We start from the raw sequence: 144,179 nt of genomic DNA, 5'->3' as shown, positions 1-144,179 counted from the left end.
TTACAAAATATTTATTGCAAAACTTGAGCTGCTCTTTTGAGCACTTTTCCGACTTACTGGGAAATATCATTAAGGCGTTGGCGAAAGTAACAAAATGTCAGGAGAAAAATTAGAATTTGACGTCACCAATGTGAGGGTTTTGTTTATGCTTTTCCCTCTTCCTTGTATCCAGCCCTGTTCTCGAAGAATAATGACATATGGGAAATGTGGTCATCTGAAGACAGAATTAACAGGACCTGCAAGGATCCGAACTGCATCTGTGCCGCCTGGAATAATACTCCGGATCTGTCATAGGATGTCACAGAGTGATAGAAGGGACAGTGATTATTACTGGGTGGGCGCCTAGATGGGACATTATTACAGAGTGGATTCTGTGAGGAGCATTATTGCTGAGTGATGGTCTGTTAGGGAGAATATTATTGATTGGGAGCCTATTTTGGGTGTTATTAATGAGTCTGGGCCTATGAGGGGCTTTATTACTAAGTGGTGGCTATATGGAACATTATTACAAAGTGAAGCCTGTAAGGGGCATTATTAGTGAGTGGAGGCCTATATGGGAGATTATTACAGAGTTGAGCCTGTATGGGGCATTATTGCTGAATGGAAGCCTATATGGGGCATTATTAGTGAGTAGAGTTCTTTTAGAGGGATTCTTACTGATTGGGCGCTTATTAAGGGCTCTTCTACTGAGTGAGGGCATGAGGATAGCATTACTATTGAATTTGGGTACTTTAAATATGTTTGGATGGAAAGATTATGTAGAAGTTTGGAAAACAAATCCAAGTCCCTGGAACATAATGGAGTTAAAGATATCTGAGTGTCAAATTCTGCAGAGAAAAGTTGTGACAAGGAGAAGTCGCCATGACGGTCTGGGCCAGAAAAAAAAAAGAGAAAGTGAAATACTCCAGACAGAGTGAATGTCACCTGTGATCACTGGATATAACAGTATTGTAGTCACTTATTTAGTCTGCAGAGTGCCTGCATAGATCTAACCATACTGCTATATGGTCACTGTATAGAGGGGCAATAACGGTCTTTGTAGTATTTGTTTCAGCAACACTCAGGTGATATGTGTTAATGGTCTGGGGGTATAATTTGGCCCTAATATAGTGTTTTTATTAGAGTAATATTGATCTTTATAGTGGTCTTTATTCAGTGACAGTATGTTGGTAATCACTATGTGGCGGTATTATTTGCACCTCGTATACTGTCATTATTAGTAATGATGGTCTCGGTATAGTGGAATTTGTTCAGTGACAGTATGGGGGTAATTATATGGGCCATGATGATTACAGTGATGCTGTGTGTGTGAATTTGTCCCTTCTACAAAATATATATTTCTTTTAACTCTCTAAATTTTTTAAATAAACTTTATTAACATTTGCTCTGCTGTTTATTAGACACACTATAGACGTCACAATGTGATCTTTGGCATACTCGGTATAGCAAAGAATGATATCCTTCGCGTCTAAAGCTGCAAAGCAATCTAAGCTGTGCTGAAAGCTCACCCTAATAGGCATCCAGCTGTAGCATGCCCCTAGGGCCTTTCCAAGGCCTCTGGCTGTCGTGGTTTCCCATTTCATTATTAACATCCCAAGATTGCATTTGTGGGGAGCCAGTGGAGACACTGGGAGCTCCCTCCCTCTGCCTAACCACCTAGATGCCATGGTCTCTATTGACAGCAGCATCCAGGAAGTTAAGTAAGAGGAATCAGTCTTTCCTGCAACAAAAGCTCGGCTGTTAATCAACACAGGAATAATGCGGGTGCATGGCACATGACATGAATATCTGTCATACCAACTAAAGACAAGCAATTCTATGATGTTCATTTAAGTCATGCAGGCTTAACAGGTTAGAAATAGGCGGCCTTAATATATGCCTTCAGTTCTAACATCTTCTATGCTTCATAGTAAATTTGCTGCATAGGCTTCTCCCCTCCTACCACCTTTATGGCTGCGGATTGCAATTTCCTGATCCATGCCTACTTTTATTAGCCCAACTTGTTGCTGGTCTGCGCCCACCCATAACATGGGCCTCTGTATACTTTTTTTCCAGGGCCACTTTGATTTCCCAATCCACCCCTGCTTGTATGTACTCTAAAATGGTACCAATTAAAACCACAGGGGGTGTGGTCAGGGGGCATAGCTTATCACAACATATGATTTTATCTCCATTATTGCAGTGGCCTCTATATTAATAGCTTGCCCTCTCAGTGGGGCCAGTAGTAACAGTGTCCCCTCTCATTTTCCCCAGCAGTAATAGTGCCCCTCTGAGTGGACCCATAGTGTACCCCTTAGTGGCCCATGTAGTAATAGCATGTCACAGATGCCACTGAAGGACCCAAGTTTCAAGGCCTCTGATACCCCATAGTGTCTGCCAAAGACACCCACATCTTCATAGTGCCTAGCTGCATTAGAAGTCCATAAAGGGCCCCAACCACAGATTCTTCCACAGTGCCAGTCTCAGATGCCCCCATAATGGTGCAATGTCACTGCCCCTCCCCTAAAACAGCAATGCGTGGTGCACTGCCCCTCCTAACAATGTGCGGTCTCATTGCCCTCCCCCCTCTATAAACAACAGTGTGTAGCCTCACTATGCCCCTTTCCCTACTCTCCAAACAGGAGATAATTGATTCATTTTAACACAAGGTAGAATAATTCACAGAATAAATCCCTAAAATATAACTTAATATTCATAAAAAGAGAGGGATATAGTTAAACAGTTAGTCAGAAATTACCTATAAAAGGTAACTATAAGAGATGAGCGAGTATACTCACTAAGGCACTTTACTCGAGCGAGTAGTGCCTTAGCCGAGTATCTCCCCGCTCGCCTCTAAACATTCGGGGGCCACCGCGGGTGACAGGTGAGTTGCGTCAGGGAGCAGGGGAGAGCGGGGGGGGGGGAGAGAGAGATCTCCCCTCCGTTCCTCCCCGCTATCCCCCGCCACTCCCTGCCCCCCGCCAGCCCCCGAATCTTTAGAGGCGAGCGGGGAGATACTCGGCTAAGGCACTACTCGCTCGAGTAATGTGCCTTAGCGAGTATACTCGCTCATCTTTAGTAACTATCCAACAAAGCCAAAACAGTAACCACTCTACCATGTTGCTACCTAATAACCATGTAGCTACCTTATAGAGAGGGTTGTTTTCTTTGATGGTAATGAAAAATGGACCGCCAGTATCACATTGTAGTTGCGTTACATCGATGATGTCCTGATTCTCCTAACAGGTTCACAGGAGTCATTTGTTTAATTCATTGCATCTTTAAATTCTAACACTCTGGAATCAGTCCTGACCTTCTTGGATCTGTCCATAAGTAAGGAACTTGGTGGTAATTTAGTTACTTCTGTCCACCATAAACCAACAGCCACGAATAGCTTGCTGGAGTGGAAGAGCTACCACCTGGTCTCTCTTTGCAGAGGTATCCCGAAGGGACAGTTTCTGAGATTGGACAGAAACTGTTCCCAGGACTCTGACTTTGAATCCGAAGTGAGACAGATGTGTGATAGATTTGAACAAAGGAATTATCCTGCTGATATCAATAAGGTGTATCATTTTTTGAGCTCACAAAAGAGAGAAGGACTATTGGCCCCATGAGTTTGCTCTAATGATGAGGGACTAATTAGGATGATTGGAACATATGACATGGGTGCTTTTAAAGTACGTAAGATCCTTAAATGTTATTAGGATATTTTACGTGAGGATCAGGACCTTCATGAAGTAATTACACCTAGACCATCCATTATGTATAGGAGAGGAAGAAATTTGAAGGATCATTTGGTACATAGTCATCTTGCACCAAGTGTAGCACCAAGAATGTGGTAACGCCTAAGCGAGATCAAGGGTTAGTTTCAATGTGGTGATTGTAATGTAATGGCCCCAAACACCTATTTCTGGCCACTCCATAATTGTCATACATGTCATGTCTTCAGTGTGGATGTACTGTGCAAAGTGTCTTGTCTGCTGTTATGTGTATTGCACAGCTGCAGCATGTGAGAGGTTGATTTCTGAAAGTGGCTGGGATATGTCTGGAAAAGTATCAATATCTGTCTAGTCACGTGATGTCTGTGCCCTATAAATGTGAGTGATTGGAGTGTGGTAGAGAGTTCTGTCATCTTCTATGGTTGAGAGTGGAGTGGAGTGCTGGCCACATGGGGGTACCTTCAACCCTCATGTGGTGAAGTGATGGAAGAAGAGAAGAGGTATGCTGAAGTTCCCTATGATAGGAACCACCTCTGAAGAGAGAGTGAAGTGAGGAGTCAGTCGTGCAGAGCTGTCTTCAAGTGCTGAGTGAGTGTCTGTGGAGTGTTCCTACCCCCATCCTCCTTCAGAGTGTTCCCCTTTTCAAGAGTGGTACCTTACAGATAACTTTGCCTGTAGGACCGGTTTCATCCTGTGTCTCCTCCCTGACCTCACATTCTCTGTCTTTCCTGAACTGGTGTGTAAAGCTGTACTCTGCAAAGCTTCAAGTAAAGTTCACCGGTCAGTGCCTGTTCCCAGTGACCGAGTTATCAAGTTTCAACTGTATGTGGACTCTCTTCATTTAACTGCTTGGTACACGCCACGGTGTGAAAGGAACGGTGGTGACACACGTGACAAATTTAAAGTCTACAACACTTATACAGGTAACCGCTGTCCCAGCATTGCCTGGAAGAGGATTAGCAGTACTTGGGCCGAAGTTGCGTGCGTCCCTCCGGGGAGGAGTCTGGTAAGAGCCACCAAAACAAGTAACACCTCTACCCTGCCAGCTCCTCAGCGTGGGCCTTGTGTCTAGGTGGCCGTTGGGACACTGCAGTAAAGCTTATAAATTTATAATAAAGAAGTCTCAGTTTATCAGTGCAGCCACTGCCAAGATATGAGAATATGGACTTTACCAGCTGCAAGTCCTGGAATGTCATTTGTATGGCTACTTGCCAAGGTCCCCTGAATTATATTGTCAAAATGGTACAACAGATCAGGCGTCATATCTTGACCCACATTGGCAACATGTTATGTGAGGAAACACAGCTGGCGGCACATATGGAGGAATACCATAATCAGGATGTACATCCCCTTCAGTTCCAAGGGATAGAACAAGTAAGATCTAATGGCCAGGGTAGGAATATAGACAGAAAGTTATTACAGAAGGAGGAAGCATGGATTTTTAGGTTGGAGAGTGTCCAATCTAGTGGTCTTAATGATACACTGTCCTTCGCTGCCTTTATCTAACTATAATTTTCTTGGAGCTTCTATACTATTATATTTATATGTGTCCTGTATATCCTCTGAGTATCTTGAGAATGATGTTGCAGTGTAGTGGTTGGTGCTTCTGTCTTGGGATATTGAGGTGCTGAGTTAAAGACCTGTTGGATAAAAACTTTTCCTTGAACTATTACATTTGTCTCTGTCCTGCCTGGATTTAATTTTTTTTGTCAGTAATTTCAGTATTATTTACTGCTTATCTTGGCAATGTCGGCCCTGGTCTTGCTCTCCTAATTGAATGTGCTAATGTCATTATATCAGGTATTCATTATTAATGCTCTTGTCTGGTCTGGTCATTGTAGGGAGAGAGACTGTCTCCCCTCCCACACACTGGTGCTCTGCTGGTCAGCACTGCCTAGTCGCCAGCGGCCATACTTCTGTCACTGCAACTATGGTGAGCCCCACCCACTTCTCTTCATTTCTGGCCACTTTATCTTCACCTGCGGCAGCAGCCACTGCAACAGGCCTCTAATTCTGGCCCTTCATTACTGGACTTCTCACCAGCATTGTTGAGTGTCGGTGGTCATCTTTGGCCTGGCTTATGGCTCTCACTGGGCCTCTACTGTCTATTGACCTCGTTACTTGGACCTCAACCTAGGCCTGCTCCTCTCTACATCTAGCCCAACTGGCCTCTTGGTTCAAAGGGACCCTCTGCCAGGGATGCTACCTGTCACAGGACTTATGCCACTCATCTCTCTCTAAAATGGCACTAGCAGGGACTTTTTATCAAGGCCCATCTAATTAAATGTATCACTGAAGATGTGCTATCCACCACACCAGGCCAGCACTTTCCTCAATTGGTCTGCATTCTTTTAGGGCTGGATGCACTATCTGCATCATGGCCTGCATCACTATAGGCAGAAGGGTTTCTGCTGCCCCTTGGAGCTGCTTAGCTGCTCATTTGTCATTCAAAGGAGCAAATGAGCTCCTCGACTCCCTTAGGCCACCTGCCCACGGACGTTGTGTTTTTCCGTCCACAGGCAAGCGGATTTCTGCCACGGGAGGACACTAAAGTCACCGCGATTTTCCGCAATGAACCTATCATTATAATAGCTTAATCGTGAGATGCCGCGAATTTTATACGCGAGCAGATTTCTGCTCATGTACATGGGGCTGCTCTTTCCATAGTTATCCTATGGAAAGCATTTCATGCTTTACCTGCGTGCGGATTATCGCTGCGGAGAACACAATGAAGAGTAGCCCATGGAGGCCTTAGGCTAGGTGCACACTAGCTGTGGGTACGAGTTGTACCCTAGAGGCTTGGGCTCAACTTGCAATGGAAGCACATGGATACAAGTCAGTGTACTGTCCAATTTATATGGAGGCAGTACATTGACATGCTCTATTTCTCATCCATTAAATGGACAAGAATAAGACATATGATGAATTTTTTTCTCACGGACTATCAGTCTGTATAAAAAAAGCACCCATGTGCACGTTCTCATAGGCCTCATATGAGGCCTCGTGCTGTCCGTAGGTTAACAATATGCTAGTCTACGGGTAGCCTCACAGGCACACAAGTTGGGTGTGAACGTGAGGACTTAAAAAAAGACCTTCCTTTTCTCCAGACATGGATTTTCCATAAAACAGCAATTCTGCAACATCGTTCTTTAGTACTCCACATTGCATTGTGCTGCTTTCTTAGTCCTTCCGGAAATTTATGCATAAACTGCACTGGGCGTTACCATTCCCCACTGTTTGAGTGTCCAATCATTGCTGACAGAACCAGACTAAATAGGGACCCAACTTTAAGGGGTTTTCTAGGCAGCACCCACTTTCACCGCCAAGCTACACCAGGATTGGAGCATAAATCGCTGCTCCAACCCCTGTATAATGGCCGGTGATCGTAATTGCAGGTGCAGCTCTTATTGAAATCAATGGGACCCCATCTGCAATTACAAGCACCAGCCAGTACACAGGAGTTGGAGCAGCAGCTTCTGCTCCGTCTATGGTGAAACCCGGGTGCTGCCTGGAAAATCCCTTTAATGATAAAATATTCATATATTTCAAGGAAGACTAACAGAGGAACGGCACAATGCTGAATACCCAGAAACATTACTCCATAATTGTTAATAATGGGAAATCCATGTCAGGAAAGCAGACAGGTCATCTTTAAGGCCTCCTACTCATGACTGAGCTGTGTACATACAGCCCTATGGCATGCATGGAGTATACACTGATTGACCACTTTATTAGAGGTCCCCATCTATATGGTGTTGGACCTCCTTTGCCCTTAAGAACTGCAGCAATTGTTTGTGGTGTAGATTCCAGTAGGTGTTGAAATCATTCTATAGGAAAATTGGCCCCTGCGGACGGGAATTTTCCTGTAGTTGCCATAAATTAAATGGCAGTACTGAGATGTTCTGAACAGCTGAAAGGAAGGGCTCTTCGATTCATGCTGCTTGCGCCAAATTCTGACCTCCAATCAGCACGGAGGAACAGAAATCTTGATGCATTTGACTAGGCAATGTTTTTATACTGCTGAATGATACAATTTTGTACTAATTTGCCATCCTTCTGATTTTCTTAGACACAAAAGGAGATGGAACTGGTCGTCTGCTGATATTGCCCATCTGTACTAAAGAGCAACAAGTTGTATGTTCAGTTATGTTAGAGCATTGTATTTGGCTGCAATTTGGTTGACTGTTCACAGTCTGTTCAACACAACGATGCTTGACATTCTCCTCTGACCCCTTTCGTTGACAAATTGTATCCGTTCACAGGATCCCCTTTTGAAAGATGTTTTCCTCAATCACAGCATTCTCAGTATATTGTCCATACCGCTGCACAAGAAAACCCCAGGAAGTTGGCAGTGAAATCCGGCTAGTCTGGCACAGATAATCACACCTTGTTAGAAGTCGCTCAGATCGATGGATTTTCCCATGTTATGTTGATTCATACTGAAACTGATGCACAGAAAACTTTATTTTATTTTGCACTCCGGGTTCACTGGTCTAATTTCTAACAGGAAGCTGCCAATCGTAAAAGGCCAGGGCCTCTAAGACAGTCGTCAGTCTACGTCCTTTTAAAAGGGGTAAATATAGTAGATCAATTTTTTGCTTATAGACTTTGGGTGCTTTAACCCTTTCCAATCCACTGTCTGACGTCTGAAGACATTATGATTTAAGGCTGAACATCTCTGATGTTGGAAGATGTCCGTCGGGGTTCTCTTACTGTATATTGCCAGCCACTCTACTCTCGGAGCCTATCCAACATGTCACCTCATGCAGTACTGGCTTTAGCCAGCAGTTATTGCCATTGTATAATGGCAGAAAAAGGGTAAGCTCCCTAGGAAAACCAGGTTACAAATTGGATTGGAAAGAGTTAAAAAATCGTTAAGATTCCCACATCCAGCAATGCTCGTTCCTGTGCAGAAGTACAGGAGTGATTATTGCTGGGATAACCTGCAGATAGTCCCATGAAAAAGGGCTCTAAGAATAGAACATTTCTATGTTTCAGGCTGTGTAGAGGATTGCTTCTGCTTTAAATTGACTGAAAGTAGATAAAAAGAAAAAAAAAAGCCTGAAATAAGTGTAATCAAATATAAAAAAATTTTAAAAACTACTGGATTTTCCCCCAGTATTTTGCATGCATCTTCTGATGTCTTCTGAGTCCTGAGATAAGATCACAAGTAGTCAAGGATCGGGGTCGGTTATTATATTTATAGTGCCGGTTTATTTGATCACTTTGATGGGGGCATAGTCTTCAAACCTAAGAATTGTGTCAGGATGCTGCTGGATTTTCTTGGCCTGTTCTAGTGCAGCGTTTGTTTAATTGCTCTGGCCGAGTTCCTTGATCACCGATTACCTCCTTCGGAGGACCTACACTGAAGTTGGCTTCTAGCCTGGGGACTGAATGTGATTCCCCGTACAATGTTATTTACCAAGCCATCACGTGAAGATTTATAAGGCTTCAAGTAAGGAGTTACTTACACGACCCGTTTCCAGTACGGTACATCGAGATTGCTGAGTGGTGAGGGACTGATGTTTATGTGACATTGAGGGAAAAGTTCCAAGTGACTATTTTAATACAGTTTTTTATGGCAAGTGATAAAACATAATTGTCTACTTAGGCCAGAAACGTTGTGTTTTAAAGATGACTCCATTTAGAAAAGATTCTACTTGATAACGGTAAAATAACGTTACAACTAAGCTAATTTGGGTTATATAAAGAAATTCTGTTGCCTAATTTTAGTGATATGAGCAGATTACACAGTTACATGTGCACGGTTATGATAAATCCATAGATACCTTTATCAGTTTCCACTGGGTTACCATTCCTGAGATATCCCTCCTCAATAGTGTTGCATGCCATATGCAAATTAACCTCAGACTATCCAATGGGTGGTCTAGCTCCATCTGCGGTCCTGGCTCGGTCCCTTCACAGCGCCTGAAAAACCTCCCCTTTCTGTCCTTAGTGAAGTTTCCAGCTCCACCCACTAGGGAAATCATGCGCTCCACCGCAATGTCTATGTGCCGTTCTGAGCAATCAACACACTGCTCTCTGATTGGCCAGTGCTGATCCCGTAAGCAACTCTAGCCAATCAGAGAGCAGGTCTAACACTACCAATGCACTGTAGGAAATTAGGTAATCTGAAGATTGTGTTGGCCATCTTGGAGGGCCCAAAACAAATGGATTTGAGGGTCGGCAGAGAAGAACAACCACAGATACTATAACCCCTCCCTTTCCAGACCTGGGACAAAATTTTATCCTGAGACCAGAGGGTTACTTTAATTATTTAGAGGCATGGTAGTTTTTATTTAGAAGATTGAATGAGTATGTAACCCTTTCAAGAACAAAGATTTCACTTTTTATTTTCGTTTTTTATTCCCCGCCTTCCTTGAGCCATACATTTTTAATTTTTCCATTCACATAGCTGTATGAGGACTTGTATTCTGTGTGACAATCATTTTTTTAATGATTTATTTCCATATAATATACTGGAAAACTTTTAAAAAAATGTAAGAGAGAAAAAAAAAAGAAGGGGGAATTGCACCAATTGTTGGGGTTTCGTTTTTACGGCATTTATGAAGCATTTAAAAGGACGTGTGAACTTTTTTTTGTTTTATGTTTTAGTACTTTGAAAAAGCAAATAAACTTTTTTTTAAAACAAAAATTGCTTTCTGTTACTGTATTTTGAGACTTTATCTTTTTGTCGATTTGGCTGTGTGAGGGCTCAGTTTTTGCAGTGCGAGCTATAACTGTATTAGTACCATTTTGGGGTACATACATCTTTTTGATAACTTTTTATTCAATGTTTTTGGAACCAGAGTATCACACATAAAACATCATTCTGTACTTTGTTAAGTGGAGTTCACTGTGTGGGATAGATAGTTTGGTAATTTAATAGTTCAGACGTTTTTGAACATGGTGATACGAGATATGCAAATATTTTTGTTGTTTTGATTTTTTTAACTACGGTAAGAAAAATTGTTGGTGTTTATTTTACTTTTTTTTAAAGATTCTTCTAAAAATTCTATTAAGCCGTTTTCTACATTTCTATTTAGCCCCATAGGGGATTTGAACTTGCAATCACTTTATTACTTGTACTATATACTGCAATACTTCAGTATTGCAGTGTACAGTAATTTTCAATGTTGCACATTAAGACATGCCACAGGCAGTGCTTATTAGGCATCCATGCATAGTACCCCCGAGAGCCCACACTAGGTTCCAGAGTGGCATACTAGACTATCGGGACCCTGCAATTGCATTATGAGAGGGCCAATGGGACACCAGAGGGGAAGGGGGCTCCCCTCCAACTGATTGTTGAGATGCATTGTCAGCTTTGACTGCAGGTAGCTCTGATCATGGCAGTTTTCAGTGGCGTTCAGAAAACAAACAGCTGTTAGCTGCTGGGTATGGAGCAGACTTGATTCCCGAACCCACTCCATACACCTTTTGTAAGCAAATGATGCACAGTATATTTATGTGATGTGTTTGGGAAGAGGTTAATCAAAAACACTCAAAATTCTTTATAGGTTCACAACCTTGTACTTATTAAACAGTGCTTCTCAAGTCATAAATTCATGATAAATTTTGACTGCCTGAAGACATCACCAGGGGGAGTTCAATACTTGGAGATTTATACAGCTTCTGTTGAACTCCACAATTAAAAAAAAAATTTAAAAAAATGCAGTGAGCTTCCACTAGTGGCAGCAGAAAGAATGTTATCATTTAACCCTTGGTGACTAAGTCTGTTTGTGCCTTAAAGGGGTTGTCCCGCGAAAGCAAGTGGGGTTATACACTTCTGTATGGCCATATTAATGCACTTTGTAATGTACATCGTGCATTAATTATGAGCCATACAGAAGTTATTCACTTACCTGTTCCGTTGCTAGCGTCCTCGTCTCCATGGAGCCGTCTAATTTCAGCGTCTCATCGCCCGATTAGACGCGCTTGTGCAGTCCGGTCTTCTCCCTGGTGAATGGGGCCGCTCGTGCCGGAGAGCTGGTCCTCGTAGCTCCGCCCCGTCACGTGTGCCGATTCCAGCCAATCAGGAGGCTGGAATCGGCAATGGACCGCACAGAGCCTACGGTGCACCATGGGAGAAGACCCGCGTTGCATCGTGGGTGAAGATCCCGGCGGCCATCTTGCTAAGGTAAGGAAGAAGTCGCCGCAGCGCGGGGATTCGGGTAAGTACTAAACGTTTTGTTTTTTTAACCCATGCATTGGGTTTGTCTCGCGCTGAACGGGGGGCCTATTGGAAAAGAAAACAACGTTTCGGCGCGGGACAACCCCTTTAATGACCACGTCAAATTTTTTAAATCTGACATGTCACTTTAACAGAGAATAACTCCGTAAAGATTCTGCATATACAAGTGATTCTGAGATTGTTGTTTCGCCACATATTATACTTCATTTAGGTGGTAAAAATAGACCAATAGAATTTGAGCCACAATTGGGAAGGTTTTGGAGAAAAAAATTCATTTTTTTTCAACTGCAATATTCCAAATATGTGCAAACATACTGTACAAATATGATTATATATATTTCCATCTATTTACTCTATTCTGAATGCACACTGGAAAAAAATCAGTTTTTTTAACCATTTAGAAGATTCAACACTGAGGAACATTTTGTTTTCCTACACCAAATCAAGATTGCAAAGGCTCACAGGTGTGAGAATGATAGATACCCCAACCAATGACCCCATTTAAAAAAAAATACGCATTTGAATGTATTCACTGAGGAGAGTCAGGAGTATTTTAACCCCACAGTTTCTTTTCAGGAGTTAATACAAAATAGAGGAGAAAAAATAAAATTTCATATTTTTGCAAATATGTCATTAAAAAGACAGGATTTTTTTCTATAGTGCACATGATAATGGAGATTGGCACCCAAAAGGGATACCCCTGTTCGTCCTATGTTTAGAAACATACCCATTGTGGCAATAATCTTGTGTCTCTATGCACAATGGGGCTCAAACCAAAAGGAGCAGCGGTGGCTTTCAATACAGATATTTGGCTTGAAGATGATTTAGGCCCCATAGCACAATTGTAGAGCCCTTGAGCAGCCAAAACAATGGGAAACCCCCACAAATGACCCCTATTTTGAAAACTAGACCCCTTAACTAGGGCTGTACTGCATATTTTGACCCAATAGTTTTTGAATGAATCTGAGCAAAGCAGAAGCAAAACATTATGATTTGCATTTTTTTTTTGGCATTTGTGTCATTTTAAAAACAGGTTTTTTTGTACAGTACACATATAAATGAAGACTTGCACCCCAAATTGGATACACCTGTTTGTCCTGTGTTTAAAAACATACCAATTTTGGCCTTAATATCATGTCCGTATGCACAAAGGGGCTCAAACCGAAAGAAGCATTAAACTTCAACTGTGTTTTAACTTTTACATAATCGCCATTATCCATTGGAAAACGGTGATCACGTGATCACCGCGGCCCTCGTTCAGTGCTCCAGGCTGTCGGCTACCTTTAGTAGCCAGGAGCAATGAGACGTTAAATCTCCCGAGCCCTCCCTAGCTTCTGCATTTGCGTCTGCCATTTTGCCGATGCGTGCATGCGTCGAAGTTGGGGAAAGGTCCACGGATAAAGATCCTGTCACGGGATATTGCCAGAGGCCTTAGGTAAGTAATTTCACCTCTCCTCATGGATTGGATCCATGATAGGAGGTGATAACTTTTTTCTTACTTTTACGTGATCAACGTTTTCTATTGGAAAACAGTGATCACATGACCAGGGACCACGGACCCCCGTGAGATCTCCAGGCAGGGAGATTTTAAATTACCCTGGCAATCCGTGGCTTTTGCACATGCGTCTGCCATTTGGGCGGCGGGCGCGTGCACAGAAGCCGTGGTGAAGTCTGCGGATAAATCTGGGGGCCTTAGTTACATAATTTAATTTCTACTCACGGATATGATCTGATGATCTGTGAGGGGAGATGAAACAAACGTGTTTTTTTTTAAACTTTACATGATCGTTGTTATTCATTGGATAGCAGCAATCATGTGACTGGGAACCACATACAGCGGCTCCTGGTGATATCTCTCTGCTCTCGGTTACAAATGGGAACCGGGAGCCAGAGTTTTTTAAAATTTCCCGGGCTGCACGCCCTTCTGTGCATGCGCCCGACGTATGACGTCTGGCGAGCATGTGCAGAATGCGCCGTCGGGATCGGGAGGCCAGAACACCGCAGGATATCGCGGAGGAGGGGGATGAGTACTTTCAGCTGTCTTGATGGATCTGATCCATCAGGACAGCTGAATCTTTAACTTTTATTTACTTTTTATTGAGTTTCATATGATCGCTGGCATTCAGTAAATGCTGGCGATCATGAGACCGGGGGGAGGGAGGAGAGGGTGCCGCGGCCCGGGATAAGAGCTTCAGGTTGTTAGCTACCTCCGGCAGCATAAAGCTGTCATGTCCACAGCTTGCAGGGTTTTAATCCCCGTAGGGAGCATGTTTTTACATCCCTGGGGGTTAAAGCCCAGCAAAGCAATGACGTGGTCGCTAAGGGGTTAACTGCACTCCTCTAAGTGCTTCTTGACCTCTCTCAACATCTTTGCCTATGACTCCCCATCGGTAAGGCTTTACTTTAATGGTTGCCCAAGGCTTGCGTTATTGCAACCACGTGTATGTGGCACAGAAGGATTTTATCCTGTTCGTGACGCCAAAGTGGAGAGTATGCAGTATCCAAGCGAGATGCGCCAAAGTGGGGGAGACCACGGGGACTGTAAGATGCATGTCACGGGTGGATCTGCAATCTCTCCCGACAATAGTGGTAAATGTGTCTTACTTGCTCACAGCACAGTGGCACAAAATACACATAAGTTTCCAAGATGAATGGTGGTTTGTCACGTGATGCCAGCACTGCATCCGGGACTACAGTAGTCAATGGCGGAAATAATTTGACACAAGTCCTAGTATCGGTTTTGGTAGCAAACCCCAAAGTGCACAGTTTACTTCAGCTTTTAACGTAGTTGAAACACGGTACAATTAACAGTGGCAGTCTTGCAGAATGATAGCAGAGCAAACGGTTATGCAGCACTGTTGATTTCCAAATAAATACAATTTCCTCTTCAACCCTCTCTCTCTATTTGAACTTGGAAGGTTGCTCAGTATGAATTCCCACAGGCCTAGTTATCGGTGAGGCTAACTGGAAGTGAATCATGCAGGTGTTGCAATTGGAACTAAGATGGCCACTTTACTACGCCTGGCTTTGAATTCCCCGGGTTTTGTATAACTCACTGTTTTAGTTGAACGGCTTCAATCTTACTCCTCCACACCGCCGGTAAGTTTAGGGAGCGGGTGAATCCTGGCTTTCCTGAGGAGAACCACTTGTTTCAGCTGCTCGCACTTAAGACCGCCTCCTTGCACGTCCTCCTCTGATGACCTTATGCGCAGACTGACTACTGAAGACTGCTCTGACTCCTCCTTCACTTCCCGCCTTGCTCCAGCACTTTTTCTTCTCTCCTCCCCCTCAGCATACTGGCTCACTGTGTAGTTCCCTGCTCTGAGCTCTAACCAAATTCCCTGTCCACTCAGTGGGGACATGACATACAGCCAATTAGCAGCCAGCTGTTGCCAAGCTTTTAGCTTAGGAAGGGGAGAAACAGGGTTTGTGATGACGTAAGGCACCTCCTATGCCTCCTTGAAGCACATAGGCAGGTGTGACAGGACAATGATTGTGTGCCTATTCTGGAGGACCCTCTGGGCCACTACACCTGCACAAACATCTTTTTAAGGCAGTGGCTTAGTTTACTACTGACAGCCAGGATCCTGCTATATCTACCAGATGCGGAGAATCCTCAGAGCCTGGCAGTTTAACCCCTTACATCCCATAATAAATAGCAACTGCAGCATTGAAGCAGATGATAGGTGGAGGGGAACCTTTACTCATCAGCACCCAGCAGTGTGAATCGAAAGTACCAATGGGCCTGCATGTTTGTCATGCAATTCAGCCTATTAGACTCCGCTTCCATCAGAGTCTAACAGGCTGTTGGTATAGATTCATAGAAACTTCAAAAATGTTCAAGAGAGTTAAATTTAAAGAAAAAAAATCCAGTTAAAAAAATATGCATTTTTTCCCACAAAAACACTTTTTAAATGATAAAGAAAAGTTTTAAAAACCAGCAAATAAAATAGGCGTTACCGCGATTATAACGTCCCAGACAACAAAATATTTAGTTATTTATCGCATATAGTGAATGCCATAAAAATTAATGCTAGAATTCCCATTTGTCCTTTGTTCACCCCCCAAAAAACAGAATAGAAAGCAATCTAAAAGTCACACGTTCCTGTAAATGGTAGCAATAAAAACTGCAACTCTTCCTGCAACAAAGTAAAGAATAAATCTATATAAACTTGGTATTGCAGTAATTGTGCTGATCCAGTTTAGGCCACATGCACACGGGCGGATTTTTGCTGTGGAATCCGACACGAGCGTCCACCTCCGGATTCCACAGCAGTAACCCCCCATAGCATGCTATGGTAAAATGGTTCTTCATGCACACGTGCGGAAACCAATAGTGGTTTCCGATCACAGATGAAAAATCGTAGTATACTCCATTTTACTGCGGTTTCAGCACAGACGGCTTCCATTGAAGTCAATGGAATCCGTCCGCAGGAAAAGCAGTTTTGTTTTTTTTATTTTCAATCTGTAGTGTTTATGTCCAACAGTGAGCCGTGCGGATCATCCACAATACAGAGAAGCCGGAAGAAGAGAAGTATGTGCGGACGCCAGTGAAAAAGAGATGACAGGAACGCAGGGTCACCCGCCGCTGTCTGGGCCAGATTCCGTGTGGGATTCTGCAGGTGGAATCCGGACCTGCCGCGTGCACAAGGCCTAAGAAAGTGATCTTGTTATTTTTACTGAATGGTGATCGCTGTAAAAACAAAATAGCAACACAATGGTGGAATATTGGGGGGGGGGGGTTCCACCCCCCCACAAAAAGAAGTAATAAAAGTTCTACAATACCATTATATGTACGCCAGAGTGGGGCTATTAAAATATATAACTTGTCCCCCAAAAAACAAGCCCTCATATGTCTATGTCAACGAGTTATGGCTCTTGCAATGCAATGATGACAATCACATGGTCCTCAAAGCAAAAAATAGGCTGATCACTAAAGTGGTAAAATAACGGATTGTGTCCGACCATGGGTTGAAAAGTTGCGGTAGCCGACCTGCCAAACATTTGATCCATCTGCTTGGGAAATTAAACCGATGAGCCACCTTTATTATCTCAGAATTTCCTAAAAAGATTTGAATGTCTGTTTTTTATACAATCTCTTTAAAGGCCCTTTTACACACAATGTATTATTGCTAGAGATGAGCGAACGTACTCGTCCGAGCTTGATATTCGTGCGAATATTAGGGTGTTCGGGATGCTCGTTACTCGTAACGAGTACCACGCGGTGTTCCGGTTACTTTCAGTTTCCTCTCTGACACGTTAGCGTGCTTTTCTGGCCAATTGAAAGACAGGGAAGGCATTACAACTTCCCCCTGTGACGTTCAAGCCCTATACCACCCCCCTGCTGTGAGTGGCTGGGGTGATCAGATGTCACCCGAGTATAAAAGTCGGCCCCTCCCGCGGCTCGGCTCAGATGCCGTGTGAGTTAGTGAGGGAAAGTGCTGTTCTATTGGAGTTGCTGTAGGGAGAGTGTTTGTAGTGAGTGTAGGCTTCAAGAACCCCAACGGTCCTTCTTAGGGCTACATCTACGTGTGTGCAGGCTGCTGTTATCAGTGGAAATTTTTTTTTTTTTCCTCAAAATCGGCAGTGCAGAGCATTGCACCCGATATTAGGGACAGAAGTGGTGCTTAGGCAGGGAGAGTGTTAGGAGTGAGTGTAGCCTTCAAGAACCTCAACGGTCCTTTGTAGGGCCAAATTTAACCGTGTGCAGTACTGTGCTGGCTGCTGTTAGCACTGTTGCATATTTTTTTTTCTTCTAAAAATCGTCTGTGCAGAGCATTGCACCCTCCATTGATACTACAGGGACAGAATTGTGTAGGCAGGGCCACAACACAGTTATTAGTCATTGAATATACGCAGTGGGGCCTTCCCTTTGCAAAAAAGCGAAAAAATTATATTTGGCCTGCCTGTGTCAGTCCTAAGGTCTCCGTGTACGTGTGTGCTGCGTGGAGAACGTACAAAAATCAGACGCAACCAGCTACGGTTTACTGCAGGCTTGCGCCATTGTCTTTCCTGACTGGCAAATACCTGCTCTGCCAGAGTTAATAACTCTGCTACACTAAAGTTGTGTGACACTTTTTCAGGGCCACACCACAGTTATTAAACGTATTGTTCATTGAATATACGCAGTGGGACCTTCCCTTTGCAAAAAAGCGAAAAAATTATATTTGACCTGCAGGCTTGCGCCAATTTATTTCCTGCCTGGGAAATCAAATCACTGGTAATACAGCATGCTGAGGGGTAGGGGTAGGCCTAGAGGACGTGGACGCGGCCGAGGACGCGGAGGGCCAAGTGAGGGTGTGGGCACAGGCCGAGCTCCTGATCCAGGTGTGTCGCAGCCGACTGCTGCGCGATTAGGAGAGAGGCACGTTTCTGGCGTCCCCACATTCATCGCCCAATTAATGGGTCCACGCGGGAGACCTTTATTAGAAAATGAGCAGTGTGAGCAGGTCCTGTCCTGGATGGCAGAAAGTGCTTCGAGGAACCTATCGTCCAGCCACAGTTCTGCGCCGTCCACTGCTGCAAATCCGAATCCTCTGTCTGCTGCTCCTCCTTCCTCCCAGCCTCCTCACTCCACTACAATGACACATGCTCAGGAGCGGGAACACTCCCAGGAACTTTTCTCGGGCCCCTGCTCAGATTGGGCAGCAGTGGTTCCTCTACCACCAGAGGAGTTTATCGTCACTGATGCCCAACCATTGGAAAGTTCCCGGGGTCCGGGGGATGAGGCTGGGGACTTCCGGCAACTGTCTCAAGACCTTTCAGTGGGTGAGGAGGACGATGACGATGAGACACAGTTGTCTTGCAGTGAGGTAGTAGTAAGGGCAGTAAGTCCGAGGGAGCAGCGCACAGAGGATTCGGAGGAAGAGCAGCAGGACGATGAGGTGACTGACCCCACCTGGTGTGCAACGCCTACACAGGACAGGTCTTCAGAGGGGGAGGCACGGGCAGCAGCAGGGCAGATTGCAAGAGGCAGTGCGGTGGCCAGGGGTAGAGGCAGGGCCAGACCGAATAATCCACCAAGTGTTTCCCAAAGCGCCCCCTCGCGCCATGCCACCCTGCAGAGGCCGAGGTGCTCTAAGGTCTGGCAGTTTTTCACCGAGACGCCTGACGACCGACGAACAGTGGTGTGCAACCTTTGTCGCGCCAAGATCAGCCGGGGAGCCACCACCAACAGCCTGACCACCACCAGCATGCGCAGACATATGATGGCCAAGCACCCCACAAGGTGGGACGAAGGCCGTTCACCGCCTCCGGTTTGCACCGCTGCCTCTCCCCCTGTGCCCCAACCTGCCACTGAGATCCAACCCCCCTCTCAGGACACAGGCACGACCGTCTCCTGGCCTGCACCCACACCCTCACCTCCGCTGTCCTCGGCCCCATCCAGCAATGTCTCGCACCGCACAGTCCAGCCGTCGCTAGCGCAACTGTTGGAGCGCAAGCGCAAGTACGCCGCCACGCACCCGCACGCTCAATCGTTAACCGTCCACATAGCCAAATTTATTAGCCTTGAGATGCTGCCGTATAGGGTTGTGGAAACGGAGTCCTTCAAAGCTATGATGGCGGCGGCGGCCCCACGCTACTCAGTTCCCAGTCGCCACTACTTTTCCCGATGTGCCGTCCCAGCCCTGCACGACCACGTCTCCCGCAACATTGTACGCACCCTCACCAATGCGGTTAGTGGCAAGGTCCACTTAACTACAGACACGTGGACAAGCACAGGCGGGCAGGGCCACTACATCTCCCTGACGGCACATTGGGTGAATTTAGTGGAGGCTGGGACAGAGTCAGAGCCTGGGACCGCTCACGTCCTACCCACCCCCAGAATTGCGGGCCCCAGCTCGGTGGTCGTATGTTCGGCGGTGTATGCTTCTTCCACTAAAGCACCCTCCTCCTCCTTCTCCTCCTCAACCTCTGTCTCGCAATCTAGATGTGTCAGCAGCAGCAGGACGTCGCCAGCAGTCGGTGTCGCGCGGCGTGGCAGCACAGCGGTGGGCAAGCGTCAGCAGGCCGTGCTGAAACTACTCAGCTTAGGAGATAGGAGGCACACGGCCCACGAACTGCTGCAGGGTCTGACAGAGCAGACCGACCGTTGGCTTGCGCCGCTGAGCCTCCAACCGGGCATGGTCGTGTGTGACAACGGCCGTAACCTGGTGGCGGCTCTGCAGCTCGGCAGCCTCACGCACGTGCCATGCCTGGCCTACGTCTTTAATTTGGTGGTTCAGCGCTTTCTGAAAAGCTACCCACGCTTGTCAGACCTGCTCGTAAAGGTGCGCCGGCTCTGCGCACATTTCCGCAAGTCCCACACGGACGCTGCCACCCTGCGCACCCTGCAACCTCGCTTTAATCTGCCAGTGCACCGACTGCTGTGCGACGTGCCCACACGGTGGAACTCTACGCTCCACATGTTGGCTAGGCTCTATGAGCAGCGTAGAGCTATAGTGGAATACCAACTCCAACATGGGCGGCGCAGTGGGAGTCAGCCTCCTCAATTCTTTTCAGAAGAGTGGGCCTGGTTGGCAGACATCTGCCAGGTCCTTCGAAACTTTGAGGAGTCTACCCAGGTGGTGAGCGGCGATGCTGCAATCATTAGCGTCACCATTCCTCTGCTATGCATCTTGAGAACTTCCCTGCAAACCATAAAGGCAGCCGCTTTGCGCTCGGAAACGGAGCCGGGGGAAGACAGTATGTCGCTGGATAGTCAGAGCACCCTCCTGTCTATATCTCAGCGCGTTCAGGAGGAGGAGGATGAGGAGGATGAGGAGGAGGGGGAAGAGACAGCTTGGCCCACTGCTGACGGTACCCATGCTGCTTGCCTGTCATCATTTCAGCGTGTATGGCCTGAGGAGGAGGAGGAGGAGGATCCTGAAAGTGATCTTCCTAGTGCGGACAGCCATGTGTTGCGTACAGGTATCCTGGCACACATGGCTGACTTCATGTTAGGATGCCTTTCTCGTGACCCTCGCATTCAACGCATTCTGGCCACTACGGATTACTGGGTGTACACACTGCTCGACCCACGCTATAAGGAGAACCTTCCCACTCTCATTCCCGAAGAGGAAAGGGGTTCGAGAGTGTTGCTATACCACAGAACCCTGGCGGACAAGCTGATGGTAAAATTCCCATCCGACAGCGGTAGTGGCAGAAGGCGCAGTTCCGAGGGCCAGGTAGCAGGGGAGGTGCGTAGATCGAGCAGCATGTACAGCCCAGGCAGTGCAACAGTCTTTAAGGGCCTGGCCAGCTTTATGGCTCCCCAGCAAGACTGTGTCACCGCTCCCCAGTCAAGGCTGAGTCGGCGGGAGCACTGTAAAAGCATGGTGAGGGAGTACGTAGCCGATCGCACGACCATCCTCGGTGACTCCTCTGCCCCCTACAACTACTGGGTATCGAAGCTGGACACGTGGCCTGAACTAGCGCTGTATGCCCTGGAGGTGCTTGCTTGTCCTGCGGCTAGCGTCTTGTCGGAAAGGGTGTTTAGTGCGGCTGGGGGAATCATCACAGATAAGCGTACCCGCCTGTCAACCGACAGTGCCGACAGGCTAACACTCATCAAGATGAACAAAGCCTGGATTTCCCCAGGCTTCTCTTCTCCACCAGCGGACAGCAGCGATACGTAAGCAATACGTAGGCTGCACCCGCGGATGGAAGCTACGTTCTCTCTCACCATCCAAAACGGGGACATTTCTGCTTCATCAATCTGTGTCTAATATTCCTCCTCCTCCTCCTTCTCCTCCTCCTGAAACCTCACGTAATCACGCTGAACGGGCAATTTTTCTTAGGGCCACAAGGCTCACTCATCTAATTTTTCTAAACAATTTTTATATGTTTCAATGCTCTTAAAAGCATTGGAACTTTAACTTGAACCAATTTTTCGTTAAACTGGGCTGCCTCCAGGCCTAGTTACCACTTAAGCCACATTAACCAAAGCGATTAATGGGTTTCACCTGCCCTCTTGGTTGGCCATGGCCAATTTTTTGGATGTACATTAGTACTGTTGATACAGCAATTTTTGTGGGCCCTCGCCTACAGTGTAATCAAATGAATTTTTAGCCCACCTGCATTACAGCTGACGTTACATCCGCTGTGTTGGGCAATGCAATGGGATATTTCTATGTACCGCCGGTGGCTTCCTGGCACCCACCCATGCTGTGGGTCCACAGAGAATTATAAATGCATCTGTTTCCACATCTAAAGAACCCCAGTCTGACTGGGGCATGCAGTGTGGGCCGAAGCCCACCTGCATTAAGCACGACATTACTACCTCAGCTGTGTTGGGCAATGCAATGGGATATTTTTGTGTACCGCCGGTGGGTTCCAGGGAGCTACCCATGCTGTAGGTGCACACGGAGTTTAACCTACATGTGTCCACTTGTAAAGAACCCCAGTCTGACTGGGGCATACAGTGTGGGCCGAAGCCCACCTGCATTAAGCACGACATTACTACCTCAGCTGTGTTGGGCAATGCAATGGGATATTTTTGTGTATCGCCGGTGGGTTCCAGGGAGCCACCCATGCTGTCGGTCCACAGGGACTTCACAATAGGGAGTTGTACCTGCCTGTGTCTATGAATTAAAAAGCCCGGTCTGACTGGGGCATGCAGAGACACCTTGACAGAATGAATAGTGTGTGGCACATAGGTTCCCCATTGCTATGCCCACATGTGCAGCTCCTGATGGCGGTGGCACAGGATTCTATTTCTCATTGCTTCTGTACAGCATTGTGGGCTATCGCCCCGCCCCTTTTAAAGAGGGTCGCTGCCTAGCCGTTCCAACCCTCTGCAGTGTGTGCCTGCGGTTCCTCGTCATGGCAGACGCACTTCTAAATAGACATGAGGGTGGTGTGGCATGAGGGCAGCTGAAGGCTGCGCAGGGACACTTTGGTGTGCGCTGTGGGGGGGAGGGGGGGTTGGGCAGCATGTAACCCAGGAGAAGTGGCAGCGGAGTGTCATGCAGGCAGTGATTGTGCTTTGTTGGAGGTAGTGTGGTGCTTAGCAAAGGTATGCCATGAGGGCTTTTCAGAAGTAAAAGTTTTTGGGAGGGGGGGGGGCACTCTTGCCGCTATTGTGGCTTAATAGTGGGACCTGTGAACTTGAGATGCAGCCCAACATGTAGCCTCTCGCCTGCCCTATCCGTTGCTGTGTCGTTCCCATCACTTTCTTGAATTGCCCAGATTTTCACACAAGGAAACCTTAGCGAGCATCGGCGATATACAAAAATGCTCGGGTCGCCCATTGACTTCAATGGGGTACGTTATTCGAAACGAACCCTCGAGCATCGCGAAAAGTTCGTTCCGAGTAACGAGCACCCGAGCATTTTGGTGCTCGCTCATCTCGAATTATTGCGTTTGAGCCGCCGGGAGCTATATTCAGAGAACAGCAGGTGGTCTGTTCTCCGAATACATTCCCTTTGTTCTGCCGCGGGGCTGACAGCTGAGACAATGTTATCAGCGCTCCCGGCAGAGAACACAGCGTGAAGCTGTGTGCTCTTCTGCCGAATGATGGATTTTTTGCCAAACATAAAATCATCGTTCAGCAGAAAAGTGAAAGATGGGCACATTTATACACAACAATTATCCCTCAAAAGATGGCTTTTGAGTGCAAAACGTTGTGTGTAAAAGGGCCTTAAGAATGGTTTCCACTTGAGTCCAAATTTTTGAAAAAAGAATGGACGATAGTTTTTCGTCGTGCAGGTCTACCTGCTTAGTAAGAGCACATCTGTCTCTGTAGCTCAGCAAATAATGCTTCTCTCCAAGGAGCTGTTCTTTAAATAGCGACTTTAAAAAAGGTATTTATACGAAGCGCAGAGGGCTCAGTGCGACGTATCCGATTTCATAATGTGTCTACCCTTCCACTGTTTCATTGAACCTGCAAGAGACCATTTTAATATCCTACTTGATGCAATGCGATTGGAGAGGAAACACTAAGATGGTAGTAAATCGTGTTTAAGTAGAGGAGAAATTCTGCGCTTTATGTTCCCTTTGAAGCCTATTAAACCTACCTTTACACCTAGGGCAGCGGAGAAGTGTGGTTAAAGATACCGATTGTTGTAGCAGATGTTGCTGATATTCTAGATGCCTGATGCTGAAGAACGGATTGAAATGTTTCCAGATAACGTGGTTTTGTGCAGGAACATCTGGTCTTGACCTTACATTTAGCTGCGATGTCTTTGTTGTAGGTAGTTTTTGTCATTTTGTATTGTGTTTGGTTCTATAGTTTTTATTAGCAGCTTTGAACAGGAGAAAAGGGGAAAATACATAAAAATGACATAAAACACCAAACGAGATTGCAAAAGTGTCTCAGTGTCTCTCTCTCTCTCTCTCTATATATATATATATATACATACACACACATATATACATGAAATATCTTGGGCAGTGTATATCTAAGAGGGTTTGGCATTAGAGGGGTGGGCATGATAGGTATGTAAAAAGTGAGTAGAGAAAATGTCTATTTAAAAGGGTTTGTCCCACTTCTAGTTGTTGAAAACCTACCACCAGACTAGGTCATCAATAGCAGATTGGCGTGGGTCTGCTGCTCATGACCACCAGGGATCAGACATTTTTCCAGGTCAATGTTGTTGTGTAATGAGTAGTTTTGCTGCAGAAAGCAGACAGCTCTGTACATTGTGCAGTGGCAAAAATTGGTATTGCACACCAAGTCCCCTTCACTTCGATAAGACTCAACTTGCCGTACCAACCAGGGTTACCACACAGTGTACAGAGCTATCTGCTTCCTGCAGCAAAACAGCTCTGTACACAAAGACTGTGACCTGGGAGTAAACAGGTGATATCGGAGGATCCTGGGTGGCAGACTCCGGCCGATCTGCTTTTGATAACCTATAGTGACGATAGGTCATCAAGAGCTAGAAGTGGGTCAACCGCTTTAAAGGAGGTTCTTATACATTAGCAATATATGGTATATCCACACAGTACAACATAAGTATCTGATAAAAGAAGATCCTACCTCTGATTACCCACCATTTGAGAGAACGGAAGCCCCCTGACCATGTTCTGCCAGATGAAGCAGCTGCTGCATCCAGGTAGAGTGTAAATAGGCAAGTTGTGGGATATGTGCACAGCTCTCCCATTGGTGTCAATCCCAGTTCCAGAAACGTCTGATGACCTCAATTTACGCGGAGACCCTTGTTTTGTTAATAACTGTGTTTGTGGGATTGGGGGGTTCCAGAGGTGGGTTCCCTATCAGACCTGTATTGCATATCTTATTGATATGCCATAAATGTCTTACGTGAAAAACCTTATAAGTGGTAGAGATAAACGATCGGAAGAGAAGGCAGGAGGTTAGAAGAGGGCAGCAGTAGGGCGTCCATGAGCTAGAGCGCACCTTGCCTTGTCTACCCCTGTAAGATAAACACAGATGAACCGATACCTGGACCATCAGTACACGACTTTAATGGTGTAGCGTACCACAGAGGCCGGTGCTATTAACAAAGTGTGGCAATTCTCATTCACTTTGAATTAGTGACGGGCTATGCAAATGGCCGTCAAGGTAACAAACACTACATCCGTACGTCAGCAGATGCACCAATATCTCTTTGCTCTTGCTAGTCTGCTACAATCTATCAGGCTGTGTTTGCACACCGCAAGTATTGCTTGCGGCTGAAAATAAGCCCACTTGCTGCAGCTAATGGTTACATAATCTTGGGTAGAAACACAGCCTAATGGCTCCTTCCCACGGACGGATTTCCACCGCGTAATACGCGGCAAAAATCCACCGCGTTGCCCGCAGCTATTAGGTTCTATTGAACCTAATAGCTCAGCGCTCACAGTGCGGAATTCCGCACCGTGAAATCACCCAACCTCACCCGCGGCATGCTCTATTTGCCGCGAGTGTACACGTGGCCAGCTTCCATAGCAGTCAATGGAAGCCGTCCGTCACGCTATCTTCCGCTGTAGCTTCTCCGCTCACCACCAGCCGCGTCACATGATGCGGCCGGCGCGTCACGCGCTCTATTGTGCATGCGCGCCGTAGAGTAATGCGGGACGGAAGATGCCAGATCCGGAGGTAAGTCGGCTGCACAAGGGAAAGCCGGATTCTGCATGCAGGAACCCGCAGCGGAATCCGGCTGTGACCCTGCAAACTCTGTATTGCGGATGACCGCAGACAGTCGCCATTGGTTATGCACATTACAGATTTTTTTTTTTTAAATGTTTGTATTTCCCGCGCCATCGCTAGGCAATCATACGAGTACCCATAGCCCAGTTGCAATGTCAATTGCAGATGGGCTGCGTGTCAGACGGCCTCCATTGACTTCAATAGGGGCTGTCCATGCAGAGTCCGCAGGAAAATAGAGTATGCTGCCATTTTTCCTACACTCGTGGAATACGCAATTCGTTTCTACAAGTGTGAAGGAAAAAGGGATTTTACATACCTTTCAGTGCATGTGATTTGATGCGATCCTCCAGGTGAACGCTGACCGCGGATTCTGCATTAGGAATGGGCTTGTGTGGAGCCGCCCTCAGTGCACATAAAATTAATTAGCCGGTTAAGGCAGATTAGCTCACAGAGCATTGCCTAGACTAAATAAAATTTTCCGTTCAAGCAAGATCAAATTTTGGTCATTTATTTGGATCACCCTCCTCAATACAGATCTATTCATTACCACATTTTTAAAAATTCACTCAGGTTCATGTTGGTGTCAGATTTGACTGTATCAAGCTAACGAGTTCTTGGGCAACGTTTCTTCCTACTTCCACTGACCATTCTCAGCCTGACAACCTTGTCAAGTTTGGTGATCTTGGCTTCTAGTGAGGTCCTTTGCTAGATGCGATCAAGGACTTCTTTGCTGGTGATTCTCACTTTCCACGCGATGTGCAATGGTCTACTCCAACACCACAACTCAAAGGTGTCAATCTTTCTGCCTGTCTTATTATCCAAGTCTTAGAACCACAGGTAGCTCTGAAGAAGACAATCTCACTGACTAGCCTGTCTTTAGTTATAGTGCTGATGTCCTTACTTTTCCAGATGGCATTCGTAATCTCCATTGCTTTCCATCCAAATGCAAATTATCTCCTGATTTCAGCTGTTGTGTCCCCATTTCTGTCAGTCTTGGAATCAAGGAAAATAAAGTCCTGAACTGTGTTGAGTTCTTCATTGTGGATCTTTATTCTGCATATTCCATTTTCAAAGGTCAACAACACCTTTGTTTCCTTGATATCCAGCTTCAATTCCATCTTTTCACTTTCTTCTTGAACTTCAGGATGAGTTGCTCCAGATCTTTTTTGCTGTCAGGCACTAGGGTAGTTTTGTTGACTTTCTGAGATTCTTCACGTTCTGCTTTTCTTATGACAGTTTCAGGTTGAAGAGCGGTGATAAAATGCAGCCCCGCCCTGTCTTGTTCTTTTACCGATCCCGAGCCACCCCATATCGCTATGGCTTCTTGCTGCACTGACTGTATGGGGATTTAGCCTCTTGAGTTTGACAGTAATGATCCAACTCTCTAGTCTTAAGCACAGGTCTTGAAAATATAGGTCAATGTAGGGTAGGGGTCTAGTACACATAACTCCCATTATTGTTACACTCAACAAATAGATTTAGGCCTCTTCAATGAATCCACCATCACAACATACTATGGCAGAGACTTCTGTAGTCTCACTGCTCTTATAGTATGAGAGGCTGTGCTCATGTCATCGTTACAGGCCAACAAAGTGGTGGGGAATTATCCTAAAAGTCATGGAGGAAAACATAAACACCAGTCGCCACTATCGTGGATGTCAAGACCCAGAACCATAATTGGGGACTATTTTTCTTCATCTTTTTCGGACTCCCAAAGTAGAATAAAAGCATATCCTACAAACAGATTCTGGGACCCCACATGGTGTTTATTCCTCAGTTTTTCATATGACTAAGAAGCCTGCCAAGATTCTAGCATCAGATAACATCACCATAAACTGTGGATACCTGAACGCTGACCAACTTGTATCATGTATCATCTCTGTATTGTCATTTCCTATCTGGGTTTATGTTTATGATAGGTCTACACTCAAAGCTCACATTTTCCATTACATAACCAAATACCTCTACCTTCCTACGCAAGAAAATGCAAAAGCAAAGGGCTTTATTTTGGCCAAGATACAATAAGTACATTGCTACCATGATTACTAAGCAGTAAAAGAAATTAATAACTAGTACAGTCTGTCCGGCAGAAAAATGGACCATGAGATAAGGATTAATAAATGATAAGTTGTAAGGTTTGCTTCCTGGCTCAGCTGCAGGTTTGCTAATAAAACCACCGAGCAGAGCGAAAAGAAGGTAGTTGCCAGTCATGATCACTAAAACCTAACTTGACGCTCCTTTGATTAAAGTATACCTCCAGTGACAAATAAAAACTTTATAAACTCCACTTAGATCCTCATGTGCAGAACTTTTACCCTTCCAAGCATGGCTGCTTGTACTGCAGAACTCTCCATTCTCCTAATTAAAAGCAGTTGTACCAACATACACAACCCCTTGAAGAATGCAGGGTGAGCAGCTCATCACTCTGGGTCCCGCTTTCAGCCCCCCTAACAGCTGGCGTTGCCAGGGGGGAGCTGTGGGCAGCCAGATAGTTCAATGTAGGGAAAATGTAATTTACAGGATTGGCCAGTCACATGCATGGTCACCCTGTAATACAAGGACTGCAAAAAGTCCACTTAGAACAGGAGCCTCTCTTACAGAGCAGCTTTGCATTCTGGTAGTAGAGAGACATTCAGGTTAGGGAACCCACTCCATGGTAGGCATATAAACAGGGGCTGCCTTCTTGGCACAACCTATTTAACACTAAGGTATCATTGTCTAACATGTTAGATACAGTGGAGCTGCAGCCGGTCCTGGTCCCTATCTCTACAAGTTTAATAGCCCACATTACACTTGCTACTCCTCTCTACTCCCCTCACACTGCAGAGACTGCTTACTGGAAACTGTGCTGATGCTGCTGTAATCACAGGATTTTACTACGTAGGGAGTTCTCTTTAAAGGCTCCAATGTGCTAGTTATTCCCTTGCTGCTCAGTAATCATGGTAGCAATGTACTTATTGTGTAGTGGTCAAAGTAAAGCCATTTGCTTTTTCATTGCATTGAAATGTGAAGCTGTTTGGTTATGTTATGGAATTTTTTGTGAGAACTGAGTGTAGACTGTTACAAGCACATTAAACTTAGATAGAAATTCCAATTTTGCATCTAAAATGGTCTTACATGTTAGATACAGTGGAGCTGCAGCCCAGCCCTGGTCACCATCTCTACAGGTATACTAGCTCACATTACGCAGAGACTGCGCTGATGCTGCTGTAATGAAAGGACACTACTAACTAGCAATTTCTCTTTAATGAAAGTTTCCAATATGATTTAATCTGCATCTTGTATATAGAAAGTAAAAAGCACAAGAGAGCATGTGAATTGTATTTGAAAATATAAGACTGTAACAAAAATTCATTTGTGGGTGTGCAAACAAAATGTAAACAAATTTACGGTTTTAAGTGATTCACCACAACCCATTAAAAATCATAGTTTAATGCTTCCACCCTCCTCATAGTACTGCGGTATCAGGACAGATGCTGATAAAGGTTCTATATAATATGGCTCTGTGCTTCACAGTCATTTTCATAAGGCTTTCTAATATACAATGTGTTCAGTGTCTTAAGTAAAACCAAAGAAAATAAGTTAGTTATATATTTTTAAAAAATCATCTTCAAGTCGCAGTGATGTCATTGGCTCTTGGTGCATGTCTGCTCCTAAGCTTCCATGGTGTACAGGCAATGGATGCACTCTGCTCTGTAGATGAGCTAACGAACCTATTCGTTCAGGGGAATAAATCTGGCAGGAGGCGGCACGGAGATTTTAGGACTGAGTTATCTGTAACGTTTCCAGCATGTTCTCTACTGCCTTCAGAGACATTTGCGAGTCTGTCATGGTCCGGCCTGCAAGCTGAGAACAAGTAGAATTATTACTTGACTTACATGATATGCATTTACATGTATAAATAGGCATTGCAATAACGCTCACTGAAAACAATTGAAAAGGGCAAGTTGTCATTTTAAGACCCATCTTGGGTGTCCTCTACATTCGGAAACTTGGTGGTTTCATAGACCTCATCTACCTTTACAAGGTCCTACAGTAAAACAACTATGAATTTGTTGGCAAAACGTTTCTTTATTTTTAGTTTCAGGTTGTCAGCTACATTGACTTTTATTACAGGCGTGGCTCTGGACAATAATGGAGGAGGGAAGAGATCTCTCACTGTGATTGCCTGCCAAGAAGACCTAAGATAGGGAGGGCGTAGGACCTTCAGGGTGACCGGGTAACAAGGTAGTAGCTGTTAAAAGGAAACCTATTCTTCTTATTCACTGGCAATCTGTATGTATTTTGCATCGTATTTACAGAAGAAGGTAATTCTTTCCAATCCACATCCATGCTTTGGATGCCTCTGTATTACAAAAGCTGACAGTCATTGCATACAGAAGGACTATAGGACTCAAACGTGAAGGGATTATCCCATAATCCAGCATTTTTGTCAAAAAGCTCAATACTCTCCTATCATCATTAAAGGGGTTGTCTCGTTACAAATTTAGTTTTTAAAATGACATCCAAATCATTTGAAGCAATAAATAAAAAATGGTACTTGGCTATACTCAGCCCCTGCAATCCAGCACTGCAATTCCCCTGGTCTCTGTTGACAGCGGAAGTCAGATGACCACTACCTGCCAATCAGAGCCTGCATCATCACCACCCGCTCTCCGGGCATCAGTGATCAAATCCTGGGCGTCATGTTGCTAGGAGTTCGAAACGGTGATTGGCAGTTAGTGGTCACCTGACTTCCAATGTCAACAGATACCAGGAGAATCGCGAGACTGAGGACGGCTTAATACCTTTAATTTTTTGAAGTAATTTTCATCTAATTTAACAATCTCTTTAAGTAGAATGCCAACATCCTTACTGAACCTGTGAATATGAAATGGCTAAGCTTTTGCTGGGGGAAGGGAGAGAGATGAGCTTATTAAATGCAGGGGAGAGACAGCAGAGACAGTACCTGCTCTGCACTTGCTCACTCTGAGTGCTAAGGAAAGGGACATAGCAATTACAGAGAAGACAGGATGAACTGAACATGCTGACCAGAGTGAAGAACTACTGGAGGTTTTGGGGATGGGATGTTTAGGAGAAGAGAAGTCAGAACTGGAGCATCTTCAAAGATTTTAGATAAAATCAATGATTTTAGATAAAGAACATACTGAGCCACCAATGTGATTATGGGAAAACCCCTTTAAAAGAGCTATCCCAATACTAGAAGTTATCCAGTCTGATTAACACAAATCTAATTGCTGGGATCATCATCGACCATGATAATGGTGTGTCCTGTGTCTCCCTGTCTGTGAATGAAATGGTGGCCGAGGACACTCGCTGCTTCTCCATCCATCTTTATGTTACTACTAGAGATAGCTGAGCACTTGTTTAAATCAGTGTTTCTCAACTCCAGCCCTCATAGACCCCCAACAGGTCATGCTTTCAGGATTTCCTCAGTATTGCACAGGTGATGTAATTACAGGTGTTCTTACTATAGGAGATCCTGAAAACATGACCTGTTGGGGGGCGCTGAGGACTGGAATTGGGAAACACTGGTTTAATTCACATAACTATGGCCCTACGCTATTCCTCCAGGAAATGTATAAATACCATCAGATTATGTACGAACATGACAAGTTGTGAATTCTTACATTTCCAGGAGGTCTAACATAGGAACGTATGTGTTGTATCATAGTAAATGATACAACACACACTGGAAAGGGAATACAAGGACTTACTAAAATAGACATGTCATAAGAATTGACAGGTCTTCTTTGAAATAAAAGGGGGCTTTCTGGAATTTTGACATCGATGGCCTATATATGGGGTAGGCTATTAATATCAACTAGGTGGGGGTCCAACTCCCAGAACCCCCAACAATCATCTGATTAAAGTGTCCGTGGTGCTCCGCCAAGTGTGTCCCATTCAATGTTCACCACTTGTAGCTCCGTACATTTAGTAGTTGTTGTGTCTTGCAGCACCCGCTCTTTCAATCAGCCGATTATCATAGATTTGTGGAAGTCAGATCACCACCAATCTGATATTGATGACCTCAACTAAGAATAGGCTATCTATATCAAGGTTCTGGAAGATCTTTAATGCATTTACAATGGAGCTGCCCACACACAACAGCTGATTGTGGGTTCGCTGGCACTGGGGAACTCGCACCCTCTCCAAACACTCAATAAGCAAACATTGTCTACGAAACCCATAACACAACAGGGCGTACATGTAGACCCTCCGGTGCTGGGGTCTGAATAGAGCAGGTCCATGAGCTGAGCCTAAGCTATTTACGGTACACATTAGCTGCTGTTGACAAATGACAACCAGCCACAATTAGAGATGACCCCAATCACGGCTGTACGCAATTTAGATGCCATGGTCAAATATGACAGCAACATCTAAATGGCCAAACAGAAGGAGGGAGCTATCTCTGTCTCCTGAATGGCCCCTCCTGTAATGAAATTGTGGGGTGCTGCTTGGCTGTCCTGGCAGCCTTGGGACTTATAAAGGCCCCAAAGGCTGTCATGTATTTCTGCCGACAGCATGTCTTAATAGAATGCTTGCAGAAATATAATATACTGCAATGCTAAAGTGTTGCAGTATAAGTGATCAGATGATCGCTAGTTCAAGTCCCCTGTGGGGTCTAATAGAAAAAGAAGTTATTTTAATTCCAAAAAAATAGTTGAAGTTAAGAAAAGTTTCCTTATTTTTAACATTAAAAAACAAACATTTGGCATCAACACATCTGTAAAAGTCTGGCCTATCGAAAAAATATTATATATCTTGCAAGGTGAACACAGAAGAAAAACCGAAAAACAAAAATTGTGCTTTTCTTGGTTACCCTGTCTTCAAGAAAACGTTTAATAAAAAGCGATCAAAAAGTTGTATGCCATCAACAACGTCCTGGAACTTCACTTGCTTCACACACCTACAGAAGACCCAACTCTATGCAAGAAAAGAGCCGAAAGGGCAGCCATTGTCTTCCTCTGGATAGCACAGCAGCGCTAGGAAAGATTAACAGTCCAGTGCACCATTAAACGAAGGTTTCATTTCCACTCTCCAGCATTTACTCAGGAAGAAATTAAGTCCGGCCAATTATATCTTCCTATAATTATACTGCCAGGCAGCTCTGTTAGTTGACTGAAGCCCTTTGAATTGAGAGCTGCTGAGTACTTCATGCTGCTTTTAAAATGAGTTTTCTAACAGCCCTGACAACCGCCATCACTCATCGGCCTGATTACGCTGCACATATTAAGTAGGTAAGTGGCTGGCTTTTGTCAGTGAAAGGCAGATTTGCTATACGCCGGCAATAAAGCGCCATTTTCTCTAGAGAACACTTGTGCAATTTGCTATTGGTGAGGGAGAGAGGCAAAAGAAAAAAAGTTTCTTGGTCTAATGTGAACATTTAAACACTTAATAAATTCTCAATATAATGGTTTATTTTGTGAAGCGCTGCATATTACGGCCGTGATTTATGAGAACACCCCAGTCCCTGAACTTATATTCATTTAGTAAGTCTGGTATGATGTGTGTGGAAGGATTATGTGATCAAGAAACAGTTCCACCGAGGAGCTGGGGAGTTGCCGTTAACCTGTTTCTGACCTTTAGCTACGCGACCTGATCAATCACTGGCTGGGAACAGCTTTTCTCTTTTATTACACGCTCACGGTCTGATAAGGTAAGTACCGCTGATGTATTCACCATCACTTAATAATGTTAAAAAATTGGACGAGCGCACAGAAAAAGCATCTGCTAGGACCTATATCTTGGTTACACCACGTATTGCGCTTTATTATACTACAGGTATTTGTTTTCTTCTTGGCTACAACGCGGATCTTGTTTTATGGAATTGCAAGATTGGGTTTCGGTCCTGGCAACGTTTGAGTTCTTTTGTAACCGTACTGCGGGCGTTTGATTTAAGTCAAGGATGTGTTGTACATCCACTCACATAGTACTACAGGGTTCTGCTGAAAACCCGGCTGTAGATCATCTCACATGATAGTACTATTGTTAGGTTTTTATGCTGATTTTACCACGTCTTGTATCTACTGGCAGCTAAGAGATATGAACTTATGCCCTTCCCGTCTGAATAAGGTAAATATACATCATATGGTCAAGGATGTATGGAGGGCTAGGGAGGCGAGTCCGTTCCATACCTAGCAGCTCACAGCAAGTGGTAACTGCCACAATTAGTTAGCTCTGATCGCAGCAGTAAACTCTTTAGAAGCATGTCTAAAAAAAAAGTAAGCAAGAGGGGGGCCGCCCCCTCCAGCACCGTGATGTGATTGGGGGCTCTGCTGGGCTAGCATGGCAGGCTGGAGCCTACTGAAGGCTCTCAGGACTGCCACGCATAGATGCCTATTAAGCCATGTCCGTGGCAGGGCTTCATAGGCAACACTAAAAATCACTATATATTGTAATACTTCAGTAATGCAGTATATAGTGCAAGTGATCAAATGATTGCAAGTTCAAGTCTAGTGATGAGCAATTAGTGGAGCAATCGGTCCGTGATGGTACTGGGAGGATTTCATGAAAATAACCTGGAATGGCCAAATCAGACTCCCATTAAAGTCAATAGGAGTAAAAATCGGGTTCACTAATTTGCCCTTTAGGAGCTCTCTTATGTAGCCAAAGCCCCCAAATTGCAGCCGCATATCTGGTGAACACTGTGCTCCTTCCAAAAATTGGTCAAAATGATGACTTTCTGCTGCTGGCTTAGCTTCTGCAACATGGAATTCCATCGTGTTGGCTCATCAAAGTTGAGATGGTTGAGTGGTAGACCGAACGGTCACTGCACCTCTGCCTGATGAGAGGCGGCTGGGTGTGAATGCCATAAGTGAGAACACAATTTATTACATGGGTTTATTACATGGGTGAGGCAAGGTACATGTGTGAGACTGCTAAGGCGAAGGTGTGCCAGCAAGTTGGCCCCATTGTCACACACGACCTTGCCTGGTTTCAGATTGTGCGGGTTGAGCTGTCAACAGCTCTTCGACAGTGTGGCTGTGCTACCTTAGACATATAAGTTTTAGGACAGTATTTTGGGGTTCACCACTGTATGGAGGACGGATTTTGTCCCATACGGATATCTGTGCCGATGTAGAAAGTGCTGAAAGGTGGTATGAGGCGGTTTGAGCTCAAAAACGCAGACCTGGTGATAGGCAGAGTCATTAGCCTACAACAGTGACCTTCCTGACATCTTATATAGCTACTAGCTATTTAGGAGAGCTCTATAGAGCACAGTATACAGCATATTGCAGCAGCATTGAATAATATATATTATAGATGGCTCAGCACTCCAAGGTTTGGTAAGCAGGGGGTTGTATATTTAATTCCTATATCTAAGTATTTTAATTTAGTTTAATAATGTTAGGTTGTGCATCTGGGACCTGCTGTTTTACAGGTTTCCTGGTGCACACCTTCACAGGTGAGGGGTTAATTGAGCTGGCTGGGTGTGGTTGATCAGGTCAGCCAATAGCCTGGGTCTGGGTGTAGATATATGCTCCAGTCCCTCTGCAAAAGGAAGCTGTATCTCCTCAGTATTGTCTGCCTGTTTATGTGTCATGTCTCCCTGCAGCTTGCTGTGTGTGTAGTGTTTGGACATCTTGCTTTGCAGCTTGCTGTGTGTTTTGTGTCCTGTGCTGCCTGATTATGTGTCTTGCTAGAGTATAGACCGCAAGACACGAGGACCCTTGATCGTTGGGCTTGCGGCTTAAGTTCATTGGCCAATGCTCAAACTAATGCCTTGTTTTTATATTCAGCTTTATCATCTGCTTTAGCGTGTGAGGTTGAGTAGTAAGTGTGTGTCATCTGTCAGTTTCCTGTATGTGCATTTGGATTGTCCATACCACCTATTCTGGGAGAGCCAGGGCTGAGGTTCCAGCGCGGGGCCGCCTTTATTGAGGCGATCGCTTCGCTGTTTGTTAGGGCCTCGCCATCTTCCCTTCAGCAAAGGGTCAGTTGTCTGTTGGTCCCCATTCTGTACTCTTTGGGTCACGTTCGTGTAGGCCCGATGCTTGTTTGCCCACACGAACGTAACAAATAATTTAGATTTTAATGAGGTTATTGAATGGTGTTTTTTCTCCTCGCGAGAGGACTCCTTGTTATAGCGAGCACCGTGAGCTGGCACCTGTCTCTGCACACCCTTGAGTACACATTGCCTGTGGAGGGTAGACCACACGCACTGACCCATCTTTGTCTTCCTCTTCGAGAGAAAAAACATGGTTGGACATCAGTGCATTCACTTTCTTGGTCTTCTCCCTCTGGTTGTTTGGGCTGCCCAATTGACATCCATAACACTGAATTATCAAACAGCTCCTCAAACAGATCTATGAAGACTGCTTCGAAGGATGTGGGGGATTTGGCACGGGTAAAGTAGAGGAGGGATGCTCATGACTAAATGGTGCAGGGTAACTGTTGTGTGCCTGTGACTGGGAGGAAGAAGAGGTGGTGGTACTTGAGGTACGCTGTGCTATACACTCTACGACCTGTTCTGCATGCTTTGGATGTAACGCACAGGCACAACCACTTCTACTGAATGGCAGCAGGCCTGCCTCCCATTCTGGAGAAAGTGGAGCTCTTGCTTCAGTGGGAGCCGCTTGAAGTGCCTGGCCTGTGCTTTACCACCTTCATCACCAGTACTGAGACGACCCCCAAGCCCTTGTTTTCTTCAGGTTTCCTTTTTATTTTATTTAATATTTTGTGTACTTTTTAGTGTAGTTTTATGTAACTTATCAGCTAACTTTGTAGTTTGCAGAAAACCACTGTTGGCTGCGTAAGGCCACTCTCACACAGGCGGTTTTTTACAGCATTTAGTGTGTGTATTTGCAGTTTCTCTGCTCAATTTTCTTTTTGTTTCATATTAACAAAATAGCAGCACCAACTAAATAAGCCCCAACCCCTGGGAGACCCGATATGTGAGAACAGAAGGCACACACTAAAGCTTGCATATAATATCCGCTCTCCCAATCTACAGACCACGTTTTGCATAAGCAGCTTCTTTCTCTGTTCCCTCCAGTAGAATGCTGCTCATGAACATCCGCTAAGGCAATGAACGCTCCATCACTAGTGACATAATGTACATTGGCCTGGGCCGAAGTACTACTGGAGATGCACATATGCTGCATCAGCGAACCCTCGGAAACTGGCCTGGTGCAGCATCACATCATCGGGTGTCAGATCTGCATCAAGAAGTAAAATAGTCTAGGACAATACATTATGAAAATGGTTGCAGTGCTCACCCCTTTAACCTCTTTCTGCCCCAGGATCTACATTTTTGTCCTGACAGGGAAAGGGTTTGCGTAATGGACATAAATGTATGTCCAATGGAGTGCGCAGGCTCAAAACCTGAGTCCACATCAGCAGCGAGAGCCGACTGTGACTCACAGCCGACCTCCTGCTGCAGCAGTGAGGAGAATGCTGATCCACGCTGTTAACCCCTTACATGCTGCAATTAATGTGGATCCCTCTGTGACATCATCAGCCCTCATCCATGTAATCATGGAAATAATGGACTGCATTACAGAAGTACTGTTGTGAACTATCAGTGTGATCATATCATCGCAGGTTCAAGTTCCCTACAGGGCATGGAAAAAAACTTTAAAAAAATAGTAACATACAAAAAAATTTTTTTTTTAATTGCACACATGCCTCTCCGTTAAAAAAAAAGAAATAAAAAACCCACATTTGGTATTGCCACATCCGTAACGACCCATACAATAATTACCCTGCACGTCAAACGCTATTAAAAAAAAAAAGCAAAAAAGGAGCCAAAATACTTTTCTCCTTCTTTTCGCCTTCCAAAAAAAAAACCCTGAAAGTCATCAGAAAAGCCATATGCACCCCAAAAATTGGTACCATTAAAAACAGCAGGTTGCACACAAAAAGCAAGTCCTCACAGAGCTCTGTCTATGGGGAAAAAAAAGTTATGGTACTTTGAATGCAAGAAAAAAAAATAGGTCCTTATTGGGCAATAGTGGAACAACCTAAGTATGTATAGAATTTTGGTATTGTTGTAATAGTACCCTCCCGCAAAAAAATGTCATTTATGCTACATGATTAACGCTGTAAGAAAAAGAAAAAAAAAAATCAATAAAAAAACAAAACACAATAGCAGAATCGATTGTTTTTCTTTCTGACGTCCAAGAAAAATGATTAAGAGTTATACAATACATTACATGTACCCAAAAATGGTACCAATAAAAATTACAACTCACCATGCAAAAAACAAGCCCTCATAGGGCCATATCAACGGAGAAACAAAGTTACAGTTTTTGAAAAGTAGAGATGAAAATCCCCCAAAAATCCTTAGGAGCAAAATAGGTTGCATCACAAAGGGGTTATTCCCATGAAATTAAGTTGTACTCTATTCACATGATAGAGATACCTAGGAGGATCTGTCTGCTAGGACCCCCACCAATCCCGAGAATAGGAGTCTGAGGTCCCTGAATGAACAGAGCAGCGATTGAGCATGTGTAGCACCACTCCATTCATTTCAATGAGCCTGCCAGAGATAGCCATGAACGTGAACTCTGCTATCTCTGGCATTCTCACTGAAATGAATGGAGTGGTGCTGCTCAACTGTTGTTCCATTCATTTAGAGACCTCCATTCTTGTAATCGGTGGGTGTTCCTGGAGGTCAGACCCCCAACCATCAGATAGTGATCACCTAAGTAAACTAGCTTTCTGTTGTTTTCCGCATAAATCAATAGTGTAAGCAAAGATATGGAACTTCATAATATATTCCCTGACAAAGAAAAATGCTTCTCTCTCTCTACATATCAGGCTCCTTTCCTCCTTCCCTGCCACCACCTTGTTTATTGGTAAAATCCGTCTTCAGTGCAGCACCAATAAAGATGGATTATTAGCTTCACTGAGGGATCAGGTTACAGCTGGTAAACATAGAAGTCCATGGAAAGCAGAGAAGGGGGTAGAGGGGAGACAGACAGATGCTGCTGCTTCTAATGTTCTTCTGACCCCCTCGCCCATGCTGGATTCACAGCTACACTGCTGTGTAATGTTCTACATGCTGCTGCTATTGAGGATGAACTATGCATAGGGGGGAACAGGATCTCCACTTCTCTGTGGGTAGTACATGGGAGACATCATGGAAGATAGCCTACACCCCCCCTCTGGAGCGGAGCTCAGGGAAACTGACAATCAGATATAGAGCCTGCAGATGGGGAAGTCATATAATGGCCACAGTTAGCGTTATTCCTTGTGTACACACAGCAGCTTACTACTCTACAACTTACAATGATAGTAGTGACGCTTTTGTCCCTTCTGGCGCGGCCTTTTTTTTCTTACTACTTTCGAAATTTCATAACTTTTTCATATTTTTGGGTAAAATAGCCATGAGGGCTTGTTTTTGGTGGGACAAATTGTATTTTTCAATAGGACGATCTAATATGCAACAATAGCGATGCCTTAGCCTCTTCTGGTTGCAGCCCTTTTTTTTGTGGGTGACAGCCACAGAGTGTGTTAAATGTGCCTCAAACTACTATGGTGGAGGCTTAAGATCCAAAAATGTTATGAGAGAATCCCTTTAACTGCTTTGGACAATCCTTTTTTGATAGAAGGGTAGCCCCAATAATTAGCTGCTCACATTGTATTGTGCTGATAAAATCAGCTGCTGTGCCTGGTGGAATCTGGCATCAAGTGATCTAGAGCAGCGCTTCCAAACTCCAGTCCACAGGGACCCCCAACAAGTCATGATTTCAGGATATCCTATGGTAACGCCACCTGTGGCAATGTCTGAGGCACCGACAATAATTACATCACCTGTGCAACACTGAGGAAATCCTGAAAACATGACCTGTTGGGGGAGCATGAGGAATGGAGTTGAGAAATACTGATCTAGAGGAGGGAATTGAAGGGAAACAGATCAAATTTGCAGATGACACAAAACTAGAAGGGATGGCTAACACTAGGAAAGAGAAAGAGAGGATTCAAAAATAGACAAATTTGAACAGTGGGCGGCGACTAATAGAATGGTATTTGACAGGGAGAAATGTAAAGTCCTACAATGTTGTATTGTTCTCTGCGATTGCAGCTCGTGTCCCGCTGTGAACTACTATCGGAACGTGAGCTGAAAGAATCTGATCAGTGCTGCCGACTGTGACAACAGCCTGCTCCGCTGATAAGAGTTCACCGCTCAATTAAAAAAAAGTAGAATTGAGGAAGGAATGACTTGTGCACGAAAACTGCACGATGTCCGTGCATTTAGACGCAACGGTTATCGCTCAGATGCGTCTGGGCACGCTGTTCGATGCGCTCGGTGCATGCACAGTGCCTTTTTTTTTTGTTTTGTAATCTCCTGCTTTCCCGCGGATCCATGGCACGTCCACAGTGACAGTTGCGGGTGTGCTGCAGGTCGGACGTCTTCCATTGACCGCAATGGAAGCCGTCCCTGCAGGATCCGCAGGAGAATAGAGCATGCTGCGATTTATTCCTGCACGTGCCATCTGCACGCTGGGCAAAAAAAAAAATCACATCCACATGCTTTTAGCTGCTCTGTGGGTGCCCATGTCCCCCTATGGGCAGCTTGATTTGCGGATCCCCCGCGCGGGTTTCGCAAATTAAATCCGCCCGTGTGCATGAGGCCTAAACATCAATGAAATGTCTGTGTAATGCATGGGCATGTTGGGTCTTGATAACGGCTAGCCACTCTGCGTGACAAATAAAGAGAGGGGAGAACAATCTGTCTTTTGGCTTTAGAATCATACAGAACTGAAACACGTTGCCGTTCAGGACTCCGGGAAAGCACAACAGCCATATTGGAACTGCAACAGCAGATATATCCATTGTCAGCTCCATTCCACAAAACCAGATATAACCAATGAAAGGATTTCTAACGGCTTAGCAGACATCAGGAGGTCTTATAATTAGAGGTGGTTTGGGGATTTGAATGGATTTTAGACACAAAAATATCCAGTTACCCAGAACAAGAGGCAAGCAGCACAGGGTCAGATTGAGTATCTGTGTTATTCAGCGCGCCTCTTGCTTGTGGCGTAATAATAGCTCTATCAGATGTGTCTCCGCCGACTGCTCTAGGTGTAATGCACCTACAGAAATTCCCATAGCTGCTGCCCAAGATAAAAGGCTTTGTCCGGTGACACGGGTTACTCTTTATTTCCACTCTGCTCGCTGATAAACTCGAGCACGCCTGGTCTGAAGGAGAACAGAACATCTTTTCTTCTGACGTTCGCCTTCCATTCCCAGGCAAACAGGAATGGTCCTAATCTGCTGCTACGGGAGGTTCAATTCCTTCCAGAAGCAGCTTTGATACAAAAAGCAGCGGTAATGCTTGGGAATCTTTTGATAAAATCACTGGGACTTTTGTAGAAATTCGGTCAGATTTCCAAGTGCTGCATAAATACCAAAAAAGAAAAGGCTAAAAATGTTTTGTTTTTTTTAAAAAGGTAGCGGATTGAAAAAAATAAAAATAAAAAAATACTGGCATGGGGCTAGTTGTTCTCCTATAAGAGAAAGGACTCTAGCACCTATAGAATAAAATTCCATTATTCAAAGTTCACTTATAGAGGTTAGCCAGGAAAAAAAATTGGGCGAATGGTGCTCAATGTGAGGGAAAAACAGAAGACACACTCACCTCACTGGATGCCCTGTAGATGTTCTGACGGTGCCCGGTCCCACATTGCTCTCTACTTCCTCCAGCATGTGACCACTGTAGCTAATCAATAATTGACACATTTTGGCAAGTGATTAACTGCAGTCGTCACATTTCCTGTTGTCCAGACTGTAACAAGGAGTAGAGAGCAGTGCAAGACCTGGTATCACTGGAACATGAACAGCGGGAGCATAGCTTCTTTTATGTTTTTCCACCGGAGTGAGCACCTTTCCCGAGAAAAATTCTTTCCTGGATGACCCCCTGTGTATGTTGTGCATCCAGGGGTTTCACCTTGCGCCCAATGGGGCCGGCGGCAGCAGCACTGACCCCATTGAGAACATATACTGAAAATCGTGATGAGAGCTGCCTCTGACTGGTCCCAGCGCTTAGCCAATCAGAGGCAGCACTCACCCATTCATGAATGGGTGAGAGCTGCCTCTGATTGGCTGAGCGCAGGGACCAATCGGAGGCAGCCCTCAGCTGTCATTCAATAGCTGAGAGCTGCCTCTGATTGGTCACAGTGCTCAGCCAAATCAGAGGCAGCCCATTCAGCAGGTGGGGATTTTAAATTCCCACCTGCTGAATACTACTGAGAGCAGTTCAGAAGAGCCGGCTGGAGGCGGCTGAGCCCCGGCAGCTGCAGAGAGGCGAGTATAGATTTTTTTATTTTTACACATTTTTAGGATGGTTTTCAGGGAAGGGCTTATATTTTAAGCCCTTCCCCGAAAATTACTACAGCGCTGGCCGGCACCCCATTGCTTTCAATGAAGCCGGCTGTATTGCCGGCTCCATTGAATTCAATGGGAGAACATTGCACTCCTCTGTGACAGCTGTGGCAGAGGATAGCGGGCAGCGCCCCCTTTGAGCGCCAAACGCACGTGTGACCAAGACATTTTGTGCGGATAAACGCTGTTAGCAGCGTATTTTCCGCTGTGACGCCAGCTTTGGTCAGGTAGTCATTGTCTTTTAAGGAATAGCCAACAACTTTGCATAGAGGTGAGCACTTGCTCAGCTTGTGCCTCCCAGACGTGGATTGGCTCATGCCGTTTTTAAAATTTTGCCCTCCCACCTAATACTCAATGGTTCCTGCAAACACATAGACATGTACGAGTAATCCTCAACTCAATAGTCCTTGCTGCTCTTCAAAACCAGCCATAGACCCTAGAAAAGAGTAGCCTTTTAGTCTTTGAAGATACGCTCACTGCTGTGGTCTTTCGCTCTTTTGACCTTCAACAGAACACAGTACTGCAGCCTCATGTAGCAGTAGCTGTTTACTCGTAGACCGCTCACACGTATTTCTGTGTGCACAGTGGACTCGACAACCAACGAGCTTGGGTTAAAATTTTAAATACATGCTTGCCGAAAAAAACTCCCACCCCCTAACTAGTCAACTAACAATGTTTTGGCCCATGTAAATGTTCCCAACAATGAATTCAGTGATAATGAAACTGAACAACGATAGCTCTGTGTAAAGGCACACAAACAACAGTCGTCTATACACTTTAGCGACTATTTTGAACAACTATTCAGATAATAGATGTCCCATGTAATGCCACCCTTCAGCAATGTAGTAGAAAGTGGAGCAAATACAAGACTATGGTCATAATAACGCTGGTATTTCCACCCTCCACTAACCGACCTCCTCCTGACATCTCCATCTCAGTGTGGGGCGCCACCATAACTCCTAGACAACATGTCCGCTGCCTTGGGGTCATATTTGACTCTGATCTCTCTTTTACCCCCTACATCCAATCTCTTGCCCGAACATGTCAGCTGCACCTCAAGAACACCGCAAGAATCCGCTCTTTTCTCACTGTGGACACGCTAAAAACACTTACTGTTGCCCTCATCCACTCCCGGCTCGATTATTGCAACTCGTTGCTGATCGGCCTCCCCTTCACCAGACTCTACCCCCTCCAATCCATCCTGAATGCGGCAGCCAGGCTCATCTTCCTGTCCAGCCGCTACTCGGATGCCTCTGCCCTGTGCCAGTCACTGCACTGGCTGCCCGTTAAATACAGAATTCAATTTAAACTCGCCACCTTCATCCACAAAGCCCTCCACAGTGCAGCGCCCCCCTATATCGCCTCCCTCATCTCAATCCATCAACCAGCCCAGGCTCTCCGCTCTGCTAACGAAACCAGACTGAGCGCCCCTTTAATTCGAACTTCTCATTCCCGCCTCCAAGAATTTCTCCAGAGCAGCACCGGTCCTCTGGAACGCACTACCAAAGGCTACCCGGGCAATACAGGACTCGCAGAACTTCAGGCGTGCTCTAAAAACACTCCTCTTCAGGGAGGCATACCGAATTCCCTAAACAAACCCCTCTGTACTCCGCCTGATAACATGCTCCCTGACCTACTGACTGCAATCCCTGCTAGCCATCATAAACCACTCCTGCAGTCATACTGTTTCTGCCGTCACACGGCTAAATGTCTGACCATTGTCTATGTGTATAGCACCCCTCACTCTCCACCTCACCATACCGTGCACATCTCCAGCCCCTTTACCTTCTGTATCACCCCATTACTTGTAGTATGTAAGCTCGTTGGAGCAGGACCCGCACCCCTATTGTTTCCATCAATTGATTACTATGTAACCGTGGTTCTGTAATGTTTGTACTTTTGTCTTTCTGTATCCCCCGTCTATGTAAGCGCTGCGGAATAGGATGGCGCTATACAAATAAAGATTATTATTATTAATAACGCCCATGTTGGAAGCCAACATGGACAACGTTAAATACAAATAGATTTCTGGATTAAACCAAATAAGACAAGAAGATCAATGGTACTGACAACAGACAGCAACAGACAGAATAATGAGGAACAATAGAAGGCCTAGAACGTATCTTGGTTGTGCAGTCTGGAAACCACCATAAACTCAAACCCTGTGGTGTCCTCAAACACTTCGGGAATTGTTGTTCATAGGGAATACACACGGAGTGGACGGTCATTGTTCTGTGAAGGCCATAAACACAATCCCTGTGATGTTTTCCAATATTTGGGAACACTGTGCCTGCTTATTAATGACCTTGGGGGTAATAGAGATTGCCTCAGACCCAAACTGTACAAAGACTTATTTTCAGTACAAATATGCCATCCACAAGATGTTGACTACTGTGAGGAGGTTGGTAAAGAATCTATATCATATTACTGGAAGCTGATTGGAGAGTCGTATCAAGAAGGGCAGAGAATAATGGAGTGAGGGGGTAGAGTTGAGTTGTGGTGTGGCTGTGACTTCACTTGATATATAGGGTTATTGAAAAAGCAGCACATTTAGGGATTTAATTGCAAAGAAGCTACAAAAGACGGGTACACAATCCACACATCACTGAAAAGAGGAAGGTTCAAAGTTTTTATGACATATCAGTAAGTTCCATTTTCTGCCAGATCGCTGCGCGGTTTCTTGTCAGTAAACTCAAGCACACAAAACGATTTCTCCTGTAGTGTCACCATTTTCCTATAATCTGTAAACGAGACACCCAGCGCTGCCATGTGGCAGAAAATGGAACTTACTTGGATGTCATAAAAACTTTGAACCTTGCTCTTTTCAGTGATGTGTGGATGGTTTACCTGTCTTTTGTAGCTTGTTTGTAATTAAATTCCCAAATCTGCTCCTTCTTTTTGATTAACCCTTTATATGCTGGGTCAAACTGCATGGATACCTGGTAGATATATTGTATAGATTTAGTATTAGAAAAAGACTTGGATATATGTATATTTGTTAATGCTTATATTCTTTCTAAGTAGATGACATTGGCAAAACCTTCCTTCATTCACACTATTGTTTTATTATTTTGGAAAATCTTTACTTTATTCTTTTTGATTATATAAGCCTATCCTTTTATGTCTGGTCTCTTCAACAATCAAAGCCATTCCAGGCCATCATCTTGGAATAAATTCATGTACACTGAGTGGCCACTTTATTTAAGACCCCCATCAAGTAGCGTATTGGACCTCCTTTGGGCTTCATAAATTTAGCATGGTCGTGGCATCCATCCACATTCAGCAGGGGTGGCATAGAAAACATTCCCTACACCATTACCCCACCTGCTTGACTTTAAGGGTTCATCGATTAATGCTGCTCGTGCCAAATTATGACCTCCCACCAGCACAGTGCAACAGAAATCTGGATTCACCTCACCAGGCAATGTTTTTCCATTGCTCAGTTACCCTTTTTAGGTTCTGTTTTGCCCACTGGAGTCTCATTTTTCTGTTTCTCTTAGATAGCAATGGCACTGGACCTGATTGTTGTTTGTTACAGCCCATCCGTGCTAAGGAATGAGGAGTTGTGTATTTGGACATGTTAGTTGGAGCACCAGAGTTGTAATTTGGCTGCAAGTTCATCACCACTGTACTGTTAGTTCATCAGAATAATTCCTTACATCCTCCTCTAACCCCTCTTCATCACGAGTGTTTACATCCACTGGATCCCCTTATGCCGGATGCTTTCCTTGATCACGCCATTCTCAGTATACTCTCCACACTGCTGCACAAGGAAACCCCACAAGGTTGGCGGTAAAATCCTGGCCCCTCTAGTCTAGCCCCGATGACCGGCCTCGATGAAAGTTGCACAGATCGCTGGATTTTCCCATTTTATGTGGATTTACACTGAAACGGATTCTCGGAAAACTTGTCACTTGATTTTATCCTGCACTCCGGGGTCTAATTTCCAAGTTACAATTGTGAAAGGCCAGGTGTCTCTAACAAAGTAGCCATTCAGTTTACGTGTCATTTTTTTGGCCACGTTTGTGTTGTTTCTGGTCAAATACAAGTCATATGTTTTAGTGAAGAACTTAATAAAATGTTGGAATGAAGAGGTCAATACTAACAAAATCCAAACATTGATTAAAAAGACAAGGTGCAAAAAAATATTTACATTAGAATCGTCAAAATCCGGGATTCTAATAAAATCCTGGACTTAGTTGTACTTGGCCGTGTTGCTCCACTATGAATACTTCTATACGTAGATGTCAAACATGATTCCAATCACTGGCTTACAACAAGCTGACGGAGGTCATTTTCTTTGACAAGCAATTAGCTTGTCTACATTAATCACAAGGAGCAACCTGAAGTGGTTACAACCAAAATTATTGCAGCTTCACCACATCTACAATTATAAACAAGGGTCGGGCATATTAAAATTCAATAACGTGTCCAAAAGAGTGCTTGACTGGAAATGTGGTGAATTACACGGGATCTCATTAATGCACCGTCTAGGCAATAATATACTGCACTTCTCAGCCAACGGTTTCCGTCTTAATACACTCAAAACCACTTACCAAGAATTTAAAGTAACACGCACTTTGTTATGTGAGTAGGACTTCTCAGAAGGAGTAGATAATTATTAGCACATTTGAACTGCAAGCTGTATATTTAACCCCTTCACATAAGAGGGCATGCATGTACATCCTCCAGCACCAAGGGTCATATGGAGCAGGCCGGGGAGCTGAGCCCACTCCATATACAGCAGGTGACAACAGCTGACATCCACCAGTAACCTTCATGATCAATACTAGTTCTGATTACGGCCATTGAACTCCTTAGATGCTGCAGTCAATGCTTATGGCAGCATCTAAGCTGGTAGACGGGGGAAAAACCTCCCCACCATTACCACATTGGTTCCCAACACTCGATCATGGGGAAACAATTGCTTTGTGAAGGTTTCCACTAAACATAACCTATTAAGCCCCACCTCTGGCAAGGTTTAATATGCAAGCCTAAGGGCTCATGTCCACGGGCAAAATGTGATTTAAAATCCGCCGCGGATCTCCCGCGCGCGGATCCGCACCCCATAGGGATGCATTGACCACCCGCGGGTAGATAAATACCCGCGGATCGTCAATAAAAGGCATTTAAAAAAAAATGGAGCATGAAAAAATCTGGACCATGCTCCATTTTCATGCGGGTCTCCCGCGGGGACGGCTCCCGCGGGCTTCTATTGAAGCCTATGGAAGCCGTCCGGATCCGCGGGAGACCTAAAATAGGAATTAAAAGCATTTACTCACCCGCAGCGGGCCGCGAAGCTCTGCTCTTCCTCACGGCCGCATCTCCCTTGCTTCGGCTCGGCGGATGTGCCCGGCACATGCGCGCGGCACGTCGACGACGTGCCGGCGACGTGCCGCCGGCGTCAGGAATTCATCCGCCGGCCGAAAATGAAGATCCGGCCGTGAGGAACAGCTGACCTTCGCCGCCCGCTACGGATAGGTAAATGCTTTTAAATTTCTATTTTCAGCGCTCATGTCCGCGGGGCAGGAGGGACCCGCTGCAGATTCTCCATGTAGAATCTGCAGCGGATCTGATTTTCCCCGTGGACATGAGGCCTTACTAGTCTAACATACTACAAAACAGAAGTATTGCAGTTTATTGTACAAGCAATCAAACTACTGCAAGTGTAAGTCTCCTTAAGGGATAAATACAAATTGCTAAAATAATTTTAAATAAATATATATATATATATAAAAAAAAGAGTATTAACAATTAAAAACAAAACCTCATTTCCTCATTTAAAAAGGGAAATTAAAGAATAAAAAATATAAACATAATTGGCATTGCTGCGTCCATAAAATATTGCATTATATATCCCTGACAGTGAATGTTGTTTTAAAAAAAATAACAAAACACCATGCCAGTATTGCAGGGTTTATTGGGCACAACGCCTATCCAAAAAATAAAAACTGATCAAAAAGTCGTTTAACTGTACCCGTAGAAACTACAGCTCACCCTGCAAAAAAAACAAGCCCTCTTACAGGCCCATCAATGGAAAAATAAAATTATGAGGCTGAGAAAGCAACAATATTTAAAAAATAGTTTGTTTTTAAAAGTCATAAACATTTCAATAGGCGAGACAACTAATAAAAAAAGTGGTTTCTCCAAATTCAACATAAAATACCACTTTTATTCAACCCCCTGAACAAAATTCCTCATAAGAGCAGATATTTGCAAAGCAGGTGTTTGCTCAAACACACCTGATGCAACTAATCAAGGCTTCGTTAGCGTCTTTTTAGACGATTTTTTATCTCGTTTGAACGAGCAAGTGACATCACAGCCAGGTCGTTTGCTCTCATGCAGCAGTTTTTGTCAGGCAGATACATGGTTGGCTCATTCAAACAAAAATTGTTCAGTCTTTCCCATTTGCTGCATAAGTGACTGAGAAGGACTGAACAAGCGCTGTGTAAACCGAACGATAAGTGAGTGAGCCAACAGTGGTTTTTATGCCTGCATAAAATGAACTATGAACGAAAAGGGAATGATTACCGTTTGTGGTTGGCTCGTGTTTAGCCCGATGATTATCGTTCACGTTTGCTCGTTTTGAACAATAATTGTTACATCTAAAGGTGCTTTTAGACGGATCAGGTGTGCTTGAGATAAAACACATGAAGTACCTCGACTGGCTAGGGCTTTGTTGTCAGACGTTTGATTACACATTAGAAATATGGAAAGGAGTAAAGACAGGGGTCCAAAAGGTTAAGGCTAATTCACAGGGGTGTATGCAGGTTTGGGTCTGTGAATACGCAGGAGTGATACGAGTATTCGCCCATCCAATTCATTAATCTCGTTGCCCATATTTTACCCCTATCGCTACATCTGCTGCTTAGCATCGAGTGCTGCTATGTATATTACTGGTGTTCGGTTATTCCCATTTGTATTCTTTATAATGTAGCCTTACTATTACCAACATCTGATCTGCCATTCACTATCCCAAACTACCAGCTTGTTAAAGTCCAAAATACACCAAGCAATAATTAATATTATTTTAATTAATACAATTACATTTCTGAATGAAGCCAATTACACACCTGGTAAGCTTTTTTGATTTGACCAGCCGCCCATGTAGCAAACTTCACATTGTCCTTCTTCATTTTTGCGCTGGCTTTGGGATTAGATGCGATGTGGATTGATGACTAGAATGATATAAGAGGTGGAAAGGTAAGAACACAAAAATGGGTTTGGAGTTTCTGATTTTCCCGAATGCTCATAAGGACAGATTAGAATCCATCCAATCTCTTAATCTTCCAGTGTTAATTTGTGCCAGCAGCATGGACTCTAAAACCCCCTGTATGTGGGACGATCGCTCCTGTGCTCGGTGAATGGAGGCGGAGAGGGTTGGGAATCATTCACAGTAAACAGGTAGCCGTTCATAGACGAATGACTGCCTGTTTACACAGAGCGATGCAGCGGCAGACCACAGCTGATTTTTAGGTTTGCATGAAAGATGCAATCAGCGACTTATAGCGGATTGGTCTTTTACGGCATGCGTTCACACTGCACAAACTGCTATCGAACGAGCGATTTGCACTATAATCGTGCTGTGTAAAAGGGGCTTAGGTGTTTCCTGGGCCGGTGTTCACATCGCTCATAATTCACAGTATACAAGAAGGTGTAATCACACAAGGCCAGGAATTTGTAACAATAACTGAAATTAGCTAAATTGCTGTAAAATAAAACAAAGTAAATAAATCTCGAACTCTGAATTGGGATGGGGGACATTCTTATAAATCCGGATTCTTGGGAATGGCCAACATTTCACATTCAAATCATCTTTAAGATGTTTGATCCTAAACCGGTTACCCATGAATCATTTTCAGACCCAACCTCCTGAAAGACTGTTAAAGGGAACCAAGTTATGGTGCTTACAGGCAGGGGCTGGGAACTCCGGGATGTACTTTTTATACTACCCCATCTCCCTGCTCCCACTTGTCACCAGTGAAAGTGGGCGCTCGGTCTGTCCGTGTGTGCACAATGACAGAAGAAAAGAGTCACTCTGTGAGAGCAGGCGCCAACTTCCTCGGATGACAACGTGGAAACAAGGAGCCGGGTAAGTATAAAAAGCGCACCCTTGTTCAATCAAAATGAAGGAAAATCCAGGATTTACTAATATTGCAGAAAAATAATTATTAAAATCTTCACCAGATTTCAGGATTGCTTAAAAGGGTTTTCCAGTAGTAAACTACTGATGGCTTATCCTCAGCATAGGTCACCGTTAACAGATTGGCGGGGAGAGGGGGCTTGACACCCAGGACCCCTGTTGATCAGCTGTTTGCTGGGCTGATGCATTTGTGTACTGAGCTGATTTATGCAGGAAGCAGACAGCTCAATTCTTACGGTAGTGGCCAGACTTGTTTTGCAGGCTAAGTTCCCACTGAAATGAATGGGAGCTTTGCCTGCAATACCAAGCCTCGCCACTGTAGTAAGAATGGAGCTGACTATTTCCTGCAAAAACTGGCTCAGTACACAAGCACGCTGACCCAATAATCACCTAATTGGCGAGGGTCCTAGGCAATAGATCCTTTCCAATCTACTACTGATGGTCTGTCCTGAGGATAAGCCATCAGTAGTTTACAACTGGACAACTCCTTTAAGTAAACATCTTTCGGATATGGAAGAACAGCAAATAAAAGCCAATGTAGACGCCCACTGGCTATGATATGTATAGCTAGGCTAGTGCCCAAACATATTCAGGCATTAAATACCGAGCTCCACTCCAAAAGACCTTTTTCATTACTAGTCAGCACTCCCTGATGACAATGTCAAGAACTCTGCCATAATTCCACCCATATCGGATGATTCGCCTTTTGCCATTAAGGACAACATGCAACAGTTTTTCGGCAAAGTTATAAAAAATGTGGATCGTTATATGCGATTATGAATTGTGTCATTGGCGGTAAATGATAATTGGAAAGGCACAATAATGAGTTCTCCAGGACACTATAAAAATAGTTCCAGAATAAATACTGCAAACTCTGTCATGATTTGGACCCACAGTGCCGCTCTTAGGGGGTCACGTGGGGGAGGAGAACATATATAGGACCCTATGCATACTTCATTCACATGCTGAACTATGTAGTTGCAGTGACCCTAATCCAGAGATCTTCTCCAAGGGAATACTTCCCTACATATAACTCAAAGCTCATAGAGCTACAAACAATTCATAAGTGCATCCAAATAACTTACTATATAAAGTCCAAATAACGCTCTCATATTGTGGTTGTTCAGCTTCAGAGACTGGGAAAAATATTTTCTAGCCAGTTCAAGGTTTTCAAGTCCACCTTGAGTGTATTTCACCTGCAAATAAGTGTAAACGATACTACGAGTGATAACATAAATGAAACATACATGCATACACAATAAGAGATGCAAATAAGCAATAGAGTTACTAAAAGAATGTAATAAGTAACAATAAGATTTGAGAGTTTTTCAAGTTTCATGTGAAATTCTGGAAATTCGGTGCCATATGCAGCAATAGGCCGGCTGCCTGCCGACTCCGCAGTGATACATGCAGCGTTTAGCGCTGACGATTGTGTGAGCAATCTGTTATATTACTCTATAGGCTGGGGCCACATGGTGACTTTGCCTTTGACACACATCGCACAAAGATCACGGTATTGCCCTGCTATATTTACAACCTACACTACGACTCAGCGCAATCTGACAATCATCCAAACCCGGATTTCTTGTGATTGTCAGGACGCAGTCACAAAGCAATCTAATTGAATTATATCAGGCTGTAATGTAGCAAAGCATAAACTGCAATGTGTTGCAGGTCAAAATCCATCATGGGCAAACTTGCAGTTAAGCCCTACCCTTAAAGGGAACCTGTCAGCTCCCTTAAGGTGAAGTAAGATTTGCAAAACCACTAAACCGATCAGTGTAAACGACAGACTGCTGAAGTCAATATGCTGGGGACAAGCACACGGATTCCAGCGGTCCGGCACTTATACTGATTAGTTTAGTGGTTTTGCAAAAAAGAGGATTTTTGTACTCACTGTAAAATCCCTTTCCCGTCTTGTCATTGGGGGACACAGCAAAGACCGTGGGATGTTCCAAAGCAGTCCCCGAGTGTGGAAAAACATAACAAAAAAAACACACACATGCGGTCAGATTACAGCTGCCTGCAACACCTTCCGACCCAGCGAGGCGTCGGCCAATGTGAGCGTATGTACTCGGTAGAACTTAGAGAATGTATGCAGCGAAGACCAAGTAGCCGCCCTACATACCTGTGAGGCAGAAGCACCGTTGTGAACTGCCCACGAGCCCCCACTGCCATAGTGGAGTGGGCTGTTACCCTAAATGGAGGAGGCCTACCCTTTGCCCGGTATGCCTCCAATACCGCCAAATGAACCCAACGAGAGATGGTCCCCTTAGAGGCCACGAGACTTCGCCTCGGACCCTCAGGAACTACAAACAAGGAATCACAACGTCTAAATGATGCTGTTAACTCTAGATAGAGCCTTAGCGCGCGAACCAGATCTAGAATATGCAATGCCTGCTCCCTCGGGTGGACCGCTGCCGGGCAGAAAGAGGGCAGAACAATATCCTCATTAATATGAAAAGCCGTCACCGCCTTGGGAAAGAAAGAGGGCACTGGACGCAAGACCACCTTATCCGCGTGGAAAACCGTGAAGGGAGGCCTGGCCAAGAGCACAGCTATCTCGGACACCCTCCGAATCGAGGTAACTGCAACCAGGAAGGCAACCTTCCAGGACAGCATCCTCCACGGTACCTCCCCCAATGGTTTGAACGGATGAGCCTGAAGGGCGTCCAGGACCAAATTTAGATCCCAGGGCGGCACCGGACCTGGATGCTAAGGGCCTGCTGAAAAAGAATGGACAAGGCAGAAACCTGGCCCTTGAGGGAGCTAAGACTGAGCCCCATTTCAAGCCCGTCCTGGAGGAAGGAAAGAAGACGGGACACAGAAAAACGCATGGGATGAAATCCCCCTTTTCACATCACAGGAAAAAAACTCTGCATACGTGATGGTACACCCTCGACGAAGGTGGTTTCCTTGCCTTAATCATTGTCTGGACCACCGAGTTTGAGAAACCGCAAGCCCTCAGGACCACGGCCTCAACAGTCATGCCGTCAAATGTAGTGTGGACAAACTCGGGTGGTAAAGGGGACCCTGTGAGAGAAGATCTTCCTGTAGAGCAAGTCGCCATGGCACGTCGGCTAGTAGGTCGAAAAGCTCTGCGTACCACGCCCGCCGCGGCCAGTCCGGAGCTATAAGAATAAACGGCATACCTTCTCTTCAGATTCTCCATAGCAAGCGAGGAATCAGGGGAACCAGGGAAATGCAAAAGGGAAGGACACCCCCGACCATGGGGCTGTCAGGGCATCCACTGCCCGGGCCCAGGGGTCCCTTGATACGGCCATGAAGACACAATGCTTCCGATTGAGACAGGAAACCATCAGATCTATGTCCGGCTGACCCCATTTCCGGCAGACTGCCTAAAAAATCTCAGGATGTAGTCCCCATTCCCCCGGATCCACTGAATCCCTGCTGAGGAAATCGGCTATCCAGTTCTCTACTTCTGGAATAAAAATGGGCGATAACGCCTGGAAATGATCTTCTGCCCATGAAAGAACCCCTTCTACCTCCGCCTAGAAAGAACCCCTTCTACCCTTCTGCTGTGGGTCCCGCCTAGGTGAATTATATAGGCGACAGCGGTCGCGTTGTCCGACTGGATCTTTACTGAACAACCCGACAGCTCAGGTGCAAAAAACTGCAGTGTCTTGACAACAGCCCGCACTTCCAACACATTGATCGGAAGGCGATACTCTTGGTTGATCCAGGTTCCCTGCGCCACCCAGCTCCTCAGCATGCCCCCCCACCCCCCACCCAGTCAGACTGGCATCCGTCGTGAGCACCTGCCACTGCAGGGGCAGAAAAGACCTGCCCCGTTGTATTCTCGGGGAGTCCAATCACTAATGGAGAGAATGCTGCGTCCTTGGCAGAATCAGAATCCCGCGATCGAGGGAGGCCACCGAGCTTGTCCCATCATGACAGAATGGACCACTGCAGGGGGCGGGCATGAAACTGTGGAAACGGAATCGCCTTGAAGGTTGACACAATGAGACCCCAAACCTTTATCCATTGTCAGATAGTCATCAGATGCCGAGACGTAAGGAGCACACCTGCTCCTGCAGATACCAACACTTCTCCGAGGGGAGACACACTCTGCCCTGGCAGGTGTCAAAAACCATCCCGAGAAACTCCATGCACTGGGATGATCCGAGCGAGGATTTTTGGCAGTTGATGACCCACCCGAATCTGGATAGGGTGTCCATCCTAATCTGCAAGTTTTCCAGGTTGCCCTGGCAAGAGGGGTCCTTGATCATGATCTGCTGCTGTTGCCGCTGCTACTGCTGACCCCAAGATTATATGAGAGAGAGAGCAGGAAAAAGACGCCAGTCATCCCTTATATCTTGCGCCTTCCACGGGGGAACCGAGGCCCAGGACAAGCGTCACTGCCGGGGCGTGACCGATGACGACACCGCTAGACACGCGCCTGTTCTCGGACACCGCTGGGTACCAGAGAAGCCTGCTATGGAGTCCCCAAGAAGAGCGTCTGCGCGAGGTGCCTCCCTCCGACGTCACCCAACAGGGCGGAGCCCCCCCTCACCCGAAAATGTGCCAGGAAAAGACATGCTGCCGTGGCCCCCAAAGTGCATCCCTGCTACCTGAGAGTACCCCAGGTAACCCCTCACCCCCCAGTGACTCAAACAGAAGGGAACCAATGGGAGGGAAGGTGGGGTGCAGTGAAGAAGCCAGAGCAGAGGGAAAAGGAGAGGAGAGCCCCTAATACTTACCATCCTGATGGTCCTGGAGAACTTTAGAGTCCTACAGCCAGCCATCACCTCTAGCAGAGCGCTCACCCCACCAATCACCTGCCCTGTGCGCAAGGGGGTTACGGACCGCACAAAACGGGGAACTCTATGGCTGGCGGGACACACGCGGAAGTACCCGGGTGGTCCTCCTTTTTCTGTTGGCTGGGCAGACAACAGAAGAATCACTCAACTTCTGTTCGCCCTCCTCGGTTGGGTTAAGACAGAGTTAAACCTCCCAGTTAGCACTGGCCCATCTGGAAAATCCTTTCAGCCCTTTGCAGGCGAGACCGTCCTCCCCCTACGGACACTAAACTGAATACTGATCAGCTGGGTGTCGGCAGGAGGGATATAGTCAGCGGGAGGGGCTAACACTTTTTTTTGCTTAGTGTCGCCTCCTAGTGGCAGTAGCTATATCCCACAGTCTTTGCTGTGTCCCACAATGACACGAGCGAGAAATCTTACTTTTGAAACTCTGCAGGACTGGACTGGACTGGAAAGGAGTCCAATGAAGCTTGTGTGTATTCATATATGCGCATGCCGCACCCTCCAGATGCTGATTGGCAGGTCCTTCTGTGTTACAGTACATCCCGAGGAACCTTTCAATCAGCACCTAGAGGGAGGAGAAGGAGGGCGCATACATATTAATAGTATATGAAAAAGTAATGGCCCGTTTACACGTAACGATAATCAGTCAAAATTAATTCAAACGAACAAATTTGAATGATAATTGTTCAGTGTAAATTGCGAAAAAAATTGATTACTATTTGTTCGCGGCTTTTTATCGCTGACTGAAACAATCACTGGGTCGCTGCCTTCTCGTTGCATGTAAACGCTCACTGCTTCACATAGGAAGTGAAGCACTGAGTGAGAAGCTAGCGATGTCTTTTAGTCTAAACACTCTGCACGCGCGCCGATGACCTTAGCGGTAACATCAGTGCTCATGCGGTCATTTAAACGACTGTCGTGTAAAAGGGCCATAAGACTTACTATACCGGTCAGTATAAGTGATAGACTGCCAAAATCAGCATGTCTGTCACCAAACCCTCCTGCCCGCAGTTCGGCCAGCTTATGGGCCTGGCAGGTTCCCTTTAAACACAACACATTGAATAAAGCAGGCTACTTACCTCAGCAAACTGCTGGTAGTAGAAGTGGTTGTGCGGGTTTGTCAGTATGAGTTCCTCCAGACAAAAGGCTGCTTTTGCATAGCTGAAGGAGGAAAACAAAGTTCTAGATTAAGATCTGTCTTACACAAAACAATGTTCTAGATCACAAAGAAAACACATTTACCCGGACGTGTGGCTTTCTTCTTTCCCTACAATGGAAAAAGTTGTGGCGAGGTTTCCCTTTCCGTAGGGAAATAACGGAGTTGTGTGCGAGTTATGCTCATGACCTGATTTTACTGCGACTCACAGGTGACAATATGTCATATCATGACTTCATCAGTCTCACACAATCTGCAACTATACACCTGAAGTTAAAAAACTATTTATCCCCTCCTGCCAAACACTTCCTTCCCGTGTGTGTTAGCTGTCACTAGATTGCAAATGGCTGATGGGCACACACCAATATTCTGCCCCCCCCGACAAAACATCGGTGGTGATAAAATTACTATGACTATATGCTGATGGCAATTGCTCACTAGTATGATCATCATACATATGCCGCAATGTTTGCTTGTCGCAATTTAAAAATTGTAACACTAAATCTTGGCTAAGTGATTTTACATTTATGGGTTCCAAATCAATACTTTGTTGTTTGTTTATATAGTGAAGGTCACTTTGAGACCTCCATCTATTAACGCGTTGGACCCCATTTGGCCTTTAGACTCGCAGCAGTTCTTCGTGGCATAGACTCCATAAGGTGTGGAAATCGTTCTGCAGCAATGTGGACAGGAAGTTTCATTTAGTTGCCGCAGGTCAGCTGGAAGTACGGATGTGTTGTGATCAGCTGACAGGAAGGGGTCATCAATTCATGCTGCTTGCACCAGAATCTGCCCTCCCATCAGCACGGTACGTTTTTCCACTGCTCGGTGATACAAGTTTTGTGCTGTTTTGCCTACTGGAGTCTCTCCTTTCTATTTGGGCTCATTCGCACAGGCATATGCACTCTCCATATGGCATGCATATTTTTTATCTATGTAATACAGACTACTGGATCCCTACTGATTTGCATTGGAGTATTCAGATTTGCATTGTTTACGTATCTGAAAAGAAAAATTGCAGCATGACCGATTTTTGTCAATATTACGAACCAAAATAGCCTATTGAAATCAATGAGATTGCGCAAATATGCAGTGAATACACACGATACGGGCATATTCACTGCGTATCTGCGAGTTAAATCAATGGGGCTTTCTTGCGTTTTTTAATTTGCAAGCATAAATACGCAGTGATCATATTTATGCACACAAAAAAAGAAAAGAAAAAAGGTGAAAATATAGATTGGACATGCCCAGTTTGGGTCCATGAATACACTGCATATTCATGGACCACAACCAAGTACACCCGTGTGAATGAGTCCTTTTTTCCTAAACAGCCATGATGTTGAAACTGGTCGCCTGCTGTTACATTCCTGCTAAGGAAAGAGGAGTTGTGAGTTTGGACACGTCAGTTGAAGCAACAGCTTTGTATTTGACTGCTCCTGACTCTGCTCCGCCTGTTTGTCCAAATGATTCCTGACATCCTCCTCTGACCCCTTTCAGGGAGGAGTTGCTTCCATCTATAGGATCCCCTCTTGCTGGATGGCTTTCCTCGATCACACATTCTCTGGATACTCTCCACACCGCTGCACAAGAAAACCCCATTAGGTTGGCAGCGAGATCCTGAACCCTCTAGTCTAGCACCGATGACCAGGCCTCCTTGGTAGTCACTCAGATCGTTGGATTTTCTCATTCTAATGTGGATTCACACGGAAAACTGGACAGTCCTGTGATTTTCTGCTGTACTCCGGGGTCAAGGGTCTGATTTCCATACAGGGAAGTGTCAATCATGACAGATTTGAGGTCTCTAATCAAGTGGCCAATCAGCATATTTAAAGGAATTAATGTGGGTTTAAGAAAAATAATTAAATTAATGGGGGAAAAAGTAAATTAAGAAAAATTAAAAAAACAAAAACACTCTCCACACCTGAAATCCCCACTGCACAACATATGAAGGAAGAAGAGAGTGCAATATGGGGTTTAGACTAATGAAAAGACATGTGCTTGTCTTCAGAGGGTGGACAGAATGCATGCGGCGATCCTGGAATAAGTGCACTAAGCTGCCGGCTAATCCCCTCATGTCAGTATTTCCTCCTGTCAATACAGCTATAAAAGCCCAACAAAAACATTACATGGCCAATAAGCAGGTTGGGATCACAGAGAGAATGCCCCATTGTCCCGGCCTCCATACCTTGGCAACTAAGCCTTGTCTTAAATATAAAGACTTTTGTCTGAGGAAGGAAATGGATTCCTTGTATTAAGAGGAATGAATCTCATGTACAAATATGCACATGGGAAAAGGAAATTATATACGTGTACGCATTTGTTATTAACGGTGCAAATCGATTACAGAGTGGAGTCACATTAGTATGACCACCAGCTAATACTCAGAGTAACCGCCGTGTGCCGCAGCAGCGAGTCGGGCCTGGAGTGACCTAAGGTGCAGGTAGGTGGTCTCTGGTATCTGGAGCCATGCTGACTGCATTCCACAGTTGCTGGAGGGTGCGTGGGGGAGGATCCGTAGAGCGAACACGATGATCAAGGTGGTCCCACAGATGCTCAATTGGGTTCAAGTCAAGGAGGAAAAGAGGCCAGGAAAGTACTTGGAAGTCGTGGTCGTGGTCCTAGCCATTGTCAGACATTTTTACCTGGATGACATGTCGCATTGTCTTGCTAGAAGATCCCAGGGAAGACCATCAGCATGTATGGGTGACATGATCTACAAGAATGGATTCATAACCAATTGGTTCAGAGTGCCTTTCACATGGATGAGCGGGCCAGGGTGTGCCAAGAAAACCTCCCCAGACCATAACGTTGCCGCCACCGGCTTGTGTTGTTCCAGCGATGGTTGTAGGGGGTTTGTTTTCTCATGTTTTTTGTCTGACACACCAACGTCCATCCATTCAATGAAGCACAAAGCGTGACTCCTAAGAGAAGGCAACCCTTTACCAATCAGCGGTGATCCAAAACCGATACTGCTGTACAAACTGAAGCCTTCTCTTCTGATGCAGCTTTGCTAGCTTACATGCAGTGACCATCCGTCTGCTGCGGAGCCCCGTATGCTGTAGGGTTCACTGAACTGTTTTAGACACATTGGGTAGCCCCCTGGGTCATTTTCATGGTGATCTGCTATACTGTAGTGTATCGGTCGGCCTTCGCGCACCTCCATGGCCAAATGGGGAAAAGTGATATGGAAAAGGATCTAGGGGTATTAGTGGATAATAGACTAAACTGGAGTAACCAATGCCAGTCAGCTGCTGCAAAGGCAAATAAAGTCTTGGGGTGCATTAAAAGAGGTATAGGGGCGAAGGACGAGAACATTATCCTTCCATTATATAAGGCACTTGTCAGGCCTCACATGGAATACTGCGTACAATTCTGGACACCGGTGCTCAGGAAAGATGTCACAGTGCTTGAAGGGGTTCAAAGAAGGGCAACTAAACTAATACATGGAATGACGGGACTGGAATACCCAGAGAGGCTATCCAAATTGGGACTATTTACTCTAGAAAAAAGAAGGTTAAGAGGCGACCAAATAACCATGTATAAGTACATGAGGGGACAACACATGGATCTCTCCCGTGATCTGTTTACACCCAGGACCACAAAGGTAACAAGAGGACATCCGCTACGATTAGAGGAAAGTAGGTTTCATCACCAACATAGAAAGGGGTTCTTTACTGTAAGAGCAGTTAGACTGTGGAACTCTCTACCGGAGGAAGTGGTGATGGCAAAATCGATAGAGGAGTTTAAAAGGGGACTTGATGTCTTTCTGGAGAAGAAGTATATTACAGGATATAAATATTAGGATAAGTGTCAATCCTGGTATACAGGCAGGTAGGAACTATTAGGGGTTGATCCAGGGAACAGTCTGATTGCCATTAGGGAGTCGGGAAGGAATTTTTCCCCCAAAAGGGCTAATTGGCTTCTGGCCTTGGGGTTTTTTGCCTTCCTCTGGATCAACACAGTAGGATAGACAGGCTGGACTAGATGGACAATGTCTTCATTCGGCCTTACATACTATGTTACTATGTTACTATGTTCACCTCTCACATCAATGGCACATGGTTGTTCACAGTTTCCATGTCGGTTATGCCAATGGTGCTAATTGTCCATTCATGATACACTTTCATTGCAGCAGCACACAAACAGTTCACAAACTGCGCTGTTTGAGTAATACCGTCACCCTCGACCCGAAAGCCAATAATCATCCCTTTTTGCTAATCTAATAAATTGCCCCTTTTATGCCTGTGAACAGACGGCCTATCACACACCTTATATACCCACCAAGCCAACCCGCGACATGTCACTTCCTTCATTGGCTACGTGCTGCCGACATCAAAAATAGGAGGTGGTCATAATAAAGGGACTCGACTTTGTACTTGTATTTACACATTTTCTTACCATTAACCCCTTCCTGCTGCAGGGCGTAAGTTTACGTCCTGGCAGCAGGGTACTTCCCGCAACAGGGCGTAAACTTACGTCTTGAGGATAGCACGGGATCACATAAGATCCCACGCTATCCCGCAGCGGGAGTCGGCTGTCAGTCACAGCCGGCGTCCCGCTGCAACGGCGGGGGGGCATCGGAGATGCGCCCCCCCCCCCCCCCCCCCCGCTGTTACCAGTCCTGTGTTACCAGTGCCTGAGATCGCTTTATAAGCGATAAGGCATGGCAGAGCAGTAGCTCTGCCATGCCTTATGACAGCGATCATCAGGGCAGTGGTCAAAGTCCCCCAGGGGGAGACAAATGTTGTAAAAGAAAACAAAGATTAAAAAAATGAATTTAAAAAAAAGTAAAAAAAAAGAGTAAAAAAAACATTTTTTATGCTTTTTCACAGATTAGCATAAAAAAAGGTAAAAAAAAAATAAAACCCCACATATTTGGTATTGTCGCGTCCGTAAAAATGCTAATTTTTAGCATTTTGCCTCACTAAAAACGCAATAAAAGTGATCAACAAATCCATATGTACCCCAAAATGGTACCAGTAAAAACTACAGCTCATCTTGCAAAAAATAAGCCCTCACAGAGCTCCGTATATCAAAAAATAAAAAAGTTACAGGACTTTCAATGCAGCGATTTAGAAAAGAAAAAAAGATTTCCAAAAAAAGGGTTTTTATTGCAGAAAAGTGGGAAAACCTAAAAAAATGTAAGAATTTTGATATCGTTGTAACCGTACCGGTCCGCAGAAAAAATGGATTGTGTCATTTATGCTGCATGATTAACGCTGTAAAAAAAAAAAAAATCTATGGCAGAATTGATGCGTTTTCTCTCCCTGCTATCATTAAAAAAAAAAAAAAAAGTTTTACAATATAGTTAATGTACCCAAAAATGACGCAGATAAAAACTACAGTTCACCATGCAAAAAACAAGCCTTCATACGGCCGCGTCGACGGAAAAATAAAAAAGTTATGGCTTTTGATAAACGGAGAAGAAAATCCGCCAAAAATTGTTGCGTTCTTAAGCCCAAAATAGGCTATGTCATGAAGGGGTTAAAGGATTGCATGACATTTAGAAAATATGGCTGAAGTTTTCCAAAAACAGCACCACATCTGGTCACAGGCTGTTTGTGGTATTGCAGCTCAGCCTCATTCCAGTGAATACTGCAATACCAGCCACAGCCCATGACCAGGTGTGGCGCTGTTTCTGGAAGAGAGGAGCCAGGTTTTTCTGACCCCCATATAACCCATTTGAGGATACATTCATACAAAGTGTAAACGGGGATTTTCCACTGTGGCAATGTAATGGGGTGTTCACTTCCAAAGTTCTCACTGTATAATTATCTGTGTGTAATGTCACTTATAGCACACTTATTCGTGGGTGGTCCGGGGGACCAGTAAACAAAAGGGAGAGCAGTAAAACACGGAGGTGCTAGATAATTCACGGTGTTCATAGCACTAACCATGCAGATGAGAGTTTTATAATTCCACACGGTGTACAAAACATCCATGCAGAATCTGCTGCAGAATTGACATGCGGTGCAGATTTTAAAATTTAACCCTTTCAATCGGCAGGATGAACTCCTCGGGTAATTCAGGCAAAAATCTGGGACAAGCATGAGATATATGCAGACTGTGTGCTGGATTCATTGTGGATTTTGGAATTCCAGCAAAATCTCTGGTGGAATTTCCGGCACGTGTGGCTGCGATCTGCAGAACTGTTCTGATTAAAGGAAAGAACTTATACTTTGTACAATGAAATCAACACGAGCCGTGCCTGCGATTACAAGCGCCGGCCACATCACAGGGGTCGGAGCACAAACTTCCACTCCGACCCCTGTGTCAGCGGGTGCACAATCAGCTGATCGGTCGGGGTCCCAAGCGACAGACCCGAGTCTATCAACTATTGATGACCTATCCTGAGGATAGGTCGTCAGTAGTATTCTACCTGGAAAACCCCTTTAGGCTGGGTTCACACAGGGCAGATTTGCTGCGGAAATTCCATCCGGAACTTCGCTGCAGCAAATCCACCTGCAGCCACTAATCCCGGGATTAGCCAGCCATGTGGACGAGATTTGTCAAAAATCACATCCACACTAGGTGGCGAATCAGTCGCGGCAAAGCTGGCGCTGCGGCGCGGATTTCCCGACTGCAGCATGTCAATTTTTTTCCCATTGCGGCCACTCTCTCCTCTATGGGAGCACCGGCCACAAAGGAAAAGCATGCAGCCAAGCCACTCCAAAACCCGCGGCTAAGTGCTGCGGATTTTGAAGCAACGCTTTGCCGGTGGAAATCTCACGTTTTTTTGCCAGGATTCTGCCCTAAGGGCCCCTGGAGATGTCTGCAGGTAGCCTTAAAGTGGTTATCCCAAGATTGATTTCTAGCACCTTTTCACAGATGGGTAGAGGCGAGACCCCTCTGATTACACTTATCACTTATGCCCAGGTTAGACGGAACGAATATCGTTCAGTTTAAATATGAGCCAGCAAATGAACGCCAAGTGAAAATCATGAGTTTCTCGCTTGTCGCGCAGTTTCAGCCGGCATAAAAACCAGTGCCGGCCCGTGCTGTTTAAACCCTGCCAGTTCAGGTTTTCACATAGGAATGTAAAACCCTCTGTGTGATAAGTTCCCGAGGACTACACGATTCTCAACTACAATCATGCAGTCCAAATAGACTGCCCAAGCACGAACAAGCTGGTGATCACGTCACCAGCTTGTTCCGTTGGGGCAAACAATAATCGTGAGATTCTGGGCCTGTGGGAAAAGGGCCCTTACCCTATGGATAGGCGATTTGAGAAATCCCCCTTTAAGTGACTTTACATTCCCGTATAACCACCTTCACAGTCCTCTACGTACAAGAAATGTGTTCAGCGACTTACTCAAGTTCATTGATATAAAGCTCCGCCAGTTCGTGCCAAGCTTCTTGGTCACCTACAAATCTGCAACAAGAAGGTCAAACGCTTGAGAAATATGGGAAGGGTGGGAAAGAAGGCTTGGAAAAAAAGAAAAAGGTGCTAAATCAAATGCAAATTCCATTTTAATTAAAAAAAATATATATAACAGAAGTGCAAAACAAAATCCCCTTGTAAAACACTCACTGTTCCAGATACTCATTCAGCTCTCGAATTGCTTCTGCGTTTCTCCCCTGGGCTTTGCGAATGGCAATCTTCCTCTTTCTTGTCGCCTATAGGTTGACATTAAGAAAGGATTAGGCTCTGGGTAAAGAAGGCAATTTAACTGTGCAAATTATTATCTCAATGCCAGAGGAATTCCAGTGTTTGGCCGGAGTATATAAACACACGCTATGCTGATCCACTGACACAATGCAGGACTCATCCAGCGATCACATTACGTATGCCCGCCTATTGATACGAAGACTATGCATCACTTCATCCACAGAAGGCTCCCGTCAGAATGTAGTAATTACAAAGCAGCGGGGAAGGCTAATCCTGCGCTCCCATTCAGGATTGTATCTCTCCTTCCTGTCACTGCAATAATCTCTGCAGGGGGAGGATAAAGGTCTTACTGGCCCCCGAATACAATTTAAGGGGCTTGTAATAGCTCTAAGCCAAGGATGGACACAATACCGGAGGACGTTAGGAGCCAGATGACCCTTTCACTGGCCCAGCGACGAGGTTGTTAGACAAAAACCCCAAAAAGTTAAGATGCCCAAAGAAAAAGGTCCAGATGCATGTTGGCTTATGTGGGATTTCTCCAGCATTGCTTTATGTGTACACATTAATAGAAGAGCTGTCACAGATTTCCTAGGTTCCAGGAGAATAACTAGTTTTCGACTCCTTTGTGGAAGGGATGCGCAGAGCATATGTGCAACAGCTGCACAGGGGCCCAGTAGGTAAGGGGGACCACCGCCTCCTTAAAAGCAGCTTCCTACTGCCTATCAGTTTACATTGTAATCAACATTATTCAACACTCACTGCAACTTAAGTTTAGTTGCCAAATTTACAAACTTTTAGGTGTTTGCAAAAACACAAACAAGAAGAATTAAGACTGCTTTCACATCATAGGCCCAATGTCCACAGGCGGATCGGATTCTGCATGTGGAAGCCCGCAGAGGAATCTGACTCTGCCCATGGCGAAGACACTGCTTACCCATCCGGGTCTTCTATTTTCTTTACTGCGTATGTGTGATGAAGCGGCATCCTATGCGCCGACGCACACGTGCTGTGGAGTTCTTTTTTAAACTCCTGCTTTCCAGCGGATTCCGTGGCTTGTCCGAAATTCAATTACGGACGGGCTGCTTCTATTGGCTTCAATGGAAACTGTCCATGCAGGAACCGCAGTGAAATGGAGCATGCTGCGATTTGTTTTCAGACCAAAAGATCCACAAAACAAAACTGTATGCTGTAATTCACGTGCGGACTCCTATGCTTCCCTATGGGCAGCTTAGTTTGCAGATCTTCCGTGCGGACTCCTATGCTTCCCTATGGGCAGCTTGATTTGCAGATCTTCCGTGTGGACTCCACAAATCAGATCTGCCTTTGACATTGGGCCTACGTAGGGGCTCAGTTTATGGTTTTTGTCTCTGCTCCATTTTTGGTGGGGTGAAAAAAAAAAAACAGATCAATTTTTTCCCCCACTGATTTCAATAGATTTCAAAAACTGGATAGCAAATGGAAAGGCTTCAGTTTGCTTCTGTTACATTAGGTGTATGGAAGCTTTCAATAACACATCTATAAGGCCTTCCTCAGCTGTCGTAAGCAGCCAAGAATGAGCAAACATTACCGAGGGGGGTCTCGGCAACGGACACCCACAGATCAATACTTATGACATGTCTCTATAACATGTCAAAAGTTTTCTGAAAGTGCAAGTAGAAGAGATATATAAAAAGACACTGAATGTTCCTAGAGATACAGCTGGAAGTCGTTCACAAGTTTAAAGTTAAAGGGGTTTCCTGGGACATTGAAAAAAAATATAGGGGCTTGAAATGGTGTAAAATGAAGAAAAACTGAATACTTCCCTATTCCAGCAATTCTACGTCCAGCACTGCAGCCCCGATATCCGCCACATGTTGGCGCTGCACAAGTAATTGCTCAGCCACTCACAGGCTTCAGGGACCATGAAAGAATCAACTTTTTTTCCCCCCTTACACATTTTTAAGCCCCATTTTTAAGCCCTTTAAAAAAAGAACACTGGCTTCACTACCTGGACGTGGCAGAAAGAGGAAGCTATCACCGCTGCCACCACAGGAGGCAGAAGGTCAAAAGCCCTGACATGACTGCCAAACACCGGCAGCGCGATTTGATGGCAGCAGGCACTAAGGTTTGTGTTTGCACATAAAGGCACATACTAAAACAATGAAGGTCTTCACACCTGAACTCCAAGATGTCCACCTCTATTGACCAAAAAGTACAAGAACAGTCATCTCTGGAATACGCCCAGAACCGTATAAATAAGCCACAGACCCTTGGGATTCTGTTCTGTGAAGCAATGAACAAAACTGGAACTCTTTGGGCCTCTGGATCAGCGTTCTGTCTGGAGGATGAAGGATGCCTACGCTGGATAGAACCCCCTGCCTACAGTAAAGCATGGCAGATGCTCTGGGGATGCTTTACTCCTTTTGGTACTGGAAACCCGCAGCGTGGAGGACAAGATGGATTTAATCAGGTATCAGGAAATCCTTGGAGAAAACCTCATGTCTTCTGTGAGGAAGCTGAAGCTTGGCATCATTGGACCTTCCAAAGATCTTAAGCAGACCTCAAAGTCCAACAAGCAATACAGTATAAAATACAATAACTTCCGTGCTCCTTCGGTCCAAAAAATAGGGGTTACCTGATATAATATTAATATAGTAATATTATCTGTTTTTTACAGCCATATGCAACGCGTTTCAGCCCTGGTAGGCCTTTTTCTTTGTTTTTCTTCTCTCTGCCTTCCAAGAGCCATAATTGTTATATTTTTACATAGCGGTATGAGGACTTGTTTTTTGTGGGGCGAGTTGTATTTTCTAATAGTACTATTTAACGTACCGCATAATGAACAAAAAAGCTTTAAAAAAAATTTTAAGTGGGGAAAATTGAAAATAAAATACAATTGTGCCATTTTTGGGGTGTTCAGATCTTATAGCGCTCCAAGTACAGTAAAAACGACATATGACGTTTGTTCTATGGGTCAGTATGATCACGCTGATACAAAATGTATATAGTTTTTATTGAGTTTCTATTTTTAAAAAGTTAATAAAATTTTTTCTTTAACAAAAATTGCTTTCTGTCAGCATATTCTGAGACCCGATGATTGGGCTGTATGAGGGCTCATTTTTTTGCAGGGTTAAGTTTTGTTTTTATTGGTACCATTTTGGGGAAACCTGCATCTTTTTGATCACTTTCTATTCTAATTTTTGTGAGCTGGGATAACAAAAAAAAAACAAAACAAAACACAATTTTGGCATTCTGTACTTTCTTTTGTACGGCCTCCACTATGCAGGATAAGTATTGTGATATTTTAATAGTTTGGACTTACCCTGCAATACCAAATTGGTGGGGTTTCTAACTGTTTAGATTTTTTTATGGGAAAAACTAGAAACTAAATTAATTAAATCTTTATTTTTTTCATACATTTTACTTGACCTTGCAATTATTTGATCACTTGTACTACATACTGCAATACTACAGTATAGCAGTATATAGTAATTTTTGATGTTGCCAATTCTTGATGTTCAAGAATTGGGAGCACTGTAACTGCAGAAATCAACGGCCGTTGCGCAGCAGATTTGAGTCAGAATACGCACTGATCGGGCCAATTTGTTTCTATTGTGGATTTTGTCAACTGAATTTTCCCCTACAAAAAATCCGCAGCATTTCCGCTACGTGTGAACAAACCCTTAAACAGGGATTGCGCCGACTGAAAAATTGACTTTTTCAGAGAGCACAAAGCCAAGTAAATCAAGATGATCACAATGAGATCACATGACCTGCTTGAAGAGAAGAATGTTTTGGAATTCTCCGATAGAATGGAATAACTAGACAAGGTAATACTAGCCAAGTTATACATAGTGTGTGTGTGTGTGTGGGGGGGGGGGGGGGGGGGGGACTATTTACATAATTCACTGCAGTGGCCCTTTAAATCACCATGAGCTTCTGAAATACCAGGCACAATCTACGGACAAGGGGGCAGTGTTTCAGAGGAGAACAAAGCAAGCCCACCAAACAGGAGGTGTGGTGTTTAATGAAGTTTTCAGGCATAAATATTATTGATGACCTATCATCAGGATAAGTCATTAATAGTGATCGGCCGGGGACTGCCGCTCAGAACCCTGACTGATCAGCTGTGCGGGCGCATGCTGTCATCGCCAAAATAAGAGGTCAGAGTAAGCCTCCCACCGACCTCCGTGTAGTGGCCGGTGCTTGTAAGTGCAGGCACGGCTCTCATTGAAATCAGTGGGGGCCGAACCTGCAGTGACAAGCCCTGGCCACTACATGGGAGGTCGGCAGGAAAGCTTCCACTCTTACCTCTGTGTTATTGCGGCACCGACAGCAGGTGCCCGCTCAGCTGATCGATCAGGGTCCTGAGCGGCGGACCCCGGCCAATCAATTATTGATGACATATCCTGATGATAGGTCATCAATAGTATTTACCTGGAAAACCCCTTTAAGCTCTGCAGATAGCAATAAACGTGCAGCTGAGCGGCGCGGGGAACACAAGCCCGAGTGTAACTACATAGGGGTATAAATAGCCGGGAATGTCAATAGGCTAAACAAATTGGATTGGATCAGGTTTTCGTTTTTTGCAAGGCTACAGACATCTCGGCCATGTGGATTTAACTTACTAAAATACCATAGAGTACAAAGCCCTGCTCCACCGACGGGCTGCGCACGGAGCATTTAATTGGCTGTGCGGTTAAGTGATTTTTCCAGTAATGTATCAGGATCCTGGATGATTTACAGGGCTTGTCAGGCAGACTGGACCAGAATGTTTTGAGGACTGTCCAGTAACACATTATGTGGGATTGCTCTACCGCCGGCTCGCCAGAATCAGTGTTACCCGTGCCGTCTGGAGCTCAATAGTTAAGGAAACCTTGAGCCCATCATTTATCTTAATTTGATGCATAACACAGCAAACAAAGACGCATTTACCTGAAGAAACCGGAGCAGAAATACAGCTTTATCCTGACATCAAGGGGATTACACGTGCAGCAGAGACGAGTTTGTAGGGTGCAGCAAGGTTGAGTTTGGTCATGTGACATACCACATTTAATATCACAGTATGCTTGCTGTTGTAGCCTCCATTTACACGGAGTGATAAATCGTTCCCACGAGCGGAGGATGACAGAGTTCGCTCGTGCAGCCTGTTTATACAGGTAAATAAATCGTAATTTCGTTCAGAATCGTGTTCGCAAATCGCCGTTCACAATTATTGCCCTTATCAATCGCTCTTCACACGCAGCCATGTGCGAAAGAGCGAATGATTATTTTTATGGCTGCATAAAATGAACGGAAAACGAATAAATTCTTGTCTGGCGTTCAATTGTTGGCTGTGTTTACACTTCACGATTATTGCTAAAATTTGCACGATTGTTGCATGTAAAAGGGCCTTTATAGGGGACAGCAAAGGCGGCAATCAATCTTTACGCTACGAGGTATCGCAGTGCGCAAAAACAATGTGGTGTCAGATTCAGCTCAGCTATATCTCAGATGTAGCAATGCTGGATTAGTCACTTGGCGTAACATTAGCGAAGGCCGGCTTTACACAAGCGTAAGTGCATTTGCACTCGCCTGAGTGCAGCGTTTTTGCAGAATGAACACTGCTTTTTTTTGCACGCACATAGGTGTAGTTTACTGTACTCTTTGTGCCCAGCAAACAAAGGCGCAACGATTGAAAGAGTTCCAGATGTGTTCTTTTTCCAGTGGAATTACGCAGTGTTTCACGCATCTCCTTGCGGATTACGCTCCCCTCCCCCCCATTGAGTTCTATGGGGACCTTTGGTGCACAAATATGCAGAAAAATAGAGCATGTTCTATTTTTTTTTTTGCATGACGGAAATGCGCACAAAATACGGAATTGTGAATGAACCCATTGAAATCAATGAATTCTATTCTCTGTGTATCGCACACAAATATGCCCTTTGAAGCCGGCCGAAAGGTACAAAATTCCTACTGCCTGTAGCCACCACTAGGGGGAAGCGTAAGACCTCACTGAATCCTACTTGCACAGAAAATGACAGAATGCAGTGAGCCTCCCGCCAGTGGTGGAAGTGGAGCTCTGCATCAGAAAACTGGAGCTGTGGCCGATATACAGTGCTGTGCAAAAGTTTTAGGCAGGTGTGGAAAAATGCTGAAATTTATTATTATTATTTGTCAATTAACAAAATGTAAAGTTACTGAACAAAAGAGAAATCTAAATCAAATCAATATTTGCTGTGAGCGTTAGAGATGAGCTAATATACTCGTTTCGAGTAATTACTCGATCGAGCACCGCGATTTTTGAGTACTTCCGTACTCGGGTGAAAAGATTCAGGGGCCGCCGGGGGGAGGCGTGGCGGAGCGGGGGGTAGCAGCAGCGGGGAACAGGGGGGAGCCCTCTCTCTCTCCCTCTCCCCACTCCCCGCTGCAACGCCCCACTTACCCACGGCGCCCCCCGAATCTTTTCGCCCGAGTACGGAAGTACTCGAAAATCGCGGTGCGCGGGGGAAAAAGTGGCGTGGCCGAGTATTTTCGCTCATCTCTAGTGAGCGCCCTTTACCTTCAAAACAGCATCAATACGTCTAGGTGCACTTGCAAGATTGTGGTCAGGTGTATGATTAACCAATTATACCAAACAGGTGAGAATGAAGCAAAAATAGCTGTGTAGGAGGTTTAAGACTGGGTGAAGAAAAGCTAAACTTGTTACACAGGCGAGGTTGTGGAAAACAGTTTGATGTCATACACCATGGCAGGACTAAGCACAGCAGGAAGACACAAGGTAGTTATACGACATCAGTGAGGTCTCTTCAAGGCAAAGATTTCACAGCAGAATGGGGTTTCAAGATCTGATATTCAAGCTACTTTGAAAAAGCACAAAGTAATAGGCAATGTTGAGGACAGTAGACGTAGTGGTCGGCCAAGGATACTTAGTGCAGCACATGAAAGAAAAATCAGGCTTACTTCCCTTTGAAATCGGAAGATGTCCAGCAGTGCCATCAGCTCAGAACTGGCAAAAAACTGTTGGACCCGGGTACACCCATCTACTGTTCGGAGAAGTCTGGCCAAAAGTGATATATTTATGGAAGAATTGAGTCCAAAAATCCATACTTTCACCATAAAAACAAGCCCAAGTGAATCAACTATGCATGAAAACATTGGAACTGAAGTGTATAAAAATGGCAGCAAGTGTTCTAGACTGATGAGTCAAAATATCTGGCTGTAACAAAAAAGTTTGTTCGCCAAAGAACTGGAGAGCGGTACAATGCTGAGTGTCTGCAGGCAGCAGTGAAACATGGTGGAGAGCGGTACAATAATGAGTGTCCGCAGGCAGCAGTGAAACATGGTGGAGAGCGGTACAATAATGAGTGTCTGCAGGCAGCAGTGAAGCATGGTGGAGAGCGGTACAATGCTGAGTGTCTGCAGGCAGCAGTGAAACATGGTGGAGAGCGGTACAATAATGAGTGTCCGCAGGCAGCAGTGAAACATGGTGGAGAGCGGTACAATAATGAGTGTCCGCAGGCAGCAGTGAAACATGGTGGAGAGCGGTACAATAATGAGTGTCTGCAGGCAGCAGTGAAGCATGGATGAAAGCGGTAAAATGATGAGTGTCTGCAGGCAGCAGTGAAGCGCGGTGGAAGTTCCTCACAGGTTTGGGGCTGCATTTCAGAAAATGGAATTGGGGGTTTGGTCAGGATTAGAGATTAGCGAACACTGTCGGATAAAGCAGTTACTCAAGCGAGCATTGCTCTTCTCGAGTAACTGCTTACTGGTCCGAGCAGGCTCTGGGGGGGGGGGGGGGGGAGGCAGGGGTGAGCGGGGAGGAGAGATCTCTCTCACTCTCCCCCCCGCCGCGGCCCCGAGCCTGCTCGGACTAGTAAGCAGTTACTCTAGAAGAGCGATACTCGCTCGAGTAACTGCTTTATCCGAGCGTGCTTGCTCATCTATAGTCAGGATTAATGGTGTCCTCAGTGCTCATAAATACAGGCAGATACTTATCCATCATGCATTACCATCAGGGAGGCATCTGACTGGCTCCATATTTATTCTGCAGAAGCACAACAACCCCAAACATCCAGCCAATGTCATTAAGAACCACCTTCAGTGTAAATAAGAACAAGGAGTCCTGGAAGATATGATATGATCCCAGAGCCCTGATCTCACTATGATCCAGTCTGTCTGGGATTACCTGAAGAGATAGAAGGATTTGAATGAGCTAGATCCACAGAAGATCTGTGCTCAATTCTCCAAAATGTTTGGAACAACCTCCCTGCAGAGTTCCTTCAAAAACTGTATGCAAGTGTACCTGGAAGAACTGCTGCCGTTTTGAAGGCAAGGGCGGTCACACCAAATATTGATGTGGTGTAGATTTCTCTTTTGTTCATTCACTTTGCACTTTGTTAATAAAGTATTAACACTTCTATTTTTAAAGCATTTTTACTTTGCAGCATTTTTTGCAAAGTACTTTAGGTCTGGTAACAAAATGACTTTCACAGCTGCTGAAATCACATCTACACTGCTCAGTACTGCCGTATAATGCCCTTCATGCTGCTTGTTCTTATGAGAGTGTGCTATTCTGAGAGATAGCAAAGATACCCTGCTCTTCTAATGTGTGCAGTATGTATGGGAAATATCATAGCAGCTAGTCCATATATAGCCACCAGCTCAGAGAAAACTGAGAATTAAAGATAAAGTCTGCAGATGGAAAATGGTGATAAATCCAGATTAGAGGACATATAATGGCCAGATGTAGTGTTATTCCTCAAGTACTAGGGTTGAAAGGGATACAGTTTCTCCTTGTGTAGACCACTTGGTAGGCATGAGGTGGCTTAACCTTTTCCAATCCAATTTGTATTCTGGTTTTCCTAGGGGGCTTACTCTTTTTCTGCTGTTATACAACGGTGCTATCTGCTGGCTAAAGCCAGTACTGCATGAGGTGACACATTGGATAGGTTCCGACAGCAGAGAAGCTGGCAATATATAGTAAGAGAACCCCGAAGGATGTCTTCCAACGTCGGAGTTGTTCAGCCCTAAATGCTAATGTCTTTAGATGTCAGACAGTGGATTGGAAAGGGTTAAGAGGCCATGCAATTCTTTTGGGGAAATTTGGTATGGAAAAATAATGCTACAGCATCTCTGCAGCACCACCTGTTAGAAGGTAGCTTTCCTACAAGGCAATGTCTGACCTTTTAACAGGCCTTGTAATAGGACTAAGAATATAAAAGTCAATGCCAGAAGGAAAAGACACTCACAGCTCTGGCTTATATTCCCGACCATTGTTACAAGGCCTGTTAAAAAAGTCAGAAATTGACTTGCAAGAGTGCTACCTTCTAAAAAGTGGCGCTGCAGAGGCACTGCTCCATCTTCAAGACGCGAACACAGGCAAACCACGTGCGGTTACCACGGCTTGGCAGCAATGTGTACAGGCGCGAGCCAAACACCTGTGTGTAATCCAGTTCTTTGACTGCTGACCTGGCCCCCCACTGTACTGGCTGAAAAGTTATACAAAGAGTTAGCCTATTGTAGTGACACAATAGCTGGGTAACAGAAAAAAGAACTAAAATATTCCAAGTAGCAAGATTGGCCGATCATATACATGTAGCCACATACAGATATGGGCATCATATATGGTTATTTGGAAGTCTTTGATGCTCTAGATACATTGTCAGAAGGAATAAAAAGTTCTCGGAAGTAGTTTATTATTGGCGGCATTGGGACTTTATGTGCAAGCACTCCAAGGTTAACAATCTTTCATCCGAAGTTATAGTAAAAAGGGATTACATTTCACTCCTATTTCGAGAAAACTGCTTATATACACAGCAATTAGGCTATCTTAATAAAGCATTAGCATCTAATTAGGCCGCAGGCACGATCTTTATTTTCCTGACTTATTCCAAGGCCGTAGATGTAGAGATTGAGGAGCTATTCCGGGAGGCCCGCATAGATTGCTGTTGCGGCCTACGGTTTCAAACACTGTACTATTGTTCTGAACGTCCCAGTTCTCAAGTCGAAGGCTAGATCCACAGTGAAGACTGACAGAGGACCTTGGTTGGGATGGGTAGGTTTTATAAGTGGATATGAGCAGAACTAGATCTGCTCTAGCACACTTGGGGGTAGGGTAGCTAGTGCCCAGCTCCACGTGAGGGTCCACAAGTTCTCATATACAATGAATGGCCACTTACAGCTCCCAGTCCTTTCACTCGGCCCGTGGCCCCAGAGTGCAGCATAAAGTCACGCGATGAGATTTCAGTGGATCAGTATAAGTGTGAATCCACATTAAATGGGATCTGAGCGACTTCCAACGAGGCCCAGTCATCGGTGCTGGACTAGCTGGGGCCAGGATTTCACTGCCATTCATGTGGGATTTTCTTGAGCAACAGTGGGATTTTCTTGAGTAACAGTGTTAAAGAGTATACAGAGAATAGTGTGATCAAGGAAAAACATCTAGCGAAAGGGGATACTGAGGACGTAAAAAACCCATAGACGAAATGGGTCAGAGGAGGATGTCAGGAATCGTTTTACCCAAAAGCACTGCAGTCAAGGAAATTGCGGCTGTATACACCGCTGGTGCTTCAACTAATGTGTCCAAACAGACAACTAAATATTCCAGCAGACGACCAGTTCTAGCACTATTGTATGAAGAAGAAACAGAAAGGCGAGACTTCAGTGGGCAAAAGAACACAAAAATTGGATCACTGAGCAGCAGAAAAACATCACCTGGTCAGATGAATTCAGCTTTTTGTTGCACCGTGCTGATGGGAGGTCAGAATTTGGGGCAACGGCATGAATTGATGAGCCCTTCTTGTAAGTATCTACATCTAATTAGCTACAACTACAAGGAGCTTCCTGTCCGCAGGGGCCAATAATCCTGCAGGACAATTTCAAAATTTCTATCTAAATCACGACGAATTCTGGCGATTCTGAAAGGCAAAAAGGTCCAACGCGCTACTAGATGGGGGTTTCCAAGTGGTCATTCGGTGTACGACTCTACTAGCAATCCTTTGGTTGCCGTTTGCTTTCTTACCGTTCGGTCTACCGCCAACATGGTGGGGGCCCATTTGACTTTCCTACGGGGTCCTATGAGTTCTAGCAGAACTGTGATCTCCAAGCCTGCATCGATGGGGAAGGGCAGTAGGTTCAGAGTAGTGATTGGCACGACGGGGAAGGAAGATTTTTGGATCGGATCTTGTGGCTTGGAGGAACTTTTTAAGGGATGCAGAAGTTTGAGCAGACACATGCAGAATATCGTAGCTGTTTGTTATTTCACCGCTGAACAGACATAAGCACGAGTCAGGAGGTGGATAGCAACTAGCGGGGGTATACTCGGGCACAGCAAATATTTCCAGTGGCACGTCTGGCACTGACCTTTCTTGTAAGCTGTTTGCAATTACAATTTTTGACAGCTTTTGATCTAATTTTGCCATTTTAAATTAAATTAAAAAGCAGCTGGTGTTCACACTGGGCGCATTATGCTGCCGACAATACCCGCTTCAGCACTTTATAGGCTAGAAAATAAATGGCTTCACATCAGTTTACGAGGCGAGTGTCTCCCACGGATGGTCAGAAGGCTCCTTGGCCCGGGTGACGCTTGTCGTCTGGTGAATAGAAAGGTTTCTGATGAATTGTCAGGTATGGAGATTGTTTATGTATCATCTACCTGCTAATTATTTCCATACGGAGATGTGGCTGCGGAGGGGGAGGGGGGTGGAGGTCTTTGGATTCGAAGTGCGGCTTTTGCTGAGTTTATCTTGGCATCGGTAACAGACTATCACTTTTTCTTGTGTGTGCGCGCTGACACATGGAGCTGCTTAGATTAGGGGAGAAAATAAAATACACGGACTTTTATATCAGCCAACAGAATAGGAACGCTCACTGGACGCAGCAGAGGGTTATTAAAGGGGTATTACAGTTATCGTATACGTATCTAATGTACAGTACGTTCCGTATCCATTCCACGCAGTGCGATCCTCAGCTTCTCAGATCAATCGCTAAGAACGAAGGAATAGCGTGCTGACCGACAAGGAACTGACTGTCACTGAGGATGCAGGCAGCTGAACAGGAGATGGCAGCCGTCAGTGAAAAATACGGTGCAGTGATGTGTTGCCGTTCGGTAAACTCCTGCAAAACTGCAGCAAAAAGTGTAATTTAAAGAGGTTTTCTCATTAAAGGCATTTATTCCCATCTATCAGACAGTATGATCGCTGGAGATACAATGGCTGGGACACCAAGCGATGCCAAAACCAGTGCACCTGAGTGCCCCATTTGAATGGCGCGGTGGTGCACGTGTGATCATGGCTCCATTCACTTCTATAGGGTGGAGGGCGATAGCCAAGGAAAGTGAATGGAGTGACGGTTGAGCATGTGCATGCCGCTCTATTCACGTGGGGCATTTGAGTGTAACAGGCTCATGATCTCCAGCGATCCTACTGTCCATTGGGATAGAGTATATATGCCTGATGGGGAAAAGCCCTTTAAAGGTGCACTGTCCCCACATAGCACCATGAACTAAGCTATGGTGCTGCTCCAGGAGGTGACGGAGACCGGGAGATGTCATTTTCAGACTCACCGGCTCCCCGTGTGGAATTCAGAATGACCGTTTTTTACTCCTGTATATCTGCAAAAGGAACTGAAACAGGATCCAATTCTTACATTTCTGTATTTCTTAGCAATGGATCAGTAAAATATGGACAGCGTTCATGTTTTTTTGCAACCCCATTGACATAAATGTGTGAGTTTGGTCTGTAAATCGGACCCGAATGGTGAGGACTACGTGTTTGTGTGACTACTAAAGGTCTTTCCGAGTCTGGTCCATTGTAGTCCTGAACAGCGCACAGACCAAAAATACGTGAATTATGCCGTTATTATGCTCTGATGCAGTTAGGCCTCGCTCACACGGCTTGTACATGGACAGATCCAAGGCGGATTTTTGCTTTGACCGTCTAACTGTTTGATCTGCAACAGAATTTGGAGACTTGAAATTCTGCCGTGGATTTTAATGCAGATTCGCACGCAGATGTAGCTCCTGCCAATAGGGAAAATCGGTGAGCAGCAGCTGAACGCGGTTTACACACCACAACATGTCGATTCTCTCTCTGCAATGTGGATTTCATAATGTGTGCGAAAAAAAAGCGATTTTCATTAAACGGAATGCTAAAACGATGCAGATCATAGAACCAGCGTCTGTATCGGTGGCAACTTTCTGCCCAGTGAGCAAGGACTTGTGGTGAAATACATGTGGAAAAACGAGCATGCTGCGGATTTCCAAATCTCAGCGCTTTCCGCAGCAAATTCCGCCCACTGTGTGTGGATACAACAAAGCTTTTACACAGCACTAAGGAAAGCAAATGTGTACAAAAGTAATCCAACTGAACAAGGTCTTTGGAGGTGATTACATCCAGTAGGTCCACAGGCAAGAATATATTTATGCAGAATATAGCTCATACGTTCTGAGCACATATTGCTGTTCACACTACGCCCATCCTTCATCACCATTTTTAAAGGGCCACTCTGTATAACACATATTTTTCCATGCCTGCTCCCCCCTCATCTGATTGCCTGTCACATTCTGGAGGTCTCGTCTGTGTATTCCATCCACTTCCCTGCAGTGCAGCCTCCTGTCTGATGCTTATCAGGCACCATATTGAGGCTGAGATTTTTACTTCAAGTTGCACATCTACCCCATGATGCATCAGCACAGCATTAGCTGAGACTATACCATTTCTTCCTGCTGGGGGGAAAGTTTAACTATCATTGTCTCTTATATTTACTTAAATAAGCTACAAACTATAATTATACAGTCAGGAGGATAAGCTGTGATCTCCTCTATTATAGCTGACCGTCTGGTGTCCCGCGCCACAGACCCCCACTGATTGGATACTGATGGCCTATCCTGAGGATAGGTCATTGAAATCTCAGTGTTAGAAAACCCATTAAAAAGGGGTTATCATTCCCTTAAAAAACGGATGACTTGTCCTCAAGAGAAAGAGAGAAAAAAGCGAGAGGGAGAGAGGCTAAGCTCTACTACACACGCAGGTATACGTCCTCAGCTCTGCTCCACCCGCAGGTATACGCCCTCAGCTCTGCTCCACCCGCAGGTATACGCCCTCAGCTCTGCTCCACCCGCAGGTATACGCCCTCAGCTCTGCTCCACCCGCAGGTATACGCCCTCAGCTCTGCTCCACCCGCAGGTATACGCCCTCAGCTCTGCTCCACCCGCAGGTATACGCCCTCAGCTCTGCTCCACCCGCAGGTATACGCCCTCAGCTCTGCTCCACCCGCAGGTATACGCCCTCAGCTCTGCTCCACCCGCAGGTATACGCCCTCAGCTCTACTACACACGCAGGTATACGTCCTCAGCTCTGCTCCACCCGCAGGTATACGCCCTCAGCTCTGCTCCACCCGCAGGTATACGCCCTCAGCTCTGCTCCACCCGCAGGTATACGCCCTCAGCTCTGCTCCACCCGCAGGTATACGCCCTCAGCTCTGCTCCACCCGCAGGTATACGCCCTCAGCTCTGCTCCACCCGCAGGTATACGCCCTCAGCTCTGCTCCACCCGCAGGTATACGCCCTCAGCTCTGCTCCACCCGCAGGTATACGCCCTCAGCTCTGCTCCACCCGCAGGTATACGCCCTCAGCTCTGCTCCACCCGCAGGTATACGCCCTCAGCTCTGCTCCACCCGCAGGTATACGCCCTCAGCTCTGCTCCACCCGCAGGTATACGCCCTCAGCTCTGCTCCACCCGCAGGTATACGCCCTCAGCTCTGCTCCACCCGCAGGTATACGCCCTCAGCTCTGCTCCACCCGCAGGTATACGCCCTCAGCTCTGCTCCACCCGCAGGTATACGCCCTCAGCTCTGCTACATGCAGGTATACGCCCTCAGCTCTGCTACACGCAGGTATATAGTGGTCTACAGCTCAGTGACTGTAGTAGATCCAATCTGTAAAGTATACTAGAGATACAAGATATTACTGTAGGATACACTACATATACTGAGGGGCTTCACTGAAACATATAATATACTTAGTGGTATAATATACTGACATGTAATATACACTAATTGACTGTTGCCATATCCCTAAAATGTGAAAGACCAAGCCATGGCCGGCGAACAGTTCAAGCCAAATCCTCGGCTCGACAGTTCTTAAAACATTAACAACCATTTTCCCAAACATTTTATGTTTGTGTATCGAACATTGGGTCAATCTAGTTTCAAGAAAGTTGGGAATGAGTTAAGTAGATGGATTTGTCCTCAATGGTATTTGTGACGTGGGCAATCAATAAAGTGTTATTTAATTTCGGGAGGCCTGAATCCATGGAATCATTGTGTTTTGCAAGTCATCATATGATATTCATGTTGATACTACACCGGCTTTATTGTTCCAGAACTACTTCATACAAGCGACCTATATAGAAACCGGAACATTCGGCTATTTCATCTACAACAATACAGATTCGCCAAAGCCTGTCATTTCTAGGAAGAAAAGCTATTATATTATTAATTTCTGCGCTTTTCTGCTATTTAAAGTGCAAGGAAAACAATACGTCCAAGTTAATAAAAAAAAAATAATTAAAAGAAATATATTTCCCTGTGGGAGAGCGAGAATGATCTGGAGCAATATTTTGCTAGCCAAGAGTATGCACTCAGCCGGCTTCTCTCAAATTACCTATAACAGTCACAATATTTGACTTACTGTGTTGGTTGGATCTTCTTGTAATATCCTGTCATATATCTGGAGAGCATCATCATACCTGTTCCAAAAAGGAAAGAGAAAACCGCTTATGGAAAATGAGTTCCAGAAAACATACATCGAAAGAAACATCCCAACGAGTCAGCGTAAAAAAAGATAGATTCAGCTCCCCAGGAAAATACTTCTAAACAGTTCGTGTTACCATGTAAATTGCAATCAGGAGAATGTACAATATTCCTGAGCGTGTCTTGTAAGGTGTCTGGTGCAGGCGATGAAAACGAGGACAAGCCTACGTGCCGGGCATTTCCTGCTCAAAGAAAGGAGATTCAATTCATTTAACTCTTCAACGATCTGTGACGGATACCTATCAGTCATGGACCGCAAGGTGATGTATGGAGCCATCAGCCATTTCTGACAGCCGCCTGCTACGGTTAGCGCTAGCTGATGAAATGTAAGGGCAAGACGCTGCTCCGACCCGTGTAGTGGTCAGTACTTGTAACTGCATACACAGCTCTCATTGATTTCAGTGAGACCCCAGCCTGCAATTATGATCGACGGCCACTACAAAGGAGTCAAAGCAGTGGCTTCCGTTTCTAATCTGGTATATCCTAGCAGAGACTAGAAGACCCCTTTAAGCACTATTTAATAGGGTGATAATAAAAAGTACAATATACTGTAATACTTAGAGGGGTATTGCAGTGATGGGTCATTTTTTTTTCCATTTTCACCCATCACCTACTTTGGAGGACAGAATAGTATAGTCAACTGCACTATTCTCTCTGCCACAAATTCCAGGAAAGAAAGAACATCTGGGATTCCAATTGGATGTTGTTTCAGCCAATCCCAACGATGTCCTGCGATGAAAAGCCTGGACGCACACAAAGCCGCTGTGTGAACCAATCCTTAATGGGGTTTTCCCACAAAACAAAGTTATCCAACTATCTACACAGCATAGGGGAAAGTGAGCTGATGGGTAGGAATCCAACCGCCAATGCTGAAAACAGGGGTTCCAAATGGATGGAGCGGCCATTGAGCGTGTGCACCTCCACTCCAATCATTTCAACAGGACTGTCAGAGAAAGCCAAGCACTTAAACTTGGCTATCACCGGCAGTCCCGTTGAAATGAATGGAGCGGGAGTGTGCATGCTTGATTGCTGCGCCATGCAGGATATACAATCTTTGTAAAAAAAAATTAAAAATTCAGACGCTAGAAGTTGTTGTTTTTCTGCAAAACTCGTCCTGATGAGAGTTGTGGTGTGATTAGATGGACAGTCTTGTCACCGGAGGCTCTAAAAGTGGTTCCCCCTTGGCCTATAAGAGGCTCTTGGAGGCTCCTTGCGTGTAGTGACCTCTTCTATCGCTTGTGTACAGCTTGTTGACCACTAGACTCCTCTACGACGCAGAGAAGAGATGTCACCCCGTTACCAGAGTCTGAGGGGGGGTTATTCTGAGCGGTCCTGAAAAAATTGTTAGGAGGTGTTGGGACCACTGGATATATGAGGGCACACAAGGTGAACGGGATCAAGACGCCCCCGACCGACCACCAGTACAGAGGAGCGCCTGACAAACACCAGCAGCTGCAACGGTTTTGTTGTCCGCCACCCAGAGACAGGTGGCGCCATCATTATACCCCGGTGTCTGTCGAAACCATTTCCAGGCGTTTGGCTGAAGAATATTTGGTCTCACAGCCCCCATTACCTGTACTGCCTTTAACACCCACCCACATTTACAGTGATGTTGTAAAGGACGAAACTGGACTGCTGGTCTTCAGCGACAAATCCAGGTTTAGTTTTGGCACCGATGACGGTCGTATTCGTGTCTGGAGAACTAGAAGTGAGTGCCTCAATCCTGTCTTTGCGGCACACTGCCCCATGCTGGTGTGATGGTCCTGGGGGGGAGGGGGGGGGGGGGGGGCATTGCATACGACAGTTGGTCACCCCTAGTAGTGGTCCGAGGGACAATGACAGCTCAGCGATATGTTCAGGACATCCTGCACCCACATGTGTTCCTCTCATGGCGGCATCCAAGAGGCTTCCAGCAGGATAATGCTCGGCCGCACACACAAGGGGGTCACAGTAGGCAGGACCAGATGAGGTTATGAGGACTGGACCGCTGCACCTCTACTGACACCCCCGAATTATTTCCTAGCAGTTGGAATGTCACGCTGATCAGGTCCCTGACTATATGTAATCCAGCTGAACTGATGACTTCTATTTTATTGCTGGCTATCTAAATCACCAATAAAGGAGAATTTAACCCTAAACTTTCTAGTATTTTGATTGCTTCTGGAGCACTGCGCTGAAGCGCCAATTTTTTGTCTTCAGGGACCTCATTCGCAGGATTGGTTGGGATCACAGCAGTCTGACTGCCACCGATCAGTTAGTTATCCCCTATATTGTGTATAGGGGATAACTTTGTTTTATGGGAATACCCCTTTAACATACTCTGTGTGTTCTATCCCTGAGCGAAATCATTAAAGGGGTTGTTTGGGTGAAGACAGACACTTTTTATTTTCTAAACTTGGGCGCAAGCATGCTAAAACAATAAATGTAGCCGTACCAACCTATTGGTTCCCCAGGGATCCAGTGTCGCAGCTCCCATGTTCTCCTGGTCTTTGCTTAGGAATGGCTACCACCTACCTGCTGCAGTCAATCAGAGACTTCAGCGGTCACATGTTGTTTCCCAGGCATCATGATTCCCTGCATCTGAGCCATTATGGCAAGAGAACGGAACGTGACCACTGAGTCTCTGATTGGCTGCAGCAATCATGTGGTAGCCATTCGCAAAGAAAGACCAGGAGGACCACAGGAGCTGCAGCACTGGATCGCTGGGGGGGTACAACCTATGTTTGCTTTTAGGTGTAAACGTACACCCTCCAGAGTCGGGGTTTGTATAGAGCGGGATCCGGATCCGATAGGTCACATTGGCCAGCAAGAGCCGCTCATGCTGATCACAGCTGCTAACCCTTTAAATGCCACTGTCAGTTCTGACAACAGCATATGAATGTTCCGATCGGAGTTCATGGGTCTCGAACATTACAGCTGCTATGAGATTGCAAGGTGCCATCAGTTGCCATGGCAACTAGGGGCCTACTGAAAGCCCCTAGGGCTGCCATGAATGCCTATCTAGGCACATCTTGATAAACTACTTATCAAAATTAGGTATAATGTAATACTATGGGGACTAAAGAAAAAAAAAAGTCGCATTGAAGGTGTTTTCCAGTGAAATACTACTGATGGCCCGTCATCAGGATGAGCCATCAATAGTTTATCGGCCACGGTCCGTCACTTGGGACCCGACCGATCAGAGGAGTGAGCACATGCTGTCAGCACCTCAAATACAGAGAGGTCGGAGCTGAAGCAGCAGAAGCCTCCGCGCCAACCTCTGTGTAGTGGTCGGTGCTTGTAACTGCAGACACAGCTCATATTGAAATCAGTTACAAGCACCGGCCACTATACGGAGGTTGGCACGGAGTTTGGCGCTGAGGCGTCTGCTCCGACCTCTGTGTATTTGGAGTAGAAGTCTCTGCACCAACCTCCCACGTAGTGGCCGGCACTTGTAACTGCAGGCACAGCTCTCATTGAAATCAATGGGAGGCATGCCTGTAGTTACAAGCGCTGGCCACTACATAGAGGTCGGCGCGGAAGCTTCCGCGCCGACCTCTGAGCATTTGCGGCGCAGAAAGCATGCGCCCGCTTAGCTGATCAGTCGGGATCCCAAGCGCCATCAACTATTGATGACCTATCCTGATGATAGGTCATCAATAGTATTTCCCTGGAAAACCCCTTTAAATTAGAAAAAATAAAAAAAGGTGGCAAAAATGATTTTAAAAAACAACCTTTTCCATATTTATAATAAAAACATCAAAATAAAACAAAACAAAAACATATTTGGTATCACCGCATCTGTAAAAGCCTGATCATTATTTTTCCCACAAGGTAAACGTCATGAGAAAAGAAAAAACATTGTCAGAATTGCCCTATTTTTGGTCAACCCAGTCTCCAAGAAAAAAACACATTGGAGAACAAAAAGTAGTACGTACTTCAAAATGGCACAAATAGAAACAACAGAAAGATACAAAAATTATGTTGGTCAGAAGATGGAGACAAAAAAAATATATATATATTTTTCAAAACATTTTCTCATTTTTAAAAATAGTACAGGGGAAAAACAAAGCTTAAAAAAATTGGTATAGTTTGAATTGTACTGACCCAAAGAATAAAGTTATCATTTTTGCCGTTCTGTGTACATGGTAAAAACAATATCCCTGCAAATATGGCAAAATCTCATTTTTTTTTCCCATTTCACTCCACTTAGAATGTTTTTTACGTTTTTCAGTACATTATGTGGTCCCTCTGAATAGTAACATTGAAAAATACAACTTGTCCCGCAAAAATGAAGCCCTCAGGCAGCAACGTTGATGGAAAAAAAGAGTTATGAATTTAGGAGAAACCAGAATTTTTTTTTTTAAAAAGGGACGTGTCCTTAAGGGGGTTAAAAAAAATAAATAAATAAAAATTGTCCACACCCAAACAACCCCTTTAATGTCTTATCAGCCTGGGTGAAACCACTATCCCTCTGGTGGGTCTCTAGGACAGCGTTGTCCCACTAGGCCTCTGGCTTTCTTCGTGCGGCTGGTGGTGGTACAGCTCAGCCTATAGTGAAGAACGTGAATGTAAGTACCTGAGACATGGCTTCCGCCGTTGCCAAAAGTGCTGCTGTATTTGCAAAAATCATTACCCGTGAATACATTTCAGGAAGCAATCCAAAGACATATACAAGAAAAACAGCCCGCATTCATGAAGAAGAAACAAAGAGAAGAGCCAACATCTGCAACGTACATGGTATCGATTATCTTACCTTTCCATGGCCTCGAATCTCATGCCATTGAGTTTCTTTACCCTGTGGCTGCCAGGAAACTGCCTTCGGAGTTCTTGTAGACATGACTTCAAACAAGCAGAGCGGGCACGGATTAATGGTCAGCATTAAAAACAGATTTCTCCTTAAAGAACCTAACATTTTTTAATATGAAGGGTTAAAAGAAAAAAAAAAAAAAGGAGTAAAAGAGTATAGACCTTGGAGGTCTCACCCGAAATATCAGGTGGGTGTAATTTAGGGAAGAATTAGATTTACAATTATTTCACGCTGTCCAGCCCACTACCCACTGCACGTAGCGTAAATACCAGATTTCACCTGTATTTTAAAGTTCGGCGTGGCAATTAATCAGAAAACACAAGTGTTAGCTGTCGCTGCTAATGCTCGTGTAATAGCACCCTAATTGGACACATTGATATCCCAGAGTGGTTTGAGGGACTCGGGGTGATGCTATGATTCTTAAAGGAGCTTTGCCATTTTGGCTCATCAAGGCCGAAACGGGAAAACTCGGTCTCCCTATCGGAAATAGCTGAGCGCTGTATTACGCCATTTCCATAGTTCCCATTTGCTTCAATGGGAGTTATGCAAACAGTGCTATGCTGAAGCGCTATGCATATATCAGACTGATCAGCCGGGTGGCCGGTAATTCCAGCGGCGGATTCCCATCTAGGCTATGAAAATCCAAGATGCGAATACCTCTTTAAAAGGTTCCCTAATCTTTTTGAACTGCTTTCTGGACTATCAGGTAAGATCTCTGATGCTAGGCTACAGGAATTTTTGTGTCCTGTCACTTTTAATTCGGGCTCCTGCGTTTCTGTTGACACTAAAGATTACTGAAAATGTTCTTGATCTGCAACAACTTGAAAACTTTTGGATAGTTTTTAAGTCAAACAAATTGTGCACTTTCTTGGACGGAGAACAGAAAAACATTGTAGGATGATGAAAAAGTATGATAAATATGCATGACATAACCACACGAACTTAAACACGGCGCGGCATATGCCGAAGGAGCAAGGAACATGTCTGGGAACATGTGCAGCGATGTTTTACTGCGAGACTGATGTATAGTGAGGAAATCTCCACTGCAGCTTCATTTCAAAAAGATTATAACTCTGAGCGGGCCGAAAACCAGAAAAATATGATAGTGCTGGCAAGACTTTAAAAACAAACAGGACACTGAAAGGAGCTCGAGAGAAAATAATTACAGGGGGAAAAAAGAGCAAAAAGAAATCATTCAACAGAAAAGGAAAAAAGCGCTATTATATGTATTAAAGGGGTCGTTCAGGCAGAAAAAAACCTATTTTTTGAAAAGAGCTCAGAGCAGTGGCAAAAACATAAAAAATAGCCACAGTCACCTCACCTGATCCCCTGCCACCGCTGCCCGATGCCCCACAGCTCAACCAGAAGTGCATGGGGACCACAAGGACCGGAAACAAGCGGAGACGGGCAAAACCAGATGAACTGTTCCACAGCAGGTGAGTATACATTGATTTTTAACATTTTTTAAGCAGCCTTTGCGATTTTTTTTTGATTTACAAAATCTATGTGTTGGACGACTCCTTAAAGCAGTTTTCCGAGACTTAAAAGATTATAGTATGAAGATGGTGTAAATTAAAAAACAGAAAGGAAAACTAATCTGCTCCAGCGGCTGCCCATCTAGCGCTGGAGCCCAAATGCCCAGAAGCTGGAAAACGTGGCGGGTGATTACACAATGTTTACTGTGTATAGGACTGCTCAGCAAATCACAGGCTTCAGTGGTGATTCTTCTAAGGCCACTGAAACTTGTCAATGGCTGATTGGTCACATTCACACTGTACAGCTTGAGATCACACACTGCTTCTTCTAGGCTCCGAGTGACGGTCACCAAGGCTTCAGCATGGGATGAGGAGCTGCTGGAGTAGGTGAGTATACATTTTAGCTTTATTTTACACCATTTTTGGCTCGTAATTGGAAAGTGTGTGTAAATTTCCACAAAAATGTAAAATATCAAAAAAAAAAAAAAAATTATGTCCCTGTTGGGGACTTGAACCTGCGATGCTATAGTCTCACTAATACTACATTGCAGTACTTCTGTACTGCAATGCATTATCACTTATGATAGTGATCACAGGCCATGGCAGACCTGGATGCCATTGTCTGGCATCCAGTTGCTACGATGACCCATCAGCCCTCCGCAACTACATGCCAGAGAGCTGATGACATCACAGAAGGAGGATCTTCCCTCTGTGAACTGTTTATTTGCTGCGATCTACAATCACAGCATGTAAGGGGTTATGGTGTCACCAATCCCTGTTGTTGCGGCAAGAGGCTGGTTGTCAGTCATAGAAGCTGAGCCTGCGCCATACATAGGATGTAAGTTTACATCTATTCGCAGGAACTCCTTCCCAGCCAGGACGTGCAATTATGCCTTGGGGCAGGAAGGAGTTAAAGGGGTTGTCTGTTTACAAATCAACTTTTTAAAATTAGAGCCCAATGGATTAAAACATTGAAATAAACGGCACTTGCCTGCCCTCAGCCCCTGCGATCCAGTGCTGCAGCCTCATGATGCTCCTAGTCTCTGTTGATGTCAGGTGACCGCTGTCTACCTATTAGAGGCTGCAGAGTCACCATTCTGAACTTCTGGCACCACAGCGCCCGGGGTGTGAGCGCTGATGTCAGAACAGGCGGTGACACTGCGGTCTCTAATTGGCAGGCAGTGGTCACCTGACTTCTGGTGTCAGCAGTGACCGAGAGAATCGCACTGCTGCAATACTAGATCGCCGGGGCTGAGGATAGGCAAGTACCATTTATTTTAATCCATTGGGATTAAACAGTTAATTGTAAGCAGCTAACACAACCAATGATCCTAGAGATATGTCACAACGTTAGAAGATGAGAATATCCCTTTAACAGAGGACACATGAAGTAGGGGAGAAGAAAGAGATCTATTACTTACCACTGCTATATCATCACGGCCACAATCTAAGGCGGCGATCATCACTTGCTCATGTATTATCCAAACTGTCCAGACAGAATAAACATGAAGACAATCAGTAAAGGAACCTCTGCTCCAAACAGATTCAGAATTTCCCCCCTGCAATATGAATCCGCCTGCATGTAGGCCAACTAAACGAGCGTCGATCTCGTTGATCAGCGCTCATCAAATAGCTGTTATTGACACACGTAATGAGACCCTAACTTTAGCTGCATTGTCCAATGGTAGTGTAAAATTCACCTCCTGTCATCATAGGCTCAGGCAGCTGTTCCTTCCCTCCCCCATGCTTTACACAGCAGCTCTGCTTGTTCTGATCAGACAATCACAAGCTCATCAAGCAAATCAGGATAACAAAAGTTAAATGGGGTTTTACAGGCAGCGCCCGCTGTCACTGCCTGTGTAGTGGCGAGCGCATGTAACTGCAGGCTGGGGTACCAATTATTTCAAGAAGAGCTGCACCTGCAGTTACGAGCGCCGGCCACTATATAGGGGACGGAGCAGCGGCTCTGACAGTGAGCACTAAAACCCCTATAGAGGAAAAAAATAACAAAAAACAAGCTACTAATACACCAGCAAAAAAGATCATCCGGTAATTATCAGACAGGGAGAAACGAGCCTCAGTAAGTGGAGACCTGAACATCCTCATTCATAAATCAAGTTTTTAGAATAAACATATTTTTAAAAATGTTGTCGATTTTTTTTTTTACTTTTGATGTCCTGATGTACACTATGTTAACTAAAGTATTAGGACACACATAGATGGTGAGAACATTTGATTTTATTCACATTGATCAATACGGCGTTGGGCGGCCTTTGGCCTCAATGACTGCAGTAAGCCTTCTAGACCACTTTCAACCAAATTCACTTCAGAGATTGATGCGGGGGATGACAGGTGAGCACAGAAACGTTGTCCTAGTTCACCCCAAGGATGCTCGATGGGATTGAGAGCTGGACTTGGAGTTGGCCAATGAAGTTTGCAGATGTTCTGCTCCTCAAACCAAACCGCAACACTTTGTGCTGTATGACATGGGGCTCGGTCATGTTGGTAGAGACACGGCGCTGTACCAGAGCATTGCCACAGTTAGGTAATGCCACATTGAACCTCCTCCAAGCCGTACTGTTGAGACGTTGCACTCCAGGCAACTGATCAGAAGATGGTGTACTGTGATTCATCTCTGCACAACACTTGCTTCCATTCATTTATAGTCCAACAACCATGTTCCAAGCACCATCACAGGCACCGCTGTTCATTCACTGCTGTGATGTTGGACTTTTGTGCAGCCGCTCATCCATGGCGGGGATTGGCGACCCTTCACATTCCGTTCCCTACAGATGGTTCTGGTAACGACAGATGTTCCAATGGCCTGTGGGACCTCCTGAGTGATTGTTTCGGCAAATAATGTGCGTAATGCCTTTACAGATCGTACAAGGCTTAGTTTGTCCAAATTCTGGCAGCGGGATGCGGACCCGCGCCCCTGCAGAGACCTGCGGCTCACCCGCTCCTGGTGTCTTCCATCTCTGCTATGCGCCGGCTGCGCAGAGCACAGCCAGACCATCACTACTGACAGCCCGACACAGAAATAGAACATGCCGCAATTTTTGTTTTCTGTGTGCGTTCTCACGTGGACAAATCGCGGCTGTGTGCGTAGGATTGCATTTTCTAATGCAATCCTATGGCAGCGGGCACGGGTGGAAATTCTGTGGGAAATCCCGCTCCGGAATTTCTGCCCGTTGTAGGGGGGCCTTGGGCTGTTGACAGCCAGGTGACGCCCCCCGTTTCTGATTGGCTGCAGGGCTGGTTTCACTTCCTCAGCCTCAGAGGTCCTGTGCAGTGCGTTTTTCATATCGCATTGTCGGGCGGCCATCTGCCTTTGCCGCTCATAATAAGGGTGATGTGACCCTCAGTGAAAATGAGTTTGACACCACTGTTGTAGAGGCCAGGCATGTGGGAACCATGATTAAAATGCAAAGATCTTTCTGAAAGGGAATGTATCACATTGTGTGTGCGTGTGTGTGTAATAGACACACACACGATGTGATACATTCCCTTTAATCATGATCTGGGATATGCAGTCTGAAAAATGTTGCCTGAGCTCCGTCCACATGATATTTATCCATTCCAATTACTTGGACAAGGTCTTTTCTTGCCATGCATTTTTGGAGCACAACCGGGCATGATAATTATAGGACACGGGGGCCAAAACATATTCTTTGAAAGAGTAACAAGCCATACACTGTGATTCTGAATGTACATTGGTTTTTGTGCACTCTCGACTGCATTAGAACTATGGAAAACTAAAAGGTGAAAGGAAAAATAAGGTAATAAAGTGCTGGAAAGTCACATAGAAACAATGAGGTTTAGGCAAAAAGGAAATCAAATCCAAGATCAAGTAGGATCTACGGTGTTAGAGCAAGTTAGGAAAGTATGCAGCCAGGGCAGACGAGAGGGTCCTTATCTGTCACTGACATCTATGTATATATTCAGGAATGACTACAATGTTAGAAGAAAAGCAACTGATGGCGGTTCAAATCCGCGCTGCCTTCAAAAAGACTCGCCGCTCCAATGTCTTAACCAAGACTTTAAAAGAACGCTAAACATAGAAAATACACAAAAATATCCCAGCACTTCCTCCCTTAAGCTCTTCCTTTCTTTTGATCCCATTTTGCTTTTTATTGTAATTACAACTGCGAAACATATAAAGAAATTTTCTGTGCGTGTCCTAGGAGTTCAGCCATGTTCCTCCTCCCATTCACTGCCCTGGCTAAAAGATGACTGACTGCAGCAGGAGCCTCCCCCCATGTCCTTTCTGCAGTAGGAGAAACAGATGGATAAGCATTGCCCCTCAGTTGGTCTCTAGCCCAAAATGGAGGAAATCGGCAAATTATTAAAGAGGTACGAGGGGCATTCATTAAAGATTTCCCCTGACCCACTTCAATTTATCACAGGATGCTGAAACTGCACATGTGTAATATAAGTCTCTGAAGGTTATGTGCCAATTTGCAACTCTGAACTGATAACGGTCTTTCTTTTACAGGTGCTGCAGTGGTGCGAGGTCTGATAATGGACCCAGTGGAATACAGAGCAGTCATTAAGTTTCTTTACTAGAAAGTCCACACACCAAGGGAGACGTTCGATGAGATGAAAGAGGTTTTTAGGGAGGATTCCCAATCATATGATGTAGTCAAGAACCGGCATCGTCAATTTCAAATGTGGTCGGACTTCGTTGGAAACGACTCCAATTCTAGGGCGACCCCACTCCGCTATGGGTGAACATACCATCCAGCAAGTGGAGGCTGCCATTTTGGAAAATCGACACGTAACCTTTCATGACCTAGCTCAAAATGTCAAGATCAGTGTGGGGTCCGTGGCAAAAATCATCCAAGACCATCTTCAAATGCATAAGGTATCTGCTCGCTAGGTACCCTGACTGCTCACATCTTTCCTAGAAGCAGGAACGAGTCAAATGCTCCCAGGGTCGTTTGACGATGTGCCATGGAAACCAGGAGGACTTTTTCAACAGACTGATCACACATGATGAAATCTGGGTCCATCACTATGATCTGGAGGGTAAAGTCCAGTCGACGGAATGGAAGCATGCGGACTCACCTCCTCAAAAGAAGGCACGTGCCCAACCCTCAGCAGGCAAGGTCATGCTCACAGGCTTTAGGGACCGGCACGGAGGAGTCTTGATGATTTTCCTAGCAAAGAGTACCACAATTACTGGGGCATACTATGCTTCACTGCAAACTCACATGTTGCCTCGTATCATCGGACTTCCACCTCTTTCGAACAATGAAGTTATTTTTGAAGGACAAGCATTTTCCAGATGATGAGACTCTGATTTCCGAAGTCACAACGTGGCTTTTGGAGCAACCTCTCGACTTCTACAAGCGAGTTTACAATTGTATAAAGACATGGGAGAAGTGTGTCCGCCTAGGTGGCACCTATGTAGAAAAGGACTAATAACTGGGCCAAGTTTTGCTGCTCTCAGTCCACAGGAAGGGGGTCAGGGGAAATCTTTAATGAACAGCCCTTGTATCCTCATCTGAGACTTTCATGGTACATCTTCAGGATACGCCATGACAATCTGCCAGATGCGGGTCTCACCTTTGAATGTGATGCACCAGGCTGGTTGGGACTTATTAAAACAGCCAAGTGGGCTTCACTGCACTCTTTCCTTAACTCCCACAGAAGTTAAAGGGGTATTCAGAGTTATTTAAAAAAAAAATATATATATTTATTTATTTATTATATATACACACACATACAGGACTGTGCAAAAAGTTTAGTCTAAACCCACCTATCCTGGCTCCTCTTTGCTCTAGTGCTGCCTCTCCATTCATCTCTACAGATCTGTGTTTGCAAGCTGTAGTCAGGCAGAAGATCAGAAGGCACAGCCTGCTCTTGCTGCGGATGGCACAGGCTCAGCTTCTTAGCGCCCGTGCCATCCACAGCACGCAAGTTTACATTCATTAGTGAGAATCCCTTCCCAGCTAGGACGTACATTTACATCCTGGGGTGGGAAGGGGTTGTCTGTTTACATATCAACTTTTAAAAATTAAACCCCAATGGATTCAAATAATAAAATAAAAACAGTATTTACCTGTCCTCAGCCCCTGACGGTCTAGGGCAGCCACACCCCCTCCTGACAAGCCCTGCCCACTTTTTGAATAAGTGGCAGGATCAGTACAAATAGCTAAAGAGTTGCAATTTTTTGCACAGAAACTGAGGACTTTTTTTTAATGCCGGAAAGTGGCATAAATGCTTTAATAAATATGACCCATAATTTGGAAAACCCCTTGCATGGGAGTTACAGAAACAGTGTAATACTGTGTGCTATGGTGTGTCTGTAACTGGGGAGCTGTGTAGCTCGTTTTACTATGCTGTTTGCATCTGTCTCGTTTAGTTTTATGGAAGTTATGGGAACCAGGTAGCGAAGCCTGCTTTGCCATTTCCTCAAGTCCCAACCACCCATTTCAGCCAAGTGAGACATGCATCTATCACACTTTCATGACATATCCTGTGGGTATGCCATGAAAATCTCAGGTGGGAACAACCCTTTAACACGGTGTTCTCTACAAGATTTCTACAAAATGATTTATTTCGGGAACATGCAGAAAATCTGGTTGAGCTTTGCTTACAGTCATCAGGAGTCTGAACTTTGATAAGCTGATGGCAATAATGATGTTATTTGTGTATTTTAGTACACTATTGTGCCAAAAGTGATGGCACAGCAGTATGTACAGTACATATGAAGTTTCATTACTTCAGGAAATACTTGGGAACGTCCACACCTGTATAGGTTGTGGAGTGTCATCTTGTGAGTGAGGCTGAACACTGGACAACGTGAATTATCGGAGTTCGAGACGTGAATTATCGGAGTTCGAATTAGGCATGATATTGGGTGCCAAATGGATGGGACGTTCCATTTCTGAAGTCGTGCGGGCATTTAACATGTGTGTACCAGAAAAACATCATAGAAGGTATTACCACCCACAGTAGACAGTGCAGTTACCACCACGGGCACTTAATGATCGCAACTGGTGGCGTCTGACTCGAATTGTCCCTGCAAACAGACAAAAGACTCTGGTAGAAATCACATCCACATTCAGTGCAGGAGACCACACACACATATATCCTGCAGGTCAGTGCAGAGGTCTTTAGCTTCCATGGGATATGGGAGCAGAAGACCCACCAGAGCACCTCTGTTATCACTAACGACAGCAGACACAGTGCTTCTGGGCCTATAGGGTTATTAACTGGACCCTAAAAGACTGGGACATGTCAGAGTACCAATTATTTCAGGCTGGTGACAGAGCTCATGTCTTCAGTTGACTCCATGAACCAAAGCTGTCAACAAGGCACTGTACAAGCGGGTGATGGTTCCATACTGGTGTATAGTGTGTGTTCTCATGACATGGGTTGGGTCCACTGGTCTACCTAAACACATCAATTAGCAGTTCCTACCAGGTTTCACTGCTTGGTGACCATTTGCAGCCCTTCATGGTCTTCATGTACCCCCACAATGTTGGGATATTCCTGCAGGTTAATGTACTGTGCCATTGGGCCCAAGTTGTCCAAAATTGATTTGAGGAGAATTCTGACGAGTTCCTATGTCCTGCACATTCGCCCAACATGAGCTCATCAAACATATATAGGATGTGGTGGAGAGGTCCATTCATAGCCAAGATCCTGCACTTAATACCATGGAACTGTGGGTGCCTATCCAGACATCATGGTTCAACATCCCTCCAGATGTCTTCTGTCCACTTGTGGAACCAATGCCATGCTAAGATCATAACATCATAGAATGGTAGAGTTGGAAGGGACCTCTGGGGTCATCGAATCCTTTCTCTCTTCTCTAGTGTTGGATATCCTTTCTAGCTTTGTGTCATCTTCAAATTTGATCAGATGCCCCTCAATTCCCTCCTCAAGATAATTTATAAAAATGCTGAACAACACTGGGCCTAAGACAGAGCCTGGTCAATCCCATATTTGGTCATTTTTTCACTAAGGATGGTACAAGATACTTTGTCAAATGCTTTACTAAAGTCAAGGTTTATTATATCTACCAATTCTGTTATAGAAGGAAAATAGATTAGTCTGACATAACTTGTTTGTTACAAACTCATGCTGGCACTTGTTAATTTCCCTATTCTCACAGAAGTACTTGCATACATGCTGTTTAATAATTTGTTCAAAGATCTTTCCTGGTACAGAAGTCAGGCTCACAGGCCTGTAGTTTCCTGGGTCCACCTTCTTTCTCTGTTGGAAGATGAGGACAACATTTGCCCTTTTCCAATCTCCTGGGGCTCTCCTGTTCTCCAGGAATTTTCATAGATTATGACGGGTGGTTCAGCAATTACCTCTGCTGCTTCCTTCAGTATCCTAGGATGTAATTCATCTGGACCTGGAGACTTGAATTCATGTAAGTTAGCTAAAATGTTCCCTCACCATCTCTCTGCTTATAGATAACCTGAATTATTTTATTCCCCAATAGCACAGGGAAGATCAGCTGATGTTACATTTACTTTCTGAGAGAAAACAAATACAAAATAGGAATTTAAAAGTTCAGCTTTCTCAATATCATTCTTAACCAATTTACTTTTTTCATCCTGTAAACTTCTTATAGAATCTTTGACTTTTCTTTTGCTTTTGACATACCCCCAAAATGCTTTTTTATTGCTTTTGGCCTATCTTACAAGCCTCAATTCCTTATTAACTTTAGCTTTTCTGACACTTGCCCTACAGTTTCTGCAGACTGCATTATATTCTTTTTTAGATATTACCCCCTCTTTCTATTTGCTAAACATATTTTTCTTCCTTTTTAGCATGTGTGTAAGTTCTGAGTTCATCCATCCTGATCTCTTTAAATGCTGCAATTTGCCGGGCTAAAGGGAGTCCTACACAATATTAGTTCCTGTCCCATGATTTTTTGGCATGTCGGGGTATATAAATGTTGTACTACCACTCCAAACCTTTCGATCCCAATTCCTTTTCCATTAAAACATCAGTATATGAATTTTTATAGTAGCTTTTTTGGATAGAAATGAACACTGCACATCTGCCAATGTTTTTTTAATAACCTATAACTGAGAACCAACGAGCCTGATTAACTGATTGTGACGGATTAGAGAGCATTGGACGGTGCGTCTGGAAACACAGACAACGGTGAACTAAAACTATACGTGACCCCACCTGTGCTGTAATACCAGATCCGTAAAGCTTCCAGGACCTGCATTCAGTCTTAAATGTATAAATCAACTTTCTCAGCCGGGTCCCAAACTAAACAGCAAAGCAACTTTTTTTTTTAACTTCGGTTTTGCTTGAGCATTAAAGAAAAAAAAAAGCTCTTGTACTGCCAAAGTTCACAGCTTTGAAAGATAAATGAGCTTTTACTATTGGAACTCTGTTTAATATTGTTTAAAGGTACCAAATAATAGTGCTGTGCCAAAGTGGGTCGGATTTCCTATATGTTAGGTGACCATTTCCTGGAATATGTTATTCTTGGAAAGCACGTAGCTCACAGGAGACCTAATTATCAGCAGAACGCAATCCTGTTGAGACCAAGCAAGGGGTACCCGAGCAAGAGATGGAATACATAACAAGTGCTGTAAGCGCCGGCTTAGATGACCCACTGAGTGATGACAGCGTTGCAAGCCAATACAAAGTGGACTTCTCTGCCAAGCAGATATTTTACAGATCTTTCATAGCAAACAAATTACAATTAAGCTCACCCAAAGCTCATTCACAGGACAGCATGGAGTCCGATATTCACTATTTGCAAGAGCCCTCACTAAAATGTCGATATAGTAAAAGCTTACGATGTGAGGGATACATGTTCCAGAATGATGTTATATTAAAGGGACTGTCCAGTCAACAGCTTAAAAATTATACGCATGTTCCTGGCTATAGGGTATGCTCTTCTGCTATTTATTTTCATAAGGGTTTGCTCTTTGGTTGCTTTTAGGGCAGTTCCAATAAGAGAGAGCTGTGATATCTGGCTACAGTGTCTACAGGAAGTCTGAGACACACCCAATGTCTTATCATTGGTTCAGGCAGACACACCCCCAGTCTCATCATTGGTTTGGGCAGATACATCCCCTTCTCATCAGCAGGTAAGGCTGCTTTTCTATTCACATCATGTTTAAGAGGTTGTGACATGAGACACAACCTCTTTCAGTCTGCGGGGCCTTGTGCGAACAGCTGGTTCACTGGAAAACAGTTGGTTTTGTTGAGTAAGTCACGATCTGCCAAGCACTACCTCGGCAGCGGCCAAATATAGTATTAGAGGATGGCATAAGATCTGCCAGATCAGGAGCCACTCTAAAATAGCGAATTACCATTCCAAGTCAAAGAGGGGGAGTTCTGATTGAGGGAACTACTCCATGACATGCAAATGCCCTAAAGGGGGATATATACAGAGGTGGTCTTTTATCCAGCCTTTTAAAAAAAAGGAAAAACAAAACATGGCACCAAATACTAAAAAATAACAGAGGCAATACTTACCTCTCCAATCCACCATATAAATTCCAATGTTCTCCCCGGCCTTTGTTTACAAGATGAGTGGCTGCAGCGGTCACATACTGTACTCTGAGGATCACCCCTCACCAATGGCAGTCAGAAGTACGAAATTTGACTGCAGTGGCCATTTGTCAGCTGCTTGTAAAGAAAGCCTAAGGATACTATCATTGCTTCTGTGGTGGCTTGGTGAAATACAGAAGCAGGCAAATGTCACCATTTTTGTTATTTTATACCGATTGGTGGAGTTTTTATTAATTTTTTTTCAGATAATCCCTTTAAATCTGGGCTCACCCAACTGTATGGTAAAACACTGCATAAAATTTTTTTTTTTACCAGCGCAGGGAACTACTTATCCTTGCGTATTGTCGTGTTTTTGCCTGTGCATGAACAGCGTACAATAACCCTCCCAATTAACCCCCGGGTGTACCAACCAGCCACACAGACAAAACCCATTCCAACAGTAATCCAGAACACAAGTGCACAGAGAACTCAAACCCCCAGCAGAGTAGCACACCCAACATAACAGGAACCTAAAAAGTAACTTAAAAAAGAGTTGTCCGAGTTGTAGCAGTTCTTTTAAACCGGCTACCCATACTTGTTTTGGATGGTCTGATATATACAATGTATAGTCTCTAGAGATGAGCGAGCACGCTCGTTTAAGGCTTCTAAACGAGGAGCAGAGGCCTTTAATCCCACGCCATACATCTGCTATCTGACAGGATTAAAGGCCAGGACCAAGCGCCGTATAGGGGTCAATGACACTATCAGTTGATGAAGTCGGCTGATCGTTTGTTCTTGTACACGACCAGTGATGAAATGAGTGTTCGTAGGAACGTTCGGGCCCACTAAAGCAGCCCAAGTTAAAGGACCTTTACACACGTCTGATCTTCCCCCAGAAGATCGTTTATCAGTTTCCTGCAGCAGGTCAGGCTGCTTATCACCCGTCTTCATTAATGGTCACACAAATGTCTATAGGATATATATAGTGCTATATACGGTGCACAAGCTCCTCCCAATCACAAGAGGGGAAGGGGGGGATAAAGCAAAGACTGTCCGCTATTACAGGTTATGTGTTACCTATGCGGAGAGGGAAGCCTGGCGGAGACATTATGCAGCATAGGACATGGGCCTTAAGCGTTTCTGAATTTATTATCTTTTTTGACAGACATAACATTCTTGCATTTAATAAATCCGCAGGGGTCACAAAATGAGCCCCTCTTGTGCGGCTGCGGCACCAGGAGAGTTGTAATTCCAGGCAGACCTGGAGTTCTGTTCTGGATCATCACCGTCCTACTGTCTGGGGAGCTTTGCCGGCGACTCCCTAGTGTGACCCTACAGGTCATTACCTCGCAGACAGCAGGGGCCTCATTTCTGGGTTCGCTGACTTTGAATAGCTGGGGGTGAAGTTCTGAACGCTCTGTTACACCAGTCCTCAAATACTCTGGTTGGAAACAGCCAACAATAAAAGAGCAGATTTTCATTACAAAAAAAAATGGCAAATTTCATCCTTTTTGAAAGCATTTGGAAAGATACGCAGCCATAGAAGGTAATGAGAAACACACTTTTTATTACCGCGCTCTGGGCTGCGCACAACTCCGTTCCTATATAAACTTCTCCTGACACTGAAAGAAAAAAGCTGGGTCCCCTGTGGGGTATTACAGCAGAACAGGTGTTCCCAGCACCAGAGCATCTTATCGAGACAGAATACACTTACTATCGTCTCCCAGTTTGGACGCATGCTCATTTATCAACTCTTCGCCCACTTCAATGATTTGCTCGCTGTTCCTGTAGTTCTCCTCCCGCCAAGTCTTCATCTTGTCACGCATTTCTGCAAAAGAAATGTTAAATGTTACATCGCAGGTACAGAAAATAAAAATAAATTAAAAGGCACAGAAACTTCCATTAACCCCGCCACCCAATCCTTATCCAAAATTTACCTCCAACTTATGCATTCCTCTGCAGCGGGTGGGCATTTACCATTGCAATCAAAAAATTATTCACCCCCCCATCAAACGCAAATAAGGTTTATTTGCTAAATTTACAAACTTTCAGCCGTTTGCAAAAAAATTAAACAAGAATAATTTAAATAGCTCAATACAACTAATATAACAAGCAGTTTCTTCAAATTCACCACCAAATGCCACTTTTAAAAGAGTTGGACCAGAATTGCAAGTTATCCCCGATCCACAGGATAGGAGATAACTTGCTGATCAGTGGGATGGATTTTCAATTGATCCTGTAAATGTGCCCCTCCTACTCGTCACTATGGGGTCGCTTCTTCCCCTGCAGTGCTATCAGAATGAATGGATTGCTGGCTGAGTATGTGCGGTCGGAGCTCCATTCATTTTGACAGGGCTGAGGCAAAAACATAAGCGCTTGTTGCTCGGTTAGCTCCAGCAGCCATAATAAAAATGAATAAAAACGCTTGCACGACCAGTGCTTCATTCAGTCTACTCCGAACTGCAGGGGGTGCATTACAAACACAGTGAGGAGGAAGGGGGAAACGGATCCCCAGCTCTCGGGATTGGTGGGCCCTTAGCAGACAGACCTCCACCAAGCAACAAGTTATTCACCACCTTGTGGATAGGGGATAACTTGTTGTTCTTGTAACACTCCTTTACTGACTACTGCAGTCTCAGAATTGTTCAACCCTTGAAGAGAGTCCCTCATAAGAGAACATATTTGCAAATCACGTATTGTCTCAAGCACACCTGGTGCAACTAATCAAGGGGCTTCATGAGTTACTTCAGGTGTAATTGAGACGGAACATATCAAACACTTGGACCAGCTTGGGTTTTGTTGACTGTGAGGTTTGATCACGTTAGAAACATGGCTAAGTCAAGAGAGTGTTCCAAAAAGTTAAAGGGGCTGTCCAGTTTAAAACTACTGATGGCCTATCCTTGGAAAAGGTCATCAGTAACAACTTGCTGGGGATCCGTTGTCAGGGAGGCAGGTGGTCAAAAACTCTCAAGTGACTGCAAAAGACCTGCAGCAAGATTTAGTGGCAGCGGCACTCAGGTTAGCCTTTGCACAGTAAGGCGAATACTAAATGCTGAAGGTCGTCTCAAAACAATATAAATAAGCCACAGAAGTTTGAGATTGAGTTCTGTGCAGTGATGAACAAAACTTGAGGTCTCAAGAATTAGATTAGTGTTATGTCTTTAGGAAGTAGGAGGAAGAATGAAGCCTACGCTGAAACAAACCCCTCTGCCTACAGTGAAGCATGGCGGTGGCTCGGTGAGGCTCTTGGGCTGCTTTGCTGCCTTTAGCACCGGGAACCTGTAGCGCGTGGAGGGCAAGATGGATTGAGTCAAGTATCAGGAATCCTTGAAGAAAACCTCATGCTTTCTGTGAGGAAGCTGAAGCTTGGGCGTCATGGGACCTTTCAACAGGACAATGATCCTAAGTATACCTGAAAGTCCACCAAGACTTGGTTTCAGAAGACGTCCTGGAAGATACTGCCTCACTCCAATTACAGACGATACGGCCTCTGAACACTATTGTGATCCCAACTGCACTATATGCATCTGACACACAGAAAGTGGCCACACGTATCAATCAGTGACTTGATGCTTTCCAACAACCATGCCTTGGTCCCTGCCCAAGGCTACTTACCATGATCGCATTAGGAATGAAGAAATGCACTGCCACTCTGGAACACAGCCACTCCCAAGTCATCGAACACTGACACATTCTACACCTCCGAGACCAGACTGTCAAATATCACTATCTCATGGGATCCAAAAATGGGAAGTGTTAGTGGGGAACGCAAAAGATCACCTGGCAACGTAAATTTAGAGAGGACAGCCAAAACTGCTGTTTTTGCCAACGATAGTGTTCTTTTGTCACCTGATGCACCAAAAGGCACAGGAGGACCTACGTCTGTTCAGCCATAGGTATAGAAAAACAAAAACCCGCCTGTCAGTCATGTAATGGACACCAACAGCGCTCAATTCCATTCAGTTTCCATCACTTTACCAGAAACAACAGTACTGCATGCTGCACTATTTCCTTTGGCATTTAATCCTTTTTTGGATTCAGGGTTTCCTAGGGGGTTCTCTCTTTCTGCCATTATACAATGGCGCCATCTGCTGGCTAGTACTTCGGTATGGGACATGCTGGAGAGGCCAGTAATATACAGTAAGAATACCCTGCTGGACGTCTTCCGACATCGGAACTGTACAGCCTTCAATCAGAATGTCTTTAGACGTCAGACAGTGGATTGGAAAGGGTTAAGATGAAAACCCTAGGTAGAAACTCCAACAGCAATTTGAAGTAAGCCCAAGTAGCCATGGTCTAGACTGAAAACAGTTGTATCCGCCAGATTTTGGTGAGGATCTGCAGTAGATTTCACCCCTTTAACTTAAATTCAATTAAGGCCTCATGTCCACGGGGAAAATCAGGCCCGCCGCGGATTCTTCATGTTGAATCCGTAGCGGGTCCCTCCTTCCCCCGCAGACATGAGGCCTAAAAATCAGAATAAACTCACCTGCTCCGGACGATGCGGATCTTCCTTCCTTCGCGGCCGGATCTTCTTTCTTCGGCCCGGCGGATGTGCTCGGCACGCCGGCAGCGTGCCGGCACATCCACCAGGCCGAAGAAAGAAGATCCGGCCGCGAAGAAGGGAAGAACCGCATCGTCCGGAGCAGGTGAGTTAATTCTGGTACGGGTCTCCCACGGATCCAGATGGCTTCCATAGGCTTCAATAAAAGCCTGCGGGAGCCATCCCCGTGGGAGACTCACACGAAAATGGTCCATTTTTTTTCCCGCACGTGGATCCGCGCCTGACGGGAAAAATGACATCCGCAGGTATTTAACTACCTGCGGGTGTCCAATGCATCCCTATGGGGCGCGGATCCGCGTGCGGGAGAAACGCTGCAGATTTTAAGCCCGTGGACATGAGGCCTAAAGGGGTGAAATCTGCACCAAACTCTGTAGCAAACGGTGCAGATTTTGAAACAGATCTTGGTGCGGATTGGCTGAAAATTTTTTCAGCTGTGGAAAACCCGCAGCAAATCAGCATCCCTTGAAGTCTATGGCAGAAATCTGCAAGGTTTTTCCAGCAAATCCGCTGCTAAAATTGAGATGCTGTGGATTTATATTCTGCACTGCAAGTCAATTTCCGCACTGATTAAGTGGATTCGTTCCGCAGCTTGTGGACGATATTTTGAAAATCTCATCCGTATTGCTGCTATTGTAAATGACACGGATTTTCTATGAGAAAAATGTGCAAGAAAAATCAGCAGAAAACCCACCCCATTTTACCAAGCCCTGATGCCGTTTCCACACAGCTGAGATCACCACGCGAGTTTTGTGCATTGCGATCTGACCAAATATGAATCCCATTCCTTTGAATGGGGTCATACACATGAGCGATCTTTGGGCGTGCCCATTGTTTTCAATGGAGCCAGCAACAGCATCGCACCATGAGCTAGGTGCACGCGATGCCACGTTTTCCCATTTAAAGCAATGGGAAAAGCTCAGTGATCCTCGAAGTAGGATCGCTACATCCCCAAAGTGATGCTAGGCGGTTTTGTTATAAAAATGCCTCACATCCGCGGGGAAATTGTATGTTGACGAGCGCGACATAATGCTCACAGTGTGAAGTTAGCCTTAGGGTATATTCACCCCTAAACAGAAAAGTTGCACATTTTCAACAGCAGAATTGCCTGCAGAGGGTTTGCAGAGTTTTACAGCACAAATAATGTGGATTTCAAGAAATCCTACTGACATGCTTTGGAAAAAATCCATAGTGTAAAAGTGTAAATTGACCGGGGTGTGGATTTTAAATCCGCAGTATGTCAATTTGCGATGTGGAATTTCATAGATTTCACCCTTACAAATCCCTTGCAGTATTCACAATGTGATATTTTAATAATTTGGACCGCTAGAGATGCAGCGATACCAATCTTTACATTTGCTTTAACTTTTTGATGCAACAAAAGGAAAAAGTTTTTTTTTTTAACTCTAATTTGCTTTTTTTTTTTTTTTACTCGTATTTACTTTTTTTTAGTCCCCATAGGGAAACAGAACATGCGACTATTTAATTACTCACACAATATAATGTGATACTACGACGTTGCATTTTGCTTCATTTGGACAAGACACCTATTATGACATGACACAGGCACGTCTTAATAGGCAATCAACCACGGCAGCCCAAGAAACATTCAGAGTATCACAAGCCCAATTGCTACACTTACAATGCTGCTGTCAGAATTGACAGTGCCATTTAAAGGGTTACCAGCTGCGATCACAACCGTCTCTGATTGCACTTGTTGCCGGCCAGTGTCAAAGATGGCCAATACCCACCACGTACGGAGCGGGTTTGGCTCCCGAGCCAGCTTCAAACAATGACACCTGGCATGTATGGTGCACAGTGGGAAGGGGATCATATTCAAGGTACCAACTACAATAACTCCCAGGAGGCAACTGCGCCATTCTCTTACTAGATGTCATATGAGACTTTGATGAAGGATGCAACAATATAATCCTGGACTCCGTTCTCACATAGAAGGAAACAGAACGAAGGGAAGCCGGCATGATGAAAAGGCGCAAGAAACCAAAAACTCTTCTGAAATATGGCAGAGTGGCGAGAAATGCATTTACATAGAATTTTTAATTTTTCTTTTAAACCCGACCGAAACCACCCCCGGGTAGAGTCTCCGACAAGACGCTAAGAGCAAACGCTTTTTGATGTAAGGATATTGTAATGGAGAGGTATGGATATCAGCGAGTGTGAAGACATCAGGAAAACGAGCACAGGCCAAAAATACACAAAGTAAAATGTCAGCCGGCCAACGTTCCCGACTCCCCAAATACTTGGCGCCTGCTGCAATCCCCACACCAGTGTAAACTATCGCAGGACGGACGGGGCTGTGCTATCATGAAGCTCGCTCTGCTGCTAACACGTTTGTCACCCAAATGTGGAATTAGTCATTCTGGTAAATCCGGAAAAAAGGAAAAGACAGAAGGATTATTTCTCGGAGGAATAGTGTTGTAGCACATGGCTTTCTGACACCTTGTATTCGCCAGTGCGCGGCCGTTGCGATGAAACATCTGTACTGGACAGGAAGAGAGAGGTGTTAGAGAGTCACCGCAGACTCACACCCAACCAGGACTCATCCAGACAAATCCAGCTTTCATCATGGAGACGGATCAAATGTATAAGGTGGCAAATGACATCTATATAAAGGGCGGCGCGCTCCGCAGATCCCCTATATAGATGGCTGCCGAGCATCAGGAGCTCCTTGTAATACAAAGCAGAAAGAGAAGCTATCTCATCGGTGTTAGGCCAAATTCACACGGACGGACGCAACTTTTTGGGCCTGATATTGTGCTTGCCAACGTGCATTTATCACACAGATGCGAGACGTTTTTGAATGAAATTCCGGTCATCAGAGGATTGAAAGTGTTGTTCATTGATTTCAGTGGGAAAAAAAAATAAGAAAAAAAAAAAAAAAAATCACATTGCACTCGCATTCACATCACATGTCAGGCGATTTCTTTAACCCCTTTTTTTTCCATTTTTGGGTTTTCCTCAGTTTTTAAAAAAATCATGACTCTTATTTATCCAGTGGTGTAGATGACTGAGGGTTATTTTTTGCTGGACGAGTTGTATTTTTCAAATGGTACTATTTACTGTACCACGTAATGTACTGAAAAACTTTTAAAAAATTTTTAGTGGAGAGAAATGGAGAGAATCTTTGGGTGCGACTTGCTTCTGCAGCGCACACATTGCAACAAAAATGACATGATATCTTTACTTTATGGGTCACTACGTTTACTACAATACCAAATTTATATACATTTTTTTTGTTGTAATACTTTGATTTTTTTTTTTTAAACATTTAATTTTTTAAAATTATTTTCTGCCGCCATCTTCTGATAGCGATAGCTTTTTATTTTCAGTCAACATAGTTGAGCGAGGGCTCATTTTTTGCGGGATGTCCTGTAATTTACGTAGTATCAATTCGAAATACATACGACTTTTTGATCGCTTTCTATTGCGTTTTTTCTGGGAGACAGGGTGACTGAAAAAGTGCACTTGCGGTGTTGTTCATTTTTTTTTCAGACGTCGTTCACCATGCAGGGTCAATAATGCGCTACTTTGATAGATCAGACTCTTACGGACGCGGCAATACCAAATATGTATTTTTCTTTTATGATTTAGATTTTTTAATTAGAGATATAGCAAAAGGGGGGTGATTTAAACTTTTACTACGTTTTTTTTTTGTTTTTTTTTTAAGCCCCCGTGGGGGACTACAACATGCAATGCTTTGATCACTCCTGCAGTATGACGTAATGCTATACGGGTATGGCTTGATAGGCAGTCTGCTAAGGCAGCCCTGGGGCCTTTCAGAAGTCCCCCGGCTGCCATGACACCTGCCCGACTCCCCCGATCTCAGTGCGGGTGGGCCATGCGGGACCCTCGAACATTGTTCGGGGCATTTAAAGGGTTAATAGCCGCAATCAGCCACGCGACCGGTTGCAGTTATTGCCCACAGGTGTGTCAGCTGTAATAAACAGCTGACGCCCACGCTATATGAAGAGAGTTCGCCCCGCGACCTCTCTTTATACATACCCCAACGCTCCAGGATGTAAATGTACGTCCTGGAGTGGGAATGGGGTTAAAAAGCAGTGAGTAAATTATAGTAATTAAATTCTATACAACCTGTGGTGGCAGGCGTGTATGGAGCATGCGCATGAGCCAAGCCCACTCCATAGAAAGCAGGTGGTGACTGTCTTTGACAGCTGAGAGCCGACCACAACGGCAATAACTCTGATCGCCGCCATTAACCACTGTCAGTATTGGCCCTTTTAAATGGACTGACTGACAATAGACTCCCTCTGTCTCCTGAATGACCCCACAATTAGATCATGAAGTGTAGTTCAGGTGGGTACTGATGTATCTTGTCTCCACCTGAAGAATGGGTGAAGACAAGATGCATGCCGACAACCAACGCCCACAACTTGATTGGCTGGGCAGGAGAATGGGTGCCCATCATCTCCCTTCGTGCCTTGTGTCACTCACACCTCCGCCGCTCTCCCTTGTCCCCTTCCCAGCTCCTGCGCTGTCAGTCTCCTCACTGCCGTCATATACTGCAGCAATTATGCGAGGCCGGCCGGCGATGAGACTGACAGCGGCTGACCGACTGGGCCGGAACAGGGAGGGGAGAAGGCAGAGTGCCAGGGCCAGTGACAGGTGAGGGGATGGAAGTGTGTACGTGGCAGACACATTGTAGCGCTGATGGAAGGCTGGCGAGCAGAGTCTCCATGGTGGATGCACTGCACCGGAGGCGGAAGGCGACAACTTCTAGGAGGGGGATGATTACAGCGGGGGAGATGGAATGGCGGAGGGGGGAGGGGGGGACACTGTCCCGGAGCCACCCCGGCGGGGAAAGAGTGACAGCCCCGACAGCAGCAGAGATGGGATGTCACAGCCAGGGAGATGAAGGGCACCCATCCTCCTGCCCAGCCAATCAAGTTGCGAGCGTTGGTTGTAGGCATGCATTTTGTCTCCACCCATTCTTCTGGTGGAGACAAGATACACCAGTACCATTCAGGTGTTATAGCAGTGTTATAGTAGGCTGGGGCCTTGTATATGCCCCCAGGTTTGCTGTGAATTTTTGTCTATTAAGCCGTGCCAGTCATAAAGCTTAATAGAATCCCTGTAGAAATGCAAAACGCCAAAGTGATCAAACGACAGCTAGTTTAAGTTCCCTATGGGCACTATACAAAGAAATGAAAAAGTTTTTTTAAAACCATTACAAAAAATAAAACAAAAAAAAAATAACCATTTAGTAACGCCACGTCCATAAAAGTCTGATCTACTAAAATAACTTATTATTTATCCTGTATGGTGAATGCTATTAGAAAAAAAAAATACACAATGCAAACTTTTGCACATTTTTTGATCATCCCATCTCTGAGGTACACTCTGATAAAAAGCTACCAAACTAAGGCTGCCTGTCCAAGGGCATATTTTCATTGCGTTCCCTGCAGCGATAATCCGGCCACGGGGAACACAGTAAACGCTTTCCATAGCGTTGGTATGAAAAGCGCAGCCGCCCTGTCCACGAGTGGCCGGCATATCGCGATTCTCCGTAGTGGGCCTATCTGTTAGATAGGCTCAGTGTGGAGAACCGTCAGCTGGCTCCTGCTCCCCAGGGGTGGGATATTGCTACGCCCATGGACAGGCAGCCTAAGAAGCCCAAACAGCTACCAATAGAAACTGAAAGTCATCCAGCAAAAAACAACCTCCCACACAACTCCATCAACAGAGAAAAGAAAAAGTATGGTGATCAGAAGATGGCGACAGAAAGCAATTTTTACTTTCATTTGTAACAGTAGTGATACAAATAGAACCAACAAAAAACTACCGTGAATAAATTTGGTATCTCCACAATCGTGCTGACCTGCAGAATAACGCCAACATCTCTAATCTGCCGCATCATCTAAACTATAAAAATACCTCCCCAAATGTCGCAATTGTGATTTTTGCCATTACACCCCACTTAGAGATTCTGAAGTTTTTCAGTACATTAAATATGACCTTAGAGAGATACAACTTCTCCTGCTAAAAACAAGCCCTCAGATGGCTAGGTCCGTGAAAATACACCAGCTATAGTTTTTCGAAAGTGGCGAGAAAAAAACAAAATATACAAAATGGCTGGGAAGCGAATGGGTTAAAGGGGTTGTATTAGAATCAACTTTTATCACCTAGTCACAGGATAGGTGATAAAAGTCAGATCTATGGGGGGGGGGGTCTCACCCTCCAAAGAATGAAAACCACACATCCTGTCTCCTCCTCACGAAAGTCCATTTTTTTATTTACCTAATGCACACTGGGCTCTGTTTTCTGATTGGCTAGCACTGATCACATGACCAATTCTGGCCAATCAGAGAACAGATATAATGCACTTGCAGTCTAACACTACGAAAGCACTGCGGGGACTAGGTAGTCTGAAGATTATGTCGCCGTCTTCGATGCTCAAAAACAAAACCCAAAACTTGCAGATTGGATGGAGGGCAGAGAAGAACAACTGCAAGTAACGTACCCCTCCTCCTCTGGTCCTGGGACACATTTTGTCCTGAAACGGGAGGGTCGCTTTAAAAAGACATGTAAGACGAGCTGATAGGCACTAAACGCACACCTAGACCACTGCTTTATATGGTTTAGAAAATGCATTCTCATACCCCCCTCCTTAGGGAATCCTGGGGAATAGAGGGGGGTCCTCTGTTCAACACCTTCATCTTTTGAACAGAGTGGAGACAGGTTACAAAGAACGTCTCTGGAAGACCCCACCCGTCCTACATCATAATGGACAAGACACAGATTTCAATATAAACTTTCTTCCCCATTGACCCATATTAGTTCTAACAGTCCTCTTACCTGAAATGACCTCCCTGGAGTTAATGCAATGCTAAACTGACCTAGGTAGGGAGCTCTCGCACATAAGAGGCATTTCCTCCGAGGTGGATACATTTCCCAGATTCACTTTAGAACAGCACTTAGTGCAAAAACAACCCTGTTAATTGCAGCCAGTACTTAGGACGGCATTAGGAGCTTTGCTAAACCAGATTTTCTTTCAAAGGGAAGTACTGGTGATGTTCCACACAGAAAATTTAGTGCTCCCAGACTTCCTTTTGGACACTGCAGCGTCACGTCAGTTGTTTGGCCTGGCCGCCGGCGTGTTTTATCTGGTTACGAATATTCCGTCTCTTTTGTGGAAAAGACAAAATCTGCTTTCTTTCTCTGGTCTTTTCAGCCGTAATTAAAGGCTCAGGGATTTTTGAGGATGAATAAAAGTTTATTGGTTGTGATGTTTATAGTGACAGCTTAATATAGATCACCTGTTACTGGACTGCGGGCTGACGCTGAGCCATGGAAATGCGTAGACGCGAGCAGATGTTAGACCGATACAAAGGTAGCTCTGTTCTGTCCGCTCGTGTATTGTAATACTAGCATGCAAGCAAAAAGTGGAAGAAAATTTCCACGAGAGGTCCCCGTCACATCGTTCTAAAAAAAAGAAATTATGGATGATGAGCAATATGGCTGTTGCATTCACGGGGGTCGTCTTCCAGCTTTTCCAGACAGCTGAAAATTGACCCTCTAGGCATTATACAGTGATAGGCGAAAAAACATTTGATCGCAATTCCTATGGAAGCTAGCATTGCCACTATACACGGACGTGCCAAAAGTCATGGGATAGCGGCATGTAAATTGATGGTGAAGTGGCGTTGCCTGAGATACCGTATTGGGAATGGCCACACCTGTATAAGTTGTACGGTGAGTGAGGTTGACCACTGGCCAGCACTTCATCTGAGGTTGCTAACTGGACCTTAGAAGTGGGTGGCACAGACCCCTTGAATCCATGGACCCCCGTTGCGATTAAGGTATTGTGCGGGCTGGTGGTGGTTCCATATTGGTGTTTTCATGACATGGGTTGGGTCTACTGGTAAGCCTTAACACATCAGTGACCAGTGCCCGCTACGTTTGCTGACCGTTTGCAGCCCTTCATGTACCCAAACAATGACGGGGTATTAAATAATACAATATATACTCAAGTGGAAACTGAAAGTGTTACACCCAGACACAGCTGCAGAAAATTTATGAAACTTGGATAAAGTCTCCCCATAGGAAGGGTAGTGATTCATTAAAAACTGGATGAAGTACATGTATTAGTATGCAAATTATGAGGCCCTTCATTAAACAAAACGCAACATTGTTTTAATTTATAGGTCGTAAAGTGTGTTATGTAAGAAGGTCCTTTTGGGTCCACAGATTGTTGGTGACTAGGTAGCCGAGTCTTAAGTGTTCCAACTCCATAACCAAAATGTCTGAGAGGTGTCGGATAATTGGTATGTTTGAAATGGGGGTATCATCTTGTGAAATCCCCTGGAGGACGGGCAGCACAATGTCAGTGCAGAGAGTGATTACTTCATGGACACAGGAAGGCTCTGGTACTCACAGGCCAGGCACAGGTCCACGCAGAAGGTCAACTTCATGTGAAGACCACCAAATTGTGTGAATGGCAGTTGCTGATGGACGGGTGACTTCAGCACAGATCTGAGCAGGGGTTAGAGTCACAGTCACCTCAACAATTGCAAATCACTTGCCTGAGCTCGCGGGGTTGCATTCTCAGACCCCCACGAATGAAGAACAATTGTGCTTAGAGAAGAGTCCCGATTCCATCTGGGGCAAAGTGATAATTGTGAATATATCAGTCGGCGTTCTGTAGAAAGGGTCAACCCTACTGTGATTTCAGAGTGCCACATAGGTCCAATCCCTGGAGCCAGGGTTTGGGGGTCAATCAGTTATGGCATCCGGACTGAGTTGGTGGTTGCTGAAGGTACAATGACTGCCTGCCGGTATGTAGGCGGAGTGGTACACCCTCTTGTCATACCACTATCCAAAACAGTATCTTCCAACAGGATAATGCCCGTCCACATATAGCAGACATCACAAGACACGTCTTGCAAGATATCACGACCATGAATTAGCCCACGTAGTCCCCAACTTTATCCCCAATAGAGCGTGTCTGAGATGCTATAGGTAGACGCGTTATGTCACATGGCCACCCACCACAAACTGTATAACTGACTGCACAAGTCATGCAGGCATGAAGAGACCCCAACAAGTTATCCGAATGCTCACTGATTCAATGCCTGCAAGGATCCAAGAGTGTACAGGTGCTCATGGAGGGCACGCTTTTACTGAAAAGTAATAAACTTTCTCTTGCGGTGCATTAAAAGAGGTATAGGGGCGAGAACATTATCCTCCCACTATATAAGGCACTTGTCAGGCCTCACATGGAATACTGTGTACAGTTCTGGACACCGGGGCTCAGGAAACATGTAGCATTGCTTGAGGGGGTTCAAAGAAGGGTAACTAAATTAATAAACGGAATGGGAGGACTGGAATACCCAGAGAGGCTATCAAAATTGGGATTATTCACCCTGGAAAATAGATGGCTATGGGTTGATCAAATAACTATGTGTAAATCCATTAGGGGACAATACAAGGATCTCTCCCATGATCTGTTTATACCCAGGACTGTGACGGTAATGAGAGGGCATCCGCTACATCTAGAAGAAAGCAGGTTTCATCACCAACACAAGGGGGTTCTTTACTGTAAGAGCAGTGAGACTGTAGAACTCTCTGCCTGAGGACGTGGTGATGGCAAAATCCATAGAGGAGTTCAAGAGGCGACTAGATGTCTTTCTACTAGAGCGGAAGGATATTACAGGATATAGACATTAGGTGACCAGCGGGGTTGTTGATCTCAAATGTTGAACCAGGGATTACTCTGGCTGCCATTATGGAGTCAGGAAGGAATTTTGTTTTCCTCCAAATGAGCTAAATTGGCTTGTTGGTTTTTCTTTCGCCTTCCTCTAGACCAACAGGGGGGAGGGGGGTGTTGAAACGGGCTGAACTAGATGGACATTGTCTTCATTCATCCTAATATACTATGTTACTAAACTTTATGTGATTCATAGCGACTTGCTCTCATTTATTCCGGATAGGACTATGTACATATCTTGAAATGTTTCATTCCACCAATTAGTCATAACATGAAACCTGACGGTCTAATGTTGCTTAAAGTGGTTTTCTGGGACTTTACTATTGATGGCCTATCCTGGGTATAGTTCATCAATAGCTGATCAAAGGTCTGCCTCTCAGGATCTCCTCCGATCTGCGAATTCCTGGGCCTACTGTCAGTGCACATAGAGCAGGGAAGTAGACAGCACTGTCAACCTTGCAGTGGCCTGGGTTAGTATCGCAGGCATGGTTCTCATTGAATTCAATGGGAGTGGTGACTGCAATAGTTACTGGGGCCAATACGGAAAGAGCTAAGAGCTATCTGCCACTACACCCGGCAAACAGCTGACCAGTGGGGATCCCAAGCGGCAAAGACCTGGCGATCAACTACTGGATGGCCTATCCTGAGGATAGGTCATCAATGATAAAACCCTAGAAAACTCCTTTCAAAGTCTCCCTAGTTCTGCGTATACAGCTGTCACCCAGGTCATCATCTTCCATAGTCCCGTTCTCATGATCATGTGCCCGTTGTAGTCGCTTTCAACAGTCAACAGGGATCTACAGACACTCTGATCGGTTTTGCAGCTACACCTCAATGACCTGGGGAGGGGGGGTGATATATTAACACTAAAGTTTCATATTCCAGTCTTCATATTATCCTCGTTGGTGAATGATGCACCCAATATATGAAGAGGCCCTCCTTGGCTCCTCCATGTGCCCACACAGAAATCTATACCAGCTAGGAGCTGGCATAGTAGTATTGTGGTATACTTTACGATTGTTTCTGTTCATGGCCAATTTTTCAGGAAAGTGGGGTAGAGCGACATACCTGTCAAAATGTCGCAAATTTTGGCGAAAATGGGCAAAATGTTTTAAGCCAGAACCTGATGTAAACTGGGCTATAAAGACCACCAGGCTGTTTTTGTCCTATATGACAGACACTTTTTAGGGATTTTGCCATGTGGAGGTTTTACTGTCCTATTTTTTTTTTATCTTCAGATGCCAAAATTTTTGCAGTTTTTTCCTTGCTATTTTTTAAATATATTTTTAACTGAACTTTTCTTTTGTTCTTTTTTTTTTTATTAGGGGTACTTTACAGTTTATTTTTAAAATTAGTATATTTACGCTAAAATAAAGTACAGGAATGGGCTCCTCATTTTGTTTTGGACGTTTTGCTACATAATTTGTATAGTCTAGGATTACAGGGTGCGTACAGCGACTGTTTTGTTTGGCGTGGGCTGTCGTTTTCTTTTTTATATATACTTTTATTTTATTCTGTATGGTTTTACATAATTTTGTAAATTTTTTTTTTTTTTTTTTTTTTTTACCATGCATGTTCCCCTATGACTTCATGTAAGACCTCTAGGGGTCATTCACATTGTCTTTTTTGTTTAATTTTACACTTTTCCACTGTAACTTGATCATCCATAGGACCCGCATTCACAGGAGCTCCAGTTACAGGGTATACCATCCCTTGTAGTTACAGTAGTCACTAACAGAGCTGATCAGGTTCTGCTAGGACCCTGCAGCTCTGCTGGGCAGGGGAAACCAGCAGTCACGTGATCGTAGGGTCGAATAGCAAAAGTGACAATTCCACTTTCTCTCTTCACTGCGCAGCGTTCATTGAGTGCTATGTAGTCTGCAAGAGAGAAGGCAGTGGTGGTTAAAAACCACTTCTGCCTTCTCCTCCGGGTCCTTGGCTGTGCCTGCTACATTGAATAAGCTTTAATCTTGCACCCTATTTTTACCATTGTCTGGAATTAACCACTTCCCTGAGTCCGTCGTCAGGCATGTGTTCGGGAGGAAAATTTTAAATTTGTCTCCAACGCATGCCATGCGACGTGCAAGAGCGGCTCGGGCCCCATTGAAATCAATGGGAAATGATTGTTATCCGCTGCCACTGCTGTAACAGCAGTGGCAGAGGATTTCTTCATCCCCGCTGCAGTCTCCTCATCGTTGAACACTGTGACAGTGCTGTCAGTGTTCGCTGAGGAGGGAAAACCCCGTGGTGATGATTTTTGGGGATTTTTAAATCCCTGCCGGCTGAAAGCGCTGTCTCTGATTGGCTGAGCGCTCAGCCAATCACAGGCAGCCCTCAGCCGTTCTTTGAATGACACCTAAGTGCTGCCTGTGATTGATCACAGCGCTCGGACATTCACAGGTAACGCTCGGTTCATTCATTGAATTCTACGAGGGCTCAGCCAATCAGAGACAGTGCTTCTAGACGGTGGGGATTTTAAATCCCCGCCGGCTGAAAGATCTTCAGTGCAAAGCCGGGGAGACATTTATGGTGTTTAGTCCTTCAGGGGTTAAAGGGCTTTATCATGCAAATACTATTGATAACTTATCCTCAGGAACGGTCATCAATAGTTGATCGGCTGGGGTCCACTGCTGGTGACCCCGGCTGACCATCACCGCAGGATGCAGGGGTCGGAGTAGAAGCCATTGGCTCCAACCCCTGTGTAGAGACCGGAGCGTGTAACTGAAGGCACAGCACTCATCAATTTTAATGACAACTGTGACTGCAATTAAGAGCGCCGGCCACTACATGGGGGTAGGAGCTAACTGCTTCTGCTGTGATCCCTGTATATAGCGACACAGACAGTGAGCACCTGATTAGCCGATCAATTTGATGACCTATCCTGATAATAAGTCATCAATAGTATTTGCCTGGAAAACCCCTTTAATTTTTTTTCTCTACTGACTGGCGGACCTGTGTGGTGTATAGTAATGCATAAAAAATGCAGATAAGCAGCAGTGGATATGGACAGCACTTGGAATCCACAAAGCCCATATCAGCGTATAGCCAAAGCACAGCAGATTTGTGTGGTGTTGTTAAAGGACAATCAGAGCATATGGACTTTATAGAGGGGCGCACTTTACATACCGCATCGCCACACTCTTCCCTGGATTATTCTATAAGGCCCAACGTCCACTGGTGGATTTGAATTGCGGAATACGCAGATGTATTGAGGATTTGTAGGCAGATACCTCTCTGGTTGCTTGGAGACCAAGCGGGGAGGTGGGGGAAGGCAGTCACTTTGGGCTTGCGATTTGTTTTTCTCCGTGCGGATGATCCGCAGTGCATCCGCGTACAAAAAATTATATCTCATCCGCGATCACCGGCAATTATTTAAAAATAATTTCCGCACTGACACGCAGGTCTTCAGCTGCAGAAATCCACATGCGGAATTTGTGCGCGCCATCGGCATGAGGCCTAAATTAGCTGCTCTGATAATGTTGTGATACTTCAAGGAAGGATCGCCGACGTGATCACATCTAACGTGCGTCTTGGGTTAGCTGATGGTTCTCTCTCCACGGACATCAAAAGCGGCTGTTACATTTGTGCAAGGCGCAATTACGATGCGCCCCATGGATGTCACCAGAATGTTAGACTTAGGGTTCATTCACACGACCGTATGCGGAAAACGCAGTTTCATAGCGCGGGTTGCGTATGCATTGTATTGCGTATTTATTGCTGCCCATACACAATGTATTGCATCTGGACAGCGTTGCACATGCTGCCTATACCAATGTATAGGGCTCACGCTGCGTAATACGCCAAGAAATAGAGCATGCTGCGATCATTTTCTTTCACATATCTACGCGGTGTGTTTATACGCTAATATGAATGGATTAATGAAAATCCATTTATGTTCATTGACTCCATTCACAACATATTACGCGTGCGCAATACGTGGTGAAAATATGCCCGTGTGAATGAGCCCTAAGGCGTAACAATGTCCACAATGGAACAACATATACATGTATTACAGAACTGAAACAATGGAAACACAGAACGCTCTCTCTAACCAATTACGGCTTGGTGGTCCCCTGCCTAAAAAGCAAGGTGATCGTCCTGATAAGGACTGCCCGACGTCTTGAATCTAAGGGACCTAGCCTGTCCCTAGCTGAAGGACAGGGAAGGCTATACATCTAGAAGGTGGAAATGCTAACACCAAACAGCCACACCAAAGACCTCCGACAGAATTAGGCACAGGCATCCGACAACCGGACAGAGAGAGAAGAAACAGGACTTATTTCAGGCGTCCAACAACCATTTGGACAGAACTCGACTCAGGCATTCACCCACTAAAGGATGAGCGGAACAAACAAGACTCAGATGTCCGACAACCATTCGAATGGGTGGTAAGAGGGGTAACTGACAGGAATCAGGCCTCCGACCACCATCAGACGACGAGAAAAAGCAAGACACGACTCAGGTATATTACCCTCATTGAACTGGTAGAACAAACAGGACTCAGGCTTCCGACCACCATTAGGACGGATGGCACAAACAAGACGGCACTTAAGACCAAACAAGGATTACACTAGACAAACAGACATCTACACAGAAGAATAACCACAGCCCATGTAAGTTCGGGACTGGAATGAATACCTCTGTTAGGGCTGGTTGGCCGGCTAGTGGAAACACTTCCCAGTTAGCCAATCAGTCCATAGACCACAGAAGATATTAAAACAGAGAAGGGAACACTAAATACTGAGAGATTCCCTACAAACTACTCCCAAGGGAACTTCTGCAGTGACAGGAAACACTGCTTGACAGGGGTTATGCACGCAATCCCGTGGACCAGGGTAACATCATTATGCCACCCTCGCTTCACTTCCTGTTTGCGTTTGGCAAGCCAGAAGAGCTGCATTCAAAATTCTGCTGAAGCGTCACATGAGACTAGTGAAAATTGCCAGGAATATACGGTACACTTGTTGCACCACAGCATCTGTGTACAGACCAGTGTTGGGCTGTAGGGTGGCGTAATGTTATGCAAACTGGAAGCTTACAGGAAGCAGAATTTTGGACGCAGTTTAGATGTAAAAAAAGTAGATCTTGGTGCAAAACAAACCGCAAGCCATGACCACAATCAACATAAAATAGCGCTTCCAATTTTACATTTGCATGTTTTAGATGATTTAGAGGTAACTAAACTTCTTAAAAACTTCGTCTGTCTGATAGTGATATGTCAAAAGTTTTGATCAGTTGGGGTCAGGGCGCTGAGACCCTCACCAATTGCCAAAACTAGAGGGCAGAAGCATTTATCTGCTGTGAGCCGTGTACGGGCTCTAACGCGATCCGTATACTGCTTGTGACAACGGACGAACGTTTCTGCCTGTTCATTTTGGCAATCGGCAAGGTTCTCAGCAGCTGAACCCCATCAATCAAAGTTTCTGACAAGTCACTATGGCATCTAAGAAGTTTTTAAAAAGTTTAATTATACTTTTTTTTTGTTGAAATCTTAAAGCGGCGGAGTCTTACCTTCCCAGGTCACATCGTACATGTCCGAAACCTTGGCCATCGTCTGTAACAAGGAAATTAAAAAAAATATTAAATAAGTCATATTCTAACACAGAAGTATATATTATTAACCCCTTACGAGATTTGTATGTGTGCACACATTTGCACTGTATTTTTGCGCATCGGCGTTGGGTATTTGTAAGTGTGTTTTTCTTACCGTACTTCTTGAGAGCGCAAAAAAAAAACACGCCAACGCTCTCAGACATTGAGATGGCCAATTCGTGTTGTGAGTTCAAGATGTGTTCTTTCCCTGTGCAAATGCGCGGGAAAGAGGGCCTGAATTGCGCATGCCAAATCCGTGCATGTGAACGATCCCATTGAAATCAATGGGTTCTATTTTCTGCGTATTGCACACAAATATGTTCATATGAATCCAGCCTGAAAAATAAATTGTTTTCTTGTTCTGTAGCTCGCATCCTTTTTTCCTATTAGAGCGGTTGAATGAGCCCGTTTATTGGGGGACGTGTACTTTCTTACCATTTTAGGGGACGTCTATGACAGCAATGCATTTTCAGTCATTTAATATGGAACTTCCCTCGTGTTTCTTTTTATTCGTCATTTTTCATAAACCCAGTGCTTTGTACTGAATAGTATATATATGTGTGTGTATGTGTATATATATATATATATATATTTGTTACAACAAGTATGTGGAGACTATTTTATGGTATACTAGCTGATATACCCGGCTTCACCCGAGTTAATTTGGTGCAAGTGTTTGCGTGTTGTTTGCACAGAAAATTTTATGAAATCATGGTGACTTCAGGGGAACTGAAGAATAAAATATGTTCCCCATTTTGCAAAGTTCTTCGCATTACCCAGGAAACCCCACAAAGAGGAGACCGTGCATTTTTTGCACTAAGGGTCTCCCTCACACAGACGTTTTTGTACAGCGTTAAGCACTGCACTAAACACTGTACAACACTCCCATTCACTTCAATGGGGCGGTATTATTGTATCTTGACGCCACCGGTAGCTAGGGGTTTGACAGGAGTAAAGCCCCTCTCACACCCCCAGCTCCCAATTGGCTGAATTCCTGAAGGAGCGTTAAGGTCCTTTAGCAGCATCTTGCATCTCCCCTGGGAGCGGGGCTGTGCCTCCCCTAGCTCACTGCTCTGTCAGGCCACTGTACTGTCTGGAGTGATGTGCCTAATAGAAGGCCGTCGAGTGTGACGACAACCCGGACTTCCGTCCGCGGCCTTCAGTAATGTGTGCCTGTCACCAGTCCCCAGACCCCACAGTTGTAAGTGTGCCGTCACCAGGGTACTGGCATCTGCGGCCATGGGCTCTGATGTGTTGTGCAGACACCTCTTCTCACTATCATCATCGTGGCCATGGCATTTCCGTTCACACAACGTTTTGGTCTAAGTCCCAACCCTACTGACATGGTCACCGCTGAACAGTGGAGTGGGAACTTCACCCAAAAGTCATGGGACGTAGCAGTGAAGAAGCGGAGGCAGAGGCCCACTGGCAGGGGAGCTGCAAGAGGGACTGTATCCAGACGCTGCTAAAGGACCTTAACGAATGCAGCCAATCAGGAGTTAGGGGTGTGACAGGGGTGTTCCTCCATCCAAGCCTTGTCAAACCTCTAGCTTCCGGTGGCGTCAAGATACAATAATACCCAATGTGGATGCTCACACAGGTGTCAGAATGCTGCACTTTGACAGCGATGCATGTTCTATCTTTGGCAGTTTTCAGCTGTCCGTCGCCCATTGAAAACGCGACACAACTTGGTACCGCATTTTTGGCAGTGTTAATCGCACACCGATATTCGGGGAAGTTGAAATATAAGCCCTACCCGGAAAACCAGCCCTAGCTACAGTAGATGGAAAAAAAACAAAACACAATCCTCGCCTAGCGGGTGCCGTCAGGGTCCCTCCCAGTGGTCTTTGGCGCTGCTCCGGGCTTCCCGTGTACTGACATCATCTGTTGCTGATAGCGAGGTTTGAGAACCCCGACTCCATCAATAGATTGCTGTGATTGGTTCTCCACGCTGGCTCAGCCAATCAGAGGTGGGGTTCGATGCACCAATCACAGCCATTCATTGACAGCAATAGATGATCTGTCAGTACATCTGGCAGCCAATGTGTAGCAAATAGAAGCCATTGATTTCAATGGTTTCTCCACACAATTTTTTTCCGTGCGCATTTTGAGCGCGGGGATGAAAACGTGACGTCTCTATTCCGCGTGCGAAAACCGCAGGTCTGAATGGCCCGATGTGTTTGGGCTTTTAGCACCACGTAACGCGCTTGTGCGAGTCCTGAGGAACAGCTCTCCTTACATCGACAGAACAGAATTGCCCATGGCAACCAATCAGAATTAGTCGTTCAATTTCAAAAGGGCATGTGATATGAGATTGAATCTGATTGGTTGCCATAGGCAATAAGCTCCCTTGCTCAGAGCAACCAATCACGTCGCTTCTTACATATTACAATCTGGCTCAGAAAAATTTAAGCCGGAATCTGATTGGCTGCTACAAACCAAGCCTCTAAAGAGTAGCGGGGGCCGCAGACCGTGCTGTCATGTCACACACTGCTGCCCAGGTTGTCTACTGCAGCAGGCATGATCCACGCGGCCCACTGCGGCTTCCGTCTGTCAGCAGGGCATAGCGCATGAGGATGACAGCCGGGAAGCCGCCGCGGTGCGCTGTGTTATCTACGCCTTGACTGCCGTGTATAATAAGGGGGTCTCATTATTACCTCCCGGTACTTACTACAAGCCGGACGGGGATGATTGGTGGAAGCTGAAGCCGGGACTAGACGTCTGACGTCACTACGTTATGGGGGGACGTACTGTGCGTGCTACGTCAGCTGCTGGAGGGAGGCGGTGCAGCGGGTGTGGAGGGCAGGGTTGTCATGGAAACGCTAGTAACAGAGCACTGCGGCCTGCTTCATGTCAGAAGCAGATGTATTGGTGTGCATGTAAAAACACGAATTATTTCATACATAGCTAGTAAATAATGGCATAGAGCAAATGCAGGTAGTTGCTCCAGGCTCCTCCCACACGAGCGTCCGTAAACACTGCAAGCAGAGCTGCATTTTGTGCACGTTTGCCAGCGCTTTTACTGCATATTTTTGCGCAGTAACAACGCAGACAAGCAGGCTGATGATGTCACAGCTTTTTTCTCCTTTCCTGGTGGTTTAGTAACCTGCGTGAAAAACGCGATTTAGGCCGCCTGCAGACGGGCGGGTCGGATCCGGTGGAGAGAATTCTCGCCGCGGGTCCTGACCCGAGTGCCTGCAGGGACCAGCGCGTACTCAGCCGCGCCCGCCGGCTCCAGCTCTTTGATGTGCATGCGCAGACTGGAGCCGGCGGCGGGTGAGTGACATTTCTGTGTGGGGCTAGAAATAGAGCATGCTGCGATGTGTTTGCCGTGCGATATTTCGTGCAGCTAAATCGCGGCTGTCTGCATAGGATTGCGTTTGTTAACGCAATCCTATGCAGGCTTCCAGCGGCGGGAAATCCCGCCGCGGAATTTCCGCTCGTGTGCAGGGGGCCTTACTGAGTTAAACAATGGCGGGAAGGTGCGTCCTGCCTTATCTTTTTTCGCCCGTACTGTTAACGGACAAGAGTCCCAATAGTGAAAATGAAACCACTGAAATCAATAGTTTCGCTTTTTCGCGTTATAAACACGTCTGCACTGCCGGACAAAAAAACATTTGTGTGTTTAAGAAAGGTGACCAGACGTCCAGATTTAGGCGGGACAGCCATTTGTAGTCCTATTCGGATATCTGGTCACCATAGTGATTACCAGCCGGGATGCCACAGCTCCCTGCCGGTAATCACTTTGCAGCGTCGCGGCGGATGCACATACTGACGGCAGTGTGTGCTACAGGATCTTCCTCCCCCAACCTCTCTAGTTCCTCAAGAGGAGAAGGGAGGAGGCACTGCTATGGGTGCACACACACTTCCTCCTGCAGCAGTGCCGAAAAGAGAAGAAATAGCAGCACTCTGAAGGCCAAGAAGAGGGTAAGTATATTGGTTTTATGGGGGCTCTACTAATACTGTTACTACTGAGGTCGATATATGTCAGCCCCAGTAGTAATAGTATTAGCACTGAGGCCACTGTGGGGGCCACTATTATTACTGGGGCTTCTGTGGAGGACACTATTACTACTGATGGCCACTGTGGGGGTCACTATTACTATTGAGACCATTGTGGGGAACACTATTACTACTAAGGGCCACTGTGGGGGACACTGTTACTACTGAGGGCTACTATGGAGGACACTATTACTACTGGGGCTACTGTGGAGGACACTATTACTACTGTGGGGAACACTATTACTACTGAGGGCTACTGTGGAGGACACTATTACTACTGAGGGCTATTGTGGGGATCACTACTACTACTGAGGGCTACTATGGAGGACACTATTACTACTGGGGCTACTGTGGAGGACACTATTACTACTGTGGGGAACACTATTACTACTGAGGGCTACTGTGGAGGACACTATTACTACTGAGGGCTATTGTGGGGATCACTACTACTACTGAGGGCTACTGTGGGGGACACTATTACTACTGGGGCTACTGTGGAGGACACTATTACTACTGTGGGGGACACTATTACTACTGAGGGCTACTGTGGAGGACACTATTACTACTGGGGCTACTGTGGAGATCACTACTACTACTGAGGGCCACTGTGGGGACACTATTACTACTGAAGGCTACTATGGGGTTACTATTACTACTGAGGGCTACTGTGGGGTCACTATTACTACTGAGGGCTACTGTGGGGGACACTATTACTACTGAGGGCTACTGTGGGGGACACTATTACCTCTGAGGGCTACTGTGGAGGACACTATTACTACTGAGGGCTACTGTGGGGTCACTATTACTACTGAGGGCTACTGTGGGGTCACTATTACTACTGAGGGCTACTGTGGGGGACACTATTACTACTGAGGGCTACTGTTTGGGACACTATTACTACTGAGGCCCCTATGCTCAGGAAAGATGTAGCAGAGCTTGAGGGGGTCCAAAGAAGGGCAACTAAACTAATATATAACGAGGGGACTGGACTCTACCCAGAGAGACTATCAAAATTGGGATTATTTACCCTGGAAAAAAGACGGCTAAGGGGCAAATAACTATGTATAAATACATGAAGGGACAATACAAGGATCTCTCCCATGATCTGTTTATACCCAGGACTGCATCAGTAACAAAAGGGCATCCGCTACGTCTGGAAGAAAACAGGTTTCATTACCAACACATAAGGGGGTTCTTTACTGTAAGAGCAGTGAGACTGTGGAACTCTGCCTGAGGACTTGGTGATGGCAAAATCCATAGAGGAGTTTAAGAGGGGACTAGATGTCTTTTTAGAGTGCTATGATATTGCAGGATATGGACATTAGGTGACCAGCGGGTTGTTGATTCGGGTCTTACAGACAGGTAGGAAGTATCAGAGGTTGATCCAGGGATTATTCTGACTGCCATTATGGAATCGGGAAGAAATTGTTCCCCCAAAAGGGCTAATTGGCTTCTGCCTCTGGGGTTTTTTGCATTCCTCTGGATTAACAATGAAGCTGAAACAGGCTGAACTAGATGGACATTGTCTTCATTCAGCCTAACATACTATGTTTTTTTATGTTACTATTTCCACTGGGGCTACTGTAGGGGGATACTATTTCTACTGGGGCTACTGTGGGGAACACTATTTCTACTGGGGCTACTGCGGAGGACACTATTACTACTGGGGCTACTGTGGAGGACGCTATTACTACTGGGGCTACTGTGGAGGACACTATTACTACTGAGGGCCACTGTGGGGGTCGCTATTACTATTAAGACAACTGTGGAGGACACTATTACTACTGAGGGCTACTGTGGGATCACTATTACTACTGAGAGCTACTGTGGGGTCACTATTACTACTGAGGGCTACTGTGGGGGACACTATTACTACTGAGGGCTACTGTGGAGGGCACTATTACTACTGAGGGCTACTGTGGGGTCACTATTTCCACTGGGGCTACTGTAGGGGGATACTATTTCTACTGGGGCTACTGTGGGGAACACTATTTCTACTGGGGCTACTGTGTAGGACACTATTACTATTGAGCGCCACTGTGGGGGTCACTATTACTACTGACGGCTACTGTGGGGGACACTATTACTAATGAGGCTACTGTGGAGGACGCTATTACTACTGGGGCTACTGTGGAGGACACTATTACTACTGAGGGCCACTGTGGGGGTCGCTATTACTGTTAAGACAACTGTGGAGGACACTATTACTACTGAGGGCTACTGTGGGATCACTATTACTACTGAGAGCTACTGTGGGGTCACTATTACTACTGAGGGCTACTGTGGGGGACACTATTACTACTGAGGGCTACAGTGGAGGGCACTATTACTACTGAGGGCTACTGTGGAGGGCACTATTACTACTGAGGGCTACTGTGGAGGGCACTATTACTACTGAGGGCTACTGTGGAGGGCACTATTACTACTGAGGGCTACTGTGGGGTCACTATTACTACTTCATTTGCGGGTGCCCATATTTCCCTATGGGCGGCTTGATTTGCTGCTATCTACGTGGGTGCTCTGAGCAGATTCCGCAAGTCAAATCCGCCCATCGACATTGGGCCTTAGAGTGCTTTCACACACGCTAGAATATTCTGCAATACATTACAGAATATTTTGCCCTGCAAAATTTGCATATCTAAATGCAGATTTTTGATGCAGAATTGCCAACAACATTAAAGGGGTATTTCAGTTACTTCATGTTTTTTTCAAGTTTTCACACAACCACTGGATAGGTGAAAACTGATAGATCGATGGAGGTGCAAGCGCTGGAATTTCCACCCATCCTGAAAAAGGGGGTCCCGCCTCCTCCATCTTTCTGGCTGCAGTCCCTTCAGTGGGGAGGAGATTGGATAGAGTGGCGGTTGCACTTGTGCAGTGCTGATCTATTAATTTTCAACGGGTCTGACCAAGTAGCCGAGGACAAGCTGTAGTTTTCATGGATAACATCTTTGGGAGCATATGACATTTTGATCACTTCTTGTTCCAGATTTTAGAGGTGATATTAGCAAAGAAAAATGCAATTTGGACATTTTTACGGCATTCACTATATGGGATAAATGACATTTACTTAATTCCGCAGCTCAGTGAAATTCTGTTGATAAATTTATGTTTTGGGGGTTTTACTACTTTTGCACAATAAAAACACTTTAAAATGGGAAAGAAAATTGTGTCACCATATTCAAAAGCTCATAACATCTTTATTTTTCTGTCAGTGGAGCTGTAGTTTTTATTGGTGCCATTTTTGTTTCATATAACCTTTTTGATTGCCTTTTATTCCATTTTTTGTAAGGCGGAATATGAAAAATTAAAAATTTTGGCTGTTTTTTTTTTCACAGCAATCACCATACTGGCTACATAATCACATGATAATGCTTTCCTGTGGGTCATTATGAAAGCCAATTTTGTGGTGCGTTTTTTTATTATCTTTTTTTACATCATTAGGCCTCCCTCACACAGGGCGTTTGCAGAAACGCAGCATTTTTCAACGCTGCGTTACTGCAGATTCTGCCCCATTTCAGCAGCGCTGGCATACTTTATGCCAGCGTTTTGGCTGTGTTTTCAGCTCGGCTGAAAATGCAGCCAAGGATGCTGATGATAAGAAAAAAAAAAAAGCAATACTCACCTAGCCGCTGCAGTCCGGGTCGCAGCCGCTGGTCTCTGCCGCTGATCTGGGCTTCCTCGGCACTCCCAAGTCTATTGCCATAGGCCAGGTTTGAGAACCCCGCCTCCGACAATAGAGTGCTGTGATTGATTGTCGGTGCTTGCTCGATGCCCAATCACAGCCCTTCATTGACTGTCTCAGCCAATCAGAGCTTGCCGGCGCTGATTGGCTGAGACAGTCAATGAAGGGCTGTGATTGGGCATCGAGCGTGCCGATAACCAATCACAGCACTCTATTGCCGGAGGCGGGGTTCTCAAACCTGGCCTATGGCAATAGACTTGTGAGTGCAGGGGAAGCCCGGATCAGCGGCAGAGACCAGCGGCCGCGACCCGGACTGCAGTGGCTAGGTGAGTATTGCTTTCTTTTTTTTGTCTAACTGGGACTGATTTTCGGGGTAGGGCTTCTATTACAAGCCCTCACCCCAAAAATCGGCGAGCGGTTAACGCTGCCAAAAACGCGGCACCAAGTGTTGCCGCATTTTTAGCAGTGCTAAAACCGCTGCCCATTCATTTCAATGGGCGACGCAGGGCTGAAAACGGCCAAAAATAGAACATGCATCGCTGTCAAAGCGCAGCGTTGGAAGGCGCTGCGTTTTCAGCCCTGTGTGAGCAGCCCCATTGAAATGAATGGGAGTGTTGTACAGCGTCTAGTGCTGGGCTGAAAAGGCAGCGCTAAACGCTGTATAAAACGCCCTGTGTGAGGGAGGCCTAAGGGTAATAGGGTTTTTTTTTATGTAAGTTAAGAAACAACAACTTTTTGTTTTACTCCCACTAAGAAACTTGAACTACAGTTACATTAACCGCTTATATAAGACACTGCAATGCTTCAGTTTTGCAGTGTATTATACAGTAGCAGCCTCTGACAGAACCTAATAAGCTTTTGTAGGTGGCAGACCTGAAGTTCATTCTTAGGCCTACAGCTGCCATAGCAACCCATTGGCAACTTGTGATTATGTCACTGGTGTCAAAGGGGTACAGAAGAAGCTCCCTCCTGCTGTAAACCACTTAGATGCATACAGCATTTAAGGGGTTAAATGGTCAGGAGTGGAGGTTTCTCCAATCCTGGATATTAGAGCAGAAACCTGGCTTTCATTAGACCACAAAAAGGCACGTGTGTCGGAATAAGGCCTCCGCGTCAGATTCTGCAGCCTGTAAACACCCTAACACAGGCGTAGAATTCGCTGACTGTAACAAGCACCAATTGACAGAAGCATATTGATCAACGCTCGATCACTTCTCTTTACACATGGCAGGTGATCAGCTTTATGAGGACAAATTATTGTTAATATGATTGGTTGCCCCATTAGAACTTTTAGTGGTCAGTTGTACAACCCCAATTCTAAAAAAGCTGGGAAGCTGTGTAAAATGTAAATGTAAGGAAAAAAAGAATGCCATGATTTGGAAAACCTCCACATACTGCTCAGAATTGATAGTGCCTTTCAGGATGTTTAAGGGTGCTTTCACACCTGAGCTGGGGATTCTGCTTTCCTGCTCTGTTCAGGGACCAGGAAAGGGGAATGGATCCGTCTGTGGATGGAACCGAACATATATATATATATATATAATGAGGTCTGCCTGTTTTCTGCACAGCTGCCCGGTTTTGGGATGGAAGAAAAAGTGTAAATGTGAAACCGGCCTAAGCTGCCCATGCTACAGGCACTAATGCAACTACATACCGTCAGAGATGCAGGCTTTTGAACAGTGCGCTGATAACAAACTGGATGGTCTCTCTCCTCTTGAGTCCTTGGGACACAACAGCTGTGGTTTCCAAAAAGAATTTTAAATTTTGATTCATCAGACCACAGAACAAATTTCCATTTTGCCTCAGTCCATTTTAAATGAGCTTTGGCCCAGAGAAGACGCCATTTCTACATTGTGTCAATAATTAGCTTCTTCTTTGCATGATATACCTTTAAGGGTGGCTTCACACGAGCGTGTGTTTGTGCGTGTACATGTCCGTACTTTGCAGGTGCGTGCCTGCAAAGATAGGACTTGCGTGCACCATTGGGAATGCACGCATTGTTTTCAATGGAGCCGCAGCTGCTGCCGGCAGCTCCATTGAAAACAATGCTCTGCCGGCCCCCTGCATTCTTTTTCAGGGAAGGGCTGTACATATAAGCCCTTCCCTGAAAAAGAAACATTTTAGTGTAAAAAAAAAAATATATATATATACTTATCTCTCTGCCGCTGCCGTGGCCCCCGCGGGGATGAAGAACACATCTGCCGCATGCGGCAGATGTTTCATTCACCCCTGCTAGTTAAAAGAATTCCCTGCTGCTACATCTGCCACATCTGTGGCAGATGCAGCAGAGGAATTCTTCAATTCTCTACCGCAGCTGTCACACATGTCAGCTGCAGTAGAGGATTCTGTTGCTAATTGATTTCAGGGAAGAGCTTTAAATATAACCCCTTCCCTGAAAATCAAGTAAAAGTACTGTAAAAAAAAAAATACATACTTACCTCCCTTCGGCTGTCGGGGCTCAGCCGCGGTTTCTCCTGGCTTTCCCTGGCTCTCTAGTGCTGATCTTTCAGCAGGCGGGGATTTAAAATCCCTGCCTGCTGAAAGAGCTGTTTGTGATTGGCTGACGTGTTCAGCCAATCACAGGCAGCTCTCGCCGAATGTATGATGGCATGTTTTTACTGCAGCACTTCAGAATAGAACACACATGGGCTGGATGGGCATATCTGTCTCAGGTTCATGCTGCATGTAGTTTGTGCAGCATGAACCTGGCGACAGGTTCCTTAAAGGGGTTGTCCGGCCACACAGGGTAAAAATTTTTATAATGCTGCTGCTTTCCTTTCAGTAAGGATAGTAACAGACAGCATACAGGGGCTCAAACCGGCCGGCAGATCAGCTGCAATGTCAGTTTCTTACCTTAGACTCTGATCTTCACTGCAGCTTTCAAAGATGGCGCTCTGTGCTGCCTTCTCACATGCCCTGCGCTCTCCCTCCTCTGTGTGCGCGCTCCCGATGGCAGTAAGAGACATGAAAAGGCAGGATTTCCCTCAGCTCACGTCCTAGCCCCGCCCACGACACGCCCACCTCTATTCAACTGCTCTACAGTCTCTCCCCGCCCAGGCCCCGCCCCCTGCTAAAGTAAAGTAAAACATTTCCCCACACACACATGCCCTCATAGTGCCCCTCTCACAATGACCCCCCCCCCCACTTCTGTCAGCCGGGTCCATGCACATACACATCACTGCACCCCCCCCCTGCACACATCCATCCATCCATCCATCGATCTCTCCCTCCCCACACACCCCCCCTACCCCCGGGACTTCTGTCAGCCGGGTCCATGCACATACACATCACTGCACCCCCCCCCCCTGCTCACATCCATCCATCCATCGATCTCTCCCTCTCCACACACACCCCCTTCCCCCGGGACTTCTGACAGCCGGTCTCCAGACACCACGAACACACACATCACTGCACCCCCCCTGCACACATCCACCCATCCATCTCTCCCTCTCCAACTCCTCCTCTCCAACATTTCCAACATTTCTCCCCTTCTCCCCTACTCCCCCTACTCCCCTTCTCCCCTTTCACATACTTTTCAAGTCCCAATGGTGTCTCCTTGGCTCTTCTCCAAGCAGCAGCGGCAGGCAGTCACTCACTCCGCTCTGGTATATGAAACCAGGAAGTGAGTGTACTGCGCATGCGCCGACCGGCGGCGCGCGTCCCCTGCGATGATTGGGTAAAGAGCGCGGTCCCGGCAGAAGAACGAAGGACTGCGCATGCGCGGAAGGGAATAGGTGCGTTCCAGCGCCGACGAGAGCTGCTGCCAGCCCGACAAGAAATACAGATGATTTCTTGTCGTAACCACGGACGACCGAGGGTCAACACAGGGGGGGGCACTACTAAAGGTAAGTGAATAACTTCTGTTTGCAACATTTTCAATGCACAATGTACATTACAAAGTGCATGGAAATGTGCAAACAGAAGTAATGAGATATGATGTTTATGGCCGGACAACCCATTTAAGTAAGTGCTGCCGCCTCTTCACTGTATATCAGGCACAGTGTTGCACATTGCACAATATCTGTGCCTGGTATTTCAGCTCAATCCCATTCACTTGAATGGGAGTGAGTAGCACATTGGCCATGTGACTAATAATAATATCATAGACTGAAGAAGGGGCCCTAGTGTTTGCCTGAATGCCATGATTCCTTCAGTTGATTGACAAGGGGGGCCTGGAGTCAGACCTCCAGCTCAGGATAGGTCATCCATATTAGAGGCTAGGTGGCCACATAAGTGTTCAGCTCTGTCTATTAATTTCTATGGGAGTTACAGAAACAGTCTGGTAGTGGGACCCGCACCTGTAAGACATTTATAGCATATCCTGGGAACGTGCCATAAATTTCTGAGATGGGAACACTATAAGCCATACTTGCATAGGATTGAACTCTCATTACTGAGAAAATTGTAAAAAGTGAGCCCCGCTGCTTCCAAAAAAAAGTGTATATAAATAGATATAATAAAGTAAAAACATAAATATAATAAAAAGTTATGACTCTCCAGACCAGCTCACCAGGAACGTTCAATAAATGGTTTGGGCACCTCAACTACACTTTTCCTCAGTTTACCTCACGGCAGAAGGAATACAATGTAAGGAAGATCACTTGTTGGGAGGGTCTGCTTTCTATTACATCAACTCTTCCATATGTCAGTATAAGAAGGTTTGTCCTGGTGGGATGTAATGACGAGGATAACTTCTTACACTTTAAAGTAAGATACATGTGAAGTACGAGGTGTGAGATTTCATCTGCAACATGGCTAAGTATAAATACCTCCACATGACAATGGAAATGTGATATCCAGGTCTTGAAGAGTTTCTCCTTTTTGGTGTGAAGCAGATAAAGTTTAGTTTTTTTTTGTCTATTTATGTTGTTTTTTTAAATTTACTTTTATTGTTACTTAAACTGAAGGCACTTTTCAATGCAATCAACTTTTGATATCCCTTTTTGGAGTCGTAGCCACATCATCACACAGACCTGTACATAGTATGTTAAACTGAAGGGAGACAATGTCCATCTAGTTCAGCCTGTTTCCACCCCATCCTTCTTGATCCAGATGAAGGCAAAAAAAACAATGAGGCAGAAGCCAATTAGCCCTTTTGGGGGGAAAAAATCCTTCCTAACTCCATAATGGCAGTTAGAATAATCGCTGGAACAACGTTTGAAAGTGCCTACCTGACTCCAAGACCCGGATTAACAACCCCGCTGGTCACCTTATGTCTATATCCTGTAATATCCTTTCGCTCTAGAAAGACATCTAGTCTCTCTTAAACTCCTCTGTGGATTTTGCCATCACCACATCCTTAGGCAGAGTTCCACAGTCTCACTGCTCTTACAGTAAGGAACCCCCTTCTATGTTGGGCATGAAACCTTCTTTCCTCTAGACGTAGCGGATGTCCTCTTGTTCCCGTCACAGTCCTGGGTATAAACAGACCATGGGAAAGATCCTTGTATTGTCCCCTAATGTGTTTATACATTCCCGGTGTATAAGTCGACAGTTGGGGGGTCGTCTTATACGCAGGAAAATCCGGTAGTTATTTCATCGCCCCTTAACTGTCTTTTTTCCAGGGTGAATAATAGGAGTTTGAATAGTAGTTGTAGTACAATAAATGTAGGTTAACTGCATAGATGAAAACTTTAATCAGAGGCTGTGGGCTATCAAACCAATGATCTTTACTAGCATCTGACCCAAAAGCACAGCAAAAACGCAACACAGTTTTGTTGTTCAAACGGAGACTCGTTCCCATTACACATTGTGCCGGACGTACGTTTAAGGGTTGGACAGTTTCATGTAGAAACTATATCTTTGTACCTATATGAGGGCCTGCCTTCTGATATTATCCTTGGATTACCCTGGTTTATGATTCATAACCCGATTGTCAAATGGGTTTCTGATGACATTATACCAGCTGTACATATAATTACTGTATGTACAGGACATATCCAGGTTACATCAGCATCACTGTATATAGGGGATGTATATCTCCTGCATATAGTGATATGGAGCATGCTGGGGTAACCTGAGTATCTCCTGTATATAATTATATATGTACTACTGGTATAAGCTAGACATCTCCTGTATATAGTAATATAGAGCATCCTGGGGTAATATGCGCAGTGGAGATTTTTTTTTTTTAAATCTCCTGCTTTCCCGCGGAATCCGTGGCCCGTCTGGAATTCCATTGACTTCAATGGAAGCCGTCCGTGCAGGATCCGCAGCAAAATTGAGCATGCTACAATTTGTTTTCCGGACCAGAATGTCAGCAAAACAAATCTGCATGCTTTAATTAAGCTGTCTCCCTATGGGTGACTTGAATTGTGGATCGTCCATGCAGGTGGCCTGCATGGATTCAGCAGTTCAAATCCACCCGTGGGCATGAGACCTATCTCTCCTCTTTAGCTCTTTTATATTTTTCACCCCAAGAGAAACCGCATATAACCAGTATGAATTCCCTAAACTCAGATTGCCTGCAGATGCCGTGTATAGGCCAGAGGTGGCTGCCGCAACCCCTCCTGTTCTGCCAGTCTTAGCTAATAAGCATGAAGTTGGCTTACATATACAACATTGAAACAAAATGGGAGTTACAGAGAGAACATTTGAGGAGGCGTTAGTCATGGCAGGGTCTACCTTTGGTTTCTACACCAACTCCGGATATCTTAGGTACAGTTCCCGTGAACAAGGTTGCCAGGACGGAGCTGCACAAACCCCATGTGGCTTTATACCCTAGCCCTCTCTGAAGACACAAAAGGACGACATGTAGAGCCATCAGTTCGTTATTACTACTCTGCAGGATATGTAGCGGAAAGGAGACCGCTGAGCTATCATTGCTTATTTTTGGAGTTAAAAACCTTCAACATTAGAGGCATCAGAATAAACTAAACATAACAGGTTCTACATTTACTGTCCTTTATCCATTAAATATGTTTTTTATATAGGACCGCATATGAAAGCCAATTAAAAACTCCACTGCTTAGAATAACAATAGCCCCGGCCACGTATATAGCATATGTTACTATTTACTGTAAATGTACTTATAACGTTTTATTGTATTTATAACCTTTATGTAGTTGGCCACCGTGCCAGAGTTTGGTCTTGGTGTCCAAAATTTGGATGAATATAGCCATTGTTTATTTATTCCACTGGAAACAATTTATAGCCATCCGATCTTATAGTCTATTTATTCCAAACATGTGTTCAGCTGTAAATATTAGTTTTCTTTATTTGAGCTTTGCCATAATTTCTTTTTGCAAAGCCAACACAAAGTGGAATGCATAAGAATTGTTGCAAAATCTTCAAAATCTCTACGTTCGGCTATGTGTTATCATGATTCACACAACAGATCCCAAACTGTCAGTCCCTATTTGTCTTATGAAGACAACTTATTTAAGATAAAAGCTGGCTTGGCAATCAATTTATCAGTGGGGATCCAACTTCTCCATTCCCAGACGATCAAGTGTTACCACTGGGGAAATTGTGTCTGGCCAGATCACTGCAGGAATGATGTAGAATTCCATGGCGGCCAATAAAATGAATGGCCAACCATATAATACCATGGTATACCTATAGAACTCCTGTACAAACCAACACTGAATGGTCATTTTATTAACACGTTGCGTTCCCAGCCCTTGTCAACTGTGCTTCCTGGGGGCCTAAATGACAAGAGCATGACTGTCACCAGAGTTTTGCTGCTCGTGTTTCTTATTAAAATATTTCCTACTAGACAAAGGGAAACTGTCACCCATTTCTTGGTGATGGGACCCCTGTGGAAACATAATCATCGCCTACTGAACTCCAGAGATGGAGGGTCAGGGATATCAACACAAGCGTAACAAGTGGAGCTCCCAGCACCAGAACATTTCACTGCCAGATTGTCTCTCTACTCATACTGGGTTGTCTTTCCTCACCAGTACCTGAGAGCTCTCCACTAGTACCCAAGATCTCTACTAGTACTAGACTGTCTCTCCTCAGCAGTATCTAAGCTCTTCACAAGTATCATGCTATCCCTTCCCACAAGTAACAAAGCTCTCCTCTAGACACCTGTCAAGTAGTGCATTGGACCTTCTTTGTCCTTTTGAAGCATTGCAATTTGGCATGACATCCATCCACAGGTATCAGAGGACCCAGTGTGTGCCAAGAAAACCTTGCCCACACCATAACTCTACCAGCCTGAACTGTTGGCACCTGGCAGGAAGGGGTCATCGATTCATACTACTTGCTCTAAATTCTGACTCTCCCCATAAGTATGGCGTAAGAGAAATCTTGATTCATCTGACCAGGCAATACTTTTCCACTACTAAGTGATACAATCTTTGTGCTCTTTTGCCCACTAGAGTCTCACTTTTTGTTTCTCTTAGATAAAATGGCACTGGAACTGGTTGTCTGCTGTTACAGCCCTTCTGTGCTAAGGAATGACAAGTTGTGCATTCGGACACATTAGTTGGTGCACCAGCGTTTTATTCGGCTGGACAGTGCCTGTTCATCGGACGAATTCTTGACGTCCTCCTTTGACCTCTTTCATCAACAAATTGTTTACGTCCACAGGATCTCCTTTCGCTGGATGTTTTTCCTCGGTCACACCATTCTCGATATATTCTCTACACCGCTACATGATAAAATCCCACAGGCTTGGCAGTTAAATCATGCAAGGCAGTACAACTGCAAACAACACAGGGTTTGTTTGTAGAATACAACCTCAGAGACATAGAAGTATGCAAAGGGGCTATTGATAAAAATGGTAGGATATTTTTAATGGAGGCTAATGTCGTGGGTGATGGTGCGTGACGTAGGTTTGAGGATACGATGAAGCCAACAACGTTACCAAAATATACAAGGTATATTTAAGAACACAGAAATGTAAATTGTACCAATTATTTCAGTATGCAACCGGACTTTTATCCTATAAATACTCAATGCTATCTGCACTAACTCAGTTCTGAGACTAATACTCAATACAGGAGATAAGAAAACAACAATATGTAGGAATTAGTATTTACAATATTTCGCAAAGGTTAATCCTGTCGCACTGAAATACAGTTCACTTGACACAATGCGCAATCCTTCGAGACAGGTTATCAAGTACTACTATTCTCAATACAATATAACTGAACACCGTATATTTACTCCCCTGCACATTTGGAGATCAGTTAAAGGAATGCCGGGACACAGACCTTTTCCTTCTCAAGCGACAAACTGTAAGTGAGATCAACTTCAATATGGGTAAGAAGTGTGCACACTTACAGAGCCTCACAACAGGCCTGTTGTATAGGGAAACAGTGCAGCACTTAATAAATATAGAGACGTTGCTCACAAATTATTAACTGTGGCCAAATGCAATACATTAGGCCCACATAGTTTGATCAAATTATGTGCTAAGAAATTGTGTGCGGTTGGTATATACAATGGTTCTGCATTTCTAAGTGCGTGTGAGTGCTGAAGGATGTGTTTTGTTTTTTTTTACTATGGCTTATGTGCACTTTCATACTTAATTACTTGTTGGATGTGTCCACTTTTGGGTTTTATTTTTATGTACATTTGTGTAGGAGTTGCTGCCTACACATGTCGTGCACTCCATTTTCCCATCTGTCTGAGGTGATTCAGTGATAGTATATAGCCAGGTATCCAGCTTTCCCATTCATGTTAAGGCTTTTTAGTCCATAGAGGGGTGTGTTTAGAGTTAGGTATCCATCCATTAAGATTCGCCTGAACATGGCAGGTGGGCCCACATAGTTTGATCAAATTATCCACTAAGATCTTTGCCTTTTTTATGTACTTAGTATAAACAATAGAGATGAGTGAGCATACTCGCTAAGGCTAACTACTCGAGCAAGTAGTGCCTTAGTCTAGTGTCTGCCTGCTCGTCTCTAAGGATTCAGCTGCCTGCGAGGGTGACAGGTGAGTTGTGGCGGTGAACAGGGGGGAGCGGGGGAAAGAGAGAGGGGAGAGAGAGATCTCCCCTCCGTTCCTCCCCGCTCTCCCCCGCCGCTCCCCGACGGCAGCCGAATCTTTAGAGACGAGCGGGCAGATACTCGACTAAGGCACTACTCGCTCGAGTAGTTAGCTTTAGCGAGTATCCTCGCTCATCTCTAATAAACAACTGTTGTGCCTTTTTATGCAGATATTAAGTGTGTATGAGTGCTGAACCATGTGTTTCTTGCTGCTGTGCTGCAACAACAATTCCTTCTATAGTGCAATGGATAGCCAATCAGCCTATGCTCTCCTGGGCATGCTTGATTAAGATGGTCACAAAAACTGTCACATAAGCCAATTTGTTGTCCAAATTGTTGAATCTCACAGTTCATTGCCATGACAATCGGTCAACCCTTTTTGAGCAGCCCCTTACAGCTATGTACAAAGTTCCTTCATTTTTCCTTTAATATCCAGTGCAGCAATTAAAAACGTTTTGAACAGCTGCACATACTTTTAAAGGAGTATTCCCATCTTAACATTTATAGTATATGGCAGTACGGTGGCTCAGTGGTTAGTGGTTCAAATCCCACCAAGGAAAACACCTCCATGGATTTTGAATGTTCTCTTCATGTTTGTGTGGGTTTCCTCTGGTTACTCTGGTTTCTTCCCACACTCCAAAAATATACTAGTAGGTAAACTTAGACTGTGAGCCCCAATGGGGACATCAAGTGGGCAGCCACCTCACTATTCATTCTTTGCCTGGATGCAGTGGCCAGTGGGCTCTTTATCAGACCCATTCTTAGCATAGATGCAGATCCCAGAGGTGATAGCCACATGTGTCAGCCACATAATATGCCATACATGTCTAAGAAGGGAATAATGCTTTAAAGGAGCAAGTCAGTCAGTGCTTGTTCATTTTGCCTACACATGCTATTTATCTGTTATTGTGGGGTCGAGCGTTTGTCCCATACAAAATATATTGGTCTGTGGCATATCTCTCTATTTACACAGGGGAATGTACAGCCAACAAGTGAGCATTACATTTGCACAAAAGGCATGATCAGCCAACATATGAACAGTTGCTCATTCGACAGCTGATCGTTGGCCTTTTTACATGGGCAGATGGTTGGGAAAATGAACAGTTGGGAAAAGGTCCTTTACTCAGGAGTCACAAGATCAGCCAGCCTTGCATATCTAGAGAAAATCTGTTATAGTTCTGGATCACAACTGCCAGTTTATCCTTCCTGCAGGTCATAGTGCATGTCCTGCTACTGTCTTAAGCAGATACCCTCCCCTGGCATCTGGTTAGTCTCTGACAGCATCCAAGATGATGCTCACGGGCACATTGGCTACATAAACCATCCTTCCTCTATGGAGGATGCCTGAGTTTGTAGTATATTGGTCTTGCTTAAGGTGCCATTCAAGTTGATCCCTATTCTCTGGTTCCTGACTTCGGCTATTCCTGACTTTGTTTCTTTCTGTCTGCTGTGTTGTTGTACTATTCTGAACCCATTCTGTGTAGGAGGACGACCTCCAGCTTGTTCCTTGTTCTGCTGCCTGCCTGGAACCAGATTGTCTCACTATGCCTCCGTTCACACCGTTCCATAACATGCCTTGGTCTATAGCAGCGTCAAGTGCCATGTTACTGGGAACACTTCCAAAGTAATGGCCTGGGGACACCATAGCAAAGCCCACATCCCGATTGAGGAAGTTAAATTCTGAAGAATGGGGTTCCTCAAATGTTGCCCCAGGTCAGACCAGTGTGTGGGACAGGGAGTCCACAACCACTGATTCTCAAGAAAACCCCAGTGTGGTCCGAACCGATCGGACATTTATGACACATCCTATCCATACCATCAATGTAGAGTGGGTCCAGAAAGTCCTCCCACCCTTTTGGTTTTCTTTTACACTTTGTTATGTTGTGGCCTTGTGTAAATAAAAAAAATCATTTCCCAACCCCTGTAATTCTGCACTCAATACCCCATAATGAGAAAGTGAGAATCGAATGTTAAGAATATTTGTAATTTTTTAAAATTAAAGCCTAACATTTTACATTGACACAAGTATTTATATTCTGTACTCAGTACTTAGTTGAAACACCTTTGCCAGCGATTACAGCCTCTAGTCTTCTTGGGTATAAGACCACAAGGTTTTCACACCTGGATTTGGGGATTTTCGGCCATTCTTCTCTGCACATCCTCTCAAGCTTTGTCAGGGTAGATGGGGACCATTTATGGACATCCATTTTCAGGTCTCTCCAGAGATATTCATTTGGGTTCAAATCAGGGCTGGGCCACTCAAAGACATTCACAGAGTTGTCTCTAAGCCTCTCCTGTGTTGTCTTGGCTGTGTGCTTAAGGTCATTGTCTTGTTGAAAGGTGAACCAGTCCGAAGTCCCTTGCTCTCTGGACCAGGTTTTCATTAAGACTATCTCTGTACTTTGCTCTATTCAGCTTTCCATCAACCCTGACCGGTCTCCCTGTTCCAGCCATTGAAAAACACCCCCACAGCATGATGCTGCCACCACCAGGCTTTGCTGTAGGGATGGTATTGGACAGGTGATGAGCTGCGCCCAGTTGCTTCCAGACATAATGCGTAGGATTGAGGCCAAAAAGTTCAATCTTGATTTCAACACACCAAATAATCTTGTTTCTCACAGTCTAGGAATCCTTTAGCAAACTCCAGGCAGCTTTCATGTATCTTTTTTTTTTTACTGAGGAGAAGCTTCCTTCTGGCCACTCTACCATAAAGCCCAGATTGGTGGTGTGCAGCAGCGATGGTTGACCTTCTGGAGATTTCTTGCATCTGCCTAGAAGAACCTTGGGGCTCAGACAAAATGACCGTTGAGTTCTTGGTCATCTCTCTTACCAAGATTACTTAGTTTGCTGAGTCAGCCAGCTCTAGGAAGAGTCCTAGTTGTTCCAAACTTCTTTTATTCAAGACTTATAAAGGCCACTGTGCTCTTGGAAACCCTCAGTGCAGCAGAAATTGTTTTATAACCTTTTCCAGATCTGTGCCTCCACACAATCCTATCTCTGGCCTCTACAGGCAGTTCTTTCCTCTTCATTGCTCAGTTTTGGCTCTGATATGCATTGTAAGCTGTGAGACCTTATATAGACAGGAGGGTCTTTTAAAATTATGTCTAATCCACCTAATTTACCACAGGTCACTCCAATCAATTTATAGAAACATCTCAAAGATGATCAAAAGAAATGGGAGTCTCCCAGAGCTAAATGTCAACTGTCATATCAAAGGTTGTGAATACTTATGTCAATACAAAATGTTAGTTTTTCATTTTTAAAAAATTACAAAGATTTCTAACATTGTCTTTCCACTTTGTCATTATGGGATATTAAGTACAGAGTGATGCAAAAAACTGATTTTCTTTTAAATTTGCATAAGACCACAACATAGCAAATTGCGAAAACAGTGAAGGGTCTGAAGACTATACAGAAGCACTATATCTGATGGTCTATTCAATTTAAAAATGGAAAATGCTAATTGTCTGAGCTGGGGAGGAAAATGTGCATTTAAAAATATGGTGGATAATTTGCTGTATTTTCTGACATATTTTTTTCGTCGCAGACAGGTGACATATGAGCCTTGAGATGTCTGGGTCATCTGAAGCACAAAGTGAACGTCCCTCTTTATATATATTTTTTTCTTACCCTTCATTAAATTTCCATCCATTTAATCCAGTCTATAAGGAGCATATCATTAAGCAGCAGTGTGAATACAGAAAAAATAAAGTCAACCGTATGCCGGCTGAATTACTGCAGAGGTAATTGACTTTTGCAGTTAGACACAAAAGCAGCCGTTCTGACATGCGGTTTGCTCTATATGTCTATTCTTCATCGCTCTGTGAAGCCATATCATTTCAATTAGTTTGATATACAGAGTTTGTAAAAAGTTACACAATATTTAGGTATTTCTCATATCAAATGACTGCACATTGAGGCCACAATAAATTAAATTAGGACTTTGATGATAGCAAACATCATAATGCATCTTTGTTTGGCAAAACCGACCTAATAAAAATTGACCATCTTCTCACAGATATCACATGTCTTGCAGATGCTGTGATTACAGTAGACAGATTCAGATATAAGGATTTTATCAAACCGAAACGTGGGATGGATCAGGAAAGTGAGAAAACACTGAGCCAACAGTAAATGAACAAGATATGTGCATACAAAGGAGAAAGGTAATGCTGATATATTGCAAAAAATGTAATGATTTGTGAAAAAAAATCAGTGCCGACTGAAGTACCATCAAAAATAACTGATTTTCAAGACTCAGCAATTTTTTTTTTTCTTCATATGTCGTGGGTAGAGATGCAGCAGCGCAGGATTTAGGATATGATGCTGCAAATGGAGTAACCAAAATATACAACACTGTCATTACTTTTGAGCCCCATAAACTATGGTATTCGGCTCAAAGGTGAGGCCATGAGGGGCATTTTTACGAAAAGCAGGTTATCATGAGGGACACTATTACTGAATGCAGGCCCTGAAGAGCATTATTATTGAATGGATGCCATGAAGGGCATTATTACTGAGTGGTAGCATGAAAGAGCTGTGGGAAAGACCTCTAGTCCTGCCCCCTATCTCTGCAAATATGGGGAGATATGTAAGAGATCCCCTGTTGCTCCGCTCCCCCATCTCTCTTCTCTAAGGGGGATTCCTAGGCTGCTTCACAATCTTCGACCTATTATGTAACCATGTATAAGTACATGAGGGGACAATACAAGGATCTCTCCCAGGATCTGTTTATACCCAGGACTACGACGGTAACAAGAGGGCATCTGCTACGATTAGAAGAATGCAGGTTTCATCACCAACATAGAAAAGGGTTCTTTACTGTTAGAGCAGTTAGACTGTGGAACTCTCTGCATGAGGACGTAGTGATGGCAAAATCCATAGAGGAGTTTAAAAGGGGACTTGATGTCTTTCTGGAGAGGAAGGATATTATAGGCTATTAATCTAAGGTTATTTGTTAATCCGGGTATATAGGCAGGTAGGAACTATTAGGGGTTGATCCCGGGAACAGTCTTATTGCCATTAGGGAGTTGGGAAGGAATTTTTTCCCCAAAAGGGCTAATTGGCTTCTGCTCTTGGTTTTTTTTTGCCTTCCTCTGGATCAACAAAACAGGAGGCTAAACAGGCTGGACTAGATGGACATTGTCTTCATTCAGCCTTATGAACTATGTTACTATGTATTGATTTCAATGGGGCTGGTGCTGCTATCGACGGCCCCATTGAAAACAATGGGCGATATGGTAGATTTTTCTTATCGCTGCAAGGCTTGAGTGAACACATCGCAAATGAGAATGAAACCATTGAAAATAATTGGTTTCATAGTCATGCATTTTCACATCACAGGAAAGTCTATCGTCAGTGGGTAAGAACCTAAAAAGTGCAAAGAAACAGAAAAGGAAGACTGCTTCTAGTAAGACAGAAAAGGTATTCAGTGTAGACCCTGAGGTCCAAAGTGAGACAGACAGTGAACACTTGCTCAGACTTCAGGAGGAACTTGCCACAATGCATGCTGTCCTGAATACTATAGCGAAGCAAGAGTTACTGATAGAGGAGGAGACAGAGATGCTCCAGAGAGAAAGAGAGGATGCTCTCCAAGAAGCTACTCAGGTGATAATAGAAAGTACACATGTCTTAAAGAAGAATGCCCACCTTAGAACAGGGATCCCTAGCTCCAGTCCTCAGGGACCACCAACAGGTCATGCTTTCAGGATATCCTATTGTAAGAACACCTGTGGCAATGTCTGAGGCACCGACAATAATTACATCACCTGTGTAATACTGAGGAAATCCTGAAAACATGATCTGTTGGTGGTCCCTGAGGACTGGAGTTGGGGAACACTGCCTTAGAAGATGAGTTGAATCTGATCACAGGTTGTTGCTGGAACAGAAATCCATTCACTGTGAACAAGGCTTGAAGGAATTGAGAGGTGAGAAAAAGAAATATGACAGATATTTTTCAAAAGCCCATGAAGAAATACAAGACCTCAGAAATATAGCCAGAAATTAGGCTGATTGCAAGGTATGTCTGGAGGCGAAATTTGCACAGTATGGACAGGACTATACGAAAATGCAAAGAAGTAGATGATGTGTTGCTAGTTAGAAAGATCTTCTACAGATGCATGTAATCAAAATACAGATTTACATAATCAAGTTGAAGGGTTGAAATTGAAAATAGCAAAGAGAAATGGTTAACTACAGTCTTATATAATGGTTAACTAGAGTCTCATATAATGGAGCTCAAAGAAAAACTAGAAATGCAGAAAGCTGATTGGAGCCAAGCAAAGAAGCAAGCAAAGATCTTGAAAGACAGACTGGATTTCAAGGAAGACCAGGAAGCACTCCATGAGCGACTGGTGTCCCAGCTACAGATGAGCTTGGATGAGGAAGCTGAAGAACATTAAGCTCAAATCCAGGAGCTTAAACCGAATCATGCTCTAATTATGGGGGAACTGTCCAAACAGTTAGAGTAAACTGAACAGGTGAATGAAACCTTGGAAGGAGCTAAACAAACTTTGGAAAGGGAGTGTGTTGAGCAGACCCATGAGGGGAAGGTACTATTGGAAGACTAGCGTGAATCTGAATGCAAGAGAAACACTGTAGAAACACAGCTTCAAAAACTACAAATAGAATTCGCTGAGCCTGGGTTCACACAGGGCAGATTTGCTGCAGTTTTGCCGCGGTTTTTCCATTGCGGTTTTGCCGCAGAAGAACTGCTTCTGCAGCAAAACCGCTTCAAAGGTTAATTTGGGCTTGCATTTTTTGTTGCGGATTTTCGTGCGGAAAAATCCGCAAGGGTTTTTTCCGCAGCGCTTTTTTACTTTTTGCCGCGTATTTGGTGCGGTTTTGGCTGCGTCTAAAGAGGTCTATCGAAGAAAAGACCGTAGAATGAACATGCTGCATCTTTTAAAACCGCGCCGCAGTTGCATTTCCGCACTGTGGCTGTGCGGAAAAAATCCGTCCTGTAAGAACAGCTTTTTGGCAAATCTCATTTGTGCTGCATTGCACTGCAAATGCAGCGGTTTTGCCGCAGTGTGGATATGCAACGGCAATCCACGGCAAAACCACGGCAAATCTGCCCTGGGTTCACAAAGTGAGAGAGTACAGGCAGAGCTGTCTGAGAAGATTACCAGTCTACAGGTGGAATTAGAAGCTCAGATTAAAAAGTCTCAAAAGCTGGTGCAAGAAGAAACGTGCCAGAGGCTTGGCCTTAGTGCACACCTGAAGAGCATGGAAGGTGAGAGAAATGTGTTCCTCAAGCAGTTAGAAGAAGATATAGAAATTAAGACAAAACTGTCAAAGCAGATTTCAAGACTTCAGGCTCAGGTGTCAGATATGGAAAAGAAAATGGAGAAGAATACTGCATGCTTGAATTCTGTTGAAGAGCAGAAGAGAGAAATTCAAAGAGAGTTAGAAGTTAAAAGGCAAGAGTATGACGAAAAAGCAGCTGCTTATGATAAACTTGAGAAGTTTAAAGTGAGTCTTCAGCAGGAATTAGAAGATGTTACTGTTGGTCATAAATGTCAGATTGTGTCCAAATTGGAGAAGAAACAGAAGCTCTGTGAACAGGTGTATACGGAAGAAAAAATCAGGTCTGTGAGATATGCAATTGAATGTAAGTGTGCTGAAGAAAGGGCTCATCAGAAAGAGACCTAAGCGCTAATCTTGACATGCGCCCTGAAAGTGGTGTCAGAAGAAAAGGCTGTATTTCAAAAAGTTTTCTGAGAAGTTAGGCATAAAGATGAAACACTGGGAATCAAACAGTTGTATTGCTGGAAGAAAGGTTCATAGACTAGAGAGGTTTAGGATCCAGTTCAGACAGCGAGTAAAAGGAAAAAAGATCTTGTTGAAGAATTGTGAAAATGAAATACAAGCAGTAAATTATGCCAAATTATGCTTAAAAGGTGACCTGGGCACTACAGGTGAACAGTTTGTAAAATCTGTGAACGTCTTGAGGAAAGAAATCACCTCTGTAAACAAGAGTAAAGTTATCGAGAAAGTGAGAGCTTAGCAACAGATAGGGTTGCCACCTTTGTAACAAATAAATACCGGTGAATTACTGGCCGGGTGGCAACCCTAGCAACAGACGAAGGCTAAGCAACCCTCTGACGTACAAGGGACCAAAGAGAAGGCAGAAGGTGAGGCTGCTGAAGCTGAGGAAGCCACTAAAGAAGCAAAGACTGGAAAAGAGGCCTCAGAAGTTGCAGGTGAAGAAAATCCTGTAAAAGAAGTTGCAGAGAGTGGCAAAACCGAGTCAGTAGAGGCAGACTCCACACAAGTACCTGAAAAGATGCCAGTTAACAAGTGAAGAAAAGGTTCTTAGTGTTTATAGAACATGAAGAAATTGAGCCCGAGAAAGATGAGGTGGCAGCTAGGAAAGTGGCAGTAGAAAAAAGAGGCCACGAACCTGAGGTTTTGACCCCGGAGGGGCAAAAGTTGTGATGTGGCCTACGGCCTTCATCAAGGGCAAGGATATGTAGGAGTGCAATGTACAGAATGGCCTGGAGAGGGTGATATACAGGCATTATGATACCTCAAGAGAGAGACAACACCTGATGGCGTGATAGGAGGTGAGATAAAAGGATCAGGATATATATAGCAGTAGGTGCCTCACAAGAAAGACCTCTCCCCCTTCCAATCAGTGCAATTAACCCTTGCACCTGAAGTCCAGCCTTATCAACCCTCCATACCAAAAAAGGATCAATAAGTGAAAAAAATAGCAAAGAGATAAATACCGTGTTTCCCCGAAAATAAGGCACCCCCGAAAGTAAGACACATTAAGAAATTTGCAGAAATCGCTAATATAAGGCACACCCCGATAATAAGGCATACTAAAGTGTGCAGGCAAGTCAAGAGGCCTGTCCCCTGCTGCCATCCCCGTTGTCTCCTACCTCCTCCTGTGCTCTACGAGTGTGCTGATGTAAGCTCCCCTTGCTGGATGCAAAACCCCATACTGTCGTTCTCTTGCTGCTGCACACGTCTGCTGTGATGAGCTCCCCCTGGTGGCCGGAAGCTGCAATACCATCCCTGCTTACAAGTGGTACAGGAACTTCTGTCTGCAGGTACGTTACTTTTTTTTATGGCTCTGTGTGTGTCAGGCAACCATATGTGTGATTCTTAAGGCTGGGTTCTCACAGAGTGTATTTCCAGCCTTAGGGGGTGAGCATTACAGTCTCCAGACAGTGTGTGGGAGCCAGGTACTTTACAGCTCTTATTTTTTGTGTGTCATTTTGATTCAATAGGGGGTGTCTGCTTTTTTGCTGAAGAGTCTAAAGTACAAGAAATAAAAAATGTTGCTACCATATATTTTTACCCCTAGACATGAGCGCAAAAAGAAAGAGCTATTCCATTGAGTACAAGAAAGGAATCGTGGAAGATTCTTGGGGCAAAAACCTTCCTGCTTTGTCCCGAAGATTTTACAAGAAATGGAGTGTCAAGAAATTCAGCAGGAGATTCCGGGTTCAGATGTTTATGATGATGTGCCAGAAAATGATGACATGACTGTCATTGAGTAATTTTTGCTTTGTTTTCACAGTTTGTCTAGCTATATTGGTTTGTGGTGACAACTACGGTACTGTGCAGTATATACGGTAATAAATGTTCGGTTTTTTTGTTAAACAATAAATGTGAATTCTTCTTCATTGAAAAATAAGACACCCCCTGAAAATAAGACGTAGCGCATATTTGGGAGCAAAAATTAATATAAGACGCGTCTTATTTTCGGGGAAACAGGGTATATATACAAATTTTAAATCTCTGCAAATTAGGAAACTACACATTATAATACAAAAAATAGATAGAAAAATCATTTTAAAAAATCTACAATCAATATAAATACTGTTTAATCAAGAAATAGCAAAGCTGTAGGTGCCCTTTCAGGAACCCCCACTTTTTCAGCATAATGCTTTGAAAGGGGATGACCCACAAGTTTTAAAAAAATATATTACTTAAATCTTTTCCCACTCTGGTTTCGAAAGTACGCTTAGTCCGCCTTAGACATAACTTATTGCAAGGGTATTTTATTATATAAATCAGTCACTTGTTAGCGCAATGTATAGAGTCCCTCATTTTGAATCAACAGGTCATATCTAAATTTTATAAACTTCTACTGGTACTATGATTTTTAATGTGCAATTTCTAGCTTAC

General features: G+C 44.9%; 1 protein-coding gene across 2 annotated transcripts; it reads right to left on the bottom strand.

The window, feature by feature from the left end:
- Positions 1 to 29,190: 29,190 nt before the first annotated feature.
- EMC2 (ER membrane protein complex subunit 2) lies at positions 29,191 to 119,175 on the bottom strand. 2 transcript variants are annotated; one of them, XM_066578086.1, is made up of 12 exons: positions 119,080 to 119,175; positions 116,328 to 116,370; positions 98,225 to 98,338; positions 87,447 to 87,511; positions 84,497 to 84,582; positions 79,640 to 79,697; positions 63,913 to 63,998; positions 63,694 to 63,753; positions 56,302 to 56,383; positions 51,524 to 51,634; positions 49,369 to 49,473; positions 29,191 to 29,809 (listed from the first exon to the last, which is right to left on the bottom strand). In XM_066578086.1, exons 2-12 carry the CDS (start codon positions 116,365 to 116,367, stop codon positions 29,723 to 29,725), a joined length of 894 nt encoding a protein of 297 aa, XP_066434183.1. In that variant the 5' UTR covers positions 116,368 to 116,370; positions 119,080 to 119,175; the 3' UTR covers positions 29,191 to 29,722. The 2 variants fall into 2 exon arrangements, with proteins under 2 accessions (XP_066434183.1, XP_066434184.1); XM_066578087.1 differs by having other exon boundaries at positions 119,066 to 119,129.
- Positions 119,176 to 144,179: the final 25,004 nt, after the last annotated feature.

The sequence above is a fragment of the Eleutherodactylus coqui genome, chromosome 9 (genome assembly GCF_035609145.1).
Source record: "Eleutherodactylus coqui strain aEleCoq1 chromosome 9, aEleCoq1.hap1, whole genome shotgun sequence".
In the NCBI taxonomy this organism is placed as follows: Eukaryota; Metazoa; Chordata; class Amphibia; order Anura; family Eleutherodactylidae; genus Eleutherodactylus; species Eleutherodactylus coqui.
The sequence above is the reverse complement of the archived record's forward strand: the minus strand, read 5'-3'. Positions and strand labels throughout refer to the sequence as shown.

Bases quoted from the DNA above. Each gene is read 5' to 3' on its own strand.
- EMC2 (XM_066578086.1), bottom strand. From the start codon at position 116,367: ATGGCCAAGGTTTCGGACATGTACGATGTGACCTGGGAAG. The intron at 56,384-63,693 runs GTAAGTCGCTGA...TTCCTCCTTCAG, and splicing joins CTTTATATCAATGAACTTGA to CTATGCAAAAGCAGCCTTTT. The intron at 49,474-51,523 runs GTAAGTTATTTG...ATATCATTCTAG, and splicing joins CGTTATTTGGACTTTATATA to TCATCAATCCACATCGCATC.